The 121,896-nt window shown below is 46.3% G+C and overlaps 1 protein-coding gene across 2 annotated transcripts; it reads right to left on the reverse strand.

Annotated features, from left to right (window-relative positions):
- Window positions 1–5,157: 5,157 nt before the first annotated feature.
- On the reverse strand, window positions 5,158–106,728 carry Serinc5 (serine incorporator 5). Of its 2 annotated transcripts, none has more exons than XM_052743573.1 (12): window positions 106,532–106,728; window positions 61,930–62,097; window positions 43,383–43,561; window positions 42,903–42,985; window positions 40,716–40,809; window positions 33,856–34,067; window positions 31,548–31,643; window positions 28,607–28,733; window positions 18,296–18,362; window positions 14,334–14,373; window positions 13,540–13,684; window positions 5,158–9,253 (listed from the first exon to the last, which is right to left on the reverse strand). In XM_052743573.1, the coding sequence occupies exons 1-12, from the start codon at window positions 106,556–106,558 to the stop codon at window positions 9,106–9,108; spliced, it is 1,386 nt and encodes a 461-aa protein (XP_052599533.1). In that variant the 5' UTR covers window positions 106,559–106,728; the 3' UTR covers window positions 5,158–9,105. The 2 variants fall into 2 exon arrangements, with proteins under 2 accessions (XP_052599533.1, XP_052599534.1); XM_052743574.1 differs by lacking the exon at window positions 106,532–106,728 and adding an exon at window positions 83,024–83,131.
- Window positions 106,729–121,896: the final 15,168 nt, after the last annotated feature.

The raw sequence follows: 121,896 nt of genomic DNA on the forward strand, positions 1-121,896 counted from the left end.
TCTCACAGCACACAAAATGTCGTTTTCATCAGCAGCATCTTCAGCACTCAGAAATTACTTGACAGTTTAATTGATGAACTAAAATTTCCCTGGCTACTAGTAGAGCCAAATATGATTTTTATATTATTTATTTTTAATTTACTCTTTAAGATTCACTTATTTATGTGTGAGTGCTCTATCTGCATGTACACCTGCACTCCAGAAGAGAGCATCAGATCCCATTACAGATGGTTGTGCGCCACCATGCGGTTACTGGGAATTGAACCCAGGTCCCTCCGGAAGAGCAGCCAAGTGCTCTTAACCGCTGAGCCATCTCTCCAGCCCTAAGGTTTATTCTGTCTTTCACATCATGCCTCTCGATCCCACTCATCTCCCCATCCCTTCGTATCTACCCTCTGCCCTTGCAACCTCCCACCCAAAATAAAATAAAATGAAATTTAAGAGGAAAGAAAAAAAGAGAGAGGAAAAAAAGAAAAAAATCACAGTGAGTCACACAGTGAACCCTTTAGTCCACATATCTTTACCTACAAGTGTTCATTGCAGAGTCACTGGTCTGGTTCGAGGCTTGTGGTTTCTGCTACAGGATCGATACTGGGCCCTCACTAGGACTCCTCTTCGATATCCTCTTCTTGCCTTGTGTCATGGAGATACCACAGCTTTGGGTCTGCAGGACCTGCTCCTTCTCAGGCTCTGCCAGGTCACAGATGGAGTGGATGTTGGGGTGGGCCAACTCACAGCCCTGGCTCTGGGCCTGGGTAGTTGCAGGGCTGGTCAGCCTGCCAGCTCTCCCCCATCCTCACCATCAGAGGAGCTCTGCAGCTTTGCCCCTGCTACAGGGTTCACCCTGTGCCCCAAGGAGCAAGGGGTAGGACCGGTTCTCCTGCTTTCATGCCCTCAGGGCAGGCTCACCCACACCACATCACCAGGGCCAGCTATATACTGTGTTGGTTGTCCAGGAGAGGGGTGCAGGGGCCACTCTCCTGGGTGTTGCAGCTGGTGAGGGGCAGGGTGGGGACATACAGATAAAACACCAAAATTATGACAAGCTGGAAAAATATGAATATATCACTGAATATCTGGATCTTTAGTAACTAATATGCCCTTGTAAGACAATTTGGAAAATTCAATAGGGGCTGGAGAGATGACCTAGTGGTTAAGAGCACTTACTGCTCTTGCAACGGACCCAAGTTCAATTTCCAGCACCCACATGGTGGCTCACAACTATCTGTAACTCCAGTTCCAGTAACTCACACCACCCTATGGCAGAAGAGGGGTGGGGCCAGATCTCCAACTCTCATGTTCTTGGGGCTGGCTCACCTGTGCCCCGGTCAACTGGGTCAGCTCTACCGTGCTGCCCAGGTGAGGTGCAGAATCCGCTTTCCCTGAGTGCTGCAGCTGGTGAGGGGGTGGGTCAGCTCTCCCACTTGCCTTAGGCGGCAAGAGGTGAGGGGGAGAGAGACACCACACGCAGACGAGGGGGTGGGACCTGCTCTCCCAATCTCACACCCTCAGGGCCAGGCCCCCACCCCAACCCACCCCCACACGCAAACACGGTCAGCTCTCTTGTGCTGCCCAGGTAAGGTGTAGGACCCATTCTCCAGAGTGCTACAGCTGGTGAGGGGCAAGACCAGTTCTCCCTAAGGTTGCAGTCAGTGAGGGGTGGGGCCAACTCTGCAGCCCTATCCTCTCAGTCTTTGTTGGTAACAGGAGCCTCGGACATCAACCCAGACCGAGGCTGCAGAAGGTCCATGGGCCCCAGACATGGGCCTCAGCAACAGCCCAGGCCCAGACATCACCATGGCCCCACCTCTCCCTTTCCTTCTCCCTCTCTTCCTCTGTCCCTCTCCATCTCTCTCTTACCACATCATATATTTGCTCACCATAACAGTACCAGACTGCTAGGCACCGCAAGGCGCTGGGTGGGCCTTTGTTTTTTCCTTGGCGCCTGGGGCAGGCCACTGATTTTCATATTTATTGCGGTTCTCTATTGTACTCACTATGTAGACCAGGCTGGCTGCAAACTCAGAAGTCCACCTGTCTTTGCCTCCCAAGTACTGGTATTAAAAGTATATTCTACCACATCTGGCTTTTAAGGTTTTAGACATTTTGTGCGTATGAGTGTTTGCCTGTATGTATGTGTGCCATGTATGTGTGCTGTGTCTGCAAAGGTCAGAAGAAGTTGGTGGATCCCCTGAAACTGGAGTTACAGATAGTTGTGAGCCACCATGTGGGTGCTGGAAATTGAACCTGGGTCCTTTGCAAGAGCAACAAGTGCTCTTAACCACTGAGCCATCTCTCCAGCCCCTACTGAATTTTTCAAATTGTCCTACAAGGGCATATTAGTTACTAAAGATCCAGATATTCAGTGATATATTCATATTTTCCCGGCTTGTCATAACTTTGGTGTTTTGTCTATATGCCCTAGGGACCAAACCCGGGGCCCTGGATTTGCTAAGCACCAGCTCTTCCACTGAGCCATGTCCCTAGTCCTCAACAGGATCTATGCTTCAATACTTCTGTATCTGTGCTCTAGAACCTACTGTTACACATGCCTAAGGATATCACTCACCCCTTACGCATGACCACATTCCATACCTCACCGCCAAATAGTTCAGCCATTTCAATCACATAAAAAGCCCTCCAGAGTGCCAAAGCCTCACCAGCCTTGTCTTCCACTGTCCTCATTCACAAATCCTCCCTTCACCCCTCACTGAGCACCAGAACATGCCCAGTATCCCTTGAGGCATCAGAGACACATGACTGAAACATGGGAGATGTATGTTCTAGTGTCAGAGACAACGTGAACAAGAAGCGGATGCTGTGGAGGCTTCAATGGGAATGGCCTCCACAGACTGAGTACTTAGTCCCCAGGCTTGGAGCTGTTTGGGAGCGGTTAGAAAGGGTGGCCTTGGTGAGGATGTGTATCACTGGGGGAGGCCTTAAGAGGTTTCACAAGACTAGCTCCAGTCCCCGTGTGCTCTCTGTGCCTCCCGACTGTGGATCAAGACGTGAGAGCTCAATTGTTCCTGCCGCCATGCCTTAGCCCCGCCACTATGGACTCTAACCCTCTGAAACTGTAAGCCCAGTTAAGCCCAGCCCCAACCCCACCCCATGCCCAGGCAGCATTTATCTGTGGAGCCCTGACTGTTCTGAAACGAGCTCTGTAGACCAGGCTGGTCTCAAAACTCAGAGATCCGCCTGGCCCTGCCTCCTGGGCACTGCCCAGCTAAGCACCTTCTTTTATAAGTTGTCTTGGTCATTTCTGGTGTGTTGCTACAGCAGCAGAAAAACAACTAAGACAGATGGTGAGGGGGTCTATGTAAGATGACACAGCAGGCAAGTGGGGAGGGCGTCCAGGAGGGTGTAGAATATCAGAGTGGAGAGTCACTGGGAAGCACACTACACGCAATCCTAGGGAAGAGTCTTTCGGGAAGAGATGGAGTGCACATCGAAGACCTTGACCAGTCAGGAAGCCAAGCATGCTGGAGCAGACTGGCCAAGGGGAGAGTGACAGAAGGACAGTCAACAATAGCTGAAGCAATGGCAACAGGTCATGCAGGCTTTTATAGACCCCTACGAAGACTGTGGCCTCGACTTTGAATGCAACAGCAAGCCCTTTAGAGAGCATGATGAATTGTGTTTCCCAAGATAGCTGCTAACGCCCCAGAACTCAGTGTTTCCCAAGATGATTTTGCTATTCTACATGGCTAAGAAGAAAATACACCAAGAAAATGTGGTATGCATGCAATGGAATGCTATTCAGCCTTTAAAATGAAGGGACTCCTGCAACATGCAGTAACTTGAAAGAACTTGTAGAACATTGCTAAGTAAAATAGCGCAGGTGTAGGCATACAAATCAGGCCATCTAAGTATTGTGACTGTCCTCCAACCCAAGCAACTGCCATCTTGGGCAGTTCAGTGGCACCCTTTGCAAAAAAGATCATCCCAGCAGGGCTTGTTGACTTTCTACTCATCATAGAGGAATGGAGAGGGTCACAGGACCCTTATCTGAGTATCCAGACACTCTGCCTTAATTTCACGTAGCCTGGAGGTGGGGGTGGGTAGGGTATATAGGTACAAGACTAGAGGAAGGAAGCACCATCTTTGTGGCTATGGGGAAGCCCTCATCCTTGCTGGGCAACGGCTTCCCAGGTGTGCTCTGTTGGGGGGAGGGCAAGAACACCTACTAAATTGTTTCCCTAGAGTGAACTTTGACAGAATCATGTCTGTTTGTGGCTGGAACCTTAGGAGAAGGGGTAGGTGTTGTTTATGGCCTAAAACACCAGGCTAGAGTGAGACAGGGTGGCCAGGGTTGTAACTTAAGTGCTACTGTACCTGCCTACCACATATGAGGCCCTGTGTTCAACCTGTAACACACAAACAAGCAAGGTAAACTCCGATGCAGATCATAAAACTGTGGTTACCAAAGACTTTGAGATCATGTTAGAGAACTTAGAATCTCAGCTAAGAAGAATAAGCTCAAGAGAAATGCTCTAAAACATGGTGACTGCACTTAATAGTGTACTTACAATTGCTGCAAGGGGGAACTATATGTATTCTCACCATAAAAAAGAAGCAATATATCTTAATTTGCTTGATTTAGCCATTCTATGCTGTGGAACAATCTTTGTACACTGTAAATACGTATTACTCTCATTGGTTAATAAAGAGCTGACTGGTCTATAGCTGGACAACAAGAGATTGGGCGGGAGAGCCAGACTAGGAGGACATTGGGAAGAAGGTAGAGTCTGAGGACTCTCCAGTGAGACGCAGAGGAAGCAGGAGATGAACATGCTTACTTAGAAAAGGTACTGCGACGGGGCAGAGGGTAGAACACAGATAAAATATAGGTTAATTTAAGTTGTAAGAGCTAGTTAGTAACAAGCCTAAGCTATCAGCCAATCATTTATAATTAATATTAAGTCTCTGTGTAGTTATTTGGGGAGCTGGTAGGACAGAGAAACTCCGCCTACAATTCTATTTGTAGTTTAAGGCCTTAAATTAGATACCATAAACCATCCATTTTATTTGTTAATATAAACCATAAGAATAGTTACCAAGATGTTTGATCCTTGATTGACATGTGAAGGCACCAACCCTGGCAAAGGCTAATTGGAGGCTTTAGTTATGTGTCTAATAGAAAGAAAACAAATAATATGGTTTTCAGGTTTACATTTTATTAAAGTACAGAGTTAACAAGTTTGAGTTTTTTACATAGGAAAAGGCCAGTCAATTTCAGGTGCTTCATAGAAAAATTAGCATTAAAAAAAAACCAGATACAAATCCTTAATTGGCATTGTGGCTAATGGGGAAAAAAACAACATCAATTTTAAAAGGTAGCAAAATCTAACCATGTCAGAGACCTTTATAAACGAACAGTAGACTTACCACACAAATTGCAAACTCCAATATAGAAAAAACATAACCACAAAATTTGGCTACAGCTAATTGATTCCAAAAAATCTTTTTAAAAAATTAACAGTTATGACTATAAAAATGTTTGTAGTTTTTCTTTGCAAAGTAAAAAAGTTTAAATCTTTAATAAATGAAGACAAAATGATCCTCTTAAAATTTTTATAAATAGCTCTCAAGACATATATTACTCATCTGCTGTAATCTTTCTTTACCTGAGAGAATTTCCCAGGATCCTTTCTCCCCAAAGGAGTACCTTAAAGAGTTCGTCCATCATTTTGCTCACATGAATGTGGTTAAACTTCTGCTGAAGTCAATTTGGGCAAATGCAGCCCTGATTTGCCTGCCCTTCCCCAACTAAAACAAAATCAAATACACCTCTTTGGTAAAAGCCAAGGATTTCGGCCTTTCAAAATAACTGTCTCTGTGAATGGTTCACTGATGGAAAACAGAAAAGAAGAGTGAACTAAAGACCTTGTGATCAGCTCTCCTCTCTGCTGATGGCACCCAAACACTTGAGAGCTCATCTCTGCAGGAAATGAAAATGAAAAAACCTTTTCAGATTCTATGGCCCAGGTGCCAACCTCATCTCTAATGGAGGAGGGCCCAGTGTCCTTTCTGGGTGTTCAGTCTCATTTCTGAAGGCCCTTTCACTTCTCAGCAGTATGTATGATGTGCACTGGTACACATTTCAGTACACGAACAGGAGATACTGCTTAGAAAGGCAGCAGAAGGACAGCCCAGGAAGTGGAAATACGGCTCTGGAGCTCCTTCCCAGGGTAACATGAGCACCAATGATGGGCCATCCGACAAAACTTAAGTACATCTTCGGAAAAAAGCTGAGGGGACAGTTTGGGGAGGGGGCAACTAACACTACAATGACGTCATCTGTGAAACTGGAAACATGGCTGTCATGTGGAAACTCCTGCTGGCCATTCCTTATGGGAATCAGAACCCCAAAGTCTCAATACCCCACACTCCCTCCAACTCCTTCCCCACCAGTTTACCCACTATATAAAACTCCCCAAACCTCTGGAAAACAACCCAGCAATGGCGTGGCAGGCTTTCCAAGGGTGAACATGGGGACGACAGTCTCCAGTCTCCAACTAGGTATCATGTCTTAGCGGGACTGCCAGGAGAATCCCCCCGGCTTAAGTGTTTTACTCATAAAAACAAGAGGAAGAGGAACACATACAGTTTCTAACACCCTGCTGCCAGGTCTGTGATGACTAAAGGGGTCGGAGCAGCAGCTCCAAGGCATGCGTTTTTATAGTCCTGTGTGAGGACGGCAAGAAGCAAAGGTCTGTTATCTTTAAAATTATTGGTGGCTAAAGCACGTTAACACTGCCATTGTTAACTCAAGGCAATTGGCACACTTTCCAGTTTCTCAAGTACAAAGACCTAACAGGGTTCTTAAACCCATAAATGGACTACCACCTGAGTAGTTTCTCACAGCTGACCATGATGTCAACTTTGTGTTCTGAGACAGGGTCTAGCTGGCCTAGAACTCGCAGAGATCTCCTTGCTTCTGCTGAGATTAAAGGTTGAATTTTTAACTTCATCTTACTAAGACATCCACAGTCCTCAAGTGCAGTCATCTCACTTCTGACCATCAATCCTACTCTAGCAGCTGAGGGTAAAAATGGGTGTGGCCAATGCTGCCTCTTGTGCAAGACCTAGCTTCTGAAGGGGAGGGCACACACCCAGCCACCACTGAGGCAGTTGGAAAGTAAGTGGGGCCTGGCTGGCTGACAGAGAAGCACTGCCCTGTGTTTCCCTGAGCTGCTTTCTGGAGGAAAGGGGTCCAATAAAGGCTAGCCCAGGAATGTGTGGCCTTGTCCGTCTGACCTTGGTCTGGTATGAGGACCAATTCACCACATCTGGCTGCCAGACTCGGCAGAGAAGGCAGATAAAGGCCTTGACAAGACCTCAGCAGGAGGACAATCCGCTCCCACCTCTCCCCAAGCTCCCTCTGCTTCCTCTCATAGCACGGCTCAGGCAGGGCAGTGGCCGCTGTAATGGAGCTGGCTCACACAGCCCACTCTCAGACCATTCCCAGGGGATGGATGCCCATTCCCACTGGATTAACTAGACTTGTTTAGAGTTAGTGTGCACCTATGCCTTTTGTGATTCTCGGGTGTATTCAAACTGCTGAATTTAAAGAGCCCCCGACCTAAACAAGGAATTGTGATGTAGTTTACAAACAAGGTGTCCTTATCTGTGTATCCTTTAAGAGGGGATCTCAAACACTGAAAATCAGGCAAGTTCTTCAAAGAATCCACCCCATTTATCCCCTGTGGCACTTTTAGTGAGTGAGTAGAAATAAGAATCCACATTTTGGCACATGGGAACCAGGCTTAGGTGGGTCCCAATTCTGCCTTACTTGTTCAGATAGGCACAGAAAAAAACCAGCTTGACTGAGTCCTTCTGGGATGTCTAGAGAGTATTTCTACTCCACATGGAAGCAGTATATACCTCCACCAGAGTCTTCAGCTGACTTGGCACTGGGAAATATCCTGGACTAAGAACATCAGCACTGGAAATGCATACTGTGAGCATTCCTTTCCAAAAGTGAATTTAGGAAATTTCTGTGGATATAATCTTGGCTTTGTGAGATGCCCCCAGCCACCTACCTTTGCATTTAAGTCTAATTTCTCACTTTCACAGCTTGTCTAGATCTGTCCAGTGAGCTCTGTTGAAGCTCCTCACCCCAGCCCTTTTACTTCAAGGAAGCCATGATGTTAACATTGGGGCACACTGCAAGTGAGGAAGGCTGGGAAGGGGGCAGGGGGCTGCTCTTAACACTTTGAGAAGGGTGAGAAGCTGCAGCCAAGAATCAACTTTCCGGCTAAGACCCTTAAAGCATTTCTGTTAATGACACAAGTAAGAGCTGTAATCCTCTGCTGCTCCGGCAAAGAAAACAACGTTGTTCTGCAATCACATGAACATCACCATAAATAAGCGCCATAGTTATTCAGACTCGGACTGGATAGGCATAAAATGATGGAGAATTCCATGGAGGTGAGATCAAATTGTGCTTTTCACATTATTACAAAAATTACCCCGACAAGAATGAAGGACCTCTGCCAAGGGCAGGGAGGAAAGGCCCTGACTCCCAGCATGGTGACCTCAAAGGAAAAGCTGGGGGCAGGGACATAGGGAAGTAGTTGAGGGGAGAGGACCTTCCTCTTGCACTCTATAAACAGGGAGCTGTGAGGGCTCCAGGAGGCAAGAGTGAGTAATAGAGGTCAAGACCCACCTGAGGGCTGGGGACTCAATGTTTTTGTTTTTGCTTCCTTATACCAAGGATGAGAATGACAGGACATTTTCATCCCTGTGATGGATGCTTTGCCCTGAGTTCTGTTCTGGTTAAAACACACCCAAGAAGAACAGCAACAGAACTTTAGCTACCACTTAGGGTAAGGCATAAAGACATAATTGCACCTATCAGCTTGGCTAAAGATTTCAATTCCTGTAGTTTGTCAAACTGGTAGTTTCCTTTTGGATTTTAGACTAATTGCTAATTGAGAGATTTTGTTTCCTGGAAGCACTGTCAGACCCACGTAAGACAGCCAGGGAATGTCAGTTTTTCACAGGGCACCAGTTGCTGCTTAAAGCCCTGCTGCACACGTTCGAAGGGCAGCCTCCAGAGTGGGGCGCAGGCCTGCTGAGCCACGGGGCACTTGGACATCCTCACACCAAGAACTGCCTTGATGGACAGCAAAGAGGGGCCACCAGGGTCCACAGGTACAGTATCACACACATCCAGCAGGAGGCCATCTTGACCCAGAAGACAGACCAGCTCCCAGTTAAGAAGGTCTCAATGGTGGCGTTTTCATAACTGTTGAGGAAAGGACAGAGCCATGGTGAGAGCAGAAGGAGGGGAGGGGCTCCTCTGTCAGGTACTTCTGTCCCAGCAGCCTCAACTTCCTTTCTTAGCAGTTACAGAGTTATAACTCACAGACATTTAAAATGTATCATTTGGTGACCTTTCAAACACTCACAGACTTGTAGAATCATTACTACAACCAGTTTCAGAACATCGTCATCTCCCCAGAAGTCCTGTATCCCTTAGCTGCCTTCTCATTCCCACTGTCCTGCATTACCTGCATTCATTAACCCATTTCCTGTCTGTAGGATTTGCCCTTTCTAAGCCAATTCATGTAAATACAGCCATGTGGTCTCTTGTAATTGACTTTTTAAACATAGCATAATTGTTTCAGAGTTCCTTGTGCTACACCATGTATCAGCACTGATTGAGTGTCCCTTATCTGAGATGCCTAGGACCAGATTTTAGAGTTTTTCATCCTGGAATATTTACATAGATTTTACCAGTTGAGCAAGTCCAAAATTGGAAATGGGAGCTTTCCCATGTCATGTTAGATTTAAGAACATTCTGGATTTTCGGGTTGGGGACACTCACCTTACGTCACTCCTTTTTATTGATAAATAGTATTTCATTATGTGAGAGTAACACACTTTCTTATCTCATCAGGTATGAACATTTGAGCTGTGTTGTTAGGAATTACTATGACATGAGTATTTGCCTCTAATGTTTTGGTATTTTTCCTTTTTGTCTTAGATCTATACTTAGGAGGAAAATTGCTGGATTATACTATTATTGTTGTTGAACAATGCAAGGAACTGCCAAACTATTTTTTCAAACTATTGCCAAATTGTATTTCCAAATGTGGCTTCTGTTGGGGGGTATTTGTATACTGTGTGAAGATATATTGTGATTATCTTAATAAAAACCTGAATGGCCAATAGCTAGGCAAGAAGAAGTTAGACGGGACTTCTGGGGACAGAGAAGAGTCTGAAGAGAGGTGGACACACCCGTGAGACTCTGAAGAAGTCAGACACATGGTACAGAGCAGAGGTAACTGAGCCACGAGGCAGAAGTAGATGAATGGAAATAGGTTAATTTGAGTTATAAGAGCTAGATGGGTACAAGCCTAAATTAACAGTCAAACTTTCATAATTAATACTAAGTCTCAAGCCTAAATTAACAGTCAAACTTTCATAATTAATACTAAGTCTCCATGTCATTAGTTAGGGGCTGGTGGTCCAAAGACAGTCTGACAAGAAAGCTTGCTACATTTGGCAACCAACATCCCGTATGTAAATCCACACAGGGCTTGAAAAAGCTGAAAAAAAAAAAAAAGAAGTTCTCAGTAGGCTTGGTGCTGGTGGCACACAGAGGCATGGCTCCTTTAAGAGGCTCTGATACAAAGCACGTGAGTGGGGTTTATGAGCAGTGGGCAGTGATTTAGATTTTTGTATATTGATACAAATTTAAGGTTATTTTTGTTAGAACATACTCTATATACGTTTCTATTCTTGTTTAAGGTATTTTTGTATATTGATACAAATTTAAGGTTATTTTTGTTAGAACATACTCTATATATGTTTCTATTCTTGTTTAAGGTATTTTTGTATATTGATACAAATTTAAGGTTATTTTTGTTAGAACATACTCTATATATGTTTCTACTCTTGTTTAGGGTATTTTTGTATATTGATACAAATTTAAGGTTATTTTTGTTATACTGTATATATGTTTTCTACTGTTTAAGGTATTGTACTTGTGAAGCTCATTAAAAAATGTAATGTATAATTAAGAAATACAGGTTAGTAGTTAGTCACCTATAATAACCAAACTTGTAGTCATGTTAGGTATGTTTTCAAGGTTAAGCAGAGATATATTTTGGATAGATGGGTGGTCTTCAAACACTTCAGAGACCTACAGAATATGGCATTTAAGATGTTTTAGTAACCTACAGCTTTTCATGACAATGAGACACACCTGCTCCTGGCAGCACCAATTTACTTCAAAAAAGGATAATGGGCATCAAAAAACTTCTATATGGAGTTAGCTTTCAATGTGGTAAAACTAGACATCTGAGCAAAAACTGCCCTTGCCTGGACTGCTGCAGTATGCTGTCTAAACTGGACCAGCAGGACACAAAAGAAGGCAATTGCCAAACTTTGGCAAGACAAGGTAGGACAGACCTTCAAAATCCCCACTTTACAGAAAAGTCTCTCAAATATTCTAGGCCTGTAGGCCAAAGATGGTTGCCCCAAAATTGCAGAGGAACCCTGGGTGACTGTCCAGGCAGCCAGCTGTCTCTGTTGTTTCTATAGTTTTGAAAGGCGTTTGCTCTGCACTTCCTGTTTACTCAGGTAATATTATATCCTTCCTGGTTCTTTGGTGGGGTTGAAGACTAGACAGTTATAGTTACAGTTTTCCTTGTTACCAAGTTCAGAAAAGAAACTCACAAAAAAGATATAAAATGCATAAGGTTGAAAGACATAAAAGCTTAAGTTGTTTATCTAAGAAAATGTTTTAAGGTCTAAAAGAATATTTCTGGGCTGGTAATACAGTTATTATAGAGAGTGGTTTAGGTATAAAACTTTGGAACCATAAAGATAGGATAGATAATAATAATAGAGTAATCTCTCTGAATTTGCCAAATACAAATGGACTGGACATTGTGAATGTAATTCTTACCTGATAATTGTTCTTATTGCATATAGTTTTACTATGTTAAGAGTTAAAACCTGCCGGGCGGTGGTGGCGCACGCCTTTAATCCCAGCACTCGGGAGGCAGAGCCAGGCGGATCTCTGTGAGTTCGAGGCCAGCCTGGGCTACCAAGTGAGTTCCAGGAAAGGCGCAAAGCTACACAGAGAAACCCTGTCTCGAAAAACCAAAAAAAAAAAAAAAAAAAAGAGTTAAAACCCTTCCTTTTTATTTAGACAATACCTGATCATTGTTTTTATTGTATATAGTTTTACTATGTTAGAGTTAAAACCTTTCTTTTTTAGTTAGACAAAAAGGGGGAAATGTTGTGGGATATTTGTATACTGTGTTAAGACATATTGCTGTGATTGGTTTAATAAAGAGCTGAATGGGCAGAAGCTGGTCAGGAAGAGGTTAGGCAGGACTTCCAGGGACAAAGAAGACTCTGGGAAGAAGAGAGGTGGAAACACGCCAGTGAGACACCGAAGAGGTCGGACATATGGTACAAAGCAGAGGTAACTGAGCCATGTGGCAGAACAGATTAACAGAAACAGGTTAATTTGAGTTATAAGAGCTAGTTGGGGACAAGCCTAAGCTACAGGCCAAACTTTCATAATTATAAGTTTTAGTGTCATAATTTGGGGGCGGGTGATCCAGAGATAGTCCAACAGGAAAGCTTGCTACAGGCTTCATTTTACATTCCTAGCAGGATGTAAAAAGAGCTCCGATTTCTCCCTATCTTCAACGTTTGTTACCGCCTTCCATCCTTTCTCAGATGTTCCAAGCCAAAATTCCTCCAGGAATTTTCAAAGGATCACTAGAAAACATCGAAGTCCATCCCTCCCTCAGGAAGAACGTCCTCCAGGAAGCGTTTTCTTACTCTAGGCTCTAGACTGTGGCTCGTGGTCCAAGGTAACCCATTCCCCAGCATCATCACTATCTGACACAATGTAAGGGATCTGGGTCATGATCTGTCAATCCCACTAGAGTATAACCTCTGGTGCTTACATCAGCGTGGCATATGAGAGCCACACAAATACCTATTAACTAACAAACACATGGACACAACTGGAAGTCTGGGTCTGTACAAAATGTATGAATCTCCATGTAGGAAAAACCAGATCCATTAGGCATGGGCAAATTAAAAACTAGAAAGAATAAAAGATACATATTTTGAAGTAGGGAAAAAAACCCACTGTATTAATCTTTCTTAAGACAACCTTTCCTCTATTGCCACTACAGTGTTGCCAAGTGGAATTAGCTCTTCCTGTCTTGTGTGATATCTCTCAATACAGAGATGGGACTCAAGGCCTCTCACACACTGGGCTCATGGTCTGCCTCTGAGCACCTCCAGGCACCTGCTACTTCCTCACTGCAGTGAGCACCCTCGATGTCCAGGAAAGGATGATGATTTACCAGGCAGAGTGGTCAGCTGCTAGCTACAAAGGCTACGAGTGTGCTGAGAGCTGGACAGTAGATGACTCCACACTTGGAGAACCACACTGAACTTGGCTTTTGTTTGGTTGGCTGCTTCTCAGACAACCATTTGACTGTACCGAATATTTACTCTGAGCTCAGTTTTAAGGCATTCGAATGGGCCACTCACTGGAACCAGCTGGTCAAGGTCATCATCACATAGAGGGAAGCCAGCATGAAGACAGAGTGGAAGTAGGAGTAGCTGTAGACAGTGCCTTTCTTCTCATCATAGATGACCCGGGGTCCCTCTTTGACATTCTGCTGCTCCTCGGTGTCTGGAGATGACAGAGAGTGCCCAAGGGCAGTGGTGAGCCCACATGTGGTCAGCACGAAGCAGCTCCTGGCTCCCACACTTCAGTCCGGGGTGCTACTCAGTGGAAAAAACTACAAATGCCATCTGTACCTGAGTCACCCCAGAAATTGTCTTATGATGAGTTAGCAAATATGTTTATTTTAGTAGGGCAGAAGAGAGAGTATTTAAAGATATAGAGAATATTAGAAGCTTAACAGAGAGGATAGCCCATGAGCTTTCAAGCCCCTAGGACTTTCCCTTCTATGAAGCAAAGCAAGTAGACAAAAAAAAAAAAAAAAAAAAAAAAAAAAAAAAAAAAAAATGGCACCCAAATGAGGTGTAGGGACCTCTTGGCATTTTCCTATCATTCCTTTAAAAAAAAAAGTACACCCATTTTTTCTAACTCTTACTTAACTTAGACATGAATCCAGTGATTTTTCCCTGCCAGTTGCCAACAAAACAATCAAAACCCAGGACCCTTGAGGAAGATGTAAGAAGAACATAAACAGTAAAGCAGCATTGGAACGAGCGTAGTTGGGTACCAACATAGTGCCCGAATTGCAAATGCCCATAGAGAGAAATCCCAGTCTACAGGGCCGTGGTCAGGCCCAGAACAGAAATGCTGCACTTACCCTCTCCATCTGGACCAAAGCAAAAACAGCACCGGGCTACCTGTGGGGGCAAAGGCACTGGGTGAGACACCTGCTTTCTGTGTCCCTGGTACCGCAGACTGCCCACGTGGCAGAGCTGCTATCAGAAGCTCGTGCTAGCGCCTCAAAAGGTTTGGCTAAGTATGTGTCCCAAGATACACTTGGGTACAGTAACAGGAGTGCCCTCATGGGCACGAGGATGTCCTAGCTAGGTACTCTGGGAGCAAAGCCTGTACGCCAGCTCCGTTAGGCACAGCTTCAGCTGCAGAACTGCCTTGTCCTATAGCAAGCCCCTTCTGCGCATCCTCCGTCGAAGGACTGACCGTGCAAGGCGTATAAAGGCCCAGCTAACAGGCCATAGAAGCACCGTATGTTTGGGAGCATATCCTGGGGTTAGTCTGGCTTACACTGTCCTTTAACTTTATTTATACTTTGCCTAATTCTGCCTCCTTCCTCTCCCTTCCTCCCTTCTATATGTGCTGACCCCCAATAAATTATCCAGTTGAGCCAATCTGCCTCAGCTCCTATTTCTGGATGACTCGGACTGAAACACGCAGCAAACAAGATGAGGACCTTACTTGCCCCGCGCTTTCTAGTGATCCATTCTACATGGTACTCATCAATTCTTCTCCTGCCTTTGGGGTTGGGACTAGGATCATGCTCACAGCTGAAGACACTGAAATCAGGCAGGTTTAACAGGAAGCCAGCAAACTAGCTTCCTGACAGAGCTGGGATACATGCAGAATGAAGACCTTGGGATCTATGATTCACAATAGTAAGTGGCATGTGGTATTCAGGGGGCTGAAGCTGCAGCGTGTGAAGTGGGAATGGGAGAGGGCAGATTAAAGCCAGCCGCTGAGCAGGGATGGTGCTGCACTCCTGTCCCAGCACTCAGGAGGCAGAAGAATCCCAAGTTCAAGGTTGGCTTGAGCAACACGGTGAACTCAAGGCTAGCCTGGTGACACAGTGGATTCCAACCAGCATGGGCTATATAGCAAGGTCCAGGCTAGCCTGGGCTATGTAGTGAGGCTGTTTCTTTTTTTTTTTTTTTTTGGTTTTTCAAGACAGGGTTTCTCTGTGTAGCTTTGCGCCTTTCCTGGAACTCACTTGGTAGTCCAGGCTGGCCTCGAACTCACAGAGATCCACCTGCCTCTGCCTCCCGAGTGCTGGGATTAAAGGCGTGCGCCACCACCGTCCGGCGAGGCCGTTTCTTATAAAAACAAAACAAAAAACAAATCAGACCGCTGAGCTGACTGTGGATACAGATGGCTTGGACACTAGCTTTTTTTTTTTTTAGTACAATTTGAATTTTATATCCTTTTTCTTACTTGTTCAAAACAATAAGCTCAAAGAAAAAGAAATGAAATTATCTAAGTTTTATTATGTAATCGTTGAAAGACTGGTAAACAGAATAAGAAGCCCAGCACATGCTGAGACTGTCTGGGAAGCAAGGGCCCTGCTATCTCCAGTAGAAGACAGCTGAACTACAAAAACCACGGGAGCATCAGCCTTTCCTCCCACACGTCCACTCAAGGACAAGCCCTTGTTTCCCTCCACAAGACCTGGGCCACGTGAGGCGGTCTACGATTCACTAACAGCAGGGGGTCCACTTTATTCACACTGAGGTCCTGTGTCTTTCGAAGCTCAAGTTACCACAGAAAATAACCAGCTTCCTTTTTCAAAGGTATATCCCAGGAGACTCCCTGAGGAAGCGCAACCCACTTGCTCAGAGGCAAACAGTGGGCAGCTTCCCCCTCAGAGGAAAAGAACAACATTCTCTCTTAAATCTCACCTGGGGGCTTGCTGCTGTGTGCGGTTGGGCTCTGTATACAATAGGGGCATTGAAACCCCAACAGTCAACCCTCAGCAGGTGGCCACCCAGTCAGCGCTGAGAACAGAGGACGCTTCTGGAGCCCACTCTGCTCTCTTAACAGACAGCAGCAACCTATTCAGCCCAGCACAGTTTTCTCTCTGAAGTGACAGAGATGGCTGGTGAATGTCGCTGTAACAAGCCCTCATAATGGTTCACTATCTCCAGGCCAGGCGCTGGAAGGGACACCCTAGACAGCCAGCTGCAGAGCAAAGTGCCCATATCTGGAAAGATACCAGGACTTGTCCATCCAGTAAATGCTACTCCAATGGAGCCAGCGGCCAGATGCCAGGCAAAGCCAGCGTCAAGGACCAGGGACAGCAGCTGTGCTCCCTCCCAGGCAGTGTGCAGTCAAGAACACGTACCCCGGGGCCACATCCCAGTAAATGGAAATCTTTTTTCCCTCTGTAAAATGCAAAGAACAGCCCCTTGCTGGGCTTTTGTGAGCACTAAATGACGAAATGACACGTGGGAAGCTCAGAGCCACACTCAGCACCTGGCAAGGGCTAAATATTAGACTTAGCCATCTCTGGAGCCCCAGGTCCTCGCCAGCCTTCAGTCCGGGCTGAGTCTTGTCTTAACTGCCCTGTATGTGTGAGTTTTCTGACTATGATCTATGCTTCATCAAAAGCTCCAGTTAAAAAATTTCTGTACAGGAAAGAAAACTACAGGGTTTTGTTGACTGACAGTCGGCTACAGACTCCCTCGGACCGTGACATGCTGTGAACGGCCTCATCGGTGTGCTTACAGTTCCAACTTCTTTATGAATGATCCAAGTGTGATGGAACTGCTGTATAACGGTGGTGTTAGTGTGCCCACCATGCTCAGGAGTGTCTGCAGGGCATGTGCAATTCTCTCCCTGGACTGTCTGTCTTCCTACAGAACAGTATGACATAACCCCATAGCCACGCTCTATATGGAGAATACAGATGGGTGTCAAACAGGTGAATGGTTTAAGACAAAAAGAACATCTGTAGTCTATTACAGCCAAAGACAGTAAATATGGAGTAGCTGAACAAGGTTCAGTTCGGACTCGGGTGGGTGCCAGGGTTAACAGGCAAGAGGCCAACACTGTTGATGGAAAAATCAAGAATTCTTTCATTTAATACACAGGACAATAGGTCTTTTTCCATACAAAAATCTTATTCTTTCTCAGATAGAAAATAGAACCATGAATGCCAAAAAAAGGTATCAGCACAATGAACGGAAAAATTAGTGTTCTTCCTAGACACAGAAACCACACTTCCGGGCAGGCCCCACGCCCCGCAGCAGACAGTCAACACAAAACCAACTCAGTGACATTTCTGGATGTTCTGTCTGGTAGTGCTCTGCTTGGGCACTTCCTGCCTTACCTGTCCTTTGCTCCCTGTTCTGGTTCCTGATTCTGTGTGTGCATGGGTTTCGTGTGTGTGCACGTGAGTGTGAGTGTGTGTCTCTGTTTATGTGTTTCTTGTGCTTTTCCTTGTTTTCTTTTTCCATTTGCTTTGTTGTTTGTAAATTGGCCTGTTGTTTTCCAAAGAGAGAAAGAAAGAATGGGGTTGGGTGGATGGGGGTGGGGGTCTAGGAAGAGACAAGAGAGGAGAAACCACGGTCAGAATATACTGTGTGAAAAGTTTTAGGTTTTGTTTCTTGTTTGTTTGTTTGGCTGGTTGGTTTTGGTTTTTTAAGACAGGGTTTTTCTTTTTTTTTTTTAAGTTTTATTTTATTTAGCGATTTATTTAGTTATTACATATACAGTGCTCTGTCTGCATGTTTGCCTGCAGGCCAGAAGAGGGCACAAGATCTCATTATAGATGGTTGTGAGCCACCATGTAGTTGCTAGGAATTGAACTCAGGACCTCTGGTAGAGCACAACCATCTCTCCAGCCCCAAGACAGGGTTTTTCTATGTAACCCTGGCTGTCCTGTAACTTGACCAGACTGGACTTGAACTCAGAGATCCACCCACCTGCCTCTGCCTACTGAGTGCTGGGATTAAAGGTGTGCACCACCAAAATTTATTTAAAAAAAAAAAAAAGACCAGCACATAAATGGGTCCGGGGCTGAAGCAAGGGAAGAAAAGGAAATGAACTTACTTCCAGTTCAGGAGCTCCGTAGCGCCTCTGCAGAGCATCCGAACTTGACCTTGTTGTTGATGTCAAACTAGGGAAAAGCAGAGTCCAGGAACACAGTGAGAAGCTGTCATTGGGTGAAGGGAAAGCTGCCTGGCCCAGGCTCACTGCGCCCACAGCTCCCTCCTCGTCTCCATCTGTGGGTTTATCTAACTCTGCACAAAGGTATCTAGGGGGCAAGGGTGTGTCTGTGCTGAACAGAGCAGACCCTCCTCCCTTGCTCTGACTTCCTAACTGATGATGGCTTACATTGTTTACACTGCATCAGACACACCATCTAGAGACAATTTAACATATATGGAGGATGTATGCAGATCTTGTGTAAAAATAATACCCACACCATTATACATGTAAGAAGCTTGATTTGGTATCTGGAACAACCCCGCACCAGACACTGAGGGATGAACATGAGCTACTGTGATATTCCGTTTGCTATCCAAGCTCATCGGCTGATTCCACAGTGATCTTTTTATGTACATGGTATTAGATCATTTCATCCAGACACAAGCTTGCGGCTGTCTCTGCTCTTCCACCGCGGTGTTCAGCATGGCTTCTTGCTGCTCCTCGCTCAAATGCTCGGATCACTTCATAATTTCACCTTTCTCTCTCTCTCTCTCTCTGATGAGTCTCACTTAGAGGTCAGAAGTTATGAGAGAAGTCAGAGGGGCCAGAGCAAAGGACGGTAGAGTGACACTTGCCCTTTGGAATTTGTTACAGAAGCTGTTGCCTGTTTTATTATTGTTGGGTAGCTTTTTCTCCCTTTAAATCCAGGCGATGGAGCTCAGCCAGCAGTGTTTGCACAGCATGCCCGAAGCTGTGGGTTCCGTTTCCAGCACCACATACACTGGGTGAGGTTACACAGACCTGGAACCCCAGACTGGAGGGAGGGGGCTCAAAGGTCAGACATTCAAGGGCATCCTTGACAACACAGTGAGTTTGAGACCAGACTGGCCTACAGTAGACCCTGTCCCAAAACTTTTTCCTGTCTTTCCTTCACACAGAGAGGTAAAATGATATGTAAAACTGACTTACAAAGGTAAAACTGTAAGGATCCTGTCCTTATTACATCATCAGCCTGCGACGGCGTCCCAGCCTAAAAAGCGGGCGTGCCCTCCCATGGGCTCTCTTTCTGTATTCCATCTCTCTCTCTCTTCTCTCTCTCTCTCTCTCTCTCTCTCTCTCTCTCTCTCTCTCTCTCTCTCTCTCTCTCTCTCTGTCTTTTGTCTTTCTGTCTGTCTCTCCCTCCTAATAAAGCTCTAAAAAGGTAACCATGGCTCGTGATTCTTCTACCACCACAGCATCCAGCACTCCGTGCAATAGCCGCGGCCAGCCACAAGCACCGCCGCCGCTTAACCCCTTCAAAAACTACTTATTTCTCCCTTCTACAAAAACACGGAAGAGTATATTTAAACAAGCTAATATACTCAACATTTAGCCTAATGCACTCATTTCAATGATTCCTAGAGGCCATGAGTGCGGCATGTGGCAAGCCCTGTTCTGAGTGCTAGGGGCTCTTCCACGAAAATGCAGTTGTCCTGCTCACACAGAACCAAGCTTACAAGGACAGAGTGGGCGACTGTTGCTACTCAAGAAGCCCGGCTTCCAGTGGACAGGCAGGAAGTAAGATTTGGGTCCCCAAACCAACCCCAGGAGGCAGGGTCTTGTCTGTTTGCTCTCAGTCAATGAACTGCAGGGAAGCAACAGAATGCCTCCCTCACTAGCGAAGAGGACCTCTGGGATCCTGACGCTAACCCTCCACACCTCCACTCTACTTCCTGACTCAGGGGAAGACAAAAACTCCCAGTATTCATGCTCCCAAGGAACACAGCCATCTGCTCCTGCACGTCAGACTTCTGCATGCCAAGTACGCTCTAGTACAGCAGGAAGCTTCGGTAGGGAAACCCACATTTGAATTTTACCGAGACTTCAGCATCTGAAGTCTTCAACTGAAAACTGAAGAACAGTCTTTAGGAGCATTGCAATAACTACTCCATTTCATAATTCTCTGGAATAAAAGTTTCAGAAAGACAAAACTTTTGATTCAAGGACCTTCGCCACCTCATTCCCACCTCAGACAGCAGCACTAAACCAGGGAAGGGCTTTGCATGCAGACCATCCTTAAGGATCATGTCCTCCTACATGCAGAGCAGATGAAGCTGCAGTACAAGGCCTTTCCCATAAAACTCTTGACAATTGCCAGCAGTGGTGGAGCACGCCTTTAATCCCAGCACTCGGGAGACAGAGGCAGGCGGATCTCTGTGAGTTTGAGGCCAGCCTGGTCTACAGAGCGAGTTCCAGGACATCCAAGGCTACACAGAGAAAGCCTGTCTTGACAAACAAACAAAAACCTCTTGAAAATTACTAAAGAAAACAATAGTTTTGCAAGTTCTTAAAGCCTAGAATATTGTCTCTCCCTCCCCTCCCCATCACCGTGTGTGTGTGTGTGTGTGTGTGTGTGGGTGTGTGTGTGTGTGTGTGTGTGTGTGTGTGTGTGACTGTGTGCATATGAAGGTCAGAGGATGATCTTGGGTGTACGTCCTTATGTACCACTCTGTGTGAGACAAGGTCTCATGTTGTTCCAGGTCTCTTGAGCTTCTAGAAATTCTCCCATCTTCCCCAGCCCCACCTCACTGTGGAAGCACTGGGATTAGAGATACGTGCGGTGCCTGGCTTTATGTGGGTTCTAGGGATTGGAACTCAGGTCGTAATCTCCCCAGCCCTATATTTTTTTTCTTTATTTTGAGGCACAGTCTTACTATGCAGCCCTTGCTGGTCTGAAACTTACTATGTGGTCCATAGTAGTCTTGAGCTTATAGCAATCCTCCTGCCTCAACCTCCTGAGTGACGGAAGTACAGACATCAGCCACAATACCCTGTAATGGAGCAAGGGTGGACAGAGGACTATGGCACCAAGTGAGGCAGTTTGTCACATTCAGAGAACCGCTAATTCCACAGAGCTTGTTTACTGTCTCTGGATCCACCCACAAAAGCCCAAGTTCCCTGTAATCAATCATTCACACGTTCAACAAAACGTCGCCTTCCTTCCCTCCTCTCTAGAAACCATGGCAATACTCTAAAGTCTGCCATACTGTCAGATCAATGGCGTGCGTTCTGAGCACCTGTTCAGCTCATGCCCGAGCGAGCCGAAGTTCCGTGGTCACAGGGAATCCCAAGAAGATTCCAGACTTTCCCACTGGAGACCACAGGCCTCTACTCACCCTAGGAAATTGACAGGGCAGGCCTAGGATATGGCCCATGCCTCTGTCCAGACTCTGTGACAAGTCCACCACGTTCCCACAGTGCTCTGTAATCAGTGATTCATGGCTATCAAAGGAGACCAGAATTCTGTGGGAACCAGGGGAGGCTGCCCCATGCTCCTGGTGCACAGCCACGAAAGACTTCTGGCTAGTTGCTGAGGCAGTGGCAGGATTTCTAAAACAGAAAAGCAAACCACCACCATTCCTTCCTTCTTAAATAAGAGTGGCAGGCTGAGGACAAACAGAAATAACACTCCTCTTCTATTACCATTTTTTCTCAGCTTAAGCCAACTTCTTTACCAGAACATCATACCAACCTTCTTCCACACGGCATGTTGTATTGCCGTCAACAGTCTATTTTGAACCAGGAAGTTGCTTAGCATTTAATAAAGATTCTTAGCTTGTCCACTTTTAGATTCAGTGGGTATTTTCTTAGATGGTGTAAACACTAAAGAGTTATTTTTTTTCTCTTAAGCATAACTAACATGAAAATAACCAAGGAATACTTTATAGCACAAATGCTTCCTAATAATCTAATTGTGCATGCCACCCAGCTTAGGATCCTGCCTTAGCAAAGGACACCACCCCAAGCCATCTCTGGGGTGGTCTTTGCCACATCAATAGGAAGCAACTACAACAGAAAAAAGACTGGGCTCTTGCTGTGACAGACCTAACCAGGTTTTTCTAGGGGAGGCTGTGACGCATTTGGAACATTGGGCTCGAAAGGCCATTAGTTCTCAAAGCTTAACTGATTAATGGAAGAGGGCCCAACCCACTGTGGGTGGTGCGCCCCCCACCCCCATGCAGGTGGGTCTGGGTAATACAAGAAAGCATACTGAGCAAGCCATGAAGAGCAGGCCAGCAAGCAGCATTCTTCCACGGTCTCTACTTCAGCTCTTACCTCCAGGATCCTTCCCTGAGTTCCTGCCCTGACTTCCTTTAGGATGGATTACAAGCTGTAAGATAAAATAAACCCTTTCTCTATGCATCTGGTCACTGTCTTAAGTTATGGTTTCCACTGCTGTGATAAAACACCACAACCAAAAGCAACTTCCGGAGGAGAGGGTTTATTTCAGCTTACAGTTCCTCATCATAGTGCACTCAAACAGGGCAGGAACCTGGAGGCACGAGCTTATGCAGAGGTCATGGAGGGGTGCTGCCTACTGCCTTGTTTTCTCTGGTTTGCTCCATTTGCCTGCCCAGGGGTCGTGCTGCCCACAGAAAGCTGGGCCCTTCCGTATCATTATCGATCAAGAAAATGCACCATGGGCCAATCTGGTGGGGATATTTTCTCAGCTGAGATTCCCTCTTCCCAAATGACCATCCTGTTCTAGCCAGCACAGCCATGTTATCTATTAACAGTAATAGAAAGCAAACCAGAACACTCCGAAGTCATGAGCCAAAATGAATCTTTCCTCCCTTAGGATTTCTTTGGTCAGGTCTTTTGTCACAGTGACAATAAAAAGAGTAACTCCTGGCCGGGCGGTGGTGGCGCACGCCTTTAATCCCAGCACTCGGGAGGCAGAGGCAGGCGGATCTCTGTGAGTTCGAGGCCAGCCTGGGCTACCAAGTGAGTACCAGGAAAGGCGCAAAGCTACACAGAGAAACCCTGTCTCGAAAAACCAAAAAAAAAAAAAAAAAAAAAAAAAAAAAAAAAAAAAGAGTAACTCCATAGCAGTCAATCTCTCCACATACTCGAGCAAAGGAAGCCAATGGTTCCCGAAGCTGAGGTACAGAGGTGCAGGAACATATTCCATCCTTTACAAGTACAAAGGACTCCAGGGTCCTCCCCAGCCTGACAACTTCAGCTGGAAATAACAAAACAGCAATCTGAATCTGAAGAACAAGGAAGGAGTTAAGGACCAGTTACATCCAGGGGAAGCTGGACTTTGTCACCCGGTTCAAGAGAGGGTAGGAAGGCTGGACTAACTAGGGAACCCCGGCAAATGGGCCAAGGTGAGGGCCATCCTGGGGTCCTGGCTGGGATGCTCCTCCACAGAGGTAACTCCTTGGCACCAGGCAGGAGCTCTAGAGAGAGCATGACCCAGGAAGCAAGATCTGGACAAGACACTACAGAGTAGATTCTCAGGAAGTGCCCAGATAGGAGGACCAGGGCAGACACAGCGCCTCCTGTGGGCCGCAAGAATACACTATAGAGATTCAGCTGTGTAGTAAAGCTATACTTTGACCGCCCAAGGGTCTGTCAAAAGGCAAGCCATTCATTATGAATATTTAGTGTTATCCAGCTTTTAATATTTCAGCTGTCTTCTGCTATGAGATTCTTGTGTGCCCAAATACTATAGACCATTTAGCGAACAGCTAAGCTTTCCAGACCTGCTTAACTTGTAGGTAACTAACTTCCCCCTTGAGCCTAGGAGACAAGCAGGCTGTAGATGCATAGCTTTGTTTCTTGTGCCAATGAGGCTCAGACCATCCCCTTCCCTCAGGCTAGGGGCATGGCAGAGAGACTGACAGAGGACAGTAGGGCTTTTTGCATAACCAGGTTCAGTAAGGACTGGAGCTGGAATTCCAGAAGCAGACACAGAACCACAAGGCCAGGGAGAGGAGAGGAAGACCGAGATTCTGTAGAGGGTAAAGCAGATCTTATCAGGGCCAGGGGTAAGGAGCCAGGAAGGATATAGATGGAGGACGAAGGGACGGAGGAGGAAGATCAGGTAAAAAACATAGGAGCTTACTAAAACTATAAGGACAGGAAAACTGGGCACAGAGAGGAGCTGAGTGTGAGGACAGAGCTGAAGCTGTGTAGAGAGAATTGACTCAGAACAATAAAGTAAATGGACTAAAGAACTCAATGTGCTTAGATTCATTTGCTATCCCTCAGATTAGTATCCTCAGACACTTGTAGCATCTATTCTGGACCCTGACAGCAATCTCCTCAAGGCAGGCACTTGGGGGGAATTCATGAAGTGCCTAAGGAAGCATTTGGGAGTGAGACAAGGATCCCCCAGAGAACCAAGAGGAGGGCAGTGGACCATGCTGTCTACGATATCATAAAAAGCAGCCCCAGACAATCCTGGGTCTTACACGGAACACTTCTTTAATTCCTTATTTCTTCCCCTTTAATCTCCACCCTATCTGTTCTAGCCTATACAGTGTCCACCAAGAATTTAACCATTCCTGTAATCATGCTCAAATAACAGCTTCTACCCAGACAGTGTGGCCTCACTGGAGAACATTCTCCAAGCTTCTACCCAGACAGTGTGGCCTCACTGGAGAACATTTTCCAACCTCCCAGGCTTCAACCACGTAAACTCTGGAAACAACTGAGAACCATCAATGGTATGGGTGTCTTCCCTCAGCAGCAGGTCTTCTTCGAGGCCCTGTGAAGTCTGAGTTCATGGCCCTGTGATCTTGAAGCCAACCCATTTGTTTATAACATTCTAAACGCTGACTCCTCCTGGTGCTGTGGTGGGTGACTACAGCATCCATCTCCAGATCCTAGGGGACACTCAGCCAACTCCTGAGAATATGCTCACACAGTGTGTTCCAGAGGCCCCCACGGGCAGCCCCATTACCCTCTGTGCTCTGGGCACTGCTGCTTCGTGTCTTCATTCCAGGCCACTACAGTTCTGCGGTTAATTACCAGCACTCAATACCAACGTTTGCTGTTGGCATTTAGACAGTCTAAACAGCAGCTGTCAGCTTTGAAAATTGACATCTTTGGAAACATCAAACTACCCTTTGCCAACCTCCACTTGTGATGCCTCAAGTCTCAGAGACCATCTCTCTCAAAAGTGATCTTTGTAGTTTTTTGTTGTTGTTGTTGTTATTGTTGTTGTATAGTGCTAGGGATTAAGTCTAGGGTTTTATACATATGGAATAGCAGATAAATTCATTTCCACTTAAGTCCCAAATTAAAAGTGATTTGGCAGGGGGTGGGGTGGGTTTCAGACCCAGATCCTCACAAAGGCTGAGAGTTAAGAATTGCTGTGCTAAGTTGTGGTGACATTATGCACTCATAGGAAATGGACTTGAATCCCTCTTATTGGGGTGTGTGTGTGTGTGTGTGTGTGTGTGTGTGTGTGTGTGTGTATGTCTATGTCTATGTTTGTGCATACACTGTATGCCTGGTTCTGTTACTGAGCCACACTCCCAGTCTTAAAAGTGACTAAAAAAAAAACAAAACTGGGTTTTGCTAAATTGCTGAGGCTAGCCTCAAACTTGTAATCCTCCTGCCTCAGCCCCAGCCTCCCATATTAGCTGGGATTACAGGCACACACCAACATACCCAGCTCTAAAAGCAAGCCTTTACAACCGAGAAGCAGGGGAAAACGTGAGGGGGGTGAAAAATCCATACCGTGAGACGCCCCCACCACCATCAGTCTATGCAGCGTACCCAGTAGGACTCTGCTCCTTTACAGATGCCCACAGCGAACCTAAACCTCTGAACAACCACTTCCCCTTCCCAGCTTTACTGGACACTGACTAACCTTCAAACAACTAGTATTTTGTTCTGCTAAGTACCCTTATAATTTCGTCTGATAATACCAAAACAGACAAAAAGAAAGCCTATTTAATTGCAAATAAACACAAACCAAAACACCACAAAACTAAAATGAAGGGAAATACTTATCTCAAACGCCACCACTACCACAAGTTTGCTCCGTCTCTTCCTGGGAGTTTCTGATTTTTCGTTTTGTTTTGTTTTTTAAACATTTCTTTTATGAGTATGAGCATTTTACCTGCAATTATGTCTGTGCACGACATGTGTGCCTGGTGGCCAGAGAGAAGACAGCATCTGAACTGGAACCGAGGTTATGGATGATTGTGAGCTGCCGCGGGGTGCTGGGAACTGAACCCCGATCCTCTGCGAGAGCATCAAGAGCTCTTAACCACTGAGTCAGCTCTCCAACCCTTCCTTCTGGGAAGTTTTATAAACACAACTCTATTTGATTTTTTTTTTAAAAAAAAAAAAAGAAAATGAGCTATAAGCAGCTTAGTAACCTACTTCTCTCTTGACCTACCAATATTTTTGAGATTTTTGTTTATTTTTTTTTTTATGTATCTGAATGTTTCGCTTGCATGTATGTCTGTAGAGCATGTGTGTGCAGTGTCCTAGAGTCCAGAAGATGATATCAGATCTCGTGGAGCTGGAGTTACTACAGCTGTTAGCTGCCAAGTTATTGATTGAATCTCAGAGCTCTGGAAGAATAAAGAGTCAATGCTTGGAACTGCTGGCCATCACTCCAGCCCCACTCACCAACACTCTTACATGCTGGTTTGCTTTCTGTTGCTGTGATAAACACCATGACATAAAGCAACCTGGGGAGGAAAGGATTTATTTCATCTTCCACTTCCACATCACAGCCCATCACTGAGGTAATTCAGGGAGAAACTCAAGGCCGGAACCTGGAGGCAGGAACTGAAGCAGAGACCACGGAGGAGTGCTAACTGACTTGCTCCTCAAGGCTTGCTCATCCTGCTTTCTAACACAACCACTGCACAGGGGTGGTACACCTCCAGTGGGCTTAGCCCCCCCCCACATCAATCACTAACCATGAACATGCACCCCAGGCTTTCCCACAGGTCAACCCAATGGGGTATCATTTTCTTCATTAAAGTTCTTTTCCCCAGATTACTCTGGCTTTGACAAACAACTAGGCAGCACACAGGCAGCAGGAAACATGGCGCATGAGGTACGGGCTCCCTGGAAATGGCCAAAGACTTGAACCCCCTCGTTGTTTACTTTTGTGTACGTCTGTGTGTGTGTGTGTGCATGCAGGGGCCAGCACACACTGGGTACCTTCCTCAACGTCTTCCTACCTTACTCTTTGAGACAGGGTCCCTCACTGAACCTGGAGCTCACTGGCTAGACTGGCTGGCCAGCAAGTCAGGATCCACCTGTTCACATCCCCAGCACTGGGGTTAGCGGTGTGGGTGACAAAGCTCAGCTTTTTACATGAACACTGGAGATGTGAATCTGAACGCAGGTCCTCACGCGTGCATGGCCATCCCTTTACTGACTGGACCATCTCCCCAGCCTCAACCCTCTCTGTTTCAGGATAGCAGGTACTAGGTAGACAACTGATGTGATTAAATGTTCCTTCAGACATATCGGAAAGGCTGTCACGTAGCACAGGCAGACTGGGGATTAGAGCTGGCTAGAGAACCACCACTTTAATCACATGGTACACAAGCAAGCATTTCCTGGCTGGGTCACAGTTCTGAGCAAACACTCTGTAGTGTGTAGGCCCTTGCTGGCCCCTTCCTTTCAGCAGGATTAGAGAGCATGTCAATGTACTCTGACATTTTCTTTACACAGGCTGTCACCACCAGGATTGTTTAGTTTCAGCAAGAGGAAAATTATAACGTGCCCATGACAAGCTGAATTTCTCACACACAGAAACAAAACATAAAACATACTGAGGTAAAACCTCACTCTGAAAAGGCTCCTGTTGAAAGGAAGCTTCATTACCAGTGAAGTATGTACATAGAATAGGTAACCAACCATTTCTATCCTTGACTTTTCTCTCCAGCAACCTCAGAAGTGTTTTTAAAGTGGAGGCTCCTTGGCCCAGGCGTGTGAGACACCCTGCCGACATCACATACGTCCCACAGACCCTGGGAGATGCTGTCTGGTCTACTTGACAGCACTGCCAGAGTCTTAGCACAGGAGAGGAGGGGACGAGAGGAGGGGACGCTTCCTGTCTTCACTGGGCCACGTGAAGAACAACTAGGCTTCCTCTCCACCGGTAACAAAACAAATGCTATCTCCCCCTCGGATCAGAGTTTTGTCAGGACATTCTGGCATACACTATGTTTTCATCTTCCTCACTATGTGCTCCCTTACTCTTCGGATGCCACAGCAACTAATCTTCAATCAACTTTTAAACAAAGCATGCTTCTATTTAATTTGCCCCATCTAGTGGAGCAATGAGTACACGGATTTCATGCAGGAGGCCATGTCACTGCTGGCTTGTTTTTTTTTTTTTTTTACAAGGAAACAACTATAATTTTAAAGCCTGAAAGTTGAGCATCAATAACTCCTAGGACTTACCATGAATATGAGATGCAGACGATCAAGAGCAAGGTGCCCAGCCAGGCCACCATATTCTCATCTCTATGCAGGTCTTGACCGAAGTCAGGCACACATATGGTAACGTTCTTCCCATGTTCGTCTTGAACTTGTAAACACAAAGCAAACACAGTCACAGGAGAAAGGTCTGCTGCCCCTTACAGCATTCATCTGGGAAGACTCAGAGAGCTCCGGCATGACTCCTCCTGACACCGAGGCCTTCACACTGGGGACTTCTACTCTACCATCTGTTTCTACACAACTGCACTTTCGCTAGCTCAGAAAACTGCCCTCCCACACCAGCACACGAGAGGAGCACCCCACGCCCCTCCGGGTTAAGTGTTCGAGGATGTGATTCGAGGATGTGATGACGTAGGAGTCAGTCACTCTCGCTCTTTTCGTAGATTAAAGAGAAAACAGTAAAAGTGAAGTTAGATCCATTTAAAAATATTATTATGCTTTCTTCTGAACTGGATCCACAAGCCTCTGAAGGGAGGGTAGAGCACAGGCCCCCTGGTGTAACAACCCACTTCCAGACAGTGTGATGGGGGCCTGAAACTGGGCTCCTAAGCCAGAGAAGACAGGTTACTACAGCTGACAGAAGGGACATGGCCTCCCTCAGCCTGTGACCTGGAAACCTGAGGTAGTCTAAAAGTTCAAAGAGATGAATCAAGAGGCTGGATAGAAATGTGTCTATAATGCCTCTCTCAGCAGCAATTAGCATTTTTAAAAAACATTGTGCTTCAATTATTAATATCCAGCTAGGTCTGATTGTCAACTTGACCCCCAAACAGGGAAGTACAGAAATCATTCTGCAAACACACACTCTGAGTCAAACTGGAATTATCACTGGTGTTCACCTCAAAAGAGTAAACATAACCATGTCAGCTGTGGTTTTAAAACCTTTACTTTCGAGGGCAGTGGGGGAAATGATTTTTGTGAGATGTGAACAAAACTTAACATTTATATTCAGGTAGTACTACTTAAAAATAAAAGTGTTTTACTGTTTTGGGGAAATGTTTGTTATTTAAAAAAACACTGTGAACAAAACCTCCATAAAGTTGAAATCAGAGATTAATACACAAGCAATTGTAAAAAAAAAAAAAAAAAAAAAAAAGTTTTGAGACCCCACAGTAAACTAAGTCAGGATTGAGCTTTTTTGTGTGTAATTAAACTCAGGATAAGCTATACTTACTATAAGACCTCCAATTACTACTTCCAACCATAACTATGAAGACAAGACCTGAGCTGAACATGGTGGCATGTGCCTCTGATTCCAGCACTTGGGAGGCCGAGGCAGGAAAACAGCAAGTTCAAGGCTAGCCTGGGCTACATGGTGAGTTCCATGTCAACTTGATTTTACAGTAAGACCTTCTCTCAAAACAAAGAAGACCTATAAGTACGTGTATCTAAATAATCACTACATTTGTTTTCTAAATTTAGGAACTTCTATTTTCTATTCAATTAAGACTACATTTACTTGATTTATAGAAGATCAAATATACCTGAACATTCAAACATTCATGTATCTGCATGCATATGCATATGTGTTTATGCATACTTATGTATCACAAAAGTGATAAATATAAAATATATTGATCTAAAAAAATCAATATGAAAATTTGGCCACCTGTTCATAAGGCTCAGGGGCTCATAATATCATGTTAGAACATACTACTACTTATGTAGGTTAATATCTTACTTTTGGCACAAGCCTTCAGTCCCAGCACTTGGAGGCAGACAGGTGGATTTCTGTGGTTTTGAGTCCAGCCTGGTCTACATAGGGAGTTCTAGGTCCAGGAGGATTATGTAACCCTGCCTTTAAAAGCTTTCAAAATCGCCGGGCGGTGGTGGCGCATGCCTTTAATCCCAGCACTCGGGAGGCAGAGCCAGGCGGATCTCTGTGAGTTCGAGGCCAGCCTGGACTACCAAGTGAGTTCCAGGAAAGGCGCAAAGCTACACAGAGAAACCCTGTCTCGAAAAACCAAAAAAAAAAAAAAAAGCTTTCAAAATAATCACTGTAACAATTTTACCCTAGTCACAGGTAACACCCCACAGAACTTGCTGTGTGCTGGTCACCGTTCTGACTAATGCACACATCATGAGCGTTTTCACTGGATTCTTAAAACCACCACAGAACAGAGGTCCGACAGTCTGGCTCCGACAGTCGTGCCCCTTTCTCTGTGTTCTATCGTCTCTGTAAGTAAATGTCACCTAGGACAGCACTGTGAGACTGTCGGCCTGCCAGTGACGGATCTGGGTTCAAACTGTGTTTTCACCTCTTACCTTCATACTTCCCAACTCCCTCTCACTGTCAGAGAATAACCTCCTGACATGGGAAAAACTAATAACTAAAAAATCGAAACCAAATGAAACAAAAACAAAACAAAACAAGGAAACAACCGAGTAAAATAAAGCGGTTCCTGACAAAGCAGAACAAGGAAACGCAGAGGAGGCCTGACCACAACTTAAAAGCTGACCTGCTGACCTCTGCACAGTGGGAAGACTCAAAAAATGCTGGGGGGCGGGGGCGGGCAGCCGTTAGAGAGAGGGCTCAGTGGTTAATGGCCCGTGTGGCTCTTGTACCCACGTCAGGTGGTTCATGGTGGCCTGTAATTTAGCTTCAGGGGATCATATGCCCCTTCTGGACTCCTGGAGTACCTGCACTCACACATGCATGTGTGTACACACACACACACACACACACACACACACACACACACACACACACACACACACACAGTTAAAAAAATAATGAAAAATTTTTAAGAGAAGAAATTTTTGTTTTTGCAGTTAATGACTTGACTTCATGAAAAGGCCTAGATCATCTTGCTTCTTTGATTTACTGAATCCTCGACAGCTCAGGTTCTAGGGAAATGAAGACACATGTACCATCAACACACACTTGAAAAAGGCTCCTTACCTATTTTCTCAGGCTTGCTGGTCAGTGCCGAGAAAGTGAGGTATGTGACATAGCAGCTGATCAGCCCAGACTGCAACAGCCCCGAGTGTGGCTGTCCTGGAACAAGAGACAGACGAAGACGGGCTTAAAATCCAGCAGCAGACCTGGACCTTAAACGGATTCCCATCCCCACGCACGAAGCTCCTTAAACTTCTACACCCACCTTTACTAATGAAGTGTTTGTCTCAGGAAAAAACTTAAAATTGGGTGAGGATATGCCCACCTTCATATTGCTATTTAAGGACACCAAATTCTTTCCAATCTCTCCATAAACAATGCTAAAAAACCTATAACTATGCAACACAATATCCAGACCCCTGAGGGTTTTGAATTGTACGTATGTATGTATGTACGTATGTATGTATGTATGTATGTGTGTATGTATGTATGTGTATATGTATGTATGTGTATATGTGTGTATGTATGTATGTATGTGTGTGTATGTATGTATGTATGTATGTATGTATGTATGTATGTGTGGACAGTTTGTTGCATGGATACATACATACAGGTGCACAAGCATGTGTGATGTGTGGAGGTCAGAGGACAACTTGCAGGAGTACGTTCTCTCCTTCTACCTTGTGGGTCCCAGGGATTAAATTCAGGTTCTCAGGCTTTGCAGGAAGTGCCTTGACCTGCTGAACCATCTCTCAGGCCCCCTCCCCGCTGAAGTTTATAACGTTAGCTCGTAAGTCATGAGATCAGAAGAAAATTGGCATCATTGTTTAGCTTAGCGTGACAGACAGACAAACTTCACAGAGCGTGGGTAGATGGACAAGGTCATTAGATAATCCACGAAGCATAAGCACTTAGCTGTCAAGACAAAAACAAACCACCACCACCAAAACACTCTTGGCCACACTAAGTACAAGACCTAGTCCAGGCTAAAAAGAAAAGCTATGGGGCGTGGCATTCACTGGGAGAGGGCCTTAAAGTTCCAATAGTTAAGTTACAACTTAGTATTGGAATCATTTAGGGTAACTACAGAATCTGTTGACATGGGATCTCTCTTTGCTGAAATTTTCAACCACCTGCTGACATGAAAGGATTCCAGCTACCTTCTGTTAAAATTCCTTCTTAAATTACTGGTTTTCACTTATATTTATCAATAGAGGTATTGTAATAGGCATTCACAATATTGCTCTCTGGAATTAGACATCCTTAGAACTAATGGCAGTAGGCAAAATTTCAAAATGTTATGCCTGTTTCAGAAGATAGGACTGAACCCAAAGGAGACTTTAGTCAGCTTACCAATGGTTTGTTTTAGGAAATTCTTTACTGATCAGTTGCAGAGATTGGAAGAATAACTGCCTCAATTTCTGTAATGCAGTTGAAAACTCAGTACGGATAATATCTTAATCTTGGTAAAATTGTTTGCTACTCCTTAGCTGAGGAGCCCAGGCTGGCCTCAAATGCCCCTATGCAGTCAAGGTTGGCTTTAACTTTCTGATCCTCTCACTTCCGTCTCCTAAGTACTGTGATTACAGGCATGCAGAAACATGCCTGGCTTTTCAAACCCACTGTTCTGGAAAGGATGCAAAGGGCTATACACTTATTGTCCATGTCTCCTTTTCCTATCTAGGAATCTGAACAGCATATCAGATTAATCACCTATACAGGAAGAGTCCTTTAAGGAACACCAGACTAGGTACATCTTTATAACCTGGCGACAGCACAGCTTGAGCATACAAGCTTACGGGGTCAGAGGTAGTGTGCTGTGACAACTCACACCTCCACTTTCTAAGGAACTTTCAACGGTCTCCTCCTTTGTGGCTCTGAAACAGTCTGACCAAGGCCAAGCTCACACAGTTCTGCAGACTTCGCTGAAGTAGAATCTGGTCATGAGACTGGAAACAACTAGGGTAAGAGTTCCCATTTCCTGACTCACGAGCCAGGTTGTCCTCAGTTGCTGGTCACCTGCCTAGGACAATCCCAGAAACAGCTCCTTCGGGGCGCTGTCATTCAGATTTCACCAGGACACAACAAGCCAAATTTAGAAATCTCTCGCATAACAAAGACTGAGCACATTTCCCATTTAAAGGCTCCCTATAGTGCACTGTCTATCTTCCTATGTATTGGCCTCAATTCAGATCTTCCCGGACACAAAGTAAACCTGGCTATCCCCTCCAAATAAGCATGGAATACAAAGAGGAGTCTTGAGCCCCATCCACGGGAAATCAAAGAATGACTTGGACTTTCAAAAAACCACTGTGCTTGTTCAAAATCACAAGTGAGAATACATACAGAAAAAGAGAAAAGCCATGCTTACGATTCTGGACACAGGGCGAGATGGCTGCTAGAGAGATGAGCAGGCAGAGGCCGCCATGCACCCCCAGGAGGATCTTGTTGTCCATGCAGCCATCTCCCTGTGTGTAAAATAATGCCATCAGAGCCAAGCCTCCAACAGCAACAGAGTACATGATGAGCGTCGCCAGGGACAGGGAGGCGTACCACAGCTTATTACTGGCAGTGCCTGCGGTCCTGTTTCTCCGGGAAGGAGGGAGGGGAGGTGGAGGAGAGAGAGAACAAGTCAGTGAAGGCCTCCATTCCCTGGAGCTTTCCATCCCTCAGATACTGACCCACAGGATCAGGCCCCATCAGGGACACTGGAACCATGGGTCCAAAGACACCTTTAGCAATGACGACACTCTACCTCAGCCAGAATGTTCTCACGATTATGCAGACTTGTTGACTTAGGCTTAGAAGCATCTCTAAACATGAGTTTCTTCTCCTGAGCCCAGTGTGTGCATCACCTAAAATGATCATCTACCAGCTTTACCCTCACACTCCTCCATGCTGGATGCTAACAGCACTAGGGGAGGAAGTGGCAGCATTGGGGTGTGAAGCAAAGACGGTAACTCAATGGGGTTGGCTTTGAGCTCTCTCTGTGAGTGCAGAGCCTGGAACTGCCATGACCTCTCATCTAAGTGCTGGCGGCAGCTCCCCTGAGGCCACCCTCTCTTAGGGGAAACAGCTCCGCTCACAGAAGCCCTGCCAGCCCCTGTTCTTTACTCTCTGCACTGAAGAGGGCCGGCATCAGGACCACCTCTCCAAAATTCTATGAGAACTTACTAAGGGAGAAACACTGCAGTAAATAAAATCAGGGAAAGAGGGGTTGGGGAGACGGCTCAGTGCTTAAGAGCACTTACTGCTCTTGCAGAGGATCTGAGTTCAATTCCCAGCACCCACATCAGGCAGCTCACAAGTGCCTGTAACTCCAGCTCCAGGGGACCTGAAGTCTCCAGAGTTCCCTGCACTCAAGCACATACTGCCGTACAGACACACTCACATATGCATAATTTAATAACTCTGTAAAGTCGGGGACAGAAACGCCGGACGGGGAAGACAGCTCGGTCAGGAAAGGGCTTGTCTTCCAAGCACGAGAACCGGAGTTCCATGGTTTAAAAAGCTGGGCATAGTGACATGCGCCTGTAACCCAGCACTGGGGAGGTGGAAACAGCTGGATTCCTGCTGTTCCCTGGCCATCTAGTCCAGCCTACTCGGAGAGTTCCAGACCAAAAGGTGGACAGCATCTGAAGAATGATAGCTCAAATAGTCCTCTGGCTTCCATATGCATACACAAGTGTTCACCCCTATAAACATGAATATGCACATACATGCACACACAAAAGGGAAGGGGAGCGGAGGGGAGGGGAAGGGGAGGGGAGGGGAGGGGAGGAGAAGGGAAGGTCTACTGGGATATACCATAAAGAAACTAAGAGAGGAATCTACTTTGCAGTTTTTATAAATATTAATAAAGGTATGAGCAAGATTAGTGGTGACATAATGCCGTAGAAATTGTTCAGAACAAAGAGGAGGGGTTTATAAATGCTAAAGAGGACAGAGCCAAGGAAGACTGACTGACTGTCATCCACCTCATGATTCAGCTGCTCTTGGTGTCAGCAACCACGCACCCACACCGTGCTCCCACAACCACGCTCCCCCATTCTTCAGAAAAAGCCGCTTGCCTAACGTTTCCACAGAGCTGGAAAGGGTTCAAGCAACACTGCTAGAATGCTTTCACAATGGAAAGGCTGCTCTCGCCAGAGACAGAAAAACAGGAAGGAAGGCTGAGATGACAATGACCACCGTAGTCCCAACACTGAGCCGGGCACTCTGATGGCCTCAGAATTACCCCCACGACAGGCACACCAAGAAAATGGGGGACAAAAACATAACGAACGGCAAGGACACACAGTGCCGTACACACCGAAAGCTGACCACTGGACTGGTGGGCGGGGCAGGGTCCAGCCTGCTCCTCCTCTGGTCTTTGGGTTGTTAGCATGTGAGGGATTTCTGACTACACTGGTCCAGGTTCAGTGTTCGGTCCTAGCCTTTCCCGAGCTCCAGACTCCTCCTCCTCCTCCTCCTCCTCCTCCTTCTCCATTGGGAGGTCAGACTGGCATGCTAGCCTTGGCACATCACAAGGACTCCATGTTCACTCCTCTCCTCTAACTTCAGAAAACGGCAGCCGCACGCTCATTGTTGGGAGAAAGAGAAAGACAAGAACCACAGGCACTCTCCTCACCCCACGTCTTCAGCTCACCTCCAGATCCACCCACACTTGTTCAGATCATGCAGAATCTGGGCCTTTGCAACCTGGCTCCAAGCTCCCCTCAGAGCTAGACCTCCTTACACCAGCCTCCTTAGCATGCACTTATGGCCCTCTCTGATCTTTTGTTTTTTAAGTTAAGAACGACTCGGTTACAGTCTTCCCTTCAAAACTTTTCTACTCTCCCAACATTTCATTTAGAAACCAAAGCTGTAAGTCTGGAAATGCAGCCCGGTGGTAAGGTACGTGCCCAGCAGGTGCAAGGCCCTGAGTGAAAACAACTTTAAAAAGTCTTTACAATAGCCCTCAGAGGCACTATGATCTGGCCCAGGGCCAGCACTGATATCATCTTCCCCGCTCTTCCCACGCCTCTAGGCCCCAGACACAGATGTCCCTCTGTTCCTTAAACAAGCCCAGCCAGCTTACATCTGAGCAGGGTCCTCCCAAAGGGCAGCCTGCTCTCCTGCACCCTTTATGGTGTAGTTCACACACATGAGTCCTTCATATAACTGCATGATTCTGTGTTGAGTATCGACGTCCCCGCTACAACACTATCAGCTTCGCAGAGCAGACTAAGGCTGTCCCTACCTTACGGCTACCACGTAGGATGGTGCTTGGGAAACGCCATGCACTCACTGAGCATGCTCTAAAGAAGTAACACAGGGCAGCAGGTGAGTAGAGAGGCTGTGTCTGTGCTGCTCCAGCTTAACCTGTGCTCCTGATGGCATCTTGCTGGAGGCCGACCCAGTCCATACTGTGGTCATCTCTCCAGTCTCCATGCCCATCAGGGTTGTCTGGAGCACAAAACTCCAAAAAGATATTGACCACGTGCTGAGTAAGGAGCCCCAGACAGAGAACAGAGAGTACCCTGCAGAGTCTACACACACACAGACTGCAGGGTGATTGCAGAGCCTACACACACACACACACACACACACACACACACACACACACACACACACACACACAGAATACCAGGGGACTGCAGAGTCTACACACACACAGACTGCAGGGTGATTGCAGAGCCTACACACACACACACACACACACACACACACACACACACACACACAAAATACCGGGGGACTGCAGTGTCTACACACACAGAGTACCGGGGGACTGCAGAGTCTACACACCTAACAGGAAGAGGGTCCCAGGCTGGGAAGGCTGCTGGGCCCAGGCTCGATGAGAGGCAGGACCAAACTAAACCTACCAAAGCAAATTTACACTCTCTAATGCTTTTAACATCAACTCCCATTAGCAACCCCTGAATATACTATCTACCTTCTGTTATTTCATCAGCCATTTATTTATGGGGGGGCACATGGGAGGGCAGCACGCATGTGGAAGTCAGGGGGCAATTTATGGAAGTTCTTGCCTTCTACCACATGGGTCCTGGGGAATAAACTCAGGTCATCAAGCTTGGTGGCAAGTGCCTTTACCAAATGAGCCATTTGGCCAGCACCGGTGCCTTCCACTATTTCAACTGTAATATAGAACTGACCTTTCAAATGTGAATATGACCTAGACAGCAAAAATAAAACAAAACCACAACTACTAGCCATCTAATCCAACCAACCACACCATTTTATAGTACAAAATCTGGTGTCAGAGATGCCAACAAACATTTGTCAAAGTGACATTCCAGAATGGGCAGGGACAGCAGACCTGTGTTCAGCGGGCCTGCAGGTCCATGGCATGTGTACCTTGTGGCTTTGAGGCTCTTCTCTTTTGATATATTTATAAATGAAATAAAAGGGAAAGGAAAAAGTTCCATCTACTAAAAGCTGTTCCCCTAAAACCAGTAATCACATTTTCTGTTTTAGCCTTAAATCAAGTCTATTTAAATCAAACAAAACAGGAGAAAAAAGGAGGGAGTGCACAAAAGTTGACAGAAAGGAAACAATTTTAGTGAGCTTCCCAGCTTAGTATTAACTTTAGGCTGATGAATCAACTGTAGGTGTGTTAAAAAGGTTTTGTTGGATTCTAGCATCAAAGCTATATTACTGTCTGCAAAGGTCTTTTTTTTTTAAAGATTTGTTTTTGTGTATGCATATGTCTGTATAAATGTATTCCACATGTGTGCAGTGTCCAAGGAGTCTAAAGTGAGTGTAGGAGCCTCTGAAGCTGAAGTGCAGGTGGTACCAGAAGCTGCAAGCCACCCTGCATGGGTGCTGAAACTGGACTCGGGGTCTCTGGAGGAGCAGTGAATGCTCTTAACTGCTGAACCACCATCTCTCAAGCCTGGCTGCAAAACTCCTACGCTATTCTTACTGAGTAGTTTCTAGAAAGTTTTCAAAGCAACCAAACTCTTCCAAAGGGCCCATTAAACTTTGGCATTAATAGTCAGTCCCAGAAAAACTGGCTCAGGAATCAGTTAAAGCACTCAAGGAGAGAAGCACAGACGTGCCCAGGGGAACGTGCTGTGGGACACCCAAGTCAGGACTCGGTGTCCAATACACGATCTCAGCATAAAGCACACAGCATGCGATATATCTGCAGAACTTTAGAGGAAGCCTTGATTTTAGCCAGTACAAAAGACAGTATGCAGCATTATCAGCTAAAGTGCATTACTTATTGTGGGTCCTTCTGTACAAAGACCATAGGGCCAAATAAAACTACAGCACCCCTTAGCTGATCTTTAAGAAAACTCTACTGCCTCAGAACATGGCCTAGAGGGGATGACAGCAAAAATCACTAGATTTTAAAGGTGACTCAAAATGTGGATAGCATGCAATAACTCACAGGAGCACAAGTCAACTTGAAAATCCGTAATTGAAAAGGTGAGACTTTATAAAACACCAAAACATACCAGTAACACTTCTGTGTGGGCCAGTATGCTGGAAACGTTGTTTTTTTTTTAAATATTTACTTGTGTGTGTGTGTGTGTGTGTGTGTGTGTGTGTGTGTGTGTGTGTGTGCGCGCGCCTCTAGAAGAGGGAGTCCAATCCCCTGGAGCTGGAGTTACAGATGGTTGCGAGCTGCCTGAGATGGGTGTGGGAACCAAGCATGGATCTTCCAAAAGAGCAGCAAGTGCTCATAACTACTGAGCTGTCTCTCCGGCCGCATTGTTTAAAGTCTGGTCCTAGTTGGCTGTACTCATGTAATATTCACTGAGTGATAAAACGGCCGGCACTACACTGTCTTCACTGATGTACTCCCCACACACAGCTGCCACGTCACTTCATCACCATGTTTAACAAAAGCGGAACAATGTCCAACTGCAGAATACGTTCAAAACAGAAAATATTGAGCAAGTCTGGAGAATGTGCTTTGTCTTACTCAACATAAAAATAAAATGCACACTCGTGGCACTGGGTTTGTTTGTTTCTTTGTGTTGTTTTGCCAAAATTCAGTATTATAAAAATGATGCCTAGAAAAACCTATAAAAGAGCAGCCATAGTTCATACACACCTAAGATCCTAGTACTCAGGAGGCAGAGGCAGAAGGATCATGAATTTACAGCCTGAACTGCAGAGACAGACAGACATAAATAAAGCAATAGCTTTATTGGGTATAAAAGAGAATCATTTTTAAAGTAAAGAAAGTTAGCTCAGTGGTGAACACCTGCCCAGAATTGATCACCAACAGCACCAAAACAGACACCAAATCAGAGCGATGGCACTCTGTTCAGAACCACAGCGTCAACTTGGCCCCTGTACAAGGACGGGAGCCTTGTCTGGTTGTCGCTTCCTCAGTCTAGCTCAACAAGAAAGAACTAGCTATTAATAGGCGTTTCCTTGCGGCCTGGGATGTGAATTCTGTTCTCAAGGCACTAAAGAGTCTACCATTTTACAGGCAAGACAGCTTCCTACAGCAAGACAGAAAGTTTTCCCAACAAAGGGATGTTGTGTGTCTTGGAAAGTGGAGACATTTTTTTTTTTTTTTTTTTTTTTTTTTTTTTTGGTTTTTCGAGACAGGGTTTCTCTGTGTAGCTTTGTGCCTTTCCTGGAACTCACTTGGTAGCCCAGGCTGGCCTCGAACTCACAGAGATCCACCTGGCTCTGCTTCCCGAGTGCTGGGATTAAAGGCGTGCGCCACCACCGCCCGGCCATTTTTTTTTTTTAAAGAAGAAAACTATTTCATCTCAGTCTTATCAGAAGAATCTCATGCTCCAAAGTATTTGTGGCTTCTGTGCTTCTTCTGTTTCTTAACCTTGTAGGAGTGAGGGCCTAGATGAAGGAAACCCAAGTCACAGATGCACATGGTCCACACAGCCAGCCAGCCACACACGGTCCACACAGCCAGCCAGCCATACATGGTCCATACAACCAGTCACACATGGTTCACACAGCCAGCCAGTCACACACAGCCAGTCATACAGGGTCTACATAGCCAGTCACAAACGCTCCACACAGCCAGTCACACAGGGTCTACACAGCCAGTCACACAGGGTCCACACAGCCAGTTACACACGGCCCACATGGCCAGTCACAAAAGGCACAAGCAAGACAGGAGGGCAGAGAGGACAGAAAACAGAGAAGAAGAAATGGGGAGATCCAAGTGGACTGGAACCCAGAGCAGATAGGCAGTTTCTTTGACTCAATAAGTGAGATCTTTCCACAAAAACCACCTACCAGTTCTTGTTCCATTTATGTGCAAATTCAACAATCAGGAGGAGCTGGATGCAAATGAAGAGGACGCTCCCCACAGCTCCTACATAGCGCCAGGCTGCAAAAGAGCACAGCCCGAAGGGCAGCGAGGTGAGCACTGAATGCGTTTAACTCCAAAGAAGATAAACCTTCGATCCGTGGTCATTCTGATACATTTGATACATTTCATTCCCACACAACCATACAAGGTAGGTACTAATCTCATACTCACTTGTTAGACATGAGATGAGAACTGGTGGTCTATGTGAGTTAGTATGGTGGTTGGTGTCTCTCTGACAGAATCTAGAATCACTAGAGAAATAGGCTGCTGTGGATATCGCTCTGTATAAATAAACACTGATTGGCCAGTAGCCAGACAGGAAGTATAGGCGGGACTAACAGAGAGGAGAATTAAGGGAACAGGAAGGCAGAGGGGGAGACTGCCTGGAGCCGCGCCAGGACAAGGAAGATGTAAAGTACCGGTAAGCCACGAGCCACGTGGCAAAGTATAGATTAATAGAAATGGGCTAAATATAAGAGTAAGAGCTAGACAATGATAGGCCTGAGCTAATGGCCAAGCAGTTTAAATAATGTAAGAGTCTGTGTGTTTATAAGTGGGCTCCGGGACTGGTGGGACTTGGCAGGAGATGGAGAGAAATTCTCCAGCTACAATAGGCCTGTAGGCACACCTGCAGGGGGTTATCCATCTTAATTGTGGGGACCATTCCTTGGGCAAAGGAGTCCAGACTGTGTCAACTGGAGAAAGCGACCTGAGCAGGCACTTGCTGCTCTTCTTCCCAGCTTGTGACAACCACTTCAAATGCTGCCTTGACTCCCTGCCATGAACTACGCTCTCCAACGAGCCCTCTCTCCTTTATGATGCTTTTGTCTGGGTATTTTATCCCAGCTGCAAAAGTGCAGTACTAAGGTAACTGGCAAAGCCTCTCACACATAAAGGGCATGGCTGGGACTTGGACATCAGTCTGGTCCTGGAACATCCAAGCCGAATCTGATGATGAACCTCAGCTGTCTCAATAAATGCAGGAGTTCACAAAGTCCACAGTGGCCCCTGATTCACAAGCGAAAAGAAATACTGCTAGAAAAATCAGGAGTTTAAGTTTTACTGGGCAATGAGCCTTGACTGTCCAGTGTGGCAAGGAGGTGAGAGGGACTCAGGTCTGTGTGGGGCTCTGTTATAAAGTGGCCATGCCATGTGGCCTGCAGACTGTCTATAGAAAGACTGAGCTGGAGCTGACCTGAGGACCTTAGGTCACTGAACTCTAGACATCTATCTCCAATATGCTAACATATACATCAAAGTTACCTCTGCAGAGAAAAAAACTAGTTAACAGTGTCATAGCTAGAAGGAAGACTGAGACATCATTTGTAAAAGCCTATGAAAAACTGACAGACACACCCTAAAGATGGAGCTGGACCCTGACATCTAAGGCAGTGTGGCTGGTGCCTATCAACTGCCATCTCCACTAGGAAAGTGAATTGATTTGGGTTGAATAATGTGTTGGATCCACTTTAATTTAGATTTCATCCCCATCCGTACCTGTTCCTTCCCTGGGAAGAAGCCTTGTTTCAGTTATGATTACTAGGTCCATATTAAATAGAAGTAAGGATTATAACTCAATGTTACATAACTTCACATACAGTGTGTTTAGAAAGATACTGGAGAATGCCTTCCTTGTCCGATTTTCACAGCTAACAACTGTTTCATCCTGCCAGGTCTGTGTGATACTCAGAGAGAATAAGGCCCCCTCATGGCAGAGGCATTCTAATGTGCCGGATCTGTTTTCAAGCCAATATTAAAGACCCGCTTTACTCTCCAGGCCAGTAAGTTTATCATTCCAGTTCCTCAGCCAACAGAGGGACAGAGTCTTCTCATGGGCTGTCCACAAGTAGAGTAGGAGGAACGGGACGGGAAAGAGCAGGCAGGTAACGCTGCCTTTGAAAAGCTCCCATACACTGCTGCAACCAAACCCAGAGTACTGCACTTGCTAGACAAGCACACTACCACTGAGCTAAATCCCCAACACCCAGACATTCTTTATGTCATAAAAGAATCAGTAGCTCAAAATATCACACACACCGGATCACGTTTTCAAAGAATTTTACAATGTGTAAAAACAAAATAGCCAGGCCCCCGGAACACCCCATCTGTACCATTCAGAAAGGTCTCCTGATCCGGGATGAAGAATGCTCCTGAGCACATAGCCCCCAACAGCAGAAGCTTAAAGAACCAGAAGCTGGAAGAGAAAGGGAAATGTATTTAAGTGATATTCAAAGACGGACAAAAGATCTCTAGAAGGCAGTATGCCGGCCTGTGTTCCTGTCATCGGGAGTGATCTCTCCAAATCAAGGGAAATGACCAAGTGGCTGCAGATGCCTCCTCTCACAATTCGGCACACTTGGCATAACTCTGACTATACAAAACCCTGTGTCAGGGCAGGCTGGAAATGACCTGACGGAAGGCCTCAGTGGAAACAACAAACTCTGTGTATACTGAATTTCTTATCATGGCACCAGGCATTACAAATAGCACTGTCACTCTTGGACTACCAGTGCCATGCAACCCATCTTCCCCAAAGCAGGGGAAGATCAGTCGGTGCTGATGAGCAGAGGGGGTCGGGTTCCAGAACTTACCCATTGTGGATGTAGGCCCGACAACCTTTGCTGTTGTTGACCTTCAGGGTCAGCAGGCAGAAGACAAAGAAGAAACAAGCCATTCCAAAGCAGACTTTATAGACCGCAGAATACCCCACCAGGGTCTCACAGGCGTCACCAGCTTTAATGCCGGCACAGAAATCTTCAAAAAAAGGAATCTGAGGGAGAAGGAGATACAAAAACTACCTGTTAGAACTGAGCTAGAGAGGAACCGAATGTGAGTGTTTGTCCAACCTTAAGTCAGAACCATGGTAAAGACAGTTATGTGCACAACAAAACCAAGACTGAACAAAAAAACTACATAGCCTCCAAAGACTTCACAGCTAGAGAGAGGGCTCAGCAGTTAAGAGCATTTGCGGCTCCTCCAGAGGACCACAGTTCAACTCCCAGCACCCACATGGAGGCTCACAGGCTCTGTCATCCCAGCGGCAGTGAAACCGAGGCTTTCGTCTGACTTCCCCAGGCCCCAGGCACACATATGGTGCACATACATACATACATACAAGCAAAACACCCATACACACAAAATTAAAAACATTTGTAAAGTATACAGACTTTTTCTTAATTTTCTTTAAACCCCCTTTCAAAGACACAGTCCTTATAAAAGCACTGTTCAATCTTTCTTTACTCCAGTGATTTTCAGTATCAGAATTTCCATTGCATTTATAGGGTATAGGTGTATACTTCTGGAAATACACAATATAAAAAGTGAGAAACTGCCTACATAATCACTCCAAAGTCACTCCTTCCTACAGCAGAGTCAAGACTTAGTTGGTGGGTGACTTTTATTCATTCACAAATAAAAATGTGTGTATACACATCTGTACAACACATATACACATCCACATACCTACACACGCTCATGTAGTACTATAACCATTACATACACACAATGTTTTCTGAAGATTTAGGGCTTTCCCCTTTCCCCCCAGCCCTTTCCTTCCTTTTATTCTCCCTCTGAACACGGGCAGGCAAGACTTCCCTGACCCATTCCCACCGAACCCTCCTTGTCGACTCCAGTCAGGCCCGACTGTGGCCAGAGCCCCTCAGGCACATCCAAGGGTGGGTATGTGGTATTGCAAATGTGATCCAAACTAAAAGTGGGCAAATAACCCCTGCTCCAAATGCTAACCAAGCCTCCTTTATGTTCTGTGGGTGACTTTGCACATTCAGCCTTCAGTAAGTGGTGAGTATTTTTAGGCAATAACCTCTAAGCTGAACAAGCCAACAAGACTTTAACAAGAGGAATTTTCTCTGATTAAATATTTGCTGTTCCAAACTCTAGTCCAGTTTTGGGAAAAGAAAATACACATCACACACAGATTCCATACTCAAGGGTGTTACCTCTTAAGTCTGCTCTGGGCATCTGAGGACATCACACACTGAGTCTGTGCTGTTCTGTGCAGGCCTCTGGGAGCAAGGACTTTCCTCCCATCCCATAGAGAAATCAAACTCAAAGCCAAAACCATCAAGTAAAACTAAATAGTTCATACGGATTTACAACCTGACTCCACTGCTCAGCTGGGCAAGTTTCACCTCCCCCATTCCCAATTTCCCTATCTTTAAAATGAAAGAATCTCATAATGTTGCCCAGAAAACTCCTCCAGCTACTTCCTGTGAAGAGCTAACTACAGCTCCTTACCTACAGCAGTCATATACTAGGGTACCAGACAGGATACAAAGAGCTTTCTGGAGAGGGGGTCAGACATGCTGCAAGGATCGCTGATGGGAGTGTCCGATCCAAACAAGGTAAGGTGAGCATCTTGGAGCTCTATGACAGTGTCAAAGGATTTCCTGCAGATCCATGCCAATGAGAAGAATGATGGTCAGATCTGTAAGAGCTGAGCTCCAGCAAGGCACAGTGGCACTCCATTCTAGTCCTAGTATGTAAGAGGATGATGCAGCAGTATCACAGGTTAGAAGCCAGCCTGGGACACCTACCAAGCTTTGAGCTAGGCTGAGCTACAAGGCAAGACCCTGCCTCAAAACATGAGGGGCTAGAGAGACAGGTCATTGGTAGGGCACTTAGCAAGCACATGCAAGGCCCTGAAACTGATCTGCAGAACTAACAAGATGAAACAAAAGTTCCAAAAACATCAACAGAACTCGCACACCTGGTCACCTAAAGGGAAGTCCATCTGGGAAATCCTTCCGAGGCATGAACAGAAGTACCGAGCTCAGGCCAAAGGAGCCGGAAGCAGCAGCACTCATTATCCTGCCTCCAAAGGTGAGACACCAGCAATGTCCTGACATCTTCAAGTCTGGGGAAGTTAAGATCAAAAATTAAGGCAAGAGGAGGGAAATGGCTCAGCTGCTAAAGCGCTCACTACAGTACCCTGAGTACCCAAGCTTGGATTCCCAGTGCCCATGCAAAAAGCCGGCCACTGAGGTACATGTCTTAATCCCAGCACTGGGGAGGCAGAGATGGGGGATCCCTGAGGTCTGCGGGACAGACAGTCTGGATGAATCAATAAGCTGAGGGTTCAGTGAGAGAGTCTGTTCAACACAAGTTAGGAACCAAATGAGGACACCCAGCATCAACCCTTGGCCTCCATGTGTACTTATACGCACGTGAACATGTGCATACACGGTAAACACACACACACACACACACACACACACACACACACACACACACACACACACACACACAGAGCTACAGAATGGTCTATTGGTCTCATCGACTAGGGTTCCAGAAGATGCACACTTAGAGAACAAGTAGGTTTTGGGGAGGGAGTGGTTCTCTCAGAAACAAAGGAAGATGGGAGTCACATGCCTCAGCAACAGTATGACTTCAGAGATGAAAATGTGATATTAGCAAAGCTAATTTGTCTTACATTTCATTCTGTCAAATTTCTGGAGCTTCAAATGAAATCATACTGCTGAGAAAAGCTCCGGGCAGCTCTGCATGAGTGATAAGTTAACTCACGGAACTGGAAGAACAGTATCTAAGAATTCTTCATCAGTCCTCACTTGAAAAGAATGTAGTGTGTGTGTGTTTGTGTGTGTGTGTGTGTGTGTGTGTGAGAGAGAGAGAGAGAGAGAGAGAGAGAGAGAGAGAGAGAGAGAGAGAAAGAGAATGTGTGTGTGTCGTCTCCCTTGGTCTCCACTTCAGGCTCCCTTAGATCTTCTCCTTGAAGTAGTTCTGACAGCAGTATTAGCCTGTCACCAATCAGGGCATAACTGTGAGACAGGAATACTGTGCCAGTCTCCACCCTCTGCGGGACAGTGGACCACTAGGGCTCTTTCCTGGATATGTTAGCATCCTGCAGCCCTCTGGGGAACCCAGAGGTGTTTAAAAACAGCAATACCAATTGGGACGTGTGTGTGTGTGTGTGTGTGTGTGTGTGTGTGTGTGTGTGTGTGTGTGTGTGTGTGTTGTCCTTATTAAAAGCCAATCAAAGGCGGGGGGTTAAAAATCCATGGTCTGGTTTTACCTGACCCTACCACCTCTCAAACCAGGAGCACCACGCCCCGCATACAGGCAGACTGACAATATAGTTCACACACTCTGTGATCAAATAGCTAGGAAACAGCTCCAAATGAAGAGTTAAATAAATAAGCTTCCGGTCTAAACCAGAGCACTCCCAGAAGACTAAGCAGGGCTGGAGAAAAGACTCTTCCAGACACAGAGTGAAGCCAGTGAATTCCGCCCTCCATTGACAAGAGAGTTAGGTAAAAATCAATGTAGGCCACACGCGTCACAATTCCGAGGGAGAAGTAAGAGGAATTGCCAGTGAAGAACCGTGAGAACAGGGCCATGAGAGAGGCTGTCCCGTTAGATGTGACATCACCTGGGAATAAAGGTGCAGGGACCTGGGAGGAGGCTTCCCAGTTTTGCAGCTGACGGGCAATCACAGAAGTGAATCACAGAACAGGAGGGCAGCCATTCATTTAAGGGCGGCTTGTCCTGGAGGAAGTGTGGCTGTGGCTGGATGGTCCCACAAGGGCCTCCAGAAAGACAGCCGGACTAGAGACAATGGGCATGTTGGCACAAGGCTGCAATCCTAGCAGCTGGGAGGTTGACACAGGAGGAATGCCTCAAGTTCAAGACCATCTTGGTCTATAGAGCAAGTTCCAGGCCAGCAAGAAAGGGGTAAGGATTTGGAGGTGGGAGCATACACACGGCGAAGGAGGCAACCCATGGGAGTCGGTCAACTCTCCTGGGCAGATGGGGGGTAAAGGAGCAGAGCAAGGTAGCCCTAAGCCCAGAGAAAGAAACACTCAGAGGGTTCTTCAAGCCTTGGTGATAACTCTCTCTGAGCTAACCCAATCAGCTAAGATCTTCTTAAATGTGTGAACCATCCTAAGAGAAACAACTGCATGCATGGTCATTTCTGGGGAAATTTGAAAAACTCAGTGAAATTTAGAGTTTGTATGGGTACTATTTACCCCTACTACACACTGCATGACACACACATGTGTTACAGGCAGAGTTTGATCATCCACTGGTTCTCACCTACTATGTGTAAGGATTTTTCAGGTCACGGGGATATAAACATCAAATAAAGCAAGTATGGGATCCCACTCCAAGGCTGGGGTGCAGCTCAACCAGCAGGCTGCTTGCCCAGCATGCACAGGCCTTAGGTCTGATCACAGTGCTATAGAATTTACTGGCTAATTAATCAATTTAAATCCAGGCTACCAAGGAGCTACCCTTCTCGTGAAAGGCTGTGCAGACCACAGCGGTATACATACATTAACTATGCATGTCTTTTATGTATGCTTCAAAGATTTTCATCTGTTAATTTGAACTATTTATGATTATTTTAAACCTTGATGGGACATGAGCATTAACTGTCTTCCGCAGGACAGGACGCCAACAGACTTAAGCAACTCATGCTCCTGAAAGCCTGGACCACTTGCTTCCTAACCCCATTCCTGAGAACCATGCACAGCAGACATTCAGGTTCTGGCTCCAGCATCTCTCTCTAAATCAGCCTGGGATCCCCACATCCTCATCCTTACATGCCTTATTACTCCTTCATCCGTAAGGTGTTTGAAATACATACATACAAGTAATCCATTTCCCTGTCAGTTATTTCCAGTGATTCCATGATTCCATAGAGAGGAACAGACACTGAATTATGCTTGCCCGCTAGGCATGTGCTTCATGCTGCCCTTACCTGCAACTTAAGCCAGACTCTGGTTGCCAGAGCATAAAGTTTAGGCCATGAAGTCTGACCCTCAGAGAAAAAGGAAAATAACTGTATATGACCTCATGGAGCCACTCAGGAGCTAAAATAGGAGCCAGGAAAACTACAGCCCATAGGTCAGATCCAGCCAGTCTCCCATTTATGTAAATAAAGTTTACTAGGAGGGGCCATGCTCATTTATTGGCATTGTTTGGGCCACTCTTGTACTACAATGGAAGCCCAGAGCCTACAGAGCTTACTAGCAGACTTTCACAGCAAAAGTCTGCCCACTAGCAAGCTTAATACAGAGCAGTAAACTGCTGAGGTACGCATTTATATGTGGAGAGCAAAGAGCTCTGTGCACACAGATAAGCACTGGAGAAGCCAGGAAAGTTAAACACACAGCTCACCTCTTCAACGGAATGAGGTGAGAAGCCGCTCTTCCTGGAACACCAGAAATGATGTAATTTTACAACCTAGTGATCCTTTGCTGTCTGATGAGACAGACTCTGTCTTACCTCCCAGAATTTATGTTTATACTTATCCAAGACCTTTTCCCTAAATCTTGGACATTGCTTTTAGATCATAAAACCCACTCTTATGAGTGATGCCACTTAATGCTTTACAACAGCCTAAGTGACTTCTTTTTTTGTTTGTTTGTTTTGTTTTGTTTTTTTGTTTTTCGAGACAGGGTTTCTCTGTGTAGCTTTGCGCCTGTCCTGGATCTCGCTCATGTAGACCAGGCTGGCCTCGAACTCACAAAGATCTGCCTGCCTCTGCCTCCCGAGTGGTGGGATTAAAGGCGTGCGCCACCACTGCCCGGCTCTAAGTGACTTCTATGTCACTTAGGGCCATGCCAATCCTGACACCCACAGACACTGTGTTTACCTCAGTCAAGCTCCCTAGACCCTAAATCTTGGGCGCTATCTCTGAGTCAACATTACCCATTCTTATGAAAGAAAGCCAGACGTACTTTGTAAGGAATCTCAGTGTAAACATGTCATAAATTGTGGGGCACTTGGGACTGAGTTAACTGTTATCTGAATACTTTTTTCAAAACCATGCTGTGTTTAAACATGGCTAAAGTAAAATGATCTGGTCCAGACTCTAGAAGTCCCGGTCCAGACTCTAGAAGTCCTGGTCCAGCACTGGTTACAATACAATTGGGCTGAGCTGAGTTTCATTCATCTCTTCGTGGATCATTTATATTTCAAAAGCCAAGTGGCAACTGTGACAGCTCACTATCTGTTGTTACTATCTACCAAAGGAGCAGGAGCTGAGAGGGGGCACAGATATCTGGGTTATCTCAGCGCATCTTCTGGCCGTGGCCTTTCCCCTTTGACCCTTTCCCTCACCAGATCTGCTTCACAGCAGCAGCTTTAGTGAATCCAACTGTAGAGCCTTCTGCATGTCGTTTTTAGTGAGTAAAGAGGATTTGTGTTTATTTTTTGATGAAGAGGGGACTCGGGTAGCAATTATCGAGTAAAGAGGATTTGTGTTTATTTTTTGACGAAGAGGGGAATTGGGTAGAGATATCCAATGCGTAGAGCCTTGAGCAGCGTTAGCAGAAACCCTCACATCTGTCCTATGTGTTCCAGAGCCACAGCCTGCACAACCAGAAAGAAACCACACCGGTAAGGGCCTGGTTTAGAGGGTGTGCTGACTGCAGAGAACTGTCTCGCTGAACTGCACCTCTTGGGGTTCCGGTTTTCTCAGGCAGAGTGAGCAAGCAGCCAAGGTGCCAGGCTGAGTCCCTCCCTCACCTTAGCTCTCTCCAGACATCCCCAGGTGGAGTTCAGTGGAGTTCACAGACTTCCACAAGTGTGCACCAACCAGCCTGTTATCAGGGTCTCCTTCCATACACACTTGCCTCAAATTTGAAATCTTCCTGCCTCAGCCTTAAGTGGTGAGATTATAGGCATGCACCACAAAAGCCAGTTACCAGACTATTGCTGTCCCCTCCCTGAGGTCCAGTGCTCTACAACAAGCCTCTGTTGGTTATACTTTATCCCTAGTACACCTCAGTTTTGGGTACCTACACTTACAGGAATGGGTAAATCAACAAAAGCAGCAGCAGATTTGTCTTGTTTTTGTTTTTTTCGAGACAGGGTTTCCTCTGTGTAACAGTTCTGGCTATCCTGGAACTTGCTTTGTAGACCAGGTTGGCCTCGAACTCACTGAGATCCGCCTGTCTCTGCCTGTCTCTGTCTCCCAAGCACTGGGATTAAAGGAGTGTGCCGCCACCACCCAGCTTGCAGCAGCGGATTTTCAAGAAGTTTTTAAATAATGCAATCAGAAACTGGGCATCACGGTGCTTGTTTGCTATCCATACGCTCTCCTGAGGTTAAGGGACAGAAGGATCACTTGAGTTCAAAGCTAACCTGGGCTACAAAGCAAGTTCCAGGTTAGGATAGTCAACTACAAAACAAGACTCTACCTCAAATTTTCTCTCTCTCTCTCTCTCAAAACAAACCACAGAATGTACTAAGTAGCTGGTGGTGCACGCCTGTCATCATGGCACCCAGCACCAGAGTGCCTGGGGCAGAAAGGTACATGTTCTAAAACCCGTGAGCTACAGTTCTGCTGTTCTGTACACAGTTAGGCCCCGCTTCCAAACTCTACACCACAAAAAGAATGTACTGAGTTAGAGTTTACCCAGAGTAATAGTCCTTATTGTCTTTGTGAAGAGCATCAAAATTAGACTACATTTATCTCACTTTATCTGCAGGTACAGCAATGAACAGCTGTAAGAGCAGCAAATCCCAGCATTTAGTAGGGAGAGACAGAAGTAAGGGAGTTCAAGGTTATCCTCAGCTAGTAGTGAGATTGAGGCCAGAATGAGCTTCTTGAGATCCTGTCTCAAAAAACAGAAACAAGCCGGGCGGTGGTGGCGCACGCCTTTAATCCCACCACTCGGGAGGCAGAGGCAGGCGAATCTCTGTGAGTTCGAGGCCAGCCTGGACTACGGAGTGAGTTCCAGGAAAGGCACAAAAGCTACACAGAGAAACCCTGTCTTGAAAAACCAAAACAAACAAACAAACAGAAACAAAACCAATGGATGTCTAAAACTATGGGCAGTTAAGTTGAGTAATATACACACAGTTCTTATGATAAATGACATACTAACGGCAATACATTGTAATCAACAGCCAGCACACTACTCTTGCACTTGGGAGCCATACAAAATGAGAATTACTTGAGTTGGGTGGAGTGGCAAAGCATATGGGAAGCTAAGGCAAGGGGATTACAAGTTCAAGGACAGCCCAGGACACTTAGAGAGACCCCATCTTAAAAGAGAGAGAGGAAGAGGAGGAGGTGGGAGAGGCCAGTTACAGCTTATTGGAAGAGTAATTGCACAGCATGTACAAGGCCCTAGGTTCAACCCCAGTACCAATAAACAAGCAAACAAAGTAAGGATTGCTTGAACATAAGTACTGATACCACAGTATCAGATCTGATAACCAAGATGGCAGTTGGTGGGATATAAAGGGATAATTCATAATCTATGCAGGATAGAGTGGGGCAGTGCTGCACAATTTAAGGATCTGAATTATGTATTTCTGGAATTTTCCATGTAATATTTGTGGACTTGAGTTGACCCCATATAATCAATGCCACAGAAAACAAAACCGGGGTTGGGGTGCCGCTGTGCTAACAACATTTACGTGCTTATTCCCACCCCATCATCCTGATGCTACTTCATCTCAGCTCACTCTGCGCTGTGGTGTTTGTTCCTCTGCCTCCATTTTTAACAGATGGTGGTGTTCATTCTGACTGCAGCACTTCCCTAGTCTCTATCTGCAAGTGTGTCAGAGCCAGTCAATGAAGAGACGCTTTCGATGGTCACAGGGAAAGGACTGAGAAAAACTCACTCTCTCCTGTCATCATTCTCTCCCTCCCTTAGCCAGGACAACCTTGAAAAAGATCCTGCTCACATCTGGTGCCTTCCAAAGAGTTCTGTGTTAGGGATCTGACAGACAAGGACAATGAGAGTTGCCTACTGCTTTTTTGGCTCCTGGCAAGCTCATGGTTACTAGACAAGAGTCAATCTCAGTCCTTGATTCAGAGTCTAACAAGAACCTCTCAGCATAGTTCAAAGTGCTGCCTCCTCAAGTATAAAACAATTTCCCAGCACCATTCTCTGTGTAGAGGGCAGGCGCAGCAGAGAGGAGACTTGCAGGGACTGTTGGCTTCTGGTTGAAATAACCTCAGACCAAAGACAGCATTGTTTTCAAACCTGTGTCCCTAACAGACCCCTAGTGAGAAGGGATGGAACCCAGGGAAATGAAGAGGTGGAGCTCGCTGCCATCTCCCCTAACCCTCAGCCCACTGAGACTATGATGGGCTGGCTCCTAGTGACCCACATGAATTGAGGTTCTACACAACTGAGCCACAAGGCATCTGACATGGAATTCCGTTGATGTTCAGGAAGAGAACTTCTGAAAGCCATTTCATCTCAGCTGGGTTAAAATAATAAACTTGAAAAGTCTCTAGAATCAAAGAACTGCACTAGCAGTATTTCTCTTTATTTGATATTATTCTACTAAAAAAAACCAAAAAACCCACCAACCATAACAGGCAGCTGCAGCTGCTGAGAATGGAGAGTTCTGCCTGGGGCTTTGACTCCAACAACCCTGGAGCCGAGGTCCCGGCACTCTCAACACTCAAGCGGTAGAGACCACACTCCCAATTAGAGGCAGACATTCAGGCTTTAGCGTGAACCTCTGCCATTCTGAACCAAGTAAACCACACGGCGTTTTGCAAAGTGAAATATTTTTCAGCAGTGCGGTTTGCTTGCTTTAAAAAGACGGAGACACGAAACACAACCAAGGGCAGGTCCCACTTTCCATGCAACACCAAATAAATCCTTCTTTTGTGGCTACTCTGTTTTCCATTTCGGACCAACAGTCCTTCTTTGAGCCCAGCTTTTGGCTGTAGGAAAGGAAGGAGGCAGCTGGGAAGGTGACCTTTCCAGAAGGTCACCAGATACTTCTTCCTGCCACTGTGTCCAGAGACCATCCAGGAGTCAAGGAAAGCTTTGCTTACTAATGGATGTCACTGTCACAAGAAGGTACCTCCTAGACAGGCTACTTCTCCCTGCCCCTGTACCCACCATGTTTAGGAGCCAGAGGAAGGCAGGCTTGCTTTCAGCTAGGATTGCTGTTTCTGTGAGTTATCTGGCCAACAAGGAAACCTAGGGATATGAGCAGGAAAACACTGGCCCAGTGACCAGGGACCCTAAGTTTCAGTCTCCGCTGTAACTAGTGTTTCCAGCCTTGGACAAGACACTTCACTTCATGGGTATGTCATCTGTTAGAGGACTAGATGGGTAAAATGACCCCTTAGGACTCTCCTTTATTCTTCTACCAACTGATTCAAATTATCTCCTTTAAAAAGCAACACTGTTTCCTCTGTGTACTACTTAACAGACCCCTGCTGTTTACCATCACCTATCATAGATGTGGCTGTGTTCTATTTTTGTTCATTTCTTTAATTAGAGGCTTTAGCTGAAGATCTTAGATTCCCTGAGACTAGCCCAGGAAGGCGAGCCACACACAACACTGGTAATCATGTCTTCACAGTCCTCTTAGTTCTTCAGATGAAGACAGGAAAGCAAGTAGCTTATCTGCCAAATTTGCAGTCTTAAGCATATTGCATGGCGCTGTCATCTCCAAGAACCACCACAGTAGTGGGACATGACATTCAAACTAACTAGACAACTAGATGCTGTCCTTAGGAAGGCTCTTCAAAACGCAAGTGAAGGAGCCTCTGTGGCTAACAGTCGAGGCAATGGGCTGGGGCGACTCCAGTGAGGAGCGAGAAATAGCAAGAGTGTCCTCGCCCTCAGGATCGGTTATCTGGAGAAGGAAGGCAGAGGGCAGGAACCCGGTATGGCCAACTCATCTGTGACTGAGTAAAATGCACAGTACAAACCAAATACTTCCACATCCTGTCCGTGGAAAGTCTGTGAGCAGTACTTGGAGGGAGGGAGGCAGGGAGGGAGAAATGGAGGGAGGGAGGAACGGAGGGAGGGAGGGAGGGACGGAGGAGGCTTTAACAATGTCCCCAGGTCTGCTCTGAGTGAAGGTACTCCTACCCACAATTCTTCACAGAAGATAGCCAGAGGCAGAGATGAAGGAGCTGCCCCAGGGGAAGCAGGGGCTCAGGGTAGCATTCAAGACACCAGCAAAGAGATCATGACACCACAGACACATCAGGATGGGGAGACAGAAAAAATAACAATAAGGGTTGGCAAGGGTCCAAGAAACACATCACTTACTATGAATGTTTCACATGACGGTGGAGACGCAAATGGCGTAACTACTTTGGAAAACAGTTTAGCAGTTCCTCAAAGATGAAGCAAGGTGTTTTCATATAGTCCAGTGTCAGGAGTGATTGTCACAAGCTATTGCAGGCCATGACGCAATTACAGTTTATAGCAGTTGACAATTCAGATGTCAGCCCACCAGAGGGATGACTCTAAGTGGGGTACCCTGTCCAGCAAGGCTTTCAGGCCATTGACTCTGAATACTGTTGCTTTCATTTGGAATTTCTTGTGCGATAACAGCTATGATATCTCCCTATTACCATGCACTTTCATGTAATGTGTACATGTGATCTCATGATTACATCTCAATCTTATGGGCACACATATTTGTGGGTGGTCAGGAAGATGACTTCTTATTTAACTGTGTAATTCTGATGAATAGAAACATATTAAGATATGCTTCATACTAGGTCTATTGTTCCATGTGGACTGTAGACACTTAGAGGTCTTGTTCTCCATCCTTAGCCGCTGACAAGGCAAAATGGCCAGACAAAGTGTCTTCGTAGAACTTTCACAGAGTGGAATTGCAGGTGCCTGGCCTTGTTGGATCAAAACTCTTCAGAAGAATTATAGTGAACCAGAAGTGGTAGTGCAGGTGTCTGGCCTTGGTATATCTTAGTCCTTCTAGAGATCAACAACACCTATGTTGCCCTAAGCTTCCTCCACCGGCACCTCCCCACTCTGATTCAAAAGACAATGAACACTTTGTATTTATTTCTACACCAGTTCTTAATGCGAGATTTTAGGATCAGCAGACTGACTATGTTTAGGTCCTGAGATTCAGGTGATAAACAGAATAAGGCTGTTAACTGACTAACCATGTCCGGATATCATTAATTACATAAAATAGTACACGTATTCTTTGCCTTTTCCTTAAATCTCTCATTGGTTTAAATTCTTCCCTTGTAACCTTGTAGCTATTCCTTTAAGAGACAGCCAGAATTTTTTACAACCTACAGCTGTTGTCAGTCACCAATTAAGGTGACCAAGTCTTTGCCAAGTGTGACTCTTATCAGAATACTTGTCCCTGAGTTTGCTTTGCAGTTTTTACTAACAAGTTGCTAATGAATGGGGACATATATACATGCATGCTTGGAAATTTGTGATGGGTAGTAGAATAAAGATGTAGAGGAATAAAGATGGAGAATGAGTGAGTGAGTGAGTGTGAGTGAGAAAGTGTGGGTACGTGCTGAATGAGGGACGCAGCTGAATGGCCAGAGAGAAAAGTAAAAAGCTATGGAGAGAACGGCTGTGGAAAGAGCTGTGCAGAGGGCAAGAATGAATGTGTGTGTGTGTGTGTGTGTGTGTGTGTGTGTGTGTGTGCGCGCGCGCGCAAGGGATGTAACAGTGAGGAACGTAACTTGCCTGTATGGAGAATGTAACAATGTGGAATGTATCTGTGTGAAGATAAAGAGTCAGAAACCATTTTTTTAAGGAGAAGTAAAGAGAAAGTTACCATCAGTAAGAGTGTGTGTTTCCTTGTTTCACCAGTCATAGGTAGATTAAAACTTATTCCTAAATAACCTCCGATAAAAAAGTTTCCTATCCCTCGATACTCTGAGGCATTTCTTTTATTACCCTGAGCTGATTGTGGGAGTGGTCTCCCACAGTCTGCATTAGTCCAGAAATTCACTGTATATTCCCAGAAGATAATTATGGTGACATTATCATTAAGAGTCAAAAGGTACAAATATCGTAAGTGTTCATCAACTGAAGACTGGACAAAATAAAATATGGAGTATTCATAAAGTAGAATACTATTCAGCCGTACAAAGGAAGAAAGTACTGATAGATGCTATAATATGATTGACCTTCAAAAACATGCTGAGTTAAGGAGGTCAGACACAAAAAAGTATGTAGTGTGTATTATTCCATTTACTGTTACTATAATAAAATACCTCATTACAAGGTAATTAGTTTAAAGAAAACAGAATTAAGCCAGTGTGGTAGCACATGCCTTTAATCCCAGCACTCGGGAGGCAGAGGCAGGCGGATCTCTGTGAGTTCAAGGCCAGCCTGGGCTACAGAGTGAATTCCAGGAAAGGCTCCAAAGCTACACAGAGAAACCCTATCTCAAAAAACCAAAAAAGAAAAAAGAAAACAGAATTTTGTTTAGCTCATGGTTCTGGAGGTGTCCATTTTGACACATAAGACTCTATTAGAAACACAAGCTATTCCAAGAGTTGCTAATGCTTAGCATAAACTCTGAGATACAAGCACAGCCCAGGGCCAGGGCCTCACTACACCATAACAGCACCTCTCAAGGCAGCCAATGAGGGAACTTTCCAACCAAATAAAAGGCAATCTACACCACCACCACCACCACTACCCCCGCCAGAAGTTCCGGGAGTTTGTCCATGCTCATCTGGGCTGTCTGATGTGGCCAGGAGTCAGGAGCAGGGCCATCAGCCTGAGTGCGTTCACCCAGGCCAGGAGAACAGGACCAGGATGCTGCTTTACCATGCCATGGAGTCAGGAGCCAGGAGGCCCTCACATCCAGGTCCCACTCAGTCGGAGGCCCTCCATACACTGCGGTGTTACTAACCTGTGCTAAAGACAAGCACAAAACCCTTTTCACCTAGGGAGGGAAACTAGTCCAAGTCATCAGTTTCCAAGTCACTACCATTCCAAACTACCCAGACTCGCCTCTGGGAAACAGATTCCTTCGCCTGCTTCTCCTCTTGGGTTCCACATTCTAAAGTCCACTAAATCCCCAAGGTATCCAACAGCCCAAGTTCTGTACCTGCTTAAACACCATAGTGACTGGCAAGAACAGCCTGCTTAAAACAGCTCCTACATTCTGACATGGGGGAAAATGTTCCCAGAAGGCAGAAACCCATGCTGTGACTCAACCATCCAGGAGACCCTTCTCTGAGGCGACATTCTCATGGGAAGAGAGGTTTCTCTCATGCAAAGAAGGGCAAAGTTGCCCCCGCGTCTCTTCAAAGTCCCTTTTCACGACCATACACAGGCAGCCTTCTGAAAGCAGAAAGAAGCCTCCTGTTCTCAACCCACACACCGCTGGCCCTGTGACCCTGACAGGGCCTCACTCAGAGGCAAGAATGCAGGGTGGGAGGCACGACACACCCGAGCAGGCCACAAGCCTGTAGTCCTTTCTCCTCTGCCATTCTCACCTCCCAATCTCCACAGGCCAACAAAGGACAGGCAAGGACCCGCACAGGGCCAGCCTGTGCGTGTGCTACAAGGAGACCTTTCAGGGCCCACCCTCAAGCACTGCCTGAGCAGGAGGTCAGCCTGGTTCTAGCATCACAAAACAAGATGACTCTGTGACCAGACAGCTGTCCCCCGTGGAGGGAAAAGGATTTATTTCACCCAGAGTGACCTCGCTCCCTATGCAGGAAGCCTGGCCAAACCATTTTTCAATAGGTACATGCAGAGGCAGGCATGAGGCTCCAGAGCTGCACCTTCCCTCCCCCTCCCCCTTCCCCTCCCCTCCATCTGATCTCTGGTCTCAAGTCACCCCCCCACCCCACCCCCCGTGTGCTCACTCCCCCAGTCTCTCCCTGTTCCATGATGATCACATCTGCTTGGGAATCTACAATGGCTCCTCCTTTATCCATGGACCTGTGGGTTCTGGTCATGTGACCCACGGTCTTTTTCCTGTCCTTCTCGTCCTTGCTCTTCCTCTGCCTTTCTAGCTACACAGCCCAGTAACTAGGCACATACTCACACAGTTCAAACCCCAACTCTACCTCTAGGTGGCTGTTAAGAGCTGAGGTAAACTGGTTAGATGACGCATTGCTTCCTCCCTGTAGGATGGGGTACTGACAGCACTACTGTCCAGGCAAGAACAGTGCTGAGGAAGGATGAAGACACAGGCAGACTGCTCGAACGAAAGTCTGGCATACAGTATTACCCTATAGAAAGCAGCTCTTAAAACACTTGTTACTTATATATGCCGCTTCCTCCATGAAGCCTTCCTGGGCAACACCAGTCAACATCTTCCTACTGAAGGTTCTGTCAGGAAGCACAGACACCACAACACACAGACACCAGTTGTTAGGGAGTGCTGCATGGAGCAGGGGCAGGATGCTTGAATGGGAATCGGGTGTGTAATTATAAAATGTATGCCTGAAGCACATCCCTTTGGCTTCTAAATCCCCTACACAATTGCAATTGCAGTGTTTCGTCCTAAGATGTTACAGTAGCATAGTTACAGGTTTTGTCTCTCGGACCTAAGGCTTTCATTCTACTTGTACTGAAAGCTTAAGCGCAGAGCTCACACTACAGATGGCTGAGACACAGACTTCTTACCACAGGACCACAGTGGGTCACCAAGCAGCCACTCCTGCATGGAACTTAAAAAGACAGCATCACACTACTAGAAAAATGAAAGTAGTCCATGGTGTGCTGGGCTGTAGCTCAATGGTAGAGGCCTCGCTGAGCCTGTCTGAGGTTCTATTCAAATGAATGAATGTAAAAGGAGATTAAACAGACCCTCAGCAGAAGAGTTCAAATCTATCCTTTTAGCGTTCTAGCTCTTAAACTTTTAATTTTTAAATATATATATGGGAGCAGGCATGCATGTGGATGCAGGTGCCTGCAAAGGCCAGAAGAGGGTTCCAGATCCCCTGAGCTGGAGCTACAGGTAGCTGTGAGCTGTATGAAGTGGGTGCTGGGAACCAAACTCAGTCGTCTGCAAGTGCAGTATGTGTTGCTAACTGAGGAGCCATATTTTCAGCCCCATAGGCCCAAACTCCTTTCCCCAAACATACTAAGCTAAACCATGACTCTAGTAGGGATTGGGAAGTAAATGTATCAACCAGCACAAAGCAAGTCTGGCATAGACTCCTCAAGGCAGCCAAACCCTTAGTCTCTCTGCCTAAACTTCTACAGTATCTTTCCACGTGGAACCTATGGGTTTTTATCTTGTTTTAGGCCTCAGAGAAATTCACATCTTCTCTTCTGAGTGACAAACTGTACTTCTCATCAAAAAACATATCACATCTCCCATTGTGGTGTCTTAATCAGAGATTTTACAGTAGTTTATATTCTAATAAAAAACATACAACTATGATTAGAAATGGATTAGCCAACAGGAAGCTCCAGCAGGCCTATGCTAACTTAAGGATAAACAGGATGAAAATAGACCAACAGCTTTTAAGAAAATGTTTGTTGGGCTGGGGTGTGGGTCAGTAGAGTGACTGCCTAGTTCATGCCAGCCCCCCGGGTTGCATTCCCAGAAAAGAGAAGGGGGAGGAAAACGGTTGTTTTAAATCAGAGTCTAATTACACAGTCACAGTGTGGCACCGGATTGGGGCACGGTTTGCTTAGGCGCTGCCCCAGCTGAAGCTATCATCACCACAGAAGGGATGCAGCACCATTAGAGACCCGGCTTCTCTGCCTCCCCACTGCCTGCCTGGGAGGAGGAAGGGCTGCGTGGTGCAGTAAAGGGACATGGGCTTCAGCAGCTAAGCTTCCATCTACCACTTCCCCTGGGATGAGAGGTGCCCGCAGCTGACTGCCGCCCTCTTTTCCCGCCAGCTGAGCCCCGGTAGAGGAAAGCTGCCATGGACCATGCCAGTGGAGCATGGGTGGGTGAGGCTGATTGGTTTAGGAGCTCAGGAGAAAGCCCGCCTCATTGCAAATACAAGCTGCATGATTTCATGTGGCTTGTTAAGTAATGCGCATGATATCTGGCCTCTACCGGCTGATAGTTTAGTCTTTTTTTCAGAACCTAGGACAGGAAGAATTGTGTTGTTTATTGGGGTTTCTTGAGACTACAACACACTGCACTCTAATATAGCCCATCAAGAGGCCTACTATGGGGAAACAGGAAAAGGTCCCACATGTGTCACACTTCAGGCATCCCTGAGTACAGACTGCCCAAGAAACAGCTGAACTCCTGCCCTAACTCTCAGAGACAACACTGTACACGTGGTCTGTCTAGAAAGGTTAAAAGCCTCACAACCACTTCCTGGTATCTATGGTACTATCTAAGCTGCATCATCCTTTCCATAAGGCTAAATTAAAAGTGTTCATAACAAACTGTGACTCGAAATACTGGCAGCCATCCTTATGACAGAGATGTGCAGAGTTCTACAAGCAAAGACTGTGTTTTTATCAGAAAGAGCTATAAACAAAACAGAATCCAAATATCCCCTGACATCAGTATTCTCTACCAACAGCATTTAACTATGGCTATCCTGCCTCTAAGGATAAAACTATTGGGGACTGGAAAGGTGGCCCAGTGGCTAAGTGCTTGGTGCCCGAGCATGCAAACTTGATTTTGGATCCTAGCACCTATGTAAAAAGCTGGGCATGCCTACACATGTATAACCCCAGCACTGTGGCGATGGATAAGAGTATCACTGAGGCTTGCTGGCTTCTAATCACCGGCCCAGCTCTAGGTTCACGGAGAGACCCAGTCTCAAAGGAACAAGGCGAGAATGAGAGTGGCCCCCCTGACGTTCTCCTTCAGTCTTCATGAGCACCCAGACACACTTGGGCACATACATCATACATCATCACATTCACAGACATACCCAGCCATCATACCAAACATTAATTGGTTGATTAATTAAAGATGAAGCTGCTGAATGGCTTGCCTGCTTGGCCAGGAAGCAGTGGACACGCTTTGAGACAACAGTTCAGAGACCAAGTGTAGTGGTTTGAATGACAAATGTCCCCCACAGCCTCAGGCATTGGAATACGTGGGTCCCCAGTTGGCTGGTGGTGCTGTTTGGGGAGATTGTGGCAAAGCCTTGCTGGAAGAAGTATGTCATGGGAGTAGGTGTGGAGGCATGCTAACTCAAAAGCCTTGCCAACTTCCACTCCGTTTTCTCTGCTTTGTGCTATGGTTCAAAAATGTGAGCTTTCAACTTCCTGTTGCCATGCCTACCATGTGTGGTCATGCCAACCCACCACGATGGACCCTTATCCCTCTGGAATCATAAGCTCAAATAAACTCTTTTTTCTCTAAGTGGCTTGGCCATGAGGTTTTATCACAGCAACAGACACGTAACAAACCCAAATCACAGCAGTGTGGAACCCAGTCCTCTAAATCATGTTTCTCCAACTCCATCGGAAAACAGAAACTTACATGCTCCCTTATCTGCTTGGTCACAGACGGTGCCATCATCACACAGCAGAGGCCGACAACCAGGATGAAGTAGAGTAAATACATGAAGCGGGTGGTCCGAGACTGCCGGATCTTAGGGCAGCAGCCACAGCAGAGGGAGCATCCAGCAGATCCGCAGCAGCAGGCCAACTAGGAAAGACACAAACATCCTCTCAGAGTGTGCCATTGTGACTTAGCAAGAAACACAAAATTGCTCTTCAGGATCATGGAACGTGAGCCTCCAAAACTACTGGAATTTCAAGGGTGGGTGAGAAGTGTCTTGTTATTCACAAGCCCCCTTAAGCCACACCTGAGTCCATACTTAATGGCACGACTCTTGGTGACCCCCTCTCCCCAGCCAGACAGGATGGGGTCTGGCTGTCAGAAGTCAGCCATATGACATTGAAGATTGGAAATTTCAGCTCCCCACTCTCTCCTCTCAGGGAGAGAATGGGTGATTGAGATAAATGACTGACAGCTGATGACTGAATCAGTTGTGATACTCACTGGCATCTCTACAAAAACCCTCATCGGTGGATTCAAAACTTCTGTCAGAAAATGCATCCATGTGCACTGGAGATGTGCCCCATCGCTGTGAAAACAGACACTACTAGGGTTCACACCCTCTGGGGCTCCTCATCTTGTTCATTGGGCTGTGAATTTTATCATTTATGGCAAGTGGGGAAATATAAGAACAGAGCTTCCCCGAAATTCTGTGAGTGATTCAGCAAATTACTGAACCCTATGAGGAAAGGGTCGGAACTCAGTTTTATACCCAATCAGATAGGCTGTGAGAGGTTCGGACTGTGAGTGGCCTTAGAAGTTGGGACAATCTTGTGAGACTGTACCAAACCTTGGTAGTGTCAGGTTTGAACTAAATTATAGGAGACCCAGTTAGCATCATATACAGATGCACTGCTTTCCAAACATTTGCCCTGGCTTTTGGCGGGTAGACCTTCCAGGCTACCAAATGACTATTCTTTCGGTCATCATGACCACAGGACATGAGAAGAGTGTGTGGCCGAGTCTTTGCTAGAACTGTCTCACATGATGAGCACTGATGACTTGGAAGGTGGCCAGGAATAAGCAGGAAAGGGACTTCCTCAGAAGTACACAGTCATTACACTTAAGAGAAAACAAGGGTTTCTGGGATCAGCTAAGGGCAAAAACAGCAGCCAAGAACTAAAAAAGGGAGGACACAAAAGAGGAAGAACATGGGAAACAAGAAGCTGGACCCAACAACCAATGTCAAAATCCAGAGTCTATGTACAAACTGTGAACCCTAGGAACATGCTGGGAGGAAAAGGCTGTGCTTCCAGAGGGGAGCCTGCAACTTGAAACCCCAAAGACAGGGTCGTAGGTACTTCTTCTGCATGCACTATTTCTCAGTCTTGTGCCCTTCAGGGGCAATCTTTCTAGGCTAATGAGTGGGGCACCGCTCTGTGAGCACAGAACTCCCGCTGTACCACTAACAGCAGACAAGGCTTTCACCTGGGAAACTAAATCATTGTGCCATGTGCGGGGCACATGTGTGTAGATGCATGTGGAGGCTAGAAGTCTACACTGGGTGTCACCCCTCAGTCATGTCTCTACCTCATTTTGCAAGACAGTCTCACACTGAACATGGATCTCATCAATTCAGCTGGATAAGCTGGCCAGCAAGCCCAAGAGCTCCTCCTGTTCTGGCCTCCACAGCGCTGGGATTACAGAGGTGTGCTGCCACATTCAGTTTTAACGTGGGTCCTAGAAATCAAATCAGTTCCTTGTGCTTACACAGCAAGTATTTTTACCAATTCAACAGTCTCTCTGCCCCCCATTATTTGGTCTTTGAGAAAACACAAGGCAGCGGGGCAGTGGCTAGCAGTCCAGGCTAGAAGTCAGTCTTTGTGGAGGTAGACTCCGCCACCTGGAGATAAAGCCATTTCCTTCTTCAAGACTCAGTGTCCTCACTTATAAAGTAACAATGGTAACAGGACATATGCTACACGTCCCTTATACACTGCTGTGGTCTTTTGGAAGCTCCCTCAGATGCATTTGACTCAAGGGAGGAGCTGCTACCCAACAGGGCTTCTATGAAAGGAATTACAAAAACTGCAGATTGCATCCAAATATTTGAGTATGAGCACTGTTCTATATCGAACCTAAGCCCTAATGATTCAATTTCTTGGTAATGATCTGGAAGGAAGTTTGGGACTTTGCAAAGCTTCAAAACAAACACCAGTTAAAAAAACTTCATTATAAACATCATGTACAAGGAGACTAGTTGACAGGTATGTAGCTAAGACATCAAATTAAAATGCTGTGGTAGACCTCAGAAGTCTGCTCACGTCTCATGCTTCCTCACTTCATGAAAGCACCAGTGTTTGAGCCTCTGTCCTGCACTGTAGCATGTCCTCCATGCATCCTTCATTCAACTTTCCACACCACCTTACTCAAAAGGCTCAGAAAATTAGGCCGTCACTACAAGGGAAGCTACTCTCCTTAGGCCGAGCCAACAGATCAGCACTGTGCGATACTAACACTGCTGCATGTGTTTTTATCAGCTACACCTCCATCTCCTTTACAATTCATTCATCCTTTCCGTTTTTGCTTTGTTTGGGCCTTAAGCTCCTCCCAAGTGCTGGGATTATAGGCATGCACTACCACACTGGGTTTATAACATGCTACAGTTGAACCCAAGGCTTTGTATACGTTAGGCAAAGCACTGTACCAACGGAGCTGCCTCCCAAGGCCACTTTATCCTCATTGTCAATCTCTGGTTTTATTTATCTTTCTACACACATGCTCAAGTCTTTCTCTCTCTTTCTGCTTGCTCTTCTCTCCGCTTCCAAACAAATTTGATTCTCTGGGCTCTCCCTCGTCTTTCTTAGCTTTTCTTAAGTCACGTTGTCTCAGGTAACCAGATTTGCTGCATCCCAAGTTCAAATGTGATAACACTTAGCCCAGTTGGAAAGAAAACTCCTTTAGAAGCAGTTTTCTATAGTTTGGGCCTCAAGCATCACCCAAGTGACCACACAGTAAAAGACTGGCCCAGCACAGTACAATCTAAAAGCTCAAGAAAGGTCAGGTCACAGAAAGGGACTGGGAGCTCCTGGCTCCCTCTGTTTGCTATCTGCTCCCCTCCTGATGGGCTACTTGTCATAGGCCCAAAGCAACAGGAACAGCCAATCACATTCTAAAACGGTGAGCTCAGTAAGCCTCTCCCCTTTATAGGCTGACCATCTCAGGTAAATTAGAACTAGCTAGAAAGTTTCGAGCTAATGGTAGAATTACCCACAGCAGAATCAATAAGTAAGCTTGCTATCTCTACGGAAGGGAAAATGAACACACACAGACATTTAAATTTGTCTAAACGGTGACGGAAAGGATGTGATATGTAAATCACTACAATGAAGCAAGCTGTTCAATCCTACTCTATCATTAAAGTCCTGTATCAATGTATACACGGCATTTATCAAGCATTCCTCTTTACTTAGAGTGCTACGGTCCAGTGGTGGAGAATTTGCCTAGCACATGCAACACAATTGGTCTAAACAGTACTGCCCAAAACCAGACATATGTACATTTACATGTATGCACATATTGTACAAAAATTCTAAAAAAATGCTGTAATTCAACAGTAGCCTTTTCTCCTACACCAACAGCCGTTCTTCAAGGCAAACTACACCAATAGACAAGGAATGCACGTGGAGCCTTGAGCTGAGTCCCGACAAACGTGCCAGGTGGAAGCCGAAACCGTGTCTGTGAAAGGCACAGCAGAATTCCAGGAGAGTGACTGCACCTGTGCTGACTGGCCACCGTTTCGGAGAACATAACTTATGATAAACTAGGTTTCATCCAGCCCCGGCCTCCAGAGCCGTATTACCTTGGCATCACTCATCCTGTTCTTCACCTTAGACAACTGACTGGCCTAACACTAAACTGTCACAAGCTTGGAGAGAAAAGCGAGTGTCCTGTGCCTGGCTCTACAAGGCATAAACCTGTTGCCAAACAAGTCAGGCTTATAAAACACACAAATGTAGGGTTTACAGTACCAAGACCAAGTTGTGACATAAACCAGGGACTCTGAGAGACAAAGAGGAGATATAGACTCATCGGACATAACAAATGTGCCGCTGTGCTGGGGGGATGCTGTGAGGGGCTAGGGACCATGGGAAGATACTGATGTCACTGGGAAAGCGGATCCTGGAAGGATGCTGGGCATCTTTGAGGAAGATGCACCTCTGTGGTAACAGAGGAGATGTAAAATATTTCTCTTTTCTACTCAATTTTGCTATGAGCTTAAAACTACTCTTTTTCAAAGCCTTTTGTTTAAAATAAAAACGAAACACGAACAAAGCAGTGTTGTGCATCCTCGCCTCGGTAAACGGATGCTGGATGAGTAATGGGTGGTGAAGTCATGTGGGCGGCAAACTCCTCAAACAAACAGCCCAAGCCATCCCAGTCCCGGCCGGGGCTGAAGTCACAGACCATATGCTGAACATGGAATTTCTTACTCACATCATATCACAGAGCACTAAGGACTATGATTTTTATTTTACTGCTTTTATTCTTTGAGATTATAATTACATCACTTTGCCCTTCTCTTGCCTCCCCCCAAACTTTACCATATATCCCTCCTTACTCTCTTTCAAATTCGTGGCCTGCTTTCATTGTTGTTACATTTGTATGTATGTATGTATGCATGCATGTATGTATGTATGTATGTATGTATATTCCTAAATACATGAAAACAACCTACCCATTCTATATGGTATTATTTGTACGTATGTTTTTAGAGCTGACTATTTGGTATTGGTAACCAATTAGTGTGCTCTTCCTTGGAGAAGACCATTTCTCCTGTTCTTGGCATTCCTTAGCTGCTGTAGGGTTAAGGCCTTGAGCTCTCCTCTGTATAATTTTTAAACTCTTCAGAGGGCAATGCTTGCAGTTCTTCAAAGTTCATCCTTGTAGACACATACCTACAAGTATTCAAAGACTTGGTTACAAACACTGGGAAAAACTGTATAATCCATCCACACAAGGCCTAGTGTTAATTGTGGGCTATCTACCCAATGGGATATTGTTTTAAAATGAGTAGGTTAGAATTACTGAACCTTTTTCTCCCTCAAAATTCACATGTTGAAGTACTAACCTCCAGTACCTAAAAATGTGACTTTGTTTGGTCTTTAGAAAGTAAGGTTTTCGAACAGGATCACTGGAATGGTCCCTAACCCAGCGGGCTTTGTCCTTATCAGGAGAGATGAGAATACAGAGTCACAGGACTGCTCTGTAAAAAGATGCTAAGGGGCCATTTGTAAGACAACCAGCCAAAACCTTGCTCTGGAGTTTTAGCCTCTGGAAACTCAAGACTGAGTTTTTGTTTAAGCTATGTGGTTGGAGATCTTGAGTGTGGTGGCCCCCACTAACACAGTCCACATGCGCTGACTCAGACTGACTATGTAGAGAGGTACATAGAGCCATGTGGGAAGACCCAAGACTACTAACTGACTACCAGAGGAATGACCTAGATATGGGGAGGGAAAAGAGACATCTCCTTCTTTATACTCAAGCTTTTACTATGTGTGTATTACTTTTGTTTTGCTTTGCTTTGGGAAGGGGTCTTATGAAGTTCATGTTGGCCTCAAACTCTCTATGTATCTGAGGTGGGTCTTGTATTACTGACTCTCCTCCCAAGTGCTGGGATTACTGGCACACGGCACCATACTTGACGAATAGTCATATTTCCTTTCTTTTTAAAGAGCCGCACATGTACCCAGGCTGCATGAGATCCTGTCAAAGAAAGGAAGAGAGAGAAGGAAGGAAAGAAGGGAGGGAGGGAGGAAGGAAGAGAGGGAAGAAGGAAAGGAGGAAAGGAGGGAGGGAAAATCTAAGTATTTTGGAAAAGCAATGAGGTCTGAAGATGTTTCTGTAAAAGGATTTGTGAACACAGTATGGACTTAAGATTCTCTTCCCTGCTGAAGAGTCCTTCTGTCCCTCAAACAAATCACAAAGAGGCATCTGTCACTCCCAGGGCCTTTCCCACTACCCCAGTTCACTTCTGAGGCATGCTCAACACAGGCACTCAGAAGTAAAAGGTGCTTTGTCCTTGCCTGGGAAAGGCTCAAAATGAAGTCAGGCCAGCTGCTCTCACCGCTTTCCCTTCATCTAAGGAGAATCCAAAATGTGTTCCACAAAAAGTGAATACCATTCTCCATTCTCCTTCCCGGCCTTGCCCACCAATCCTGTGAAATCATCATCTCCAGGACTGACGGAGGCCTACGAGGAAATGTGCCAGGATCCATGAGCTAGGGATGAGAGTGACTTCAATTACTTCTATTAAGTCAAAACACAATATCCCCATTACCTGGAGGTCCAAGCCATCAGTCCAAACTGAAAACAGCAACACATCAGGAACCCTGCAAGTGTCCCTGGTAAGCACAAGCAAACAGTGGTACCTAACTCACGCAAGAGCCCTGCTCTCTGCAGTTCAAATCTTCTTGCACAGTCCCAAAGGCCTAACTACCTGGTTCTGAAGCTCACAGCAGGCAGCTGTACAACGGGGCAGGAGTGGGTGGGGGCGATCGGGGATGGTGGGGTCCTTGAGTGTGAAGCTTAACTCAGGAGTCTGGGTGCCCACGCTCATGATCACACAAAACGTCAATTCTGGGTCCCTTTCTCATGAACCCATGGAGTGAAATTCATGAGCAACCGAAAGGATGGGCTTTAAATGAAATTCTTATTACAGAGAGAAAAAAAATAAAAGAACGATCAAAGCTCTATTGTAGAAAATGGTCTGGAAGGCAAGCGAAGCTCCAAAAGAGACCCAGTAGGGGGCTGCCGGAGAGTATGGGAGGGGGATGTGCTGAAATGTTTGTCTATGGGCTCTTTATAGGACTTATGGTAGAAACTGGGAAGAGACTGAGGTGGTTTTTATTAAGACTGCTAATTCTCTGAACATAGTGAAGCTGAGTCAATAGGGACCCACATGCTCTACACACACTCTACTGATCCAAGCAGGGAGATGATCATGCATGCTCACACACTCACTTACTTAAAGAAGTGCCCAGGCTTTGACGCCCTCCACGCATCTCTCACTTGTTGCTAGCTGCTGACATTGACTGTCCACTGGCCTTAGCCATAGCCAGCTAAATTACCACTCACTGACTTGGTGAGGTCGGCGAGCTGTTAAGACCACACAGTCTTTGTTCTCGAATTTACATGCCCAGCTAGAACTTCAGCACAGGCCTTGTTCTTTGGCTGGCTGTGGATCGTTAAGTCTTATCATAGTTTACCAAGATGTAGCTGCGGTTTCTCTTGATTACCTCATGTTTAACTCCTTGTCTACAGATTGGTCTGGGTGTTCATCACCTTTTTGGAATAGGCAGACTAGAACAGGTGGAAAGGAAGAGAATTGTTAAAAAACTGTCCCTACTTATAATTTAGTCTATTTTAACTACCAGCAAGACTGCATGAAAAACCAGCAGTGTCTTGTGTGGACTGCCTCTTACCTGGTCAGCTCGGTTATCCCAGACTCAGCGGCAAGCACTTTTACCTCTCGTTGCTAGTGTTCTGGATCCCACCATTTTAATCCTCACACTCCTTAATACCTTCGGTTTTTTACCATAATAGGAAGGCCTGGTGTAGCCCCGATCTGAAAACTGGAAGGCCAGAGTTTAAACTGGGCAGCTCTGGGCTCTGAAATTATGGACCACACAATCAGTACTTTGCAGCTGACCCCCCCCAACCCCCCACCCTGTGAGTTTATGCAGGGCTTATCCTACTGCATGAGGGCTAGGAAGAGGAGTACAGGTGCCACCATGGAGCCAGGCAGTGCATGCCGGGTAGTGCACGTGGGCACAGCCCTTTACAAACACCTATCTATGAAATACTGAAGTAGGGTTACAGAAGAAGTCCTTTGCTGAGATAGAGTGTACCGTGTGACAGGAGACGGAGAATAGGGAACTTCTGTATTCCACACTGTAGGGAGGACTCGACACTTACACACTATTAATGGGCCATTATAGGTTCTGGGTCAACTTTCCAGGCCAGGCAGCACCTAGGGAGATGCAGAGTTGATACCAGCAGACACTGGCCAAGAAGTGCCTGAGACAGCCAGGAAAAGGTAGGAAAAGTATGAATGGCAGACATCTCAGAAAACGGTGGTCACCTGACCAGGGGGGCACGGTTCAGCTCTGGGATCATAAATAGTCTTTGTTCCCCTCTTTGCAAAAACTGTGAGCTAAAGATGAGATGGTAGGGCGCTTCCATGAGGGGGTTGGCCTACCATCCTCTCAGATGTCTGTCATCTAACTAAAGCACAATTTACAGACTTAACATCGGTTCCTGCTCACTGACATGTATGATAACAAACAACCCAAGCTCAGCTACAACAGTTCCAACTGTAGCTAGTCCTTCAGTTACAGCTGTCGCTCATCCCAGACTCACAGAATAACTGTGCCAAAGTGAACTCAACACAAACACATGCATTAGAATGTTGTTTATCCCGCGCGCGAACAAGGCTTACTTCATCCATATTAGCAAACACCTGCCAATCTCTCACTCTCTGCAAGGGATGGCGATCATTGTTACCGCTGCCGCTGCTGCCGTCATCTCTGAAGGAGCAGAGACCAGGGCTCAGGGGAGTGATGTAACTTAAGGTGCCAGGCGGGGAGGGTTTCATCTGGTGAACTCTCTCTATTGCCTGCTTGCATGAGAGTCAACAGGACAGATCACATTGGCCAAACCTTGGTTTCCTCTAAAAGGGAGACTGGCTGAGTTGGGGGAGGGGTAAGCAAGGAAGAAGCAATTTTTCTTTCCTGGCCTACAAAGTAAGAGGCCAACCAGTCACCTCCCTTCTATGCCCATCTTCTCTGGCATACTTGACTTCTAGGACTTCTGGCAGCAGGGACCTGGAAGTGTTCTCTGAGTCTTCTGCCAAGTAGATCAACCACCCAGGCACGAAACTCACTACCTCATCACCAAATCCTGCCCTGTACTCAAATCCCAGCTCCTGGCTCTACAGAAACACCCAGGCCATTCACTCACCCTGCCAGTGTTTGTTGTATGCATGTTTCCTAAGAGCAGCATTTGCTCCTAGGAGTGTAACGGTGAACATGGCACCTCATTCCCATCACCAAGCAAGGAAAGAAAGGTTTTTGTAAAAATGACCAACTACGTGTCTAAGAAGAGAAGAGATGTCAGGCACTTGGTGGCTCATGTCTACAATCTCAGCACTTGGAAGGCTCAGGCAGGAGAATTGCTATGAGTTTGAGGCCAATCTGATCTGGGCTACAGAGCTGTAACCTGTCTAAAAACAACAACAAAACAAGACAAAACAAACAAAAAACAGACAGAAAGAGAAGGAATAACAAGAAAAGAAAAATTGACTAAGAGAAAAGATGAAAGGGAAGGAAATTTTAATGTTCAAATGAATAGAGTATTGATCAACTGATTGCTTAAATTTCAGCAGATTCAGGCCGGGCGGTGGTGGCGCACGCCTTTAATCCCAGCACTCGGGAGGCAGAGCCAGGCGGATCTCTGTGAGTTCGAGGCCAGCCTGGACTACCAAGTGAGTTCCAGGAAAGGCGCAAAGCTACACAGAGAAACCCTGTCTCGAAAAACCAAAAAAAAAAAAAAAAAAAAAATTCAGCAGATTCACATGTAGAATATGCCCACTGCAATGATTTTCCCAGGCACACAGAAAGCAATCTATGGTGTGTTAACTGAAAGCAGCTAATAACGCAAGAACACTGAGTAGAGCAGCCCTGGAGATACAAACGTAACAAGACAGAACAGCAACACACACACAACCCAGAAGATGTATCAATACGCCAGCAGCACTGACAAGTTACAGGGATAGGAGTGATTACATTGGTCTGTATTTTCTGAACTCTGCAACAAGTACCTATCTTATAGATAGAAAACCACTGTCCCAAGTTTCTCTTTGGGAGGAAAACAAACAGCATTCCTCCTCCAGCTTGTAGGTGGTGAGCACTCAAATGCTTGCTAAATGAATCAGCGAGCTAATAAAAGAACTCTACTTCAACCAGGAGACTAATGCAAGATCACCAGGTAACTGAAGCACAAAAGATTAAAAATGTCCACTGTACTCTTAAAAAATGTTGAAGATGGTAAAATTCCATTCCATGTTTTTACCACAAACAAAACCACAACAATTAGGACTGGGGATGTGGCCCCGTGGTTGAGTATTTCCTAGTATGTGAAAGACCCTGACTTTGATTTCTTAGCATGCATAAACAAACAAACAAATAATAAATAAATCTCTGTGACTCTGATAGTATTTTTGTTTAACTAGTATAATAAACTCTACTTGGTGGGGTCTCTAGCAATAATAAATGAAATGTAAACACTAAACAACCACCTAAAAGGTCAAGCGGGTGAAGAGGAAGCTATGTAGCACAGAGGCCAGAAGTGAGTGCTCCTATAGCCCTGTCCACCCCCCTCTGGACTTTTCCTCTTTGGCGGCCAGGCTTCTCAGTGGTTCCCGCTGGGCAGCAGGCCACTGAGGGCTGTCAGGAGTCCTTTTCAGTATCCTGGAACACACTGGTTTCCACAAGAAGTACAGCTGAGGGCCAAGTCAGTGCCCTGCCCTTGGCCACCAGGACCAAGCCTTTGAAACCCAAGGCCAGGCTGTGAACACTCACAAAGCCAGCACCTATGATGGAGTTACAACTGGAACTGGACAGAGCTGTTCTTCTGGGGAGCGTTTTCTCACGCGGTGAGGGTTACTTTCCACACGAAAGGATGTTTACAGAGTTCCCTACTCCCAGACAGCAGATGGAGTCTTTCAATCATTCAAAAACACACTGCCATCTCTACTTACATGCCTTACAGAAAACACCACACAAAACACTGGTTATTTTTCATCTGTGATTTCATCAAAGTCCAAAAGTACTCAATGGAAAATCCCAGGAACATGTAATTCATTAATCTAAAGTAAGTTTTATTATAGTATATTGTTAGAATTTTTTATTATAATTTGGTATTGTTAATCGCTTACCATGCCTAACATAAATTAAAATTTATCATATTGACATATAGGGAAAAGCATGGAGTATATGTAAAGTCGGTACTCATCCATGGTTGCAGGTGTCTACTGTGGGTTGTGACCATATGCACCATGGATAAGGCAGGATGGGCTGTACATTCCTGTTGGTTAGTAAAGTGATTGAACAAGATTTAAGGTTAAGGTAAACAAATTCTACCTTTCTGAGTTCAACAGAAAATGGGCATTCCTAAGAGGCAGAGCATGAAGAGTAAGCTTCCTCAAGTTCAGCATTACTGATACTGGGTGAGGGTGGGGGTTTTAATTGCTGTGGAAGATGACCTGTGCTCTGTGGCACAGTCAGCAGTGATCCTGACCTCCTCCTTGGCCTCCTCAGCTAGATGCAATAGCAGCCTCCCTCTCCCCCACAACTCAGACAATCATCAACATCTCCAGACAGCTGCTCCTTGGCTGAGAACCACTGACTTCAGAGTCAAGTGCAGGAGCAACAGAGTCAAAACCCAGAAGAATATCCCAACAACATGGGAAAGGTGGTTCTGTGCATATAACAAATGGGGGCTCCAACTAAAGCTATCTTCATCTTTTTCTTATCAGGGAGGAGAAAGTATGGGTGCAGGAACATCATTTGTACCCATCAAGGAGAAAGTATCTTCATATCTTCAGTAGAATAGACAAAAGCGTGCGGGGGCGGGGGGGGGGGGGGGGGGGGGGGGGGGGCGCACACATGGGACCTTACATTCCAGAAGAAAATGTTGCCAGGAAATGAATCCATGGAATTCAAAATGGAAAAGTAGTCTGGAGAAATGGGGAAAGCACACATTGAGTTTAAATCCCTATTGCAAATTAGTTCTACACACTCTCCTCAAAGGTGGAAAGAGAATCTTGCTTATCTTACTTTATAAATAACAGCTTATCAGCTGGCAATTACTGAAACTCTAAACCCCAGATCTGCCTCCTGTGTCTTGGGGATTACGCTGCAATGGAGAGATGTGGTGAGCCCTTTCCAAGAGCCACCGAGTGCCAGCTCAGCAACCAGGCCCTGCCAAGCCACAGGGCACTCTCCAGGCTGGAGACCAGGTCACAGAGCCAAGGAGATGGAGAAGTATGCTCTGCCATGGGAACAGTGATGAGTTCATTTCACTGCTCTCGGAGAGCTGAGCCGGGAGGGTGGGGGCTCAGGAGTGCCAGTGTAAAGGGCTTCATAGGGAACACATTTCTCAAGCAAAATTTTCTGCCCAGATGCAGCACGTAAGACACCTGGATGCACTATAACCCTACAGACAATACAATATTCCCATAACAAATGCTTACCAGGGCTTCCTAGTAGGCAACACTGCCCCAGGACCTGACAATACAACCTATGCCCTCAGGAAGCTCACATTCTAGTAAATCAATTTTACCCACTTAGCATCCTGGAAAGCCAACTCAATCTGGGACATGTCCGCAAATGTGGATGGGAAGCCTTGGATGTAATCCAGTCCTCTAGTTTTCCTGAAGTGAGACAGATATCCAGAAAGGCCATGGTTCAAGGACAAACTTAATGATGAATATGAGACTTCAGTGGACAAATAAAAACTCTACGAACAACTCCACGAACAATTCAGCGTTCTGGAAGAGGGTTCGGCCAGTGACTTGGCCTCTGGGCTCCACACTTCAGTATCTGCGGTGGAACATACTCCGAGGCATTCAAAAATGCTACACGAAGTCATGGTAAATAATCTGAAGCAGCATTCAGCTCATCCTAGCAAATGGGCAGTAAGTGTCTAGTGCATTTTGAAAGGTTTCCATCACAACCAGAGAAAACCAAAAGCTGGACAACAATGCCCTAACCCCAGGCTGGCCACAAAACCGAGTGGCTTCCTGCAGCTACAGCTGAATCCCCATCAATGCCTAGCCTTGATGAACCTCCTTCCCCCACCTTCTGAGAAGCAAAGAGCAGGAAATTCCCTCCTCACCCCTCCTCTCTGTAGGGCCAACTACCGGTCACATCCCCCTGCCCACACCATAGAATGGCTGGTACTCAAGTTAAACCTTGTCACCGCCCAGTGAGAAGGGTTTCTCTTTGTGGTCTGTTTTTGAAGCAGGATCTCACGTAGCTCGTAGCTCGGGCCTTGAGCTCATTCTGTAGTTGAGCATGACCTTGAACTTCTGACCTCCTGCCTCCACCTCCACTTTGCCTGGTTTATCTGGTGATGGAGACTGACCCCAGTGCTTCATGCATTCTAGGGGAGCATTCTAATGAACTGAACTGCATCCCTAGCCCCAAGATGTCTCCAGCTTTTTGGTTTTCCAAATCTGTCTCAGAGTGAGAGCTCTGGCCACACTTGACCAACCTTAGATTGTTTAGGGCAGTCAGGATTCCATAGAATACTACTTTTTAGGGTCCACAAAATGCTCAATAAGCAGGTAAAATTTTCATGTAAATCAGAAAATAAGGTGTCAGGCAACTAGCTCTAGTTTGGAAAACCACCACTGTGTCATGGTCCAGAGGCAAGAGCAGGGGCAAGAGACAGAGTGGGGAAGGGGGGAAGGCCCACACTAGCCCCACAGGCCACCCTCACCCTTCCAAGGCACTCTGCTCTGGATGAAGGGCTGTGGGGACATGAGAGGGCTTACTGGGCAGCTTTCCCTCGGAGCCGGAGCAGCAGCTACACTTGGTTTTTACAGCTGAGAAAATACCTCCTCATGGTTAATCTTACTATCCATCAATCCCCAAAATACTAGGAAGCCTCAGCCTAGCTCCCCTTTCATTTCATCACGGAAATCCCCGCTTCCAACATGAAATGCAAAGAATCAGTGTTGGCTCATCCCCAAAACAAGTATCACAAGTTAAAGGCAGCAGCATTCAGCCACCCCCTAACCTTAACCCTTCTGAACCAGGTCCTCCTTCCAAGGCTGACTGAGGCCCAACCCTAAACAGCTGGAACTGGGATGCTTGCCATCAGGATGTACTGCCTCAGTGGCAACAGCTGGCAGACCAACATGAGAAGTGGTCTGCTTAACTGTACCTGCAAAGAGACCAGGGCCCAGGTGAAGACGCAGTCCAATGGCACAGCACTGGCATGCCTGGGGTTCCTGGATTCAACCCTCAAAACACTGTAGGTCAGTAGGAGGAATAAAATAAAAGAGTCACTTCTCCCAAAATACCAGCAGAAATGAAAACAGTCATAAGCAAGACCTCCTTGCTCCTCCTTATTTTCTTCTTCACTCATCAGGCAATCGGGGATCTAAAGAGGTTTCCCGGGTCACTTTCAAAGAGGTCACTGCTCACAGTGGGAGCAGTGTGCCCTTACTTTCATCCTCCCTAGATTGTGAAGGCCGGCACCCCAGCATCAAAGTCAAACGTGAGGACCGGAAGCGAAGCAGAGACATCCAGTGTGAGCTGTTAACTGGGCTGGGTGGTGAGCAGGCCCAAGGGAGAGGCAGTGCAGGAAATGAATCTTAACTACTGTTATTTGCACAATCCAAGGCTGTACTTCTCCAGTCAGCTGATGGGATAAATGTGGACTGAGCAGAGGGGGGCCTCCGAAGACTCATACTTGACCTGGCTCATTCCTTCCTTCTAGAAGGAAAACCCAAGGTGTTGGCCGTCAGGGAAGCCAAGGAGGGAGCCTGTTTGGGTCAAGATGGCTGAGCCACCATGCCTCTGAAGGGAGCTACCAGCCTCCGCGGAGGAGGCGGCTCAGGCAGCACTAGACCTGAGCTCCAGACAGAAGAGGCTACGGACAAAACACCGAGTTCCTGATTCTGGGGTGACAGGAGGGGGTTAGACTAGGAGAGATTAGCCTGCTGGGGTGAGCAGGGCAAAGCCTGGGTGGCAATGAGAGTATGTGCCTGGCACAGCTGGGAACAGCTGGAGATCTTGAGCAGCCCTGGTGAGAAATGGAGCAATGAAGTAGAAGGCAGCCATCATGCAGATCAGCCCAGAGCAGACTAAAACCAAGGCCCGCTTCCCCACACGAGCACCTTCTCGGGTGTGCGGCACTCCTAGTGGGGCTATGGGCCAGCATCGTGGGCATTCTGGGAGTTTCTGTGGGTTAGGATGGAACTAGAATCTCACCTGGAACCTGTACTTGAAGGTGGCCATTAAAAACCAGCCCAACAGCTGCTGCAGACTTAAATTCAACCTGTGATTAAATTACACCATGTCCGGTGTCCCCAGACTTTTATTCAAAGGCCCCTTCAGAGATGGTGAGCCCAGCAGGAAGTCTCCAGGGAGATGAAACACTGGAACAAGATGATCCAGACCGACCAGGATCCCATCCTGAAGAAGTCTTTAATACAGAGATAGGCTAACAGGCATCCTTGGGAAAGAAACCACCACTCAGGGCTGAGGGAGGTCAGGTGACCTTTGTTTCTCTGTCACAGTCTAGCTTTCCAGGTTTTCAGCATTAAGCTTGAATTTTATAAGTTTGGTTTCCTGGAGCTTAGGTGCTTGTTTGTTTTGTTTTGTTTTGATGTTTACTTTTTTGGGGAGCTGGGGATAGAACCCAGAGTTTTGCCAAGCTAAGGAAGTACTCTACCACTGAGCTACACTCCTAGTCTGCCTAAATTTGTTTAATTAAATGAATATGAAAATTTTTAGTAAACAAAGAATCAAATAATAGAAATTTATAAACTTTAGTCAACTTAATTTGCTACATTCCACATAAAATACAACTTATTTATAAAATATATTCTATCAGTGTAAAGATAAGAATAACCCTAGCAAAATCAACAATTATCAGAAGAAAAATACCATAAAGTGGGTTTCAGTAATAGATTTGGTAAAATGGTCCAGACCTCACCCTCTGCTGCTGTTGTAAACAGACATCGCCTTGCCATGGAGAACATCCTACCATGTCCTCCTGAAGAAAAATCACACCAGGAGGTGGGCAGGCCACTGTTTTAAGGTGGCTTCTCAGGAGGAAGATGAAGCTTTGCTGATGAGTGTGAGCACATGTGGTGTCTGCAAGACACTTGAGAATTTGTAGTACTCAATTCCACCAGGAGCAAAATGGACCCGTGCTGGACCCGGTCCCGGAAGTATGCCCTCTCCACTCTAACCTGGATCTCTCACACCCAGCTCCCTAGACCACTTATGCTCACATGCCCTCCCGGGAGGTCAAACCTACCAAGCAAAAGTCTCCCCTCCACATTATCCTCCCCCTGACCCTTCACTCCAGCAAGGAACAGCCCTCTACCAATTCCCCCAGGTTCTGAGCCAGACTAACCACCCAGAGCACACTGAAATTACCCCACCCACCTCACCCCCAACAGGCACACATGGCCTTATGGGCCTTTCTCAAGGAAGCCACACGAAGGAACAAATCCAGCCTACCTCTGTGGCTTCCCAGGTAGCTGAATGGTGACACTGTAGTTGTCCTCTGGTCTGCTGACCTCACCATACCTGACCAGTAACAGACCTTACATTTCAACACACACACACACACCACCGTTTAATTTTTATTTCTTAATCCCATAGATTTTCCTTACGCCTTCCCCACCTGCTCCCAATTACGCATGGGCAGATGGCAAGCAGAAAGAACAGCACAAACGCTAATGGGAAATCGGGAATTGCATGGTATTTAGCTTGCTTTTTTATGAACAGATACACTTGGGGTTTGGGAGGACAGACAATCATATTGCTGAAGTCATATCTGATTCTTATCTCTAACTTTCTCACTGGACACAGTACAGGCAACATACTTTGGGAAGAACACCACCCCGAGAGCAGGGCCCAGTGAGAGTCGATGCGCCGAGGAAGGGAAAGTAAAATGCATCTTTACTCGGCAAATTCCTGAGACCGTCAAGCGTCCAGAATGAACCAAAAGCAGCAAAATCAGCACAGCTGTCAGTGTGGTCAGAAATGGGAAATCAGGACCACACACTTTCTGCCCAGCACCCACTGTGGACATCAGTGGCCTCCATTCTTGATCATACCTGCAGTTTCAAGCCCAAGCCCCAATCCCACCCTCATCTCACCCCATCCTACCCCACCCTCACCTCACCCTCACTTCACCCCCACCCTCAACTCACCCTATCCTCCCCTCACCTCATCCCTACCCTCACCTCACCCCCATCCCACCCCACCCCATCCTCACCTCTACCCTCACCTCACCTCCATCTCACCCCCACCCCATCCTCACCTCCACCCTCATCTCACTCCCACCCCTCCCCCCACCCCCGTTAAAGGGCTTTCACTTCATCTTAACAAGAACTCTACACTGAATCACAATCCCTTTTCCAAAACCTGAGTCATTGAAAGGTCAACTATTACAGAAACCACTTCAGGAATGAACCAAAGTCCTGACCTCTGACCCCAAAGTCCATCTGGCTTCAAAAGTCGGTTTTCCCTTAGCACATCTTTGGGTTATCTAGAACACACTGTTTTGACGTCTCTTCCACATGGCCCCACAGAAAAGCATGAAGTCAAGGAGCCCTTACAGCAGCCCTCTGGAGGCTCGCTTTCCTCGGCTGCCCTCGCTGAGGGCCAGTGCAGAAGCTTGCTCTGCAGACACAGCCACAGCCACACTGTTCAGGAAAGCATTCTTTAATAGTGGAAAACTGCATGTGTCAGACAGGGTCCTCAGTCCTCGGTGTGGATTCATTTAATCCTCCCAGGAACCCTTGCTCTACATTGGAACTCAGTATCCCCCGAAGGCCATGTGTCCCACGCCAGACTCTGGGCTAAAGAGAGGAAGCAGAACCTTTAAGCAGTGGAGCCTAGTGGAAAGAATGTTCTGGGGTGGGTGCCCGTGAAGGGGGTTTGGGGACCCCCAACCTTTTCCTGACTGTATGGTCACCTAAGACGAGCCAAGCTCTCTACTATGTATTCCTCCATGACGTGTCATGTCGTTGTCGGCCCAGAGCAACTGAGCAAGTAACTGAGGGCTGACCCTCTGAAGCCAAGAGAAAAACAAGTTCTCCTCTTTTATCTCGGTTATTTGTTAAAGTACCAGAAAATAGGCTAACAGAGCGGGTCCTCAGCTACTGGCACAGATTCATTTCATCCTCCCACAGCCCACAACGCAAACTCTCAATTTCAAATACTTCTCATGAATAAGAAAGTACCACTTTAAAATATTTTGCATGAATATGTGCTACTTTAAAAATCATAACAAAACCCAAAATATATGATGGTTTTGAAAAATTCAGGGAAATGTAAAATAAGTCGAAGATACAGGATAGCAGAAACAGGAGCCATGTCAAGTCCGTTTCTCCACAGATGAGAAGACCTGAGGGAGAGATGTCAAGTGACTCTCCTCATGCACTTGGAGAGGAGCTCAGTGCCTTGGGCTCCACCCTGCACACCTGTGGAGCCTCCTCTTGCCTGGGGCAGCCGCCAAGAGCCGCCCACATGTAGCATTAGTTCACACGGACCTGAGCGAACAAAAGCAACTTAAGAAAGGACGGGTTTGTTACGGTTCACAGCCCGGGCCCCGTGCACCAGGGCAGGGAAGTCACAACCAGAAAGCAGAGAGCTTGCTGAGCTGGAGTCAGTGTGGCTTCCCTCTGTGCGGGGGTTCTCCAATCGCTTGGCACCGATCTTAGCGCTCCAGACAAGGAAGCTGCCAAGCATCACCACAGCCTGGGCTTCCGAGGACGGCAGGTCTCGCTTCCTCAAACACAACTCGTTGGTGGAACTTGCTCAGGGTGGCTTACCTGGTGGCTTCTCTCCCCACTGCTTAAGGAAATCTCAGGGGATGGGAAAACAAAGATGCCCTTCCTCTGAGGGACAATCTGCAACAGCTTCATTATTCAAACTTTTTATCTGGGCCCCACAGAAAGAAAACCAACGAAGGACTCCTTTTTGCATGTCTACCTTCAGCTCCTTGCTATCCTTTTCCGGAGGGACCAGGCAGCTTTTTAACCAGTCAGAACAAATAACGAACATCAACCAAGACAACTGCTCACTTATGCAGCAGGGCTCCCAAGTCCTGTGACAGATGCTGTGACGCCTGGACCATTCTCCCAGCTGAGGCAGCCACTGCCACTACCTCCACTGTGGCTGTGGGAAGCTCGGACTCTTGGCAACGAGATGATCACAGCCACAACTCTGCAGAGGTGAGGACAGGACCAAACTTAGGAGTAACACCAAAGTCAGCCTAAGGAACGTCCTACCAAACCTACCGAAGTGGAAAAGAACAGGAAAATCACTTTGTATGTGTACCTGTGTACAGGCGCACATGTGCCCACGCATGTGAAGATGTTTCTCCTCAGGTGACAGCCACTTTTTTTTGAGACAAGATCTCTCAGTGGTCTGGAACTGGCCAAGTAGTCTTGTCTGGCTGGCCAGTGAACCTGAGGGATCTACGTGCCTGGCCAGGACTGGGATTACAAGCATGAGCCAATGTCTGGCATTTTTTATATGGGTTCGAGGGTTGGAATTGGGTCTCGTGCTTACAAAGCAAATACTTTATTGACTGGCCTTTTCTCTCCAGGCCCAGAACCACACTTTAAAAAAAGAAATCAATAATCAATAATTATTTTTTTAATCAAAATGTATTTTCCAATAAAGTTACTGTTTAATAAATGAATATATCAGACTAGAGCCTGAAGATGATCCCTATGGCGGTGGTGTGTGCTTCTGATGACTTCAGGTCTCGGGGCAGTCTTCCTGACGGATGGATGGTCCAGTAACAACTGCTACAGTATATGCTGGGACTGTGTGTAAACAGGACCATCTCTCAGGTCTCCACCAGAATCTACTGCAAGCCTGTGCCAGTAACAGTCGAATCTCTATGAACATTTAATGTTGTTCTTACTCACAGAGATGAGTCAACCATCTCAGAAAAACCAGTCCCCAGTCCCCAACGTTAAGTCCCCAGCTAGGTGACCGCTGTTTCACCACACTGAAACCTCAGATGAGTTCTTCTGTGGGACAATTTTAAAAATAAAAAGAGATGGCCAGGCAGCAGAGAGCACTCACTGCTCTTGCAGAGGACCTGAGTCTCGTTCCCAGCACCCATGTCAGGTGGCTCACAAGACCTGTGACTCCAGCTTCAGGAGATCCCACACCTCTGGCCTCCACAGGCACCTGCACTCGAGTGCACAGACCCACATGCAATAGCCTCATTAGTTTTCTATTGCTGAGATAAAACACCGTGACCAAAAGCAACTCGGGGAAGAAGGGTTTATTTCATCTTATAACTCTCGGGTCAGAGTCTGTCGCTAAGAGAAGTCAGGGCAGGAACTGAAGCAGAGACCACAGAGGACCACTGCTTACTGGCTTCATCGCAGGCTTACTCAGGGTAACCAGGACCACAGCCCAGGAGTAGCACTGCCCTTAGTGGCCCACCCACAACACCAATCACTAATCAAAAAAATAACCCAGAGACTTGCCTACAGGCCACTCTGAAGGGGGCAACTCTCAACTGAAATTCCCTTTTCCTAGATGCCTAGGTTTGTATCAAGTTGACAAAAATCAACTACCATATGCGTGTGTACACGTGCACACCCACACACCCACCCTACCCCATCAACATCATTAAAAAAATAATAAAAATATGGGGTGTAGTACATGTACAGCACTTGGGAGATAAAGGCAGACAGATCTCTGTGACTTTAAGGATAGCCTTGTCTAAATAGAAAATTCCAGGCCAGCCAAGGCTACATAGTGAGAACTTGTCTCAAAACAAACAAGTAAACAAAAAACAGCAACAATAATAGTTTTTTAAGTAGGAAAGCTGGGCGTTCAGAACTAAATCTGATCATCTGCAGACAGTTAATCTTGTCAATATAAGGAATGAAGGGAAGAAGAGTCATTTCAACCAATGTGACTAGACCGGAGTATCTGAATTCAGAAGAGTGAAGTGGTACATTTTCTTGATTATACATAAGTTCGTGCTAAGGTCTACATGTAAGATCTAAAATTGTGTAAGCCTTAAGAGAAAACAAGACTTAACCCTTTATTTGGGCAAAAGGATTTTTGAAAAAAGATCTACAGCACAACCAAAACCAGGAAAAACAGGTTTTTATGCATACTTTACCAAAATTTGTAACTTTTCTGTTAAAAACAGTATCATCAGAAAAGACAACACACAGAATGAAAATATTCACAAATCATCCACCTCAGGAAGGACATACCTGGAATCCAAAATATACGAAGAACTCTTAAAACTCAGAACTGAGAAAGGATCCAAGGGGGCATGTCTCCAGGAGAGGTACAAATGGGCAATAAGCTCATGAAAGGACACAGCGTTCTGAGTCACGGGTTCTGCGCAGGAAGACCGTGACGGGCAAGTGACACATAGGTTGTGAATGAATTCACAGAAGCTGCAGCTGCAGTGTTCTCTGGGAGGGAGGGCTCTGCTGGGAGCCAGGGAAAGCTCTTTCCACAGTGGTTAAAAGGCAAGAGGGCAGGTCTTATCGGGCTGACATCTGTGTGGGACTCACATCTGGATGGCGAGGCAGACACCTAATTATTCCGCTAAGGTGTAAGTTCTCCGGGGTGGCCTCTCCCTTCTTAGGACCAACTAGAGTGCAATGCCGCACAGTTCTCCAACGTCTCCTGATGGCCTGAGCATGCTCAGAGACCGGACTCCTCCGCAGTCTTGTCCAGACTGCTGCCAGACTTGTTTGACTCAACTCTTCTGGTCCTAAGAAGGTGAGGTGTTAGCAGGGCTCAGGCAATCAGGGAAGAGATCTGTTACTGGCTTCATCTCATGCCTTGCTCAGGACAGCCCAGGACCACCTGCCCACACAGCAGCTGGACTACAAAGAGCGATAACATCCCCACTTTGCAGCTGGAAAGCCCACTCACTGGCCTTTGTTCTCTCTCTGGGCCAAGGACCATCTGGACCAGCTAAGAGATGAAGTAATGGGAGAGGGGGGAGAAAATTAAGAAAGAAATAGGGGAGGATCAAAGAGGAGAGAGTCCAGGGGCCCTATAAAAGACCAGCTCGGGGTCTGCTAGACGGTCTACCAGCTCGGGCGACCCCACCATGCCAAAAGGTGCTTTCTGCTTCTGCTTCAAGAAACGTCTGTCTTCATGTCTCCTGCGTTCTTACTTTCTTCGTCCCTGGATTTCAGTTCTCTGTTATCCTCTGGGAAGACACTAGATACCTGGGCAGCCAGCCCACAGCACCAACACTCTAGTATCCATACTCCTGTTACAAGAACAGTCTGATTTAAGGCAAAAGCAACCTTGTTGTGAGGTTAGAATAGCCCCATGAAGCCCTCATCCTAGAATGGAGTTTACAGTTAGGAAAAAGCAAAGCCAAAGTGAGACATCAGTACGCATTCACACCGTTAGGATGGCCTTTCCATTTAAGAGTTAATGGCACATGACAAGGGAATGCAGAAGTTGGTGCCCTGGGACACTGGTGGTGAGTCTCTTTCCTGCTTGATGGATCCCAAAGGGTTAAATCTGATGACTCAGCATTTCTAGTCCTACATATAGACTTGAAAGAAATCAACACACATTCTTACAAAAACTTGTAGGAAAAAATACCAGAAACAGCGTTATTTAAAACAATCAGATTTTAGCCAGCTATGGTGGCACACACCTGTAATCCTAGCAGATGAGGGGCAGGGGAGGAGGCACACAGACTTGCAATCTGTGTATCAAATGCTGGTCTCAGATTTGAGGTTATCACCCTGCTAGACAGACGGCAAGTTCCAGGCCAGCCTGGGCTACAGAGTGAAAGCCTGCCTCAAACAGCAACGAGCAGTGGAAAGACCGCAAACGATCACCAATCGGTGAATGGAAAAATACGGTATTTTCCCTAGCAAAGGAGTGACAACATGCACAAACCTTGAAAACACACACGGGAGAGGCAGTTACGAAGGCCACATGTCAAAGGTCTAGAGAATGAGCCACACCATAGAGACAGCAGGTGGCATAGTAACCACCAGGCCTGAGTGAGCCTGGAGGAAAACTGGCATTAACTGCCCATGGCCATGGCGACGGAAGTTCACACTGTGATAATGACTGCACAGCTCTAGGTATTCGGAAACAAACAAACAAAACCATTGAACTGTGCACCTTAAGTGGATGGCCTACATGATACATAAACACCATCTCAATATAACTTTTCTTTTTTTTTTTTTTTTTTTTTTTTGGTTTTTCGAGACAGGGTTTCTCTGTGTAGCTTTGCGCCTTTCCTGGAACTCACTTGGTAGCCCAGGCTGGCCTCGAACTCACAGAGATCCGCCTGGCTCTGCCTCCCGAGTGCTGGGATTAAAGGTGTGAGCCACCACCGCCCGGCTCAATATAACTTTTTTAAAGAGTGCTTTCAAATGTGTTTATTTATTACATGTGCATATATGTGGGGGCCCAGCAAATACAGAGGTACGGGACTTTCGGGAAGTCGGTCCTCTCCTCTACCCTGTGGGAACTGGGGATCAAACTCAAGCTGTTGGGATCAGCGCTCTTGCTCACTAAACCACCTCATAGGCACTCAATGAAACTTCTTAAAAACTATAACCGATTTTAACTGGGCATGGTGGTGTACCCCTGTCATCCAAGCAGCTGGGGGATGGAGGGGGCAGGATCAGAAATTCAAGGCCATCATCAACCACACAGTAAGACCAAGGTCAGTCTAAGTTATATGAGGTCATTTCTCAAAACAAAAAACAAAATTTGGGGGTTGGGGTTTTATAAAGGAATTAACAAAGGCTTGAGGAGGAGGGCTAAACTAAGAAAAAGCAGCACTCAGAAGGACAGACAGACAAACCTGAGAACATGACTGCAGGCTTTTCAAAGAAGCCTGGCGGAAAGTAAGACATAACCCAGGGTGGGTACGGGCTCCTCAGGAGGAGCTGCCAGGGGTTTTGTTTAAGATTTGTTTTATTTGGGGCCTGGAGTGGTGGCTTGGCATGAAGATCACTTGTTGCTCTTGCCAAGGATTTGGGTTTAATTCCCAGCACCCATACAGCAACTCACAGTCATCTGTAACTCCAGTTCCAGGGGATGCAAAGCCCACCTCTGACCTGAGGGTACTAGGCATGCACATGATACATAGGCATACAGAAAGGCAAAACACCCACACACATAAAAATAAATAACTGAAGTTTAAATTTTTCATTAAATATTTATTTATTTATTTATTTATTTATTTATTTATTTATTTATTTATTTTGTTTTGTTTTTTTAAGACAGGGTTTCTCTGTGTAGCCCTGGCTGCTCTGGAACTCACGCTGTAGCCCAGGCTGGCCTTGAACTCACAGAGATCACCTGCCTCTGCCTCCTGAGTGCTGGGATTAAAGGTGTGCGCCACCACCACCCGGCAAATATTGATTTTTATTTTTACATACGTTTTGTCTGTGTTGTCTGTGTGAATGTATGCTCACACCTGTGCCAATTCCCCCAATACTGGTCTGCCTGCCGGAAGACCAGGAAGTTCTCTTCACTGCTGAACCTCCGCTCCAGCCACCTCCCTCAACACATCTGTAAAACTCAAAACCTAATCTGTTATCATTCTTTTAGGCTAAAATAAATGTTTTACACTCTCAAACAATGATTTTCAAAAAAATTGGCTTGTGGCCAGCAAGTTCTTCCTCTCCGTAGGTATTCTGTGCATTTCAATGTTTTAAATAGTGATCATTTTTTTTCAGGGTGTGTTCTGCAACCCTGACAACTTGCATTCAAGTCCTCAAAATCCACAGTGAGAAGCAAGAACCAACGCCAAAAAGCTGTTCTCTGACCTGAGCGTGTGCAGCATGGCACACACACACACCTGCTCTCTCACACACAAGACTCACACCTGCTCGAACACACACTACCAACAACAGCAATACAATCAAGTTTCTTCAGTTATGCGGTCAGGCCTGTCTGCTCAAGAGGGAAGTAGGAGTTAGGCATTTGTCCAACCCCACTTTCAGCATAAGAGGGGTCTCTGAACACCCGTTAATTTAAGCATGAACAAAGTGTCCCCAAAGGCAAATTAGCAGCACTTTGGGGCTGGAAGTGCTTCATGTCCCTGAAGTTGTAAGCCTGCTGTAAAATGCTTTATAAAGTTTACATGAAGTGTTTTATGAATCTTTCAACATTTAGTTTTCTTAAGAGTGCACATTTGAAATGGCTCAGTCTTAACACTGGGGCTCCCTGTCTGTTTTCTTGTCCTGCACCAGAATAGCACTGGGAATGATACTTGCTGATAACCCACAGCCCAGCTGGAACAGAGACAAAGCAACGTGACAGCTTAGTTATTATCTTAACACCCACTGCTCTGGGTGGCACACTGCTTTTCTGTAGTTCTATTTACACTTCAGTACTTTAGGAAAAAAACCTCCATTTACATATGTAAATTGTGGGCATGCAGATAAAAATAAGTGACACCACAGTCACACCAGATGTGCAGCCAGCCTGGCATCTCTCACACACAAGACTGTCCTATGCAAAAGTGGCCTGACTCTGACATGGTCCAGCCTATTTTCTAAAGGCATCATGCACCAGCACTCCCTACACCCCTTGCCTCTCCATGGGCAGGGATATCAAAAATCACTATCAAACTCTGGGGAAGGCAATTATGTAAGATGCCAACTTTTGCACATTTGGCTTTGCTGAAAGAAGCTTTGAATTTTTTAAAAAGCAACCAACATGCGTCAAGATGAACCTAGACAGCACAACAAACTCTCAAAGGAATGACCGCCTGCCCTCCAACCTCCTGTAGTGATCTTCTGTAGAGATCGCTGCTGCCAGATAACGCAGAAATGTCCATGCTTGCACAAGGATCTATACATAGAAGCACTCCTGTGCTTTTTCTCCTTTGCAAACCAGATACATCACCATGTCTGTCCTCCAACTCCCTCCAGCAAGGGGGAAAATCTTACTTCACACTGCCATAGCCATCTCTTCCTCTCCACACACCCCAATTCATCTCATTTTTTTAAATTAAGTCACCTTAGCCACATTCATGCCTGTAGTTCATCAGCATTAAGGACACTCACTATCCTTAGTCAACACAGGTGCCCCCTTTTGCTTCCTGCCCTCCAACCTTTAGAAAGCCCATTTCTGTTGTTTGGTGGTGGTGGGGGGGGGGGGGGGTTGTTTTGTTTGTTTGGTTTGGTTTCTCTGTGTAGCTTTGGTTATCCTAGAACTCGCTTTGTAGACCGGGCTGGTCTTGAACTCACAGAGATCTGCCTGCTTCTGCTTGGGATTCGAGGCACACGCCGCCACTACCACAACCACCGGCCTGTTGTTTTGTTTTTAACTACCTCGGCTACTTCATTTGAATGAAGTCAGAGATATTTGTCCTTTTATACCTGGCTTGTTGAACACAATGCCCTTGAGGTTTAAAGCCACTACTAAAGTCCAACCTCGTGTCCTCAGACACATAAGCACATCCAGGTCCCAATCTGTCCTTCAATTTTACAGGACTAGAAGCAGGACAAGTCTATTCTGCAGACCTAAGCTGTATGAAGAGATCTGTACCCAAAGCTCTGAGTGTCTTTAACTGAGCAGTACCACTATATCCCACGGGCCTGATACAAGCTGAGGCAGTGTTCCACAACGAAGAGATCTAGGCATGGACTTCCTTTCTAAGAAAGAACTGCCCGGGCTGGAGAGATGGCTCAGTGATTTAGACCTCTTGTTGCTCTTGTAGAGGACCTGGGTTCAATTCCCAGAACCTACCTGGGAGCTCACAACTCCAGTTCCAGGTGATCCAACATCCTCCTCTGACCTTCAAGGGCACCCACCAGGTACATACATACATGGTACACGTACAATACACACAGGCAAAACATTCGTAAACATAAAATAATTTTTAAAAAAGAAAGAGTGAAAGAACTGATCCAGCCAAAAAGCCAGCGACCCCCTTCAGCAAGGCCCTGGCTGGTGATGCTCCCCTCTGGTGTCTCAGCTCAGAGTGACGTCACAGCTTTTCTATACTGCCTCTTATCAATACCTAACAGGCTCTCTATATTACATCCTGTTATGTAGTATACATGGATATTACATGTTACATATATGGGGGGCTACACATATGGGACTGTTCTTTAGACGGGTTTTACTGCATTACTGAGGCTGGTTAGGACCTCAATCTTTCAGCCTCAGCAGCCGTGGGGTGCTCTGTTTGGGTTTGTTGTTGGTTTGGGTTGGGCTGGGCTTTACTGGGACATCTTCTTGCTGTATAGCCCTGGCTAGCTGGAATCTGCCTCTGCCTTTCGGGATTACATACTGTACCACTGTATCTGCCTAAGAAAATAGATATATTTTCCATCAGGAGCTCTAGACTTTGTATGCAAGTTGCTAATTTTTATACTCCCAAAGACTTTCTTAAAAGGGCACTGAGTAGAAGAAAAAGACCTTTTCCCATTGGGAACATGCCCCGGCCTCGCATGACGGAGCCTGAAGGAGCAGCAGCATCCCGTTTGAGGAGTCCGCTTTCTGCACTTCACCCCTGCGGGGTAAGAAGGGTTCCAGACAGGTCCACTGGACCTCCTGTTTGCAGGAAACTTCCATGTGCAGCAGCCCTCACCCACACACACACACCCACCACCATAAGGAAGTAATTTACTGCTTCAAGCTTTCCAAAGCCTCCAGCCAGAAGCCACTGCTGGGCAAAATGATTTGCATAAGGTTCCTCATTGGTTAGCCAGTGCTGTGGAAGTGGCCTAATTTCCCTTACTCAGCAACCTGCAACTTTCCCAGAGTACATCTCAGGGTACAAAAGTATTTTTAAAGACTGTTTTCTGTTAAATCTCGTGATCCACATACAGGGTAGAATTTTCTGGAATAACAACAAAGTAAGCAACTGCTTGGGAGTTTAAGAGACATAAAAAGACAAAAAGCTTAAACCAAATTTATCACAGAAAAATACAACATAAAAAAAAAAGCCAATACAAGATTTGAACCACAAGATGATGTTTAAAATTTATAGCCATGAGCTTTGCTGGGTTGCTTTGAAAAAAGCCCGATACCCAGCCACTGACTCTTAAGATGTACTGTTTACTTCATACTGCACACTGGTGTGCTGCAGGAGGGGTAGGGGCCAAAGGAGCACAGCAGACCTGGGCACCAGGTCCTCTTGAAGAAAGCCTGCAAGGAAGCTGCTTGGCAATGTGGGGCCCTGACAGGGGCCCCATGCTGGGAGCCTGCTCCCCCTTAGTTACTGGAGGCGAGTGCACGTCTTTGAGCTGTGGCCTGCGGACTCTCAGGCTCCGATAACGCAGCACCTGGAGAGCACCTGGAGAGCACCTGGAGGCTGGGCAGCATGCCCACAGGAACCTGGGCAGTTGCAGGCTTCTGTGTGAAGCCTCTCAACTCCAGAGCACACCACACCCCCCTCTGCTAGTGTCCCGATTTGTTTACGGATCAGGTGGACACTTCAACTGCTCACACAGCGGGACTAACAGCCATATCGGGAGTTTTTGTGACTTGGGAGCTGGAGGCTCTGAAGGAAATCCCTAGAAAGAAGTCGTGTTTACAGAGACGATGACAACGGCTGTGATGTGGGGTGGCTGGAAGAGTGCAGGTCCAATGACCTCATCTCGGGCTAGCTTTAGCCCCAAAGCCACTGCTCACCCACCTCTGCGTCAGAACTAACATCCAGTGACTAATGGATAAAAGCCTTTTAAACGTACTAATTTAGCAGACCACTAACTTCCACCAACCCAAAAGCTACAATGTCATCAGCTAACATCTGAGGCCTAAAGAAAAGCTCCCTCTACCTTGCTATAACTACCCCCTTAATTTATGACTGTCTCTGTTCTGTAAAACTATGGAACCACTTCCATGTGGCAACAGGGAACTTGGAGAGTCTGAGTTACTGTTCTTTTGCTGTGAAGAGACATTATGACCAAGGCAACTTTTAAAGAAAGCATTTAGTTGGAGGCTTGCTTACAGTTTCAGGGGTTAATCCATGGTGATCATGGTAGGGAGCCTGGTGGCAAGTAGACTACCATGGCACTGAAGCAGGAGTTGAGAGCTCACGTGATCTTCAAATTGCAGGCAGGGAAGGACAGACTGGATCTGCATGGGTTTTTGAAACCTCGAAGCCCACCACCAGTGACACACCTCCTCCAACAAGGCCACACCTTTTAATCCTTCACAAATAGTTCCACTAACTGGGGACCAAGCATTCAAACCTATCGGGGGCCAGTCTCATTCAAACTACCACACAGGGTAACCTAATCTGTGGTTCTAAGTCATGACCACTCAGAAGGATTCCAGAAAAAAACTCTCTCTTTTTCTCTTTGAGATGAAAGCTGTGCTGTACATTGACAAGGCCGTACTGCCCCTTCTGACTCTATCATACCGTGTCCCTCTGCAGGACACAGCCAAGTTCTTTCGGTCCTGGGCAGCTAGCAGGAAGAAGGATTGAGTCAGAGGTCACCGACAATGAAAAAAAGCTGACTCCAGACAGGAAGATCCTGCCTCTGGAGCTGTTTGCTTAATACAGTAAAAGAAAGCAACACACAGATGGGTCAGAAGGGCAGATCCTGCCAGCACCAAATTTCTGGGAGTAGATCCAAAGGGGGCCTGCTGGACTAATACCAGACCTCACAGCTGAACAGAAGTGTGACTTGAGGACATCCTTCATGAAGAAAGCTGAAAGTTCAGGGCTCCTTGGCTATTCCAGACCTCATGTCTCAACAGGAGTGTGACTGGGTCATCCTCCTTGAAGAAAGCCTGCAAGTCCAGAGCTTCTAGGCTATTCATCCTCTTCTTATTTTGAAAGTACACGCGTTCCAACAGGATTTGTGTGTCAGGGATGATCTGAGCTCAACAGGAAGGGCTGTTTTCTCTGTGAGATACCAGAGAACTGGACCTAGCCGAACTAAGCTGCATAATCATCCTCTGGATGCACACAACTGAAATGGTGTTGAGTCACACCACAGCAGACCTGGGCACCAGCCTCCATCCAACTGCTGATGCCCCTCCTCGTGCCACTCCACAGCAACCTGACGCCGTAACTTCCAGCACCTATTTCTGAAAGCATGCCAAGTCTTTTGCAAAGTAAAGTGACAAATTTATCATAGTCTTAGGTATTTCTTAGCAACCTTAGACCTGTAAATTGTTAACACTAGTTTCACCAGGTTCCTTTTTAAATTAATTATTTTATGGGTATAGATGTATTTTACCTACATGTACGTGTGTGTACCACTTGCATGCCTGGTGCACACCGAGGCCAGAAGAAGGTGTGAGACCCACTGGGACTGGAATTGCACAACGTTGTGAGCCACTGTGTGGGTGCTGGGAATCGAAACCAGGTCCTCTGGAAAAGCAGGCAGTGCTCTTAACTGATGAGCCACCTCTCCAGCCTCAAGCTTCTTTTTCCTTAAGAATGTGTTAGTGACAAAGTGTTCAGGTTTAGTGCTGTGCCCCATGTTAATTTTTCTCATGAGACCTGTGGTTTTTCTTGCACACTTCTGCACACACAGCGTGAGTGGACAGTGTACTGTGCACAGTGTTTTCTGCAGCACCCTATTTCCAGGTCTCTAAGCCTAGTGTAAGAGATATTATTTATTGTTAATATTCTGATCCACCCCTTGAAATCCCACCCCTTGGCGCCGCCCTGTATCCTGACATAAAAACCTCTTTTTAAAGAAAAACTCTGCCCCTTCCTCTCTCTATTCTCACGAGGTGTGCACCCCCCCTTCCCTCCCTCTCTCCCCTCTGTCTTTCCCCACCAAATAAAATTCTTCACTGAGCTCTGTCTGCATGGCATCTCTGTCTCTCACCCACTGTGAGGCAGGTACCTTAGCTCTACCCACCAAAGCCTCCCGCGCACTGTATCATAACACTTATGATCTTTTTTAATGCACCGAACGTCTAAAAGAAAGAAAGAAAAATCGTGAAATAGATGTGTATGCTATTTATTAAATATTAATCTTAATAAATTAAATATGTAATACAGGTTTTGTGTGTTCGCATGTGTGATGGTACATGAGCATACGTGTGAGTGTGTTGGTGGAGGCTCAAAGTTGACGTCAGTTTCTTCCTGATCACTTTTCACTTTGGCCATTGAGGCAGGATCTCTCAACTGAACGCAGAGCTCTGTAACTGGCCAGTCCAGTCAGCCAGCTTCTCTGGTATCTCCTGTCCCTACCTTCCAAATTTTCTCCACTCAGCCATCTCCTAGAGGTCTGCTTTTTAAAAATTCTTACAATATTGAAAACATTCTCTCCTACATGAGATTAAATTATAACACAGAGAACAGTCCAATTTATTATAACCCTTGAATGAAATACAGCAAAGTACTGCCAGGGATTGCTCTTCCTAGGATCAAAAGTCACAGTTTGTTCTTTATAATTGTATTGCCTAGATGCTTATACTAACTATGTATTTTTAAAGCATAAAGTACTGAGGTTTTGTTTGTTGGTTGATTTGGGGAGGGAGAAGATTTTATTCTTTCTTATTTGTGTGTGTGTGAGTGTCTGCCATGTATGGGTATGTGGGCATCCTTGGAGTCCAGAAGAGGGCATCAACTCCCCTGGATCTGGAGTTACAAGAGGTTGCCTGCCACCTGGCCCTGGGTGCTGGAATCGAACTCAGGTTCTCTGGAAGAACAGGAAGTACTCAAGCCCTGAAGCACCTCTCCAGTCACTTGAGTACTGCTTTAAAATTAATTCCCATGTACTATTACTTTAACACTCTGAGAGGCAGGCAGGCAGTTGGGGCTAACATGCAGTTCAGCAGCAGAGGGCTTGCTTAGCATGATGCAAAGCCCTGTGCCTTGGTAGTCATCCTCAGCAAGAAAAAAAAATGTCCTTCTGATATGCACTGCTACTTAGAGACCAACTCCTCACTTAGGCTTGCAGATGCCTAATGGGTGACAGGAAACGGGCTACGCGCTTACTGTGCCTGCCTTCATTTTATACCCGCCTCCCTTTGCTATCCTAAATTCTGGGCAGAATCTGGAGGCAAACATGGGATTCGTTTAAAGAGTATTCCTCTAAGGAGGGAATCCTCCCCCTCCAAGACTGAACACATCAATACATAACTAAGACATTTCCGGGAGTAGCCGGGCATCATAAATGAGAGATTGCTAACTGCCCAGTATCCACTGCCCAGTTCCAGACCACTGTCTGCCCGACTGCAGTCACACCTTGGACTCGAGGGTCACAGGTCTGACAGAGAAGCTTCCTGTGGTGGGAAATGAAATTACCCGCAGGCAGAAGCCAAACTTCTTGCTGCTCTTGTTGCTGCTCTGCTGGTCTGTCCTGAACTCATAACCAAGCAGACTACAGTCGGAGCATGACGGCTTCACTATGCCTGCCCCCATCCCACCACCCCTGACCCCCGACTCTGGCTCCTTCCCTACAGGACCCAAAACTCTCTTTTAGCTCCTTGAAGGCAGGCATGTGGCTGCTGGATCTTAGCAACCTTCTCAATAAACTGCTTTCCTACTTCACCATTACTTTTGCTGTTTTTGTTTTGGGGTGAATGGCTGAACTTGGTCTATTGGTGATAGTACCCATAGGCAGCCAGATACGAGCAGTGAAACATAAAGGGTTAAAATGCAGGCCCCTGGGAATGTGACATTTTACCGCAGCCTGTGTTCCAGCTGCCTGGTCCCTCCTAACTATCTTACTAAAGCTGCTTGCAGGAATAAAACCAAAACTTAAAGAAAGCAACTTTTTAAATTCATATTTAGGCCCAATTAAAGAGCACAGGCTTCAAGCAGCTAGGCCTGGCCCCGCCCAACAATAGGCTCAGGCTCACTGCACCGACCATATCCCTTGCACTGACAGTTGGAGCTTCTCGTGGGCTTTTCAGTAACTTCTAGGCAGCTGCACGGTCAGCAAGCAGCAGCTTACACAGTTCTTAGAGTTACCAATCAAGCTTCAAACCTCCACTCTGGGGGTGGGAAGGGAGAAAACTCAGAACAATAAAAAACTCGCCACCCTAGGGATTTCTGGGCCCATAAATGGTCCACTATCCAGACTTGACAGTATATTCCATTTCGTTTCAATAAATTTTTATTTCTGCTACTGTCCATGTGCAGCTTGAATGCTTTCCCGTGATAGTACAAGAACCAGGACTCCACTTGCCAGGTAACACTGCCCACCTGCTACCAAAGCGAGGCTCCCGGGCCTCTAGTAACATTCCCGGCATGCTGACTGCCCTACCTGCTGCACACCATGGTTCTCAGAAAACATCTGAGCTAAAAGAACAGAAAGACGGTGGGAAATACCCAACTAACTGCCTCCGTGAAAAATAAAATAGAAAGGGGTTGGCAAGATGTGCCTCAATAAAGCATCTGCTGCCATCCCTGCTTCAGTCCTTGGAATCTACATGTAGAAGGAGGCAAATCTAGTAGGTTGTTCTCTAAATCACACACACACACACACACACACACACACACACACACACACACACACAAAACATACACACACACACACACCACACACACACATACACATACACACACATACACATACATACACACACACACATGCACACACACGCACACATACACACACCACCCCCCACACATACACATACACCACACACATACACACCACATACACAAACACACACACCACACACACACATACACATACACACACATACACATACATACACACACATACACACACAGCACACACATACACACACACACACATAAAGAATTCATAGCTCTAAGCTCAAAAATATGAATTTTTAGATTAACTGTAAATGATCTAAGTACTCACGCAAAGGTAGAGACCATCAGATTAGGTCAAAAGCAAGACTTGACTATACGACGTCTATAAGGGACACAACTTTCAAGAACAGGGACAGATGAGGTGAGTGTCAAAGAGTGACACAGCCGTAGACACTAAACACAAGCCTGAAGACAAAAAGTATTGCCAGAGACCAAAGGGATCAGTTTTCAAAGACAAAAGGATCAATTTAGCCAGTGGGGGTGGCTCACCCCTTTGATCCCAGCACTCGGAGGCAGAGCAGGCAAGCTCTTGAGTTCAAGGCCAGCCTGGTCTACAGAGTGAGTTCCAGGATCAGCTCCAAAACTACACAGAGAAACCTTATCTCAAAAAAAAAAAAAAAAAAAAAAAAAAAAAAAAAAGAACTAACAACCAAGCAGAAGTTAGCAAAATAGAAAATGAACAATTGTAGCCGATGTGGCAGTACACACCTGTAACCCTGTTCTTGGTAGGCTGGCACAAAAGGACCGTGAGCCCTAGACCAGCCTGAGTCACAGAGCAAAGCCTTATCTCAAAACTGAAAGAAAAGAAGGAGATGAAAGCTGCCAGGGAAAAGCAAAAAAGCCTTATCTTCCACAAGAGTAATAAGCTCGAGCCAGGCAGTGGTGCGTGCCAACGATGCCTCAATAAACCAGCAGGGCCAGCATCCGGCTCAGCGAGCAAAGGAGCTGGCCACAAGGCTGACACCTTGAGATGAGGGAGAGAACTGACTCCTACAACTGTCCTTTGACCCCTGCACATGCTCCTTCGTGTAGGCACCTGCGCCAGTGTGTGTGCACGCACACACACATACACAAATAAACGTTAAAAAGAATTAAACTCCTTAATTTTGAAGGCTTTAATAAGTTTGGGTTACCTTATCTATAAATCTATTAATTTTATGTTTCTAGGCCAGCCTGAGAGATATGTAGCAAAAAAGAGCCTGTCTCAAATAAATAAGGGCCAGGAATGAAGCTCAATGAAGAAGACTTGTCTAGCATATGCAGGGCCCTGGGTTTCCATCTCCAGCACCACAATAATAACGATGGTAATAACAACAGTAATAAATCAATAAACATCCTAGCTACATTAATTAAGCAGAGAAGGGACACATATGACCAGTATCAAGAATGATAAAGGAGACATGACTACACATATGTGTCAAACAACCTGACATTTATAATCATAAGCTAATAGAAGAGATTCTTTTCTTGAAAGAAAAAAAAAGGCTTATCTTTAGTTGTGTGTGCATGCACACGTACCTGCAGGTGCCTCTGGAGACCAGAAGAGGGCATCAGATCTCCTGGGAGCTGGAGTTACAGGCAATTGTAAAGGCACCTGACACGGTACTGGGAGCAAGCTCAGGTCCTTTGGAAGAGTAAGTGCTCTTTACCACAGACCCATCTCTCCAGCCCCTAGAGGAGACATTTCCAAAGGACTAGCACTTCAGAAATCCATCACATTCACCTCCTGTCAGGTTGACAAATCAGACAGGAGATGGTATGATTAGAACTGACCTTTGGCAGAAGGACTGACATACAGGCAGTGTAGGCCAACATTCAGGAAGAAGGCGGGAGGAAAATGGGCAGTCTTGGCTCTCAGACCAGGTGAGAAACGTGTTCTGTTTATACCCTGCTCTTCCCACCTTCCTGCCTTCACCCCAGCCCCTCAGCACCTGCTCTCGGCAGGCTCCCCTTTCCCCACGGTGCAGCCATCACCAGAGCAGCACAGTGCTGTGTGCAGCGTCCTCTCCATGCTCACAGCCTGCAGCCTCAGCACTCTGACTCTTTCTTGTATGCCTCCCCGTCCAGTTCTGTTTCCCAGTGCTGAAGAATCTGTCAAGTGAAGCTGCATTTCCCAGACGCGGTGTGAGAACCTTGACAATGACTATTTAGAGGGTGACAAATATCTACTCATCCTCCTGTTGTGGCCCTGGGGCAGGTCTAACCCTGACTACCTGGTAAATGGCAGCCAAGAGGCTGACAGACCTCATGTACTTCTTGTCAGTTAATGAATTCTAGCGTGGTAAAAAGGCATGCTGTGTTATTTTTGGCATAGTGGGGCCAGAACACTGAGGCAGTAGGATTGCAAATTTGAGGCCAACCTGGGCTGCAGAGTGAGTTCCAGGCCAGACTGGGCTGGTTTTCTAGTTCTAAGTCTGTCACAGACTTTTTGGTTTGGGTGATAGCTAAGTACGTAAAAATAAATTTGATAATGGAAAGTGTAAACTCCAATGTGAAGCACCACAGCTTCAGAACGGCCACTCTAACTGGCAGAAGCTCGCTGAGATGTACAGACTTCTACGTGCACGGGAGTGGGGAACTACTATGCATGTGGAGGAGAGGACACCTTGCAGGAGTCAGTTCTCTCCTCCAACCACAGAGGTCCCGGGGATTGAACACGGGTCACCAGGCCTGGCTGCCAGCACCCTGACCAACGGGGCCATCTCATTGAGCCCTCGCTTTTATTTTTATATGTTTTGGATAAAAGATTCTTGTGCAAGGCTGAGACAAAGCAAAAAGTATGGACCTTCTTATTGGAAACATGGTCAGGGTACACAGACATAGCTGTGTGTACAACTGCAGGGCTACATGGGATACCTCCAGCCCATTCCTGTGGACTTACTCTGCATGCTCTGAAGGGGAGTGCCCCACCCTACACAAGCCTATCCACTCTCCTTCCCCAGAGAGCAAAGCTCCAAAGCTGAGAGGACTGTGAAGAAAGCCACCTTAGGAGAGACATTACCCCACAAAACTACCGATTCACAAGTTGTCGATAAGTGACAGCCTTTTGTTTGTATTATCCTGGATGTATCAGCTGACATGCTGCTTTAAGGAGTTTGTCAGCTCTAACACAGAAACGGCAGCGATGGAGTAAGTCAGTCACGCCCCAGGGTCCACTTGCAAAGCTGAGGGACACCACAGATGCAGAATCCTATGTCAGAGAAGTCTCATTACTATGGTTACAAAGCACTGCCATTGTCCCTGAGAACACCAGGGCAGATCAGGGCATGAAGTCAAGAACAAAAGACCAAATTCCTCCTTGTTCCTGAGATCAGAGCAAGTCAGGAGAGCCAGCCCTCCATTAAAGGACTCACAGTGTCCAAGAACAAAAGGCTGGGGGAAAATTCCACACAGACCTCACAAGCTTTGTTTCAAAATGCAATTAGCCAGTCTATAAAAATGTTGTGTAAACAGAAGTCTGATTTTCCTTCGACTCCCCACCTTCTCATAAACAAGACTTTGGGGTGGATATGAGCTTGTCCCACTTTTCTTTGACTAGACAGTGCTCTTGAGAAGCAAAGAAGGCTATCTAATCACTTTGTACTGTAACATGACTACACACCCACAGAGCTTCAAAACTGGCCCTGTGATACAAACCCAGTCCAACTAAGTTTTTCCATAGCAGCTGCTTTCCGAACACTTCAGCAACTTTAATCTCACAAGGCAAGCTACAGAAGAAAAGCCAAGAGCAAAAGCCTTCTTAAAATGCAGGCAGATGGTTTATATAATCAAACCAAACCACTGTTTGAATTTCCTATGCATACTACATTGACTCACAGCTATACTGTAAAAATTGTTTTAAATTATCAATAAGAAAAATAATAATTAATATACAAACTAGAAGATGTAGTAAATGCTTTAAAATATTCTTTTACTAGGGTCACTTTTGACTACTTAGAAAGCCTAGGATTTAAGGACAATCACAGTGGTTTAGTTCGGTAATTTGACCAACATTGCTCTCAACATTCAGTCATCACTAAACTCAACCAAAAAACAGCAATATGAAATGAAAACTCACTAGCATCCGCCTTGGGGTGGTAAGAGGGTACATGGGCTTTAGTCATCGGGGGAGTGGGCCATCACTTCTCAGCCTCTGTGGTAAGATCAAGGACACTGGAGCAAGGGCATTTGAGGCAGGTTTTACCACCTTTTCAAAGTACTAGACACAGCGTGGTCCCGGAAGGACAAGCAATCGCAGGCGAGGCTGGTACCGAAGGTCCAGCAGCTTGTGTAAGGACCTTCCTTAGCTGAGTTAGGGGGGCACACGTGACTCCATCCAGCACTGCAGAAGCTGAAGCAAGAAGGCTGCAGTGAGTTCAAGGCCAGCCTGGGTTACGGGTACATAGTTCTAGGCCAAACTAGGATACAGGTAAGACCCGTCTGGGAGGGAAAAGAAAAGAAAAAGAAATGAGGAGGAGCAGGAGGAGGAGAGGAAGAAGAAGAAGAAGAAGAAGAAGAAGAAGAAGAAGAGGAGGAGGAGGAGGAGGAGGAGGAGGAGGAGGAGGAGGAGGAGGAGGAGGAGGAGGAAGAGGAGGAAGAGGAGGAAGAAGAAGAGGTGGAGGAGGAGGAGGAGGAGGAGGAGGAACAAGAAAAAGAAGAGGAAGAAGAATTATTCCTATCATCCCAGCACTAAAATGGCAGAGGCAGGAGGATTGCCACAAATTCATAGCCACTTTGGCCCAACAGCAAATAACAGGCTGTCTTAGTCTCTATTCTATAGCTGTGAAGAGACACCATGATCAAGGAAACTCTTATCAAAGAAAACATTTAACTGGGGCTGGCTTACAGTGTCAGAGGTTCAGTCCATTGTCATCATGGTGGGAACACGGTGGCACACGTGGCACTGGAGCAGTAGCTGAGAGCTACATCCTGGTCCACAGGCTGAGATGACACTGGGCCTGGCTTACGCTTCTGACACCTCAAAGTCCACCCCTAGTGACACACTTCCTCCAACACGGCCACACCTCCTAACTTCTAATCCTTTTCAATAGTGCCACTCTCCGGTGACTAAGCATTCAAATATATGAACCTATGCCAACCAGGGCTACATAGCAAGATCTCGCACACACATGCATGCAGGGGTGTGTGTGTGTGTGTGTGTGTGTGTGTGTGTGTGTATCAAAATGTATCAAAGGATCCAGACAACTGGACTTACACAGCTCTGAAATAACAAGTAGGCATGCCATCATAATCATTGCTTTATCCTCTGAGAGGTTTAAGGATAATTACATTTAAACACTTGGGCAACTACTGATAAGGCTGATGGGACTCAGTCTACTCACTGACCCAGTATCTGAGGGAAATCCACTGGCAATATTGACATGGAAAACAGCAGGCAGGGAGCAAGTAGTAAGGCAGGGGTGTGACTTTATCTCTTTAGCCCAGAGATGAGTCACAATCTTCTTTGCATTTCCTACGTACCAGTGGCTCCGCAGCACTCATCCCGCTCTGCTCTACCACAAAGACCCAGCCCAAAGCCGTTTGTCAGCTGGTTCTGGGCAGCTACCATGAATTCTAAGAAAACAAACGTGTGGGAGGCACCTGCATGACATGAGGGAGCCACCTGCATACCAACCACCCAGCTCACCCGGCAACCTTCACTCGCTTTTCTGTGCAAGGGAAAAATGGGGCAGAGGCTTACCTCTCCAACACTGGAATGTGGTGAACCCTGCCAAGATAAGATACTGCTTGGCCACTACTCCAGTATCGGCTCACTGTGAGCTCTATCAGCCCACAGCTCCATCGACACTGCCTGACAGCAGGGTTGAGGCAGTGTACAGGCATCCACTGTATTCTGCTTGCATTTTATACACTGCAAAAAATGTAAATGACTAGAAAACTAAAAGTGCCCGTACTAGTGATAAGCACAGGACTCAAATTCATTGCAACCAAAACAAAACTAGACACAATAAAACAAGAAAAAAGTCAGAACCATGACTTGATATATATATTAAATGGTATATATATTAAACAATGGTATATATATTAAACAATATAATAGTATACATAGTAAACAATAAAGAAAAAGCTCAAAGTTAAAGAAAAGACTAAAAATGACTGAAATGACTCAGTTTTACAAAATAAAATCACATATATTAAACAAAAATGACTGGATATATTAAATATCAGAACATGGCTCTCTCTGGGCAACAGTAATTTTTCTTTTCCTCAATGTTTCATAATACTGCCACATAATTTCAAAAGAGTATCAGTCTTGAAAAGAATAAATCTGTGCCTGGACCCCTTCCAAAGGTGGGAGCATCTGATGGATGAGACCCAACAAAGAACAGGGGGACAGGAGCTTTGTGACCAAAGCCTCATCAAGACCTTCAGCTAGGCCAGGTACATGCTCTGCACACTGTACTAGCAGGCCATATGTCCAGTGCACTAGAAGGATATTCTTGGGGGTGTCATCAAGATTTTGTGGTAGGTAGTCTATATTTTTTATTTGTGTATGTCTTTCTCTGTGCATGTGTGCGTGCATTTACGTGTGCATGTGTGATGTGTGTGTGCATGTGTGTATTGTGTGTACACACGTGTGCCTGTGTGTATGCGTGCACGAGTGTGTACGTGTGTGTGTGCTTGCCACGCACACCTGAGTTCAATACCCCATCCCACATCAAGGTGAAAGCAGAGCACCCACGCCACAGGCTGTTTTCAGACTTCTACATGTGTGCATCATGGCAGCCACGCCCCTCCACACATCATATACAAATAATAATTAAAGATACCCTGCATGAAGAGACAGAGGTGGAGTAAGCAGATCCTGAGAGAGACAACCCGCTCTTCTATGATAAACCAACAAGACCAAGGCTCCAGCTCTGTGGAGGACAGAACCGAACTGACCAGAGTGGCTAGCGGGCAGAGCTGACAGCCACATTTACAAGGGCCAGCCATGGAACTTTTCCGTAACTAAACTGGACTTGGGCCACTACTCGCCCCCCTTTCCTACTCCCCTCCCTAAGAAGCCGACTCTTCAGGTGCCCACACCTGTAGTTCCAACACTTGGGAGGCTGAAGCAGGAGATCTTCTCAAATTCTGTACAACCTGGGCCAGCCAGAGCTATACAGTGAGGCCCTGTCAGAACAAATACGCAGCTCACGCTGCACAAAGTGCAAGTTCAGTTCTTTACCCAATACTTGGCAAATGAAATACTATGCTTTAACAAATGTCCTGGGGTTTTCTTGCTCTCTAACCTTCGCCAATGGATGATAGTCCCTGGCAGCATTAAAGGCTTTGTGAATAACATAATAGACATCAGAGTGGGTTTTCATTCATGAAAGCCTCAATGATCAAGAAACATGATCTTGGCTGGGCAGTGGTGGCACACACCTTTAATCCCAGTACTCGGGAGGCAGAGGCAGGCAAATCTCTGAGTCTGAGGCCAGTCTGGTCTACAGAGCAAGTTCCAGGACAGCCAGGGCTACACAGAGAAACCCTGTCTCGAGGAATTAAAAAAAAAAAGAAGGAAGGAAGGAAGGAAGGAAGGAAGGAAGGAAGGAAGGAAGGAAGGAAGGAAGGAAAGAAGGAAGGAGAAATATTATCTCACCAGGCATGGTGACACACACCTTTAATCCCAGTACTCAGGAGGCAGAGCCAAGCCGAACTCTTCAGTTTGAGACTCGAGTCAGTCAGAATTATATGAGATGTGTCTCAAACAAACAAACAAACAAACAAACAAACAAACCATCAGCCACACACCTGCAATTCCATCACTGGAGAGCTAGAGGCAGGAAGATCAGAATTTAGGGTCACCCTCAAGTTGGAAGCCAGTGTGAGTTACATTAGACCCTGTCTCAAGAAAAACGGAGGGAGGAGGAGCAGAGGAGGGAGAGATGGGGAGAGGATGTACAGACCTGTCTGTAAACATCTGGGCACTTTACCCTTGTATGAAACTGCTGTCAAGATGGACTGGGTCTTCACTTTGCCAATTGCCATCATAGACTGGACCTGTCCACAAGCCCTGCTCGTGTGGCAGTCATGGTTGCCTGAGGCCATCCAGAAGTTAGCCAAGTCCTGCCTGCTAACTTCGGGTGCTCACATCTGCCCCAGGGAACTTTCCACTCAATATGCATGCCACAGCATCAAGAAAGGCAAGTCGCAACTTCCCAGAACTTCAGGAAGAGCCGCAAGACCAGAAAACAATTGGGCAGAACCTAAGTCGCTAAGTGGGTGTTTGTAACTCGGACCAGGCATGAGGAAGAAACTAAACCTCTCTCACCCTTTCCCACTGGCAGCCATGTCTACCAAAATAGCCTAATTGCTGCATTCTCAAAACTGCCTAAAGCCCACTCAGTGCCATCACGTATTTGTGCTGTACTAAGGAAAACAAGGGACAATTGTCAAGCTGAGAAGTCAGCCAACCAGAGCCTGGAAAACCAGTATCCAAAGGTCTGGATCTGTCGGTTGATTCTTTTTTCTTCATTTCTTTTTTTTTTTTGGGGGGGGGGGGTGAGTGTGTGTACTTCAGTTTTCTCACCTGTGAAAGGCAGGGCTGCTACCTAAAATGACGATATATTTGTAAACCAGACAGCATACTGGGCACTGAAATAAATCTCTGCCATCATGCCATCACCATCACCAGCCCCATGATTATCACGAATGCTTACACTTGCCTGCAGGAAACCCTGACACCTCTCACTCTCAAACTGTCTTGGAAAGGCTGTCTAGATGGTTTTTAAAGCACGCATCTCATTTCACCTCTAACAGGGTGTCACAGCTCTGACACCTTCATTCCCAACAAGCCCCTAAGTCAGAAGAGCAAGGAAGCTTTCTGTTTGTCCCTAGAGGCCTGTGCCACAGTGAGGTACTATGGGATCTCTGCCTCCATTAGCACCCATTAGCCAACACCTAGGCAAAATCTGAGTATCCCAGTAGATAGAGCACGAGGAAGATGACTGGCAGACTGTCCTGTGGCAGGCAGGAAATGACCAGTAATGACCAGGAGCTGGGTGTGGTAGCACATCTCAGAAGGCTGAGGCAGGGGGATAACCACGACGTCAAGAGCAGTCTAGGCTACAGGCTGAGTTCCTGCTCAGTCTGGACTAAAAAGTAAGAAAAGAGGGTATGACTCATTGTGTGGGATTACAGGCTGACAATCTCCAATCACATCTGGCCCAGCAAGTGCTCTCATCTGCTCTAAGCCAGTCCAGCCCGTGCCCCTCCATTGCACCTCAATTCTAGAGGCATCTTCCCAGACAAGCTTCTCATTCCCAAGGCAGTTTTACTATCCAGCCTTGTCACACTACTGGATTTATTGTTGTTGTTTACACGCTAATGAAATGCCCCTACACTTATGGACACACACAGGTCACTGCCAGCAGAGATGTTTGGTTTCCTACAACATAACCTCCTCCTAGCACTTAGCAGGTGTTTTTAAGACAATAAGGATACAACTGGCAGACTTAGTTTCTAGTGATGCTGTGAGGTTTGAGGGGTTCATTTTGTACAGTGCTAGGGGCTGAACTCAGCCAAGTGCATGCTGGGCAAGCATTCTAACATTTACATACCCTCTACATCACATAAACTCTGGCTAGTCCCTCCCAACTCTATAAAATCATAGTGTGATTGGCTGCTCACTCCACTGAAACCTACCACAGTGAGGGCTCCAGCGGCACTGAGAAAGCAGAAGTCATTATCCTGTGGGGAATGGCCAAGACTTGGTTCTTTCCTACGTCCTAAGAGGGGGTTTTAGAAACAACTCATAAATCCTGGCAAAATATTACTCATACCAATATTTTCTTAAAACTCATTTAAGTACCAACAAAAATTTTCAGAGCCTGAAGTCAGGCACCTGTCCCGAAAGAGCTTCAAAGGGCTTCCAAGGGAGAAGGGCAGATGTCCTCAGATATATGCAAATACTATACAAAGAAAAGTGTTGCACTAAATTGAAGAGTATCACAAAAGAACAAGAAAAATGAACTTGAGGTGCTGCTCAATAATAGAGCACTTGCCTCGCATGCACAGGCACAAGACTCTAGGTTCCATTCCAGGACCACGTTAAAAAGCCAGCGAGCTAGAGAGCAAGAGGGGGGGGAGGGAATTTGTAATTTTCTTAAAACAATCTTTTCTGGCCCCTCTTGGTCTCAAAAGCTCTTGTTAAAATGGAGGACATTGATGGGACACAGTCCTTTGCTCTTTGCTTTCCAGACTTGGGGAGGGGGTGTCATTTTAGCTCAAATCAAAAAGCCTCAATTTCCTCATCTCTGAAAATGCCAGCATGACTACACGCCAAGCACAGTATTAGACCTCAGAAACCAAGGTGACTCCACACGGCCACCTCAAAGAAGGCAGGACGGATTACTGGCCACTGTAACCGGTGGGTCCGGAGACACAGCTTAACCCCTACAGCCCTTATAGCTGGCCTCCATTGTCCTGATGCTCCAAGTAAACAAGACCAGTCCGGCACCTCAATGCCCACCCACCGCGATCAGATTCCGGGGGTTTTGTTTTTATTTTTAGTAACCCATTAAAACCAAACAAAAAGACATAATCATCGTGGGAGAAGAACATCCAGATGGCTTTACCTAGTTCCTTGTTGTTTTTCTAACCCTGCAGACAGAAGGGAAATTAGCATTAAAGGGCTAAAACCTAATAATTCTCTCCTGTTAGGAGACGCCTATGGCTTGGCTATCGAGAATTGAAACTAGCAAAATTACAAAACAGGTTCCAGCGAGACGAGTTGCAAAGGAGGGTGTGAAGGCTCGTGCCCGGTCAGGGTTGGGTCGGGTCCGGTCTGTAAACCCAGGAAACGGCTGGCTGAGCCTTCCCTGCGCCCAGACTTGTGCCCGGGAGTTTGCAAACCAGGCTTCCGGACGTTCTCACGACTACAGAGCCCACGTTCCAGACTTAGAGATGCCAACGCGCCTTGCCTGGACTGACTCGAGTTGTATTCGGGGTGTGGAAACAGAGATCTTGTCCAACCCCACGTTTTTCCTCGGTTCATATCACAGGCAGTGCAGTGGCGGGAGAGCGGCGGAGCTCAGTGCCACTCACTCACTGGAGGCGCCGGCAGGAGGTGACACGTCCCGGGAACCGATGGGATCCTCGGCTCCAGCCCAGCTCTCCCCGCCAGCCCGGAATCCCGGAGGCCTGACGCCGAGGTCGCCGGGGTTGCCTCTCGGGCTTCCCCGCGTCCCTTCCCGCCCACACGTTTTCCGGAACCCCAGCCCCCGGCGCGCGACCCGCGGCCGCGTCCACGGTTCTGACAACCCGCGCGGCAGCCCGTCTCGCTCACCTGGCCAGCACAGCACCGGGCAGACATCGCCGCGGCCGACGACCTCGGGGACGCTGCCCGCTGGGCCCGCCACTCGGGCCCTCACGGCTCGGTCGGCGAGCGAGGGCACGCACGGAAGCGGGTCTGGCTTGCCAGCCGCCAGCGAGCCGAGCAGCCCTAGCCGAGCGCTGCGCACCTCGGCCTGAAAACAACCGCCGGCAAGCCCCGCCCCGCCCCGCCCCCAGGCCCCGCCCCGGGACCGCCCCCATCCCGCATATCCCGCCCACATCTTAGGCTCCGCCCCCTTATCTGACCCCGCCCCGGCCTGGGCCCCGCCCCTCCCCGGGCGGTCCAGCGGGCTTCTTCCTTTCCGGCACTTCCGTCCCGGTTAGGCGGTGGGAATGCATCTGACCAGGCTCCGGGTTTTACCGACCCGCCCGGTTTTCGCGGCGGCGCCCCTCCGCCCTGGCTCCGGTGAACTAGAACCGCTTGCCCTTAGCTAATAAAGCCTGGAGCAATAGTGAGAGACTCCCTCCCGACTGCCCTGCGCTGGTCCCACTACCGGGGGACCACTGCTACTGGGCTGTGATCGCCTCGCCTCCTCAGAGGCATCCACCAGATCCCTGTTCGGGAAACTCCTCTGGCCCCCAACCCCCTCATCTGCGGGGTTCACCCATCCTCCGGCGCCTGGCTCTCCCACCTGCCGTCCCGCGGAACTCTGGGGGCTCTGGGCTCTGGTAAGAGCTCTGTCCCGAGAGTCGGTCTCGGAATCCAGGGACTCAGTTGGCGTCCTCGCTTCCTCTCACCTGACCCACGCTGAAAGAAGGATTCTAACAATTGTTTGTTGGATGCCAAGGGAGAGCCGGGTTTTTCTCTTCTCACCTGAATCTCTCCTCATTGTCACTTTAAATGCAGAGCTATTTCTGTTAGTATGAATTTTACACCAATTCCTTTTTTACTGAAAGAGTATTTCAGATAAACATTACTGTACCCATTTGAGGAAGGTAACGTGGAAGCCCAAGCATGTTAAATAGCTTGCCCTGAAGTCTGAGGAAGTGAAAAGGCAAAGCTGGGAATCCTAGTGTCTGGTCCTCCTGCACACAACCCAGGGCTTGATCTTCACTGGACAGCTTTTGTCAATAGTGTCTCGGGAAGGTTAGGAACAGACTAGAGAAAACAATCAGTGCCTTATCTTCCAGCGACTTAGATCCAGGAGTTTAGAGTGACATACACAACGGAGCAGGCCCTACTTGGAGGCCAGAAAAGTTATGAAGACGGCGGCTGTAACTAAAAATAAAGCGGTGTGGGAGGTGGTACACCAAATCAAGTCAGCACAGCGCCTTGCTGGGTGGCAGCCTGTGTGTGACTCAGAGCCAGGATCTCTGTGGGGCTCAACAGTGAGCCTCGTTGTTTGCTGCAGGAAGGTCACTTGACTTCGAACTTCAACCCCTGGGGAAACCGGTTGGACACCAGGAGTTTCTGTCTTGGTGGAAACCACCCAGCAGGTGTGGGAGGGTGCAAAACCCACAAACCTTTGAGCTGGGACTTATCCACTCCTTTAGGAGAATCCTCACCAAATATCAATGGGTTAGGATCAGAGGCTTCCTACCAGAGTCCTTTTTTTGTTTTTATTTGTTTGCCAAACCTATGCTAGGATTCAGAGTACGGATGTCAGTGTCCTGGAAAGAGAGCATACATCTTAGTGAACTGGAGGAAGGGCTGGCATCGGAGCTGAATGGTAGAACACTTGCCCAGCATGCGTGAGTTTCTCCCCAACATGCCAACAAAGCTGTGGTGTGTCAGATGTACACTATGTTACCAAAAAAACGTTAACAAAAGCCTGAGCTTCCCACAGTCAGGAAGTTGCAAATTCTAACTTCACTAAGAACAGGCTGGATAACATGACCTCTTTGAAGCTCTGACTTAACCACCACTTGTATTAATGAATATGTTTGGATGAAACGAGAAGATAGTTTGCGATTTTCTCTTCTGGTCCCAGCCCCTTCAAGATCTATGCGGACCGTGGTGCAAACACCATGTCATACATAGCCGGTTTTACAAATGGCACCAAGACAACTGGTTGCAGGCTGGGATGGATGTAGCTCAGTGGTGGGCCCCTCACCATGCCTGGTGTGAACTGAAGTTTTCTGTAGACACTATGTGCTTTCTCTTTCTTAACACGCTAGTGCTGAAGTCTGGCAGACTAGACTGGACCTTCATGATTGTGGAAGGATGGAATGTTGTAGATCGAAAATCAAAGTTATCTTGGGCTATCTCTAGTCATCTTACTAACCACTTACGGCCCACCTCCAGAATCTGACTTAACATGTTCATGACTGTTAGGTAAAACCTTTGGAATGTACTGCCCAGAAGAGCGCTAGCTTCCAACCGTAAAGTTGAGTGTTATGAGCACATCTGAAACCTGTAGCTACTTCCCAACTCTGCAGTGTCCTTCCTAGCTAGTATCCCCACCCAAGTGTTTGGTAAATACATTCATTTATGAGTTTTCTCTGAAACTATAAAAGTTCATGTACCCTCTTCTGCAACAGAATGCCGTTCAGGCCAACCTGAAGTTATGTTCCCAGGCCATGGTTATCCATATTTGGCCCGGAATCAACAATCTCTTGTTCCCTTGAGAGTAAGAGCTGTTTCACATCAGCACTAACAGGCACTATGTTCCAAGGTTCCATTCCCAGAAATACAAAAAGAAAAATAGAAACCCCAGCAACAGAGAGGAATCATGCAATGGTTTGGAGTCCAAGTTGCCGAAGAAAACTTTGTCAAGAAGCACAGCATAAGAGCTTATAGAGTCTGAGATGGGAACTCAGTGAACCAGCACTTGCCTAGCATACAGGAAGCCCTGGGTTCAGCAATGCCAGCACCATCCCTGTGACTGCTGAAGTTATTAAGGCCTTCATGAAGCTCAAGGAGGTCAAACCTCGAACTCTGAGCTGCACATCCAGCAGACTTACTTCTGACATCCATGCCAAGCCCAGGAAGAGTGTGCATGCTGCTGTAAGGCCAGGACTAGCTCAGAAAGCCAAAGTTCAAGGCCAACCCTCTAGCGAAGGCAAGATACAACTCTGGCTCCACATCAGTCTAATTCTGCCTCCAGCTCCAACTCGCAAGGGTGCCCAGCCCCTCAGCTCTCCTTAATATAGGCCCCTGTGCTGAAGGACTGGGTTGACCCCTGGAATGACGTAGGCTTGTTGTTACTTGTACAAACAAACTCTACACAGGATTTGTCAGCAAGAAAAAAGAGAATTTGCGTGTACTCTTCTTCGATGTTTGATCAAAGATCTGGAATTATTGTGGCCAGGCGTGGAGGTTTCCTCACCTCCCCACTCTGAGGACTTGTCTGGTTTGAAGCATCCTTTATATTTGTGGTTCACTGCTAAGAGTAGAGGTACTGTTAGGAGACCAACAGAAACAGTGGCACCTTAATTTTATTATTATTATTATTATTTTTAAGTAGCCTGCATACTTTTTGATGTGAGACGTGGTGTTCCTAACTTGAAGGGAGTTGTACAGTCAGGTCCTTTTGATGTGGCTTTTTCAGGAACAAGCAGTAACAGATCTATTTTAGTAAGGTTGTAATTCTTGGCAGACCAAGTCAAATAGTCTCCCCACAAAAATTTTCTTAAATTAACTAAACTAGCTTTAGTTTGTATAATATAATTATATATGTGTGTTACATATAAAATTAGAAATAAGTAGCTTGTAATTTGCTTTTTTCCCCCTCCTTGAATTTGAAGATCTTTTTTTGATAGAGGTAAATATTTAAAAATACCACATACTGAACTAAAAATAGTAAGATATGTATGTGTGTTATTAAAATCAAAATGTAGAATAGACAACACCCTCTCCACTTTTTAGAAACAGGGTCTCACTAGATAGCCCTGCATGGTCTGAAACTCACTATGTAGACCAAGCTGGCCTCAAAGCTCACACAAATCCACAGTGATCACAGTACTGGGATCATGGTGTACGCCACCATACCCAACAACAACCCCTCTTTAAAACCTTTTTTTTAGGAATTGTCATTACAAATTTCATTTCCAATTCAAGAATTGACTAAAGACAAATAAAATTTCAGCTCCCTAAAAATTTTAGCCTTTAACAGCTTTGAGGAAGAAAACTAATGACGAATTCTGTTGGTTTTTGCTGTTGCTGACAGTGTGAGGGCTTGAACCCTGGGCCTGATGCATTTTAGGTAAGTGCTCTATCACTGAGCTATACCCCATCCCCTCTACTGAGGTTTGTTTTTTTTTTTTCTCTTTGGTTTTTTGAGACAAGGTTTCTCTGTGTAGCCCTGACTATCCTGGAACTCACTCTGTAGACCAGTCTGGCCTCAAACTCAGAGATCCACCTGCCTCTGCCTCCTAAATGCTGGCATTAAAGGCGTGTACCACTGTCTCCTGGCTCCCTCTGCTGAACTTTAAGTATTACAAAATTTTTTTCTATGATCTTTTGGGACCTGTCTAAAATCTTTTGGGACCTGTATAAAATCTTTTGGGACCTGTGTTGCTTGGTTTTTGTCAACTTGACACAAACCTAGACATATCTGGGATGAGGGAATCTGAATTGAAAAAAAAAAAAAAATGCCTCGTCAGAGTGGCCTGTAGGCAAACCTGTGGGGATATTTTCTTCTTTGGTGATTCATGGAGGAGGACCCAGCTAATAGTGGGCAGTGCTACCCCTATGCAGATGGTCCTGAATTATTTGAGAAAGCAGCCTGAGCACGCTATGGGGAGCAAGCAGTAAGCAGTGTTCCTCGGTGGCGTCTGCTTCGGTTCCTGCCTGCAGTTCCTGCCCTGTCTTCCCTTAGTGACGGAGTGTGACCTGAGCGTTATAAGATAAAATAAACCCTTACCTCCACAAGCTGCCTTTGGTCATGGTGTTTTATCTCAGCCGTAGAAAAGCAAAGACAGAAGGTGGCACCACAGAGTGGACCATTACAGTCACAGACCTGACCATGTTGTTTTCGGGGGATTATGAAGAACTTCGGGACTTTGCTCTGAAAAAGCTATTGAATAATCAGAGTTTAATGAGCTATCGTGGTAGTTTGGACGAGAAGATAATGCTAAGAGCGGTACCGATGTGGAAACCGGCTCGTGAAGTTTCAGAGGGAAGGTTGAGAGCCCTTGTAAGACTATATCAGGGACATTCAGTATTTGGAATTGAGAGTCTATGGTTCTGGTCGGCTGAGGCTAAAGAATTGGCTGCAATTAAGAAGAGTCCAGAACCACTAACGTAAATCTTTTGCTTTGCTTGGACAATCGATACTGGTCAGCTGGGGCCAAAGAATCAGCTACGATTAAGAAGAGATCAGCATCGTTAAGGCAGACTCTGGATCAGCACACAGAAGCTGTGGTCTAGAGGGGGCCAAGGCTGTAACCTGGTGCTGGTAGCTGCTGAACTTAGTCATGTGTAAGAGCCCCAAGTGGCACTGATTTTGAAGGCATGAAGGGTTTGGGCAGAAGCTGAGGGTTGGTGCTGTGGAGGTCAGGAGAGACTATTGGTGAAGAAGCAGCCTCAGTTACAAAAGAAGTCCAGGACTGAAGCGTTCGTGGAGAGACGTTGAGACCCCGTGGAGAGCAGCAGCTAAGGCTGCTGGTGAGGGTACAGCCCAGTTAGGGTGGAGACCCCAGCTTTTTAGAGATGCCAGTACCGTAGAATGACTGCTAAGGGCAGCGGCGGCGGGTATGGAGTGGAGCTGGACCAAGCCTACAAGACAAGCTGTGTGTGCTGAGAATGGCAGAGCCAGAGCCGCGGCACCGTCCCAAGCCTTTTGGAGCTTGTGGGTCCCAGAACCGGACACTGAGCTTTGCACTGTTGGACATTGATGTTTGCTTTGATCTGATTGCAACTATGCCCTGGCTTTTCCTTTTTAAAATAAGAAATATCTAACTTTTATTTTACAGAAGCCCGCAGTTAAGAGACTGGAATTTGAGGGAGACTTTGGATGTTTCGGAGAGACTAAATATTTTAAAGAGACTAAACTTTTAAAGTGTTTGAATCTTCAAAGACTGTGGGACTTGTAAACGTTGAAATGTTTTATACCGTGATATTAACATGACATCTTTGAAACAGACGAGAAAGGAAAAAGTTGTAGTTGAATAGTGATGTATCTGGGGTAACAAGTGATATAACAAGGGGTCCGTTGTGCTGGCTAGTTTTTTTGTCAACTTGATACAAGCCAGAGTCATTTAGGAAGAGAGAATCTCAGCTGAGGAAACACCCTCATCAGATTGGCCTTTGAGCAAACCTGTGGAACAGTCTCTTGACTGATGATGTGGAAGGGCCCAGATCGCCATGGCCAGTGCTACCCCTGGGCAGGTGGTCCTGAGTTGCATGCTGAGCAGGGCATAGGGAGCGAGCCAGGCCTCTGCTTCAGGTCCTGCCTCCAGGTTCCTGCCTTGAGTGATGGGGTGTGACCTGAGGGGTGCAAGATGAAATAAACCCTTTCTCCCCTAAGTTGTTTTTGGTCACAGTGTTTTATCATCACAGCAATAGAAATCCTAAGTAAGGTGTAGATGTAACCGTCTTATTAAAATAGAAACACAGAGCCAAATGCAGAGCTGAGAGCCCAAGAGGTCAGAGCAATAGCTAAGAGCTAAAAACCCTTTCTTACCCTTCACTGCTGCTGCTGCCCTTCCCCTCAGCAAGAGGCCTACTTCCTGTGTGTCTGTCTTTGTATTGACTTTCTGTTCTGCCTTCTCATTGGTTGTAAACCCAACCACATGACCTCCTCATCACTGCCTGTCTATACAGACCTCCAGGTCTTCTATGGTTGGTATTGAGATTAAAGGCGTGTGTCTCCATGCTGGCTGTATCCTTGAACACACAGAGATCCATAGTCTCCCAAATGCTGGGATTAAAGGTGTGCATCACCACCACCCAGCTTCTGCTATGACTTGCTGTTAGCTCTGACCCCCAAGCAACTTTATTTATTTATTTATTTATTTATTTATTTATTTATTTATTTATTTATTTATTTATGTATTTATTTTTTGGTTTTTCGAGACAGTGTTTCTCTGTGTAGCTTTGCGCCTCTCCTGGAACTCACTTGGTAGCCCAGGCTGGCCTCGAACTCACAGAGATCCGCCTGGCTCTGCCTCCCGAGTGCTGGGATTAAAGGCGTGCGCCACCACCGCCCGGCTAATTTTTTATTTTAATTTAATTTGTTTATTTTATTTATTTATGTGTATATGTGTTCATGCACATGCATGTGTGCATGTTTGCATACATGTGGAGGTCAGAGGGACAACCTTCAGAAATCTGTTCTCACCATCCACCCTTTTGAAGCACAGTCTCTCTTACAGATTCTGCTGCTGTCCTGCATATTCCAGGTTACCTGGCCTGCAGGCCTGGGAACCCTCTCTGTCTCTGCCTGCTGTCTCCCCGTAGGTCCTGGGATGTCAGATGAATGCTAAACCATCACCCAGTTGCTGATCTATCATTCCACGTGACATGATCAACCATGTCAATTCAATTTTCTCCAACAGCTCTCTCTTTCTCCCAGAGCCCTGCACACTGTTCTAACGTGGGTCCCTTTTCAGCTTCCACAGTACAGCTCCCATTCTGGGTCATGAGGGATGCTGAGTCCTTTTTTGCAGGTTCTTGGTCTGTTTGATAAAGGAATCTAAACGCAGACTCTGAAGGGAACTGAGGACAACTTTATTGGCATTCAAAAGGAAAAACAAACACACAGAATAGGTAATCTGTGCCTTAGCCACACACAGATCTGTGAGGTGCTGCATCGGGTGCGCATGTTGGGAGAAAGGAGTGAAAGATGTCTTCAGAGCTAGTGAGAAGGTCAGGGCAAACAGGTGACAGGGGTTAGGATTTGAGCTGGTAGTCAGAAAAGTGAGACGTAAAAAGAGAAGAGAGGAAAAAGTTAGGCCTTCTGAGTTACAGCTCAGACAGTGGGCAGGCTCCGCAGTGGCTCTTTACGCAGCTGCCCTGAGGGAGGGGTTTGAGGAATGTTTGAGTATGGCCCTCATGAAAAGGATAGCTACTTTTCCTCTTGGGGGGGAGGGAGGCCCAGAACGGACCCCTTGATAGGCAGGTGCGCTATCCCGGAGCTACATTTTCAGCTCTATCAGGGAGGTCCATTTCCAGCAGCCCTCCCATTTGCTTATCAGGGCTTCCAGTGTATCTTGCTTCTTTCCACCTTCCTGCTCCAGGCTTGTTTTCTTTAGGCTATGAAGGAAAACTGTCTCCTTAACACCCAAGGCCTCCTCCGTGTCTGGCAAGGGACACCGCCACTGTTCCCGTTATCGAGCACTGACCAGCCCACTCCCCTGGTAAAGGGGGTTACTGCCCATCACTATCTGTATTAGAGGACATCACATGTTATTCCTGTGGCCCAAAGGAGTTTCCAACATGGGAAGCACCTGCTGTCTACATCAGAAATGTGCTATCTGGACTTGGGTCAGGCCACTTACACCACAGGAAGTTGACATTAGATAAACAGGGCCCACACGGGGTCTGGAGAAACACTGGCTACAAATCCCCTCCCCCATTCCTTTTTTTCTTGTCCAGCATCCCCTGTCACTGGGATCTGTCTCTCATTCCCTTCTGTTGCACACGGGCTTTCGGAGGTCATGTCGCCTGTCTTAGTTAATTCTCTATTTCTGATGAAAAACATCAGCAGCTCCATCCAGAAGCCCTTCTCGAGCACTGGCCTTCCCTGAGCTGCTGGAGTTAAAGGCGTGTTCCTACCAAATCTTACTGTGCCCTGAGTCTCCTACCAGTAGCTCTTTCCTTTCCAGCTTCTGTCTTCTGGGAATTTTGTCTTCTTTGAGGCGGCATCTTGCCATATAGCCCAGGTTGTCCTCAAACCCATAGCAATCCTCCTGCCTCAGCCTCCGAAGCATTGAGATGGCAGGCAGGAGTCACCACTGTAGCTCTCTTGAACATTTTCAATTCTTCCTTTTTATTAAATTATCCAAGGGATGGAGATGGCTCAACAGTTAAGAGATCTTGCAGCTCTTGCAGAGAACCTGGGTTCAGTTCTCAGCACCTATATGGGGCAGCTCACAGCCACCTGTAACTCCAGCTCCAGGGAGTCCTACACCATCTTCTGCCTCACGTGCACACCCCCCACCATACACACACATAATTAAAAATAAAATAAATCTTTTTTTTTTTTAAAAAACTCAAGTTGTAGTCAGATGTTTCTCCGGTCCTGCCCAGCCCTGCGGTCAGCAAGAATCTCTCCCTTCCACATCCTGTAGCCGCTTGATCCCAAGAAAACCCACAGAGGCTTATGTTATTTGCAAACTGTATGGCCTATGGGTCAGGTTTCTTGCTAGCTAGCTCTTATAACTAAACTCAGTCCATTTCTATTAATCTATATGTTGCCATGTGTTCCGTGGCTTTACCTGCGTGCCATTACATGCTGCTCCCTGGACAGCGGGATGGCGTCTTTCCTGCCTCTCCTTTCTCCTTTCACCCTCTCCCTTGGATTTTCCCGCCTGGCTCCATCCTGCCCTGCCATAGGCCAATGCAGCTTTATTTATCAACTAATCAGAGCAACACATTCACAGCCTACAGAAAGACATCCCACAGCATCAAGTTATAAACATGATCAAATTTTTCCCAAATTATACAATAACTGCAAATCTCACTTTGGTCCAGCTTCTAGCTTTTTCTCTTTTGCTCTTAAAATGTCTAGAAAACAAAGGGTTGTCGCAGTCACGGGAGCTACTCCCAAGTCCAGCGGCGCTCTCTGCAGCCTCCTGCTTAGGTTTGACAGGAGGACCAACCAACCCCTCCTTCCCATGGTTTGATTTTTATATCCAAGAGAGAAAGAAAATCGAATGCAACTCCACTAGTTCCTATGCAGAGGAATTTTCAAAGAACTTTTATTTTCAAGTTCAGGTGATGACCACAAATAGGTTACAGGGATGATGCCTGAGCAGGCGATGGAAGGAAGAAATGGTTCCTGTGTACGATTACCACAGTTGTGTACATACAGCGTGCTGATGGTTCTGAGGCGCTAAAATCGCACTTTAAAATTCTGCCTCCATGTTGTAAAGATTCTCCCTTGCATCCCATCGTGTTATTAATTTGCTTGCCGAGTCCCCTGAGGATAGACAGTACAAAGGGAAAGGCTCTTAGGCATCACTCCAGGGGACTCAGATTCCACACTAATGAAGGGGGAGGGAGTTTCTCAACAGAATTGTAACCCTGTCCAGCCTTCTGGGAGCACACTAATTTCAATTTCTTAGTCCTCTCTGGTCCTGATGCCAACGGTAAGGAGACGTGTCCCCCATTTCTAAGGTGTATCAGGTACACTTGGGTTTTCCGTTTGGTGCACTCAGGTTTTTAGTGAATCCTTTCGAAGGGATCCAATTATTAACCCAGCTCCATTTTGCTGATCTGTCCCTTTCTGAGTGGTTCTTACACTCAGTTTATCTTAAGATCCAGAATCACAGACCTATGATAGACTAACATCCTGTGAGGCCAGGGAGATTGCCCCAAGCAGCACCAATTTCCTTCCCATTTGCAAGGCTGTGAGGACAGTCTTGGGATAATGACCAGACAGATTGTGACCTGGCTACGACCTTTCACTATCAAACTGCCCCAACTCTGCCTTCGTTATGGTCCTATGTAGGGAGCAAAGAGCCTTGTGCACACAGATAAGCACTGGAGAAGCCAGGAAAGTTAAACACACAGCTCACCTCTTCAACGGAATGAGGTGTGCAGCCTCTCTTCCTGGAACACTAGAAATGATGTCATTTTACACCCTGGTGATCCTTTGCTGTCTGATGAGACAGACTCTGTCTTACCTCCCAGAATTTATGTTTATACTTATCCAAGACCTTTCCACTAAATCTTGGACATTGCTTTTAGATCATAAAACCCATTCTTATGAGTGATGTCACATGTGCAACAGCCTGAGTGACTTCTGTGTCACTTAGGGCCAGGCCAATCCTGACACCCACAGACATTGTGTTTACCTCAGTCAAGCTCCCTAGACCCGAAATCTCGGGCGCTATCTCAGCTTGATTCCCAGCCTAGTTAAAATAAGATATATTCTCGTGACTTGGAAAATAATCATCATAGTGCAGTTACTGTTAGGGTCCTGGAGAAGTCCCACAAAAGACCACCAACACAAAGGCAAAAATAGCGACCCCCAAGAAAAGCTTGCAGGTTCTTTTAAATACAACTAAAGGGATTCTAAAGGCAGTGAGATCATTCTCTCTAGGATTGGTTTGAGCAAATGGCAATCATATTAGTATGTTTCTAATTGGTTAGAGTTAGCAGGGGTTGGTTAAGGCTATAGCTTTTCCATGTTTTGGGCAAGCCTGGACAAGTTCCAGGCTTTGTTCTTATTTGGAGGAGGAGGGTGTGTGTGTGTGTGTGTGTCCCAGGCCTCATTCTTACTATGAGGGGCCTTGGTAATTGATTGCCCTCAGAGACCACCTGCTCAGTTTCCAGAAGCAGGGGCTGAGGCCCAGCTCTTAACTGAATTACTAGGAGCCCGTCATGGTATTTGTCAGGCCTCCTCAGTTACTATCCACTTTTACTATGACATTTTAAAAGCACTTCTAAAGATGGTTCCTTTCTGTTCTTCTACATACCAGGGAAAAGTATTCTATCTTCTCTGATTTTAAAATTCAATCCTCAAAATGTTCACTATCCCGATTTCAAGTAAACACAGCTTATAGCTCAGACTGACAGAAAAGGGAGGGAGACAAAGGCCATTTATACCACCCCCACCCACCCCCAACCCTCCCTGTGCCCCGTGGAGAGCATGGCCTTGTGGGCTGTAAGGCGCTCAACAATTAGGATGTCCACACAAGATCTGTCCTTTGAATATTCTTGTTTTATTCACACAAACATTCCTTATAATATCGTACTAACATAAAAGTTAAACAGACATCTCCCTGGGCAGGGAATAGTTGTTTGGGCAGAAAGGCTGCTGCAGCATTCCATTCTCCTGTGAGGATGCTCAGGGAGCTTGCAGGCTCAATCCGAGTCGGCTGTGAAGCCCTTCAGTTGTGGCAGGCTGGAGGATGGCACTGATGGAGGTCCAAGAGGTCCAAGAGAGCATAAGCCAATGGCTAATGTTGACAACCAGGCCTGTGTGGGCCAGTGACAGTTCAGGGGTCACTGAAGTCAACGTCTCTCACAAAGCCTCAAGTCTTGCTAATGGGTGTCAACATGAGCTAGAGGCAAGGCATGGTGGGAGCACAGCCGTTGGTCCTCAAGAACGCTCCCAAAGTTCCAATTTTGGTGTCATTTTGTTGGATAGTAGCTTTGTGCTCTCAGGGGCTGATTCACCAACACGTCAACACCATGTTAGGGTTAGCTCATTCGAATACCAAGGCCTGCCCTGGACTAGGCATATGTGAGCTGCCCGGAGGCCTACCAGGGCTTGCTTCTGAGGCCTAGCTCTTATCAGAGCTGTCGAGTGGCGAACTTCTATGTCACCAGCATTACATTATTCCAAAGTCACACAAAATGACTTTTGAGTCACACAAAATGGCTTTTAAATTATGTTCTTTACATCCCCCTCTCCCAACCCCCCTCAGCTTTCCTCATTAATCTGCTCTCATTTCCTAAAAGACATGGTAGAGGTGAGCCCATTTATTTAATTATACTGTTGATGTTGACCTGTCTTTTCAGTTAGTGTTTAGACAGAGGCCCCCTGGCGTCTCTCTTTGAGTCATTACACTCAGAGCATCTCTGAAGTGTAAGCTCTTTGGAAGTGATTGCTGAATCAGAACCACAGCCAGTTAACTGCCCTCAGAACCCTATAGCTGTCTTCCTTGCTCTGTGAGGGACAAAAGGCAGAATTTCCACCCTGGGATAGTACAGGAAGAGAATCCCATGAATCCTGTCTGCTTTTCACGGTGGGATTTCCGTTGCGTAAGAACGAAATCCATTTCTTTAGAAATGCTTTTAAAATAGATTCAGCTGGAGAATTTGTTTAGAGACAGGGCCTCATATAGCTTGAAGCTTATGTAGCTAAGGATGACTTTGAACTCCTAGTCTGTTCATTCAGTACCATATCTAGCCCAGAGTATTTATTTTATTTATTTATATTTTATGTATGAGTGCTCTGCATACATCAGAAGAGGGCATTAGATCCCATTATAGATGGTTGTGAGTCACCATGTGGTTGCTGGGAACTGAACTCAGGACCTCTGAGAGAGCAGCCCGTGCTCTTAACCGTTGAGCCATCTCTCCAGTCCTGAGAATTTATTTTAAATTGCTGAAGAAACAGAAAATGTTGACTGGGGACTACAGTTCACTTCATAGAGCGCTCGCCTCTGTGCATGATGTCTTGGGTTCAGTTCCTAGCACTGAACAAAACCCAGTATAGTGGTACATGTGTCTATAATCCTGTCGTAGGGGGGTAGAGGCAAAGAGGGTCATGAGTTCAAAGTCATCTTCAGTTACGTGGCAAATTCAAGTCAAGTTTGAGTCAAAACTGACCTACATGAGACCTTGTCTAGAAAATTTAAAAAAAAATGATAAAAACAAAACTCTTCTTCTTCTTCTTCTTCTTCTTCTTCTTCTTCTTCTTCTTCTTCTTCTTCTTCTTCTTCTTCTTCCTTTAGCCTTGTTTTTCTTCTTTAGAACCACTTCACGTTATTTCTCTGTAATCCTGATCATTCTTGGTGGGTCAGGCGAGTAGCTTAGCTTCAGTCTAGTAGTGGAGACCATGTGTGTGACTTCACTGTCATGGAAGGAATGGACTGAGTCAAGCTGTGATCTATGTGAGCCACACTGACTGAGGAAGACAATTTAGAATACTTTATCCCATTTATTTTATAAGCTTTAAAAACTTTATAATTGCACTTTTAAAGGCTCTTTGAAGAGTGTAACATTTCTGGGTGGTTAAAAAAAAAGATTGTCACAGCTTAATTGGCAATGTTTTTCTTCCTTATGAGCCTATAAAATAATGAGCCCCTACAATTACAGTGTTTTAGATTCAGTGACTACAACAGCGCTTCTTATATGTCACATAAGACATTCCCCTCAGCCATTCTGCTGTTCCTCATGATTCAGTGTCCTGATGAGTTTTCAAAGATGCCAGAAAATTCTCCTTTTATGACTAATCCATACATATGAACCCACCCAAGTCGTCCTTTATCCCCAGACATGTGTGTCTTTTTTAAAGACTTATTTACATGCATGAAATATTTGCATGCATACATATATGTGCACCACATGCACACCTGTTGGATCTCCCAGAACTAGGGTTATGCTTGGTTGTGAGCCACCATGTGGGTGATGTTCCTCTGCAAGAACAACATGTGCCCTTAACCACTGAGCCATCTCTCCAACCTGAACACATTTCTATCTGTAAGTTGGGCTGAGGAGATGGTTCAGTGGTTAAAGAGTGAGGACAAGTTTGGAGTCTCAGAACTCACATAAAAGCCATTCAGGCATGGGGGCCACCTGCTATCCCAGCCTGAGGGAGGCAGAGACCCGGAGGGGATTCCCAGGACCAGACAGAGCCAGACTAGGTGACGAGTGAGGTATCTTGCCTCAGTAAATAAAGTAGGGAGCAACCAGGAAAGATATCCAGTGTCAACTTTGGGTCTCTGCACACACATGCACTGGTACACACATGTACACACATAAGAATGAAATGTTACATTAATGGTGGAAATTTAGAGAGGTGACTAAGTGGTTAAGGGCACAGTCTGCATTTCCAGGGGACCTCAGTGGGTTCCTAGCCCCCATGTCATATGGCTTCCAACCTCCTATAACTCTAGTGTCAGGGATCAGCCTCCTCTGGCCTCGGAGGGTACAGCCCATATATATTACATATATATAATTAAAAATACAAAATAACAATAAAATAAAATTGAGAATTTAGGGCCAGAGAGAGGGCTCAGCAGGTCAATGTGCCTGTCACCACGCCTGATAACCCAGGTTTGAGCCCAGAATCCACATGGTGGAAGAAGAGAGCCCACACGTGAGTCTTGTCCTCTGACCTCCTTATGTGCTGCGGTACCTTCACAACATGCGCAAAATGTAAGGTTTTTGTTTTGTTTTGTTTTTAATGAGACTCTTAAAAAGTCACTCAGTTGGGAAAGAACTTTTGCAATAGCACATAAAACAGGAAGTGGTTGTTCACATCTGCAATCTTAGCACTTGGGAGGTGTAGGCAAGAGAACCGGAAGTTCAAGGTCAGCCATTACATAAGAAGTGTGGGGCTAGCTTGGGTTACACGCAACCCTGTCCCTAAATAAATCAGTAAATGACACTCTTTTAGAAAATGGACCTTAACTTTGAGAGGAACTTAACTTGGTGAGGTGGCCGGATACACTGTGGTCTGGATAATAGAGATAAGGACAGGTCCCTGCTTTTCTGAGCCTTAACAGACACGGGCTACTGCAGAGAGGGGATGGGGA

The sequence above is a fragment of the Peromyscus californicus genome, unplaced genomic scaffold, assembly GCF_007827085.1.
Source record: "Peromyscus californicus insignis strain IS unplaced genomic scaffold, ASM782708v3 Scaffold_18__1_contigs__length_77618521, whole genome shotgun sequence".
Classification (NCBI taxonomy): Eukaryota; Metazoa; Chordata; class Mammalia; order Rodentia; family Cricetidae; genus Peromyscus; species Peromyscus californicus.

Coding starts and splice junctions, on each gene's coding strand:
- Serinc5 (XM_052743573.1), bottom strand. CDS start 106,558: ATGTCTGCCCGGTGCTGTGCTGGCCAG. Junction 42,986..43,382: donor CGGGCCTACATCCACAATGG/GTAAGTTCTGGA, acceptor TTTCTCTTCCAG/CTTCTGGTTCTTTAAGCTTC. Junction 9,254..13,539: donor ACCTTGACCAGCTGGTTCCA/GTGAGTGGCCCA, acceptor TTTCCTCAACAG/TTATGAAAACGCCACCATTG.